General features: G+C 43.8%; 1 protein-coding gene across 1 annotated transcript; it reads right to left on the reverse strand.

Annotated features, from left to right (window-relative positions):
• Window positions 1–505: 505 nt before the first annotated feature.
• On the reverse strand, window positions 506–87,400 carry LOC126210114 (uncharacterized). Its single transcript, XM_049939258.1, has 7 exons — window positions 87,225–87,400; window positions 80,205–80,442; window positions 51,956–52,128; window positions 44,098–44,225; window positions 37,104–37,279; window positions 28,182–28,432; window positions 506–2,125 (listed from the first exon to the last, which is right to left on the reverse strand). Exons 1-7 carry the CDS (start codon window positions 87,373–87,375, stop codon window positions 639–641), a joined length of 2,604 nt encoding a protein of 867 aa, XP_049795215.1. The 5' UTR covers window positions 87,376–87,400; the 3' UTR covers window positions 506–638.
• Window positions 87,401–144,179: the final 56,779 nt, after the last annotated feature.

Genomic DNA, 144,179 nt, shown 5'->3' on the forward strand with positions numbered 1-144,179 from the left:
TTGGATTTTCATGTCACACAACATTTATAAGAAACTGACAGAAAAGGGTAATTTCTAGACAGTCGAGGACAGAATCTCAGGCTTCTCCATATACAGTGAGAGAAATCAGATGAGCCATGACTGGGCAATCAGTTATTTACAAAGCCTCAATGTAATTTTAAACATAAGATAAAAATAGGCATGCGTTAAAAGCTTCGCAAGAATCTGCAGAAAGGACGAAGTTCTTGTAAGTGTATACTAAGAGTAGATTCTGTTGCCTTCACTTTACAGAACGGCACTTAAAGTAATTCGCGGTTAACATTAAGTTCTTGTACTATCTTCGTCTTTGACATAGTCTAATATCACAAAATTTTTCTTGTTTAATTTGTGAAGTGCACGTTAATAAGGTATATATGTGTAAATCTTTCACCTGTTGGGTAGAAGAAATAGAGACTTACATCTTATTTTCATATAGATTTAATTTTATTTATTAATTATTTAATGTCATTGCAGAAATGAAGATCATATTAGAAAATAGGGAAGCAGTTTTACATGAATCACAGTAATTTTGTCAAACCAGCTAGCTTCTACATTGATAACTTATGACAGGGTTTAGCACAACGAAGACAATCCTTGAAAAAAAAAACCACTTGTGGAGATTACAATGTGGATTCCGCAGCCGCGGCCTGTACATTGACTCTCTTTGCCAGATTTCTCTCGGCAGATGAACACAATTCTTGTCCTGGACCGATGACATCGGGGTTCCACCGTGCTAGTAGTCTCTCCCTGAGCAGAGGGAGAGTTGCATTGTTGCAAACGAATAAAACGAAAAGCAGTGGACCCTGTAACATCGTAGCTATATGGACATAGTACACGTACTGCGCTATGCCTTGTGCCTGGTGGAAGCCAATTCTAACAATCGTACCTATGCCACTTAAAGTGACAGTCTTAGCTGACATGTAAAGAATTAGTGTCTTTGAGCCAAACGCCTCTTTACTATAAATTTTGAGCTGCCGCATGGAATTACGAGTACGTCGGTACATGTATCCCACCAGTCCAAGGCAAACCATATTGTAAGTTACTGACAGAGAAATTCCCGCGATGAATATTATACGACTGTGCAACAGGTAATATTCGCTCGTTCTTTCCAAAGCAATGGTTGCCGCCAGTACTACGCTCCAGGGTATTAGCGAACACAACAGCTGACGGCGGAATACCTTCCTTACTTCAGCACGTTCTAGGTCGCTAGGAAGCCTGAGGTGACGAACGCATGCGTACATTTGGTAGCAGAACGAGTTGAGCCAGATACAGTTCAGAAGAGTTAGTGCGCTATCGATCTGCACCGTCGTAGATAAGTCGGGGACACCGGCCATACGATACAAGACCTCAGAAAACAAGATCTGGACCATACCTGTTATCTGAAAGGACAAGAATATCTTTCCGGGCAAGTTACGTAAATTGGGAAGATACACGTACACCGCGGCAGTCAAAAATCGGAAGAGAATATTCATTGCTACAAACGTTATTTCTAAAGGTTCTAAGCCCTCGATTTTAAAATCCTTGTACTTCAAGGTGCTACTGTTTAGACTGTCTTTGTAGCTCAGTATTCTGTTTGTCGGCTTGTCTTTGCCCTGTACATAATATCCACAGTATGGTGAGTAAAATCCACGGTGGTCCATGGGGGCGCGACATGCCTCGAGATAACTTGTGGAAGCAAAATCGCGACACTTCAGGAGGAGAATAGCCCTGCAAACAGAGCAGACGGCGTCGGTTGCGTTGAGTTGCGGGCAGGGTTGGTCGTCAGGACCACCGAAAACGCAGCGGGCATCGCGCACAGACTGAATCATACTGAAGGGGACGTCCTGGCAAATGCTGACAGAGTTGACAGTCATCCAGGCGAAGAGGCAGAGGTTGACGTTGGCCCTCTGCGTGTAGGCCAGGTAGCTGGTGACGGGTATGTGGGGCGACCCCTGCGACAGGTCGTGCCACAGCTGCACACGGCACTGCTCGCGCCGCTTAATGGTTTCCGGAGGCAGGTCTTCCAGTGGGCACGTGGGGTGGTCCAGGGCGTTGGCCAACAGCTGCATGCAGCCAGTGTCCACGGACAGCGTAGCGTTGCTTTTGTCCTCCAGCTGCCACTCCTCGCCTGCAAGATCAATGACAGCAGTTGGGTGGTGGTTCTCGTCGTACGCTGAATGTGCCACAAATGCGGACAACTTTCCACCATAAACGGTTATCGTATTATGCATGTTGCTACCAAACAATCCCATATATGAGTATCTCAGCAAAGCACGTCATTCTTACACTGCCAGCTGGTGTGAATTGAATAAGTGTTCTTCAGTATTCTCAGACACTTACGATGATTATATGAAGCTGGTATCTGTTGCCGAAAGAACAGTTACCACTGATGACCGTGCAGCGTCTCTAGAATAAAATGATAATTAAATCGAAACCCTTAGCTGTCGATAGGTGTTGTTGATATACATCAATGGGGACACCTGAAGATATGTGCTCCGACCAGAAGTAAACCCGGGATGTCCTGCTTACATTGCAGATGCTCTATCCGTTTGAGCCACCGAGGGCACAGAAGATAGTGCGAATGCAGGGACGTATCCCTTGCACGCTTCCCGTGAGACCCATATTCCCAACTGTCCACAACCTACATTCGTAGTGTTCCTAATATGAGGGTCACTCCAAAAGAAATGCACACAACTTTTTTTTAAATCCATCTTTTATGCTACATGTCTGAAAGTTTCACAGTGTGTAGATACATTCTTTAGGAACAATATTTTCATTTCTCTACATAATTTACATCCCTCTCAACTGCCTTACGTCATCTTGGAACCAGCGCCTAAATACCCGCACGGTAAAATTCTGGACCAACCTGTTGCTGCCACTGTTTGACACCGTGCACAAGGGAGTCATCATCTTCAAACCTTGTTCTACGAAGAGAGTCTTTCAGTTTCCCAAAGAGATGATAGTCACATGGAGCCAGGTCAGGACTGTAGGGCAGGTGTTTCAGTGTTGTCCATCCGAGGTTTGTGATCGCTTCCATGGTTTTTTGACATATGTGGCCGTGCATTGTCGTGTAACAGCAAAACATACTGCTTTTGCAGATGTGGTCGAACACGACTCAGTCGAGCTTGAAGTTTCTGCTGTGTCGTCACATGCATCAGAATTTATGGTGGTTCCTCTTTGCATGATGTCCACAAGTAAGAGTCCTTCGGAATCGAAAAACATCGTAGCCAAAATTTTCTAGAAGAAGGTGTGGTTTTAAATTTATTTTTCTTGGGTGAATTTACATCATGCCACTCCAATGATTGCCTCTTGGTCTCTGGTGAAAAATGAGGGAGCCATTTTTCATCGCCTGTCACAATTCTTCCAAGAAATTCATCTCCACCACTCTCGTACCAAAAGTTCGCTGCATAGCGTTTTTCTTGTTTCTTTGTGAGCCACTGTCAACATCCTGGGAACCCACGTGGCACAAATCTTTTTTAACGGCAACACTTTCAGTATTGTGCAAACACTTCCTTCCCCTATCCCAACGTAGCGTGACAATTCGTTCACTGTGATGTGTGTCAGCAGTCACCAATTCGTTAACTCTCTGCACATTGTCGGGTGTGTGCAGTACGAGGCCTGCCGCTGCGAGGACAATCCTCAATGTTGCCGTGCCGGCTTTCATCACCTAACCTGCTTGCCCACCGACTAACTGTACTGCGATCGACAGCAGCATCTCCGTACACCTTTCTCAACCTCTTGTGGATGTTTCCCACTGTCTCGTTTTCACAGCACAGGAGTTCTATGGCAGTACGTCGCTTCTGACGAACGTCAAGTGTAGCAGCCATCTCGAAGACATGCTGTGACGGCGCCACTCACGGGAACAGGTTGAACTAAGTTTGAAAACAAGAGGGAAGGATGTATCTACACACTGTAAAACTTTCACACATGCAGAATGATAACTGTATTTTTACAAAAATAGTGTGCATTTCTTTTGGAGTGACCCTCGTACATATTTGCCTATTCAGTGGTATCTGTTCTTTCGGGAACAGATACCATCTTCATACAGTTAAAGGCTACCCGGTCACTGAACTCCTTCTGTGCGAATGCGCACACTTTGCCCGAACTCTTTCGGGTACGGTCAGCTTAGGCTGGCGCGAGTAATGAGTGAATGGGCAAATACGTATTAGGAACACTACGAATGTAGGTTGTGAACAATTGGGACTGTGGGTCTCACAGGAAGAGTGCAAGGGATAAGTCCCTGCAGTCGCACTCTCCCCCGTGCCCTCGGTGGCTCAGATGGACAGAGCGTCTGCCATGTAAGCAGGAGATCACGGGTTCGAATGCTGGTCGGGCCACACATTTTCAGCTGTCCCCGTTGATGTATATCAACAACACCTGTCGGCAGCTAAGGGTTTCGATTTAATTTTCATTTCACTTGGGTTGAAGTTGTTGTTTGTTGTATTTTGTTACTATCCTGAAACTTGCTACGCTGACAGCGAAAAGGTGACCAGTTTTAAATTAATTTTAATTACAGTGTGGGTATATAAATGTAGACTAAAGAATCAACTTGCTTAAAATAATGAAGGGTAATTATTCAATCACTAGAAAGAAGGAAACTCATCGTCCACATACTATGAGCTATGATTTTGTACCGCCATTTTTGCTCCATTCTCCACAGCTGCAACTGCTAGTTTCAACAGTCAATTCTAACTACGCTGCAGTCCTCTTCTAAACTTTACAGCACTTATTAATTCGTACTCTTTCAATATTAATATTTTTTAACATGTCATTTAATGTTTGGAATAAATCATAATTGATTATTCATGTTTTGTAGTAATAAGCAACATCCTTTGTTTCGTACATGGCCTCAAAAACTGTAGCTGGTAAGAAAACTACAAGCACAATTGGTGCACGTTCATATTCAAATACTATCACAGAAAAGCTTGCAGAAACTCTTGAACTGATAAGGGCTGTCGAAATCACGTGTTGTTGTTGTTGTTGTGGTCTTCAGTCCAGAGACTGGTTTGATGCAGCTCTCCATGCTACTCTATCCTGTGCAAGCTTCTTCATCTCCCAGTACCTACTGCAACTTACATCCTTCTGAATCTGTTTAGTGTATTCATCTCTTGGTCTCCCTCTACGATTTTTACCCTCCACGCTTCCCTCCAATACTAAATTTGTCATCCCTTGATGTCTCAGAATATGTCCTACCAACCGGTCCCTTCTTCTAGTCATGTTGTGCCACAATCTCCTCTTCTCTCCAATTCTATTCAGTACCTCCTCATTAGTTATGTGATCTACCCATCGAACCTTCAGCATTCTTCTGTAGCACCACATTTCGAAAGCTTCTATTCTCTTATTGTCTAAACTATTTATCGTCCACGTTTCACTTCCATACATGGCTACACTAAATACAAATATTTTCAGAAAAGACTTCCTGACAAATCTATACTCGATGTTAACAAATTTCTCTTCTTCAGAAACGCTTTCCTTGCCATTGCCAGTCTACATTTTATATTCTCTCTATTTCGACCCTTTGCTCCCCAAATAGCAAAACTCATTCTATAAGTGTCTCATTTCCTAATATAATTCCCTCAGCATCACCCGATTTAATTTGACTACATTCCATTATCCTCGTTTTCCTTTTGTTGATGTTCATCTTATATGCTCCTTTCAAGACACTGTTCAGTTCAACTGCTCTTCCAGGTCCTTTGCTGTATCTCATAGAATTACAATGTCATCGGCCAACCTCAATGTTTTTATTTCTTCTCCATGGATTTTAATTCCTACTCCGAATTTTTCTTTTGTTACCCTTACTGCTTGCTCAATATACAGATTGAATAAAGTCGGGGATAGGCTACAACCCTGTCTCACTCCCTTCCCAACCACTGATTCCCTTTCATGCTCCTCGACCCTTTTAACTGCCATCTGATTTCTGTACAAATTGTAAATAGCCTTTCGCTCAATGTATTTGACCCCTGACATATTCAGATTTTGAAAGAGAGTATTCCAGTCAACATTGTCAAAAGCTTTCTCTAAGTCTACAAATGCTAGAAACGTAGGTTTGCATTTTCTTAATCTATTTTCTAAGATAAGTCGTATGGTGAGTATTGCCTCACGTGTTCCAACATTTCTACGGAATCCAAACTGATCTTCCCCGAGGTCGACTTCTACCAGTTTTTCCATTCATCTGTAAAGAATTCGTGTTAGTATTTTGCAGCTGTGGCTTATTAAACTGATCGTTCGGTAATTTTCACATCTGTCAACACCTGCTTTCTTTGGGATTGGAATTATTATGTTCTTCGTGAAGTCTGAGGGAATTTCGCCTGTCTCATACATCTTCTTCACTAGATGGTAGAGTTCTGTTACTCCAGAATCCCATAGGGAGTTGTAAATGCACAGAGTGGTCTAATAGGGCACAGGTTAAATTATAAATTATTCGTAAAAGCGCTGCACACGAAAAAGTATGGTCGCCCTACAGTGTCCTCAGTACAAGATGAGCTGGCGTTCTTACACCACACTGAAGCTGTCAGCCATTTCGCATTTCCTATCGATATATGATTTGAGGTCCATTCTTAAGAACTACGAGGGTTGGAACTTTAATAGAGGCAAATATTTATTTACAACTTACACAAAGCAGACACTTGTTTCGAAGTTTTCTTGTCCTTGTGTATAACCCCTTGCCAGCAATGTGGAAGTCGTAGGGCGCATGCGGCAGCGCCAGATGTGTTGATACACCGAGTGGAGAGGTCTGCTTCCTGACGAATCTCTGTGACAGTTCTGAAACGAATGCCATAAAGAGGTTCCTTCATCTCAGGAATCAAGCCCCATCGATCGACCAAATCAGTCGCAAGCTGTGCCACACGAGACCGGACATTCTCCTGCAAAATGATGGGCGGATCTGTGCAGAAACTGTAGCCGCTTCTTTGTCTAAGCTGTTCATTTTTGAAACACAGCCTGCAATCCACCGCAGTCACAGGACTTAAGCCCCTGTGATTTCAACTTGATTCACAACGTGAAGGAAGCACTACTTGGCAATCGTTTCAGACCTGTTACAGAGATTCGGGAAATAGACCGCTCCTCTCGATCTATCAACGCAACTGGCGCTGCTAAAACTATCCTACAAGTTCCACATCACTGACAACTGGTTACACACAATTCTGGTGACTACTCTGAAGGACCGTAAAGCTTTGAAACATTTAACAAGTTGGTTTGTGTGTACATCCTGCGTAGCAAGCATATAAATACTTGTTTTGTAAATAAAACTGCCTTTTCCTGCTGCTAGTTACTTTATTTATCCCAGACGCGTTTCGCCTTCTCCTGTTCTAAGGCGTCTTCAGTGGTATATATGACGACACAGTTTTGTTAGTTTTAGATTATTAAAGAGATCACTTCGTGATTTATTGTAAAAAAAAGTAATTACGTGCGATTTGCTGATCTGCATTTCCTCACATCTAGTATGGAGGTCGCAGTACCACTTTTATCACTGCCGTATAATCACATCTTTGTGTTCTCGCCTTCCACGCACTGTTCACCATGTTTCTCACTCTTTTTCGTGGTGGAATATTGTTCTTTTGCCACTCGATACAACTACACTCCTGGAAATTGAAATAAGAACACCGTGAATTCATTGTCCCAGGAAGGGGAAACTTTATTGACACATTCCTGGGGTCAGATACATCACATGATCACACTGACAGAACCACAGGCACATAGACACAGGCAACAGAGCATGCACAATGTCGGCACTAGTACAGTGTATATCCACCTTTCGCAGCAATGCAGGCTGCTATTCTCCCATGGAGACGATCGTAGAGATGCTGCATGTAGTCCTGTGGAACGGCTTGCCATGCCATTTCCACCTGGCGCCTCAGTTGGACCAGCGTTCGTGCTGGACGTGCAGACCGCGTGAGACGACGCTTCATCCAGTCCTAAACATGCTCAATGGGGGACAGATCCGGAGATCTTGATGGCCAGGGTAGTTGACTTACACCTTCTAGAGCACGTTGGGTGGCACGGGATACATGCGGACGTGCATTGTCCTGTTGGAACAGCAAGTTCCCTTGCCGGTCTAGGAATGGTAGAACGATGGGTTCGATGACGGTTTGGATGTACCGTGCACTATTCAGTGTCCCCTCGACGATCACCAGTGGTGTACGGCCAGTGCAGGAGATCGCTCCCCACACCATAATGCCGGGTGTTGGCCCTGTGTGCCTCGGTCGTATGCAGTCCTGATTGTGGCGCTCACCTGCACGGCGCCAAACACGCATACGACCATCATTGGCACCAAGGCAGAAGCGACTCTCATCGCTGAAGACGACACGTCTCCATCCGTCCCTCCATTCACGCCTGTCGCGACACCACTGAGGCGGGCTGCACGATGTTGGGGCGTGAGCGGAAGACGGCCTAACGGTGTGCGGGACCGTAGCCCAGCTTCATGGAGACGGTTGCGAATGGTCCCTGCCGATACCCCAGGAGCAACAGTGTCCCTAATTTGCTGGGAAGTGGCGGTGCGGTCCCCTACGGCACTGCGTAGGATCCTACGGTCTTGGCGTGCATCCGTGCGTCGCTGCGGTCCGGTCCCAGGTCGACGGGCACGTGCACCTTCCGCCGACCACTGGCGACAACATCGATGTACTGTGGAGACCTCACGCCCCACGTGTTGAGCAATTCGGCGGTACGTCCACCCGGCCTCCCGCATGCCCACTATACGCCCTCGCTCAAAGTCCGTCAACTGCACATACAGTTCACGTTCACGCTGTCGCGGCATGCTACCAGTGTTAAAGACTGCGATGGAGCTCCGTATGCCACGGCAAACTGGCTGACACTGACGGCGGCGGTGCACAAATGCTGCGCAGCTAGCGCCATTCGACGGCCAACACCGCGGTTCCTGGTGTGTCCGCTGTGCCGTGCGTGTGATCATTGCTTGTACAGCCCTCTCGCAGTGTCCGGAGCAAGTATGGTGGGTCTGACACACCGGTTTCAATGTGTTCTTTTTTCCATTTCCAGGAGTGTATTTCGTCGTACACTGTTTTTCACAACGTAAATATTGCGACTCCATTACGTGTTTCATCTTCTTTGGTATGATTACCTATTTGTTGCCAACCTAACGAAGTATGTGTTCGAGACTAACTTCTGTTTACGATGTTTATACCGTGTGTGTGTGTATGAGTGAGAGAGACTTTATAACTCACATACAGTCGCTGAGTGCATCCACTTTCCGAATGGAAGGTAACCTGAGAATTGAGGTAATTACTTCTACTGCAAGGGATCGTGGCAGAAAGACAAAACTCTCAATTAAAGCCGGAAAATTTCGACTGAGAAAATAAATGACCATCAAGAGAGACGGCAGAAACAGAAGTAACAAATGAAACTGGCAAAAGAGATCAGAGCGGTTCTAGGCGCTTGGGTCTGGAACCGCGCTACCGCTACGGTCGCAGGTTCGAATCTTGCCTCGGGCATGGATGTGTGTGGTGTCCTTAGGTTAGTTAGGTTTAAGTAGTTCTAAATTCTAGGGGACTGATGACCTCAGATGTTTAAGTCCCATAGAGCTCGGAGCCATTTGAACCATTTGAAAAGAGGTCAGAGCAATTAACAACCCAGAAGTGACATCACATAGCGATGTCGATTTTAAAATAGTACTAGGTGACGAAACCAAAGTCAGTATTGTGTCATCAGGGACTGGAAGTCGATCAGGCTGGCACAGAAACAAAAGTGCATGATCTAAACAAATGTTAATAGTGGTGATTATTTGTCAACTACGATGAATTATACCTTAGCGATGCCGGTTTAAAAATGGTACTCGATGACGAAACCAGAGTCACTATTGTGTCGTCAGCAACTCGCTATCGACCAGGTTGGCTAAAGAAACAAAGGTGTGTGATCTAAAAATTGTTAATAGGCATGATTATTTATCAACTACGGTGAACTATACCTCAGTGTGGTTGCAAGTATCGAGAAAAACAGATCGTAAGTTAATGTATTGGGTAAGTCCTATATGAGCTGGAAGTGACCTGCTGCAGAAGATGAACTTTGATATGACGTTGGAAATGCAGTAGAAGGGATTTCTGAGTCCAAGGAACTATCAACACATGGACTTTGACTGATTCTGTATTGCCAAAATAATTTTTAAAAGCCATATAAGGCAACTGCATCAATACATTAAACGATTACACGTATGAGAAGAAAAAAAAAAAAAAAACACGCACCACGAAGGAATTATCCGAATGGGACAGAAATCGGTAGATGTGATATACATGTAAAGATCAGGAAAATTGGGCTATTTATTCAAGAGCAATAGCTTCACAAATTGAGCAAATCAATAACAATCTTTGCTCCTTATGTAAGCATTTATTCGTCTTGGCACTGCACTGACTGTTGGAGTTGTTGGACTGCTCCTGAGGGATATCGTGGCAAATTTTGTCTGATTGGCGCGTTAGATCGTCAGAATTCCGAGATGGTTGGAGGGGCCTGTTGTTGTGGCTGTTTTGTTGATGGAGAATTCGTGTTTTGGGTCTTGAACGTAGTAACCCGAGAGTGTTACTTTATTGTGATAGATCCTAGTGTATATCCACGGAAGATTCGCTTGTTCCTACAGCGATAATACGCCCTAGCGTTTTTTAGATATAGACCACGAACACTGAATGTACCACATAGCTCTTACGTATTGTTGTTCGTCGTGTCGAGTGACCACTCAACCTAGGGACTGTAATGGGACGGCTAATGTCAAAACCTGCAGAACGTGTGAACTTTGAACAAATGTAAAATTGTGTGGTTAAAAGTGATGGTGGCACCTAGCTCCTTTTTTCCTTCTTTTTTGTTTTGTGTTGTTTTTTAGTGCTGTCCGTCAGTGGTATTGTAAATTTTTTGCTTGTAATCGTACGCTACTACGATTTCGCTTCTACGGCTTATATTTGAAACAAAGAGGAAAGGCGTTAAGTATACAGCAGTTGGAAAAAGTCGTCCTAAGGAAGGCAAAGATAATCAACATTTTCCATATAATTGTAACTGCGATGAAATTGTCATAAAGAGATTAATGAAGTTACGAGTGTCTAGTTGTCAAGAGGAAAACTGTTATTCTTAATTGAAACTAAATGAGAAGCATACTTCGGATGTTCTATCCGAATAATTCGTTTATTACAAAAAGTTCTCTTAAACGGGAAGATACACAAAAGTGTAAAAAGTTACTTTTTTTGATCGCAACAGAAAAATAGAAGAAAGCCAGTAAAGGTGGTAAATTACATCGGTGGTCTTAGTTGTAACGTAATCGTGATACACTATCAAACAGATACAACAGAAGATAGTAGTTTTCGCTGGATCTAACTTTCTTTACGTAACAAGTTTACTTAAGTAAATTTACTATTGGAGCTGACACACGACCGTAGAGCGAAAAGTTTTATTTTCAGTATAGAATCCATTATTAAATTTAAAGGAAATTAGCCTATGTAGACAGCACGATTTATTTATGAAAGTATACGATAGATAATTCACAGTGCAATCAGCTTTAAATGGTTATAAGTTTTGTATATCGGTGCAATTAATTCCAATCAGCTAGAGTTCATGTTACCCACACGTTTCTCTAACGCGAGCGATTCCGTATACATTTTCCCATACTTTGAATTTCACGCATACATATGAGAATTACTTAAGAATTAGGGAATCCCTTATGATAGCAAGACAGTCAGATGCGTCAACTTTAACAGTGCTTATACGTATATTATTTCAGTTAGAAGCTACACTGAAGAGCCAAATAAACTGGTGCACCTGCCTAATATTGGGTAGCACAGCCACGTGAATGCAGAAGTGCAGCAGCACGACGCGGAATGGACTCGACTAATGTCTGCAGTAGTGCTCGAAGGAACTGACACCATGAATCCTGCAGGGCTGTCCCTAAATCCGTAAGAGTACGACGGGGTGGAGATCTCTTCTTATCAGCTTCCCAGAAATGCTGAATAATGTTCACGTGTGGGGAATTTGGTGGCCAACGGAAGTGTTTAAACTCATAAGTGTTCTTGGAGTCACTGTGTAGCAATTCGGGTTATGTGGGGTGTCGCAGTGCCCTGCTGGAATTGCCCAAGTCTGTCGGAATGCACAATGGACATGAATGGATGCAGGTGATCAGACAGGATGCTTATGTACGTGTCACCTGTCAGAGTCGAATCTAAACGTATCAGGGGTCCCATATCACTCCAACTGCACACGCCCCACACCATTACAAAGCCTACACCAGCTTGAATTCATGAGGTTGTCTCCATGCCTGTACATGTGCATCCGCTCGATACGATTTGAAACGACACTCGCCCGACCAGGCAACATGTTTACACTCATCAACAGTCCAATATCGTTGTTGACGGTCCCAGGCTAGGAGTAAAGCTTTGTGTCGTGTATTCATCAAGGGTACACGAGTGGGCCTTCGGCTCCTAAAGTCCATATCGATGATGATTCGCTGAATGGTTCACACACTGGCACTTGTTGATGGTGCAGCATCAAAATTTGCAGCAATTTGCGAAAGGGTTGCACTTCTGTCACGTTGAACGATTCTCTTCAGTCGTCGTTGGTCCCGTCCTTCGAGGATCTTTTTCCGGCCGCAGCGAAGTCAGAGATTTGATGTTTTACCGGATTCCTGATATTCAAGCTGTTGTGCTGGCAGAAGAGCCAACACCATGTTAGTAGTGGAGTCCGAAATGCACGCGTTTTAGCTCACGCAGGCTGGCGTGAGGAGGGAAGAACTATACTGACGTGAGGTCTGGAACATGACGAGGAATTAGAATTCAGAAAGCGGACGTAATTCGTTTGATACTTAACCTTAATCCATTAATGATGAACGTCGCTCTTGACGGTACATGAGTCACAATATTATCTGTTCAGAAGACATGGTAACTGAATATGGCGCCTTGCTAGGTCGTAACAAATGACGTAGCTGAAGGCTATGCTAAACTGTCGTCTCTGCAAATGAGAGCGTCTGTCTACAGTGAAACATCGCTAGCAAAATCGGCTGTACAACTGGGGCGAGTGCTAGGGAGTCTCTCTAGACTAGACCTGCAGTGTGGCGGCACTCGGTCTGCAATCACTGATAGTGGCGACACGCGGGTCCGACGTATACTAACGGACCGCGGCCGCAGCCTAGCAAGTGTGATGTCTGGCGGTGACACCACACAAGTCACACTCGTGAAATGGTCATACTAGAAAATCCACAGTTCGTCGCTACCTCAGAGATGACGTGTGCTGTCGCTCGTGCGCCGACTATAACACTACGTTCAGACTCACTTAAATTTTGATAACCTACCACCGCTCTAACAACTGCGCCAGACACTTGTTGTCTTTTATAGGCGTTGCCGACCGCAGCACCGTACTCTGCCTGTTTACATATCTCTGTAATTGAATACACATGCCTAGACCAGTTTCTTTAGCTCTTCTATGTATTTTCAAGTACCTGGTTGCACAGGGCTAAATGTAGTATATCATAATTCGTGACTGATTACTGAGGCAGCCTAGTACACTGTGTTTCGGTGGACAGAGCCCTCTTTCTCAAGTCCATGCAGTCACATGAGAGTCGTTGAGAACGATCCGCACTTGTTATCACACATCCACACAGATATTTCTCAGATTTACTGTAGTTCAGAGTAATGACATTTATATCAAAAATATTGGCAAGTTGTCTTGTGCAATTAGCTGTCTACATCTATATGCTTACTCCGCAAGCCACTGTAAGGTGCGATGCGTAAGGACGCTATACCGCAGCTAGTCGTTCTACTCGCAAATAGAACGAGGAAAAAACGACTATGTATGTGCCTCCGTATCAGGCCTAATTTCTCATATCTTATCTCCGTGGTCCCTACGCGAAATGTATGCTGACGGCAGGGGCTCGTTTCGCAGTCAGTTGCAAGCGTCGGTTCTACAAACTATTCAATTAGGGGCCGAAATGTCAAAACATTATTAATTAACTGTTAAATTAGAGATCGAAATTTTATTCATTAAATAAAAATGGAATCTATGGGATATATTATATACAGTTCATGTATGAGAAATTTACAAAACAACACTAATTAGAAGAAGCCGTTTGTATATAGGGCACAAAAAAAACTATCTACACAAAATTTTAGTGCGCTTAGAAGAGATAGAAACACTTCCTTGTATGACATAAATGTCACAGGTGGACCATTTGCTTGATAGCTGTCCGTGAAGATTTATTCCATGGGTAGTCAACATTTTCACCTACTGGCCACTTTCGTATCTCTATTACCAGTAACATTTTCTAGCCACGCACCTGTTCCAAGGTAACGATTACATATGAATTAGGAAAATAACTCTAATTCGTAAAATTTATAAAGCAGAGTTACAGGAACTTAAAGCATATAAAATAACTAATTACCAAATACACAATGCGATCAAAAGTATCCGGACACCAGGCTGAAAATGACTTACAAGTTCGTGGTGCCCTCCATCGGTAATGCTGGAATTCAATATGGTGTTGGCCCACCCTTAGTCTTAATGATAGCTTCCGCTCTCGCAGGCATACGTTCAATCAGGTGCTGCAAGGTTTCTTGGGGAATGACAACCATTCTTCACGGAATGCTACACTGAGGAGAGGTATCGATGTCCGTCGGTGAGGCCTGGCACCAAGTCGGCGCCGGCCGGTGCGGCCGAGCTGTTCCAGGCGCTTCAGTCTGGAACCGCGCGACCGCTACGGTCGCAGGTTCGAATCCTGCCTCGGGCATAGATATGTGTGATGTCCTTAGGTTAGTTAGGTTTCAGTAGTTCTAAGTTCTAGGGGACTGATGACCTCAGATGTTCAGTCCCATAGTGCTCAGAGCCATTTGAACCATTTTGAACGAAGTCGGCGTTCCAAAACATTCCAAAGGTGTTCTATAGCAATCAGGTCAGGACTCTGTGCAGGCCAGTCCATTACAGGGATGTTATTGCCTTGTAACCACTCCGCCACATTTCAAGCATTATGAACAGGTATTCGATCGTGTTGAAAGATGTAATCGCCATCCTCGAATTGCTCTTCAACAATGGGAACGAAGAAGATGCTCGAAACATAAGTGTAGGCCTTTGCTGTAATGGTGCCACGCAAAACAAAAAGGGGTGCAAGCCCTTTCATCAAAAACTCGACCACACCATAACACCACCGCTTCCGACTTTTTACTGTCGGCACTACACATGCTGCCAGATGACGTTCACCGGGCGTTCGCCATACCCATACCCTGCCATCGGATCGCCGCATTGTGTACCGTGATTCGTCACTCCACACGCTTTTCCACTGTTCATTCGTCAATGTTTACGCTCCTTACACCAAGCGAGGCGTCGTTTGGCATTTACCAACGTGATGTGTGGCTTATGAGCAGCCGCCCGACCGTGAAATCCAAGTTTTCTCACCTCCCACTCGCTTCCCACGCCCGGGTTGCCGGGTTCGATTCCCGGCGGGGTCAGGGATTTTCTCTGCCTCGTGATGACTGGGTGTTGTGTGCTGTCCTTAGGTTAGTTAGGTTTAAGTAGTTATAAGTCCCATAGTGCTCAGAGCCATTTGAACCATTTCACCTCCCACCTAACGGTCATAGTACTTTCAGTGGTCCCTGATGCAGTTTGGAATTTGTATGTGATGGTCTGGATACATGTCTGCCTATTACACGTTACGACCCTCTTCAACTGTCGGCAGTCTGTCAGTCAACAGACGAGGTCGGCCTATACGCTTTCCACTTCACTATCATATCGGAAACAGCGGACCTAGGAATGTTTAGGAGTGTGGAAATCTCGCGTACAGACGTGTGACACAAGTGACACCCAATCACCTGACCACGTTCAAAGTCCGTGAGTTCTGCGGAGCGCCCCGTTCTGCTCTCTCTCGATGTCTAATGACTACTGAGGTCGCTAATATGGAGTACCTGACAGTAGGTGGTAGCACAATGCACCTAATATGATAAACTTATGTTTTTGGGGATGTCCGGATTCTTTTGATCACACAGTGTACTTCATGTCAAAGTTTTATGAAAAGTTAATTTTATTATTTTTTTTTTCCTTTTTTTTAAAAGTTGTGTTAAGGTCTTATGGGACCAAACTGCTAAGATCATCGGTCCCTAAGGTTACACACTATTTATTTATTTATTTTTATTTATTTATTTGTTGTTCCGTGGGACCACATTTAGGAGAAGTCTCCATGGTCATGGAACGAGTCAATACATGAAATTATAACACGATTGTAGAAACAGATAAAATGAAATATAAGAAACATATTCAGGTGACAAGTCGTTAGTTTAAATAAAGAAAATCGAGAATTTAACACCGGAATTTGCTTAATTTTTTAGCTCTTCCAGGAGCTCCTCGACAGAATAGAAGGAGTGAGCCATGAGGAAACTCTTCAGTTTAGACTTAAAAGTGTTTGGGCTACTGCTAAGATTTTTTAGTTCTTGTGGTAGCTTATTGAAAATGGATGCAGCAGAATACTGCACTCCTTTCTGCAAAAGAGTCAAGGAAGTGCATTCCACATGCAGATTTGATTTCTGCCTAGTATTAACTGAGTCAAAGCTGCTAACTCTTGGGAATAAGCTAATATTGCTAACAACAAACGACATTAAAGAAAATACATACTGTGAGGGCAATGTCAAAATTCCCAGACTATTGAATAGGGGTCGACAAAAGGTTTTCGAACTTACACCATACATAGCTCGAACAGCCCGTTTTTGAGCAAAAAATACCCTTTTTGAATCAGAAGAATTACCCCAAAAAATAATACCATATGACATAAGCGTATGAAAATATGCGAAGTATACTACTTTTCGTGTTGAAATGTCACTTATTTCAGATACTGTTCTAATGGTAAATAAAGCGGCATTTAGTTTCTGAACAAGATCCTGAACATGAGTGGTTAGCACACTGGACTCGCATTCGGGAGGACGACGGTTCCATCCCGTCTCTGGCCATCCTGATTTAGGTTTTCCGTGATTTCCCTAAATCGTTTCAGGCAAATGCCGGGATGGATCCTTTGAAAGGGCACGGCCGATTTCCTTCCCAATCCTTCCCTAACCCGAGCTTGCGCTCCGTCTCTAATGACCTCGTTGTCGACGGGACGTTAAACACTAACCACCACCACCACCTGAACATGGGCTTTCCACAACAGCTTACTATCTATCCGTACGCCTAGGAACTTGAACTGTTCTGTCTCGCTTATAACATGCCCATTCTGTCTGATTAAAATGTCAGTTCTTGTTGAATTGTGAGTTGGAAACTGTAAAAACTGAGTCTTACTGTGATTTAGCATCAAATTATTTTCCACAAGCCACGAACTTATATCATGAACTACATTATTTGATAATGTTTCAATATTACACACAAGATCCTTCACTACCAAGGTGGTGTCATCAGCAAACAGAAATATTTTTGAATCACCTGTAATACTAGAAGGCATATCATTTATATAAATAAGAAACAGCAGTGGCCCCAGCACCGACCCTTGGGGAACGCCCCATTTAACAGTGCCCCATTGGGACTGAACATCATTACCACTCTCAATATTGCGGAGGATTACCTTCTGCTTTCTGTTCTTAAAGTAGGAGGCGAACCAATTGTAAGCTACTCCCCTTACTCCATAATGTTCCAACTTCTGCAGTAATATTTTGTGGTCAACACAGTCAAAAGCCTTCGTTAAATCAAAGAACACACCTAACGTTCGCAACCTTTTATTTAATCCGTCCAAAACCTCACAGAGAAAAGGGACTATAGCATTTTCAGTTGTTAAGCCATTTCTAAAACCAAACTGTACATTTGACAGCAAATTATGTGAATTTAAATGCTGCAGTAACCTTGTATATACAACCCTCTCGATAACTTTAGCAAACACCGATGGCATAGAAATAGGTCTATAATTGTCAACATTATCCCTGTCTCCCTTTTTATAAAGTGGCTTCACTACCGAGTACTTTAATCGGTCAGGAAACCGACCACTCCTAAAGGAAAAGTTACAGATATGGCTAAGTACTGAGCTAACATACGTGGAACAATACTTCAGTATTCTGCTAGATACCCCGTCATATCCATGAGAGTTCTTGGTCTTTAGTGATTTAATTATTAACTCAATCTCCCTCTTGTCAGTATCATGGAGGAGCATTTCAGGTAACAGTCTCGGAACACTTAATCGAACTTATGCTGAGGACGACACACACACCCATGCCCGAGGGAGGACTCGTATCTCCGACGGGGGGAGCCTTGCGGATCATGACAAGACGCCCTAGACCACGCGGCTACCAGTCGCACCAAAAGTGAATTAAAATATTTTTAAAATCCTTCCTGCCTACCGTCCATAATGAAACCTGGAACACTTGGTCGTGGGCAGTGGAGATCGGGTTGACAACCACTGAAACACTAATGATGTTCACAGTGGTGTTCATACTGCTGTGTGATGAAAATAGTTTTATAGATGCTGCCGAACTCCTATGGATTTGTCTTGGTAGGGGTAGATAAAGCACTTGGAATACAAGACTGGAATAAGCATTTCAGAAGAGCTGGTTACTAGTTTGGCTGAGGCTACAACCATTACGCATGGGGCATGTGGTTGTTCTGAGTATGTTAGACAGTCGTTAGTAAAACCTTCATGGGCCCCTAGCCGTCAAACGGTGCAACAGCGACATTTTTGTCACATATAAAAACTGTTTCTTTGCTACTATAAAAACACTAAAATTTTGTGAGTTGTGAATATGCTCATATTAATACCTCTGCTTGCAGAACGCCTTTGGGTTTCCTTATACAGTAGGTACTGGGAGATGAAGAAACTTACGCAGGTTAGAGTAGCATGGAGAGCTGCATCAAACCAGTCTCTGGACTGAATACCACAGCAACAACAACAACAACAACGACGATGAAGAAACTTACGCAGGATAGAGTAGCATGGAGAGCTGCATCAAACCAGTCTCTGGACTGAAGACCACAACAACAACAACAACAACAACGACGACGACATAAAGCTACAATTTTTTTTTCCTGGTCTGTCGGTAGGTGGCACGCTCAGTTTGCCACGACCGGGGATTTATCTGCGTGTGCAGCTGACGCATGTGTTTTTCTGGGGGTTGTCTGTCCGGGACGCAGAGTCTCTGGATCTGAGCCTGAGCTCGCTATGGTGGAGTCGGCATTAATCGATCCCTGATAGCATCAGTGGGCTGTGTGCGACAACTTTGCTGGCTGGCCTCAGCCAATAACGTAATGCAATTTTGTAAACGTCTCTATGGGAACGCCTCACTGTAGACACAGCTGTGTAGACGTCTTCTGTTTTCTCAAGCAGCCAATGGCGCTTCGCAGCTGAAAGCTGGCAACGGGCGCTAGAGCTGCCAGCTATTCCCTTACACTGTCTCAGCTACAGCTGTGGAGGTCTGCTCGCCACATATGGATGGCGGATGTTTACTTTGGAAAGCATGTCTGCAGTTACTGGAGAGTCGCCACTTCCCAAACACTATGGAGTTTGGCTAGGCCTGTTTCCTGCTACCTCGGTTGGTGGTCGTGGCAAAAATAAACGGGGCGTTATTTCTTGAGAGCGTTACCAAAGTGTCCAGCACGGTTCGTGAAAACCCCTGTGTTTTGCTATTGAGCTGGCCGTTGTGGCCGAGCGGCTCTAGGCGCTTCAGTCTGGACCCGCGCTGCTGCTACGGTCGCAGGTTCGAATCCCGCCCCGGGCATGATGTGTAAGATGTCCTTAGGTTTACGTAGTTCTAAGTCTAGGGGACTGACGACCTCAGATGTTAAGTCCCATAGTGCTTAGAGCCGTTTGAACCATTTCAGTTTTGCTATTGAGTTCCCTTATCGCGCTTTCCATAAGATAGCCTAGTTTATACTGCTGCTTGCTATTTGTCGAAACCCTTTAAGTTGATCAGCATCGCAGTAATACGAAGTTAGCCAGGCAGTATAGTGGTTGGCACATTGTACTATATACACTCCTGGAAATTGAAATAAGAACACCGTGAATTCATTGTCCCAGGAAGGGGAAACTTTATTGACACATTCCTGGGGTCAGATACATCACATGATCACACTGACAGAACCACAGGCACATAGACACAGGCAACAGAGCATGCACAATGTCGGCACTAGTACAGTGTATATCCACCTTTCGCAGCAATGCAGGCTGCTATTCTCCCATGGAGAAGATCGTAGAGATGCTGGATGTAGTCCTGTGGAACGGCTTGCCATGCCATTTCCACCTGGCGCCTCAGTTGGACCAGCGTTCGTGCTGGACGTGCAGACCGCGTGAGACGACGCTTCATCCAGTCCCAAACATGCTCAATGGGGGACAGATCCGGAGATCTTGCTGGCCAGGGTAGTTGACTTACACCTTCTAGAGCACGTTGGGTGGCACGGGATACACGCGGACGTGCATTGTCCTGTTGGAACAGCACGTTCCCTTGCCGGTCTAGGAATGGTAGAACGATGGGTTCGATGACGGTTTGGATGTACCGTGCACTATTCAGTGTCCCCTCGACGATCAGCAGTGGTGTACGGCCAGTGTAGGAGATCGCTCCCCACACCATGATGCCGGGTGTTGGCCCTGTGTGCCTCGGTCGTATGCAGTCCTGATTGTGGCGCTCACCTGCACGGCGCCAAACACGCATACGACCATCATTGGCACCAAGGCAGAAGCTACTCTCATCGCTGAAGACGACACGTCTCCATTCGTCCCTCCATTCACGCCTGTAGCGACACCACTGGAGGCGGGCTGCACGATGTTGGGGCGTGAGCGGAAGACGGCCTAACGGTGTGCGGGACCGTAGCCCAGCTTCATGGAGACGGTTGCGAATGGTCCTCGCCGATACCCCAGGAGCAACAGTGTCCCTAATTTGCTGGGAAGTGGCGGTGCGGTCCCCTACGGCACTGCGTAGGATCCTACGGTCTTGGCGTGCATCCGTGCGTCGCTGCGGTCCGGTCCCAGGTCGACGGGCACGTGCACCTTCCGCCGACCACTGGCGACAACATCGATGTACTGTGGAGACCTCACGCCCCACGTGTTGAGCAATTCGGCGGTACGTCCACCCGGCCTCCCGCATGCCCACTATACGCCCTCGCTCAAAGTCCGTCAACTGCACATACGGTTCACGTCCACGTTGTCGCGGCATGCTACCAGTGTTAAAGACTGCGATGGAGCTCCGTATGCCACGGCAAACTGGCTGACACTGACGGCGGCGGTGCACAAATGCTGCGCAGCTAGCGCCATTCGACGGCCAACACCGCGGTTCCTGGTGTGTCCGCTGTGCTGTGCGTGTGATCATTGCTTGTACAGCCCTCTCGCAGTGTCCGGAGCAAGTATGGTGGGTCTGACACAACGGTGTCAATGTGTTCTTTTTTCCATTTCCAGGAGTGTATATGGATCTGAGCACTATGGGACTTAACATCTGAGGTCATCAGTCCCCTAGAACTTGGAACTACTTAAACCTAACTAACCTAAGGACATCACACACATCCATGTCCGAGGCAGGATTCGATCCTGCGAACGTAGCGGTCGCGCGTTTCCAGACTGAAGCGCCTAGAACCACTCCGCCTCACCGGTCGGCGCAAATTGTACTCTCATTCAAATCCACATACGAACATCCCGGCTTAGGTTCTCCAAATCACTCCAGGCAACTGCCGGGTTGGTTCCCTTGAAAGAGCACGGCCGATTTGTCTCCACATCTTGACACAGCTCAACCTCGTACTCTGGTTCTAATGATCTCGATGTCGACGAGGCATTAAAACCTAATCTTCTTTTTTCCAGTAATAAGAACATTGCTGAGTTAGAAATAAACTCAGTAATAATTGGGACAGAATTTTGTGTATTTCCGTTTGTGAGAGATTTGCGTAAATGGTGTGTGTATTTTCTAGGTTTGCGCATCTTTAATATTTGTCATTATCAGTTAACACTGAGTGCTAAGGATATGCTTTACACTTAGTTAACAAACAGTCCCGAAATAGTGATATGCAGACATACAGATTTAGTGAATTCAGTGTTCCTGGATACACAGTACCAAAAGTGTGCCAAGAATACCGAATTTAAGACATTGCCCTTCACCATAGACAACGCAGTGGTCGACTACCTTCACTTAACGACCGAGAGCAGCGGCGTTTGCGTAGAGTTGTCAGTGCTAACAGACCGCAACACACAGAAATCATTGTGGGACTTACGACGAACGGTCCGTTAGAGCAGTGCGGGGAAATATGGCGGTAATGGGCTATGGCAGCAGACGACCGTCGCGAGTACTTTTTCTAAGGGCACGACATCGCTTTCAGCTCCTCTCCTTGTCTTTTGACCATATAGGTTCGATCCTAGTCGACTGTAAAACCGTGACCTGGTCAGATGAGTGCCGATTTCAGTAGATCTGGCGCTGACCCAACAATGCCGTGGACACATGTTGCCAACAAACTAAAAGAACTAAAGTAAACTCCGTCAGAACAGGCCTTGGAAGACCCAACGGTACCGACCGGCTGCCGTGTCGTCCTCAGCTCACAGGCGTCACTGGATGCGGATATGGAGGGGCCTCTGGTCAGCACACCGCTCTCCCGGCCGTATGTCAGTTTACGAGACCGGAGCCGCTACTTCTCAATCAAGTAGCTCCTCAGTTTGCCTCACAAGGGCTGAGTGCACCCCACTCGCAGACCGGTTGGTCACCCGTCCACGTGCTAGCCCAGCCCGACAGCGCTTAACTTTGGTGATCTGACGGGAACCGGTGTTACCGCTGCGACAATCCGATATGTTACTTACAAAGCTACCGGTGTGGGATCCGTACCAGATAGCGTTTATAGAAGAGATAGAGAAGATCCAACGGAGAGCAGCGCGCTTTGTTACAGGATCATTTAGAAATCGCGAAAGTGTTACGGAGATGATAGATAAACTCCAGTGGAAGACTCTGCACGAGAGACGCTCAGTAGCAAGCTACTGGCTTTTGTTGAAGTTTCGAGAACATACCTTCACCGAGGAGTCAAGCAGTATATTGCTCCCTCCTACGTATATCTCGCGAAGAGCCCATGAGGATAAAATCAGAGAGATTACAGCCCACACATAGGCATACCGGCAATCCTTCTTTCCACGAACAATACGAGACTGGAATAGAAGGGAGAACCGATAGAGGTACTCAGGGTACCCTCCGCCACACACCGTCAGGTGGCTTGCAGAGTATGGATGTAGATGTAGATGAAATAGATGAAAGCACTGTGAAATCTGGTGGTGGCTACATAATTGTATGGGCTGTGTTTACATGGAATGCACTGGGTCCTGGTTATGCTCAGCTAGTTGGAGACCATTTGCAGCTACTTATGGACATCATGTTCCCAAACAAAGATGCAGTTTTTATGGATGACAATGTGCCATGTCGCCAGACTGCAACTGTTGGCCCTTGGTTTAAAGAACTTTCAAGACAATTGGAGTGCATATATGGGCACCCAGATTACCCAGCATGAATCACATCGAACATTTGTGGGGCGTAACGTTGAGATCAGTTCTTTCACAAAATTCTGCAAATTCTGCACATAATTTAGCTATTATGGACGGCTACAGAGGCAGAATGGCTCAATATTTCTGCAGGGGACTCCCAAAGAATAGTTGTGTTCATGGCGCATCGAGTTGCTGCACTAAGATATTAGGAGGCACCCCATGACTTTCATCGCCTCAGTGTATATAGAGAGACTTTTGACGCTTGAAGTGCTATTCTTATTGTGATACCGATTTCTGGGTAGACAAAACTACTGTCGAATCCAGTAAGTGCCTCTGGGGTGATTTATAATGCTTATAGAGTTCAAAGAATTCGTTTGGTTTTAGTGAAAAGACAAATGGAATTTTGTGTCCTGTTACAGAATCTGTAATTTAAATTTTTGCTAATTTATTTGATGCACAGGGTGTCCTACTCAAACCTCCCTGACTTCAAGGCCCCAGGAGAGATAAACCACAGTAGATACGACAGTGAAAAATGCACCACATTGTAGAGGATCTCAAAGAATTTGTATTCCCGCGTCAGAAGTGCAAAGTATCGTCGCCAGAGCGCAGCATGGTCGCATGAAGTGAAAATGGCGACTCCACAGTGTGGTTTGCAGAAACAAAATCGCCGATTACTGTGTAAAGAAATTATCGTCGTGCGTATGAATGTGATCCACCTGATGTGAAAACAGTTAAGGAATGGTATAGGAAGTTTCTGGAAACAGAAGGTATTCGTAAACATCCTGGCGGTGCACTTTACGGAGTTTCAGAAGAGACGGTGGATGACATCAGACAAACGTTTCTCAGAAGCCCACATAAGTCAATTCGTCAAGCATCTAGGCAACTTGATGTACCTCGATCAACATTGCATCGTGTAGTTCACCAGCGTCTTCGTATGTCTGCTTACTGAGTGCAAATTCTGCAACATCTGACGCCAAACGACCAATCATGCCGATAACAATTTGCTGTGGATATACTGCAGCTTATTGATATGGATGCCAGCTTCCTGGAAAAATGTTTATTCTCAGATGAGGCAACCTTTCATCTATCAAGAAGGGTTAATAGGCATAATGTTCGGATTTGGGGTTTGCAAATTCGCACATTGTCATTGAACATGTTCGTGATAGCCCTAAACTAAACGTCTGGTGCTGGCCAATGCACCACAGCATTGTTGGACCGTTGTTCTTTGCGGAACAAACAGTGAATGAGTCACTGTATATGGACATGCTAGAGCAGTTTGTGTACCCTCTGATACAAGACTTGCAACTCAACATCATTTTTCAACAAGATGGAGCTCTGCCGCATTGGTCAACGGATGTTCGCAAGTTCCTGGATAATAAATTTCCCAATCGTTGGATCGGACATGGAGGACCCATTGCCTGGCTACCACGTCCACCCGACATTACGCCACTTGGTTTGTTCATGTGAGGGTTCGTGAAGGACCGAGTGTATGCGCCCAAAGCGGACGACATTCCTGCGTTGCGACATCGTATCACTAATGCGATTGCAACAGTAACAGAGGAAATGTTACAAAGAACTCGGCCAGAAATTGAATGTAGATATTCTTCGTGCTACAAGTGGTTCACATGTAGAGGTGTATTCATGATAAACAAATAAATTATTTGAGATGCTCTACAATGTGGTGCATTTTTCATTGTATCTAATGTGTCTTCTCTTCCTGGGTCTTTGAAATCAGTGAGATTTGAGTGGGACACCATGTATTTCTACATCTACGAGATTACTCTGCTATTCTCAATAAGGTGCCTGGCAGAGGGTTCAATGAAACACCTTCAAGCTGTCTCTCTACCGTTCCACTCTCCAACGGCACGCGGGAAAAACGAGCACTAAATTTTTTCTGTGCGAGCCCTCATTTCTCTTATTTTACCGTGATGACCATTTCTCCCTATATAGGTGGGTGCAAACACAATGTTTTCGCTATCGGAGGAGAAAACTGGTGATTGAAATTTCATGAGAAGATCCCGTCGCAACGAAAAACGCCTTTGTTTTAATGATTGCCACTCCCATTCACGTATCATGTCTGTTGCACTATCTCCCCTATTCGACGATAATACAAAACGAGCTGCCCTTCTTTGTACTTTTTCGGTGTCATCCGTCAGTCCCACCTGATGCAGATGCCACACCGCACAGCAGTACTCCAGAATAGGGCGGACAAGCGTAGTGTAAGCAGGCTCTTTGGTAGACCTGTTGCCCCTTCTAAGTGTTCTGCCAATGAATCGCAGTCTTTGGTTTGTTCTACCACAATATTATCTATGTGATCGTTCCAATTTAGGTTATTTGTAATTATAATCCCTAAGTATTTAGTTGAATTTACAGCCCTCACATTTGTGTGACTTATCGCGTTATCGAAATTTAGCTGATTTCTTTTAGTACTCATGTGAATAACTTCGCACTTTTCTTTAGTCAGGGTCAATTGCCACATTTCGCACCATACAGATATCTTATCTAAATCATTTTGCAAGTCGTTTTGATCATATGATGACTTTACAAGACGGCAAATGACAGCATCATCTGCAAACAATCTAAGACGGCTACTCAGATTGTCTCCTACGTCGTTAATAGAGATCAGGAACAATAGAGGGCCTATAACACTTCCTTGGGGAACGCCGGATATTACTTCTGTTTTACTCGATGACTTTCCGTCCATTACTACGAACTGTGACCTTTCTGACAGGAAATCACGAATCCAGTCGCACAACTGAGGCGATACTCCATAGGCACGCAGTTTGATTAGAAGACGCTTGTGAGAAACGGTGTCGAAAGCCTTCTGGAAATCTAAAAATATGGAATCAATTTGACATCCCCTGTCGATAGCACTTATTACTTCATGAGTACAAAGAGCTAGTTGTGTTTCACAAGAACGATATTTTCTGAATTCGTGTTGACTATATGTCAATAAATCGTTTTCTTCGAGTTACTTCATAATGTTCGTATACAGTATATGTTCCAAAACCCCGCAGAAAATCGACGTTAGTGATATAGGCCTGTAATTGAGCGGATTACTCCCCCTTCCCTTTTTGGGTATTGGTGTGACTTGAGCAATTTTCCCGTCTTTAGGTACGGATCTTTCTGTGAGCGAGTGGTTGTACATAATTGCTAAATATGGAGCTATTTTATCAGCATACTCTGAGAGGAACCTGACTGGTATACAATCTGGACCGCAGGCCTTGCCCTTATTGAGTGATTTAAGCTGCTTTGTTACACCGAGGATATCTACTTCTATGTTTCTCATCTTGGCAGTTGTTCTTGATTGGAATTCAGGAATATTTACTTCGCCTTCTTTGGTGAAAGAGTTTCGGAAAACCGTGTTTAATAACTCTGCTTTGGTGGCACTGTCATCAATGACTTCACCGTTGTTATCGAGCAGTGAAGGTATTGATTGCGTCTTGCCACTGGTGTGCTTTACATATGACCAGAATCTCTTTGGGTTTTCTGCAAGATTTCGAGACAGAATTTCGTTGTGGAAATTATTAAAAGCATCTCGCATTGAAATACGCGATGTATTTCGAACTTCTGTAGAACTTGGCCAGTCTTGGGGATTTTGCGTTCTTTTAAATTTGGCATGCTTTATTCGTTGCTACTGCGACAACGATCTGACACGATTTGTGTACCGTGGGGTGTCTGTACCATCACTTATTAATTTATGTGGTATATATCTCTCAAATGCTGTCGATACTCTCTCTCTTTGAAAACATTCCACAACTTTTTTACAGTTACATGATATTTTCCGAAAGAATAATGGATTTCTACTGTTAATGTTAAACCTCTGGTTTAGTCAGTTAATCCAGGTCCCATCTCCTTAAATTCCCACCTTTTTGCAGTTTCTTCGGTTTTAATCTACAGTTCATAACCAATAGATTGTGATCAGAGTCCACATCTGCCCTTGGAAATGTCTTACAGTTGAAAACCTGGTTCCTAAATCTCTGTCTTACCATTATATAATCTATCTGATACCTTCTAGTATCTCCAGGATTTTTCCATGTTTACAACACTCTTTTATGATTCTTGAACCAAGTGTTAACTATGATTAAGTTATGCTCTGTGCAAAATTCTACCAGACGGCTTCCTCTTTCATTTCTCAGCCCCAATCCATATTCACCTACAATGTTTCCTTCTCTCCCTTTTCCTACTCTCGAATTACAGTCATCCATGACTATTAAATTTTCGTCTCCCTTCACTACCTGAATAATTTCTTTTATCTCATCATACATTTCATCAATTTCTTCATCATCTGCAGAGCTAGTTGGCATATAAACTTGTACTACTGCAGTAGGCGTGAGCTTCGTGTGTATCTTGGCCACAGTAATGCGTTCACTGTGCTGTTTGTAGTAGCTTACCCGCACTCCTATTTTTTTATTCATTATTAAACCTACTCCTGCATTACCCCTATTTGATTCTGTATTTATAACCCTGTATTCACCTGACCAAAAGTCTTGTTCCTCCTGCCACCGAACTTCACTAATTCCCACTATATCCAACTTTAACCTATCCATTTCCCTTTTTTAAATCTTCTAACCTATGTCACGTCGAAATGAAGTGTAAGCTAGAGACAAATACAGATGGAGAGCTGCCAGCCAGTCGAAAGATCGAAGATGGAAAGTACACGAGCAACTATCGCAATTATCTTACGTGGTGTAGAAAATCACGGAAGATCTAAAAGTGAATATCTACAGGTGTTTTTTGTACCTGATTCCTCGAATGACAGTAGAGTCAACAGCCTTCGGTGCATAAACGTGAAGCGCGTGTATCCCAGAATCAAACTTACCTTTGATGTCGATAGGAGGTTCATTTGGTACTCCACTATAGCTGTTCGTAAAGTAATGAATTTCGTAAAGCGGCAAGAAAATAGCAGCTTCGTTGAACCAGACGTGGTAGTAGAAGCTGTAGAGCACGTCGGCGAGAGCGAACATTGACGACGCCTCTGGCTGTTGCTTCTCACACTGCGCGCTGAAGTCGTCGCGGAAGGCGAGGTACTGCCCGTGGTACGACAGCAGGCGATCATTCAACAGCGGCAGCCTGTTGACGCACGAGCGGCGAGGTTGAACGTTAAAAGCAAATAAAACAAACACGCTAAATCATGTACAGTGCAAGCAAGAACGTAAAAATGTGCATGATGGAATTTTCGCTCTGCAGCGGAATGTGTGCGCTTATTTGAAACTCCCTGGCAGATTAAAACTGCTTACTGGACTGCGACTAGAACCGTCGTGTATTTTTTTTTTTTTGTTAAGTAAAGGTATTTCCTTGTGATGAGCTACAGTGATAAACATGGTGGTCCATTCATCGTGACCGGACCAAATATCTCACGAAATAAGCGTCAAACGAAACAAACTACAAAGAACGAAATTTGTCTAGATTGAAGGGGGAAACCAGATGGCGCTATGGTTGGCCCGCTAGATCGCGCTGCCATAGGTCAAACAGATATCAACTGCGTTTTTTAAAGTAGCAACCCCCACTTTTTATTACATATTCGCGTAGTACGTAAAGAAATATGAATGTTTTAGAAAGGACAACTCTTTTCGGTTTGTAATAGATGGCGCTGTAATAGTCACAAGCATATGGCTCACAATTTTAGACGAACAGTTGGTAACAGGTAGGTATTTTTAAATTAAAATACAGAACGTAGGTACGTTTGAACATTTTATTTCGGTTGTTCCAATGTGATACATGTACCTTTGCGAACTTATCATTTCTGAGAACGCATGCTGTTACAGCGTGATTACCTGTAAATACCACATTAATGCAGTCAATGCTCAAAATTATGTCCGTCAACCTCAATGCATTTGGCACTACGTGTAACGACATTCCTCTCAACAACGAGTAGTTCGCCTTCCGTAATGTTCGCACATGCATTGTCAATGCGCTGAGGCATGTTGTCAGGCGTTGTCGGTGGATCACGATAGCAAATATCCTTCAACTTTCCCCACAGAAAGAAATCCGGGGACGTCAGATCTGGTGAACGTGCGGGCCATGGTATGGTGCTTCGACGACCAATCCACCTGTTGTGAAATATACTATTCAATACCGCTTCAACCGCACGCGAGCTATGTGCCGGACATTCACCATGTTGGAAGTACATCGCCATTCTGTCATGCAGTGCAACATCTTGTAGTGACATCGGTAGAACATTACGTAGGAAATCAGCATACATTGCACCACTTACATTGCCGCCGGCCGGTGTGGCCGTGCGGTTCTAAGCGCGTCAGTTTGGAACCGCGTGACCGCTACGGTCGCAAGTTCGAATCCTGCCTCGGGCATGGATGTGTGTGATGTCCTTAGGTTAGTTAGGTTTAAGTAGTTCTAAGTTCTAGGGGACTGATGACCTCAGTAGTTAAGTCCCATATTGCTCAGAGCCATTTGAACCATTTGAACTTACATTGCCATCGATAAAATGGGGGCCAATTATCCTTCCTCCCATAATGCCGCACCGTACATTAACTCGTCAAGGTCGCTGATGTTCCACTTGTCGCAGTCATCGTGTATTTTCCGTTGCCCAATAGTGCAAATTATGCCGGTTGATGTTACCGCTGTTGGTGACTGATGCTTCGTCGCTAAATAGAACGCGTGCAAAGAATCTGTCTTCGTCCCGTAATTTCTCTTGTTCCAGTGGCAGAACTGTACACGACGTTCAAAGTCGTCGCCATGCAAATCCTGGTGCATAGAAATATGGTACGGGTGCAATCGATGTTGATCTAGCATTCTCAACACCGTCGTTTTTGATATTCCCTATCTCGCGCAATTTGTCTGTTACTGGTGTGCGGATTAGCCGCGACTGCAGCTTTAACACCTACTTGGGCATCATCATTTGTTACAGGTCGTGGTTGGCGTTTCACATGTGACTGAACGTTTCCTGTTTCCTTAAATAACGTAAATATCCGGACACTTAGATGATGTCGCCCAGGGTACCGAGCAGCAGACATAGCACGCGCCCGTTGGGCATTTTGATTACAATAGCCATACATCAACACGGTATCGACCTTTTCCGCAGTTGGTAAACGGTCCATTTTAACACGGGTAATGTATCACGAAGCAAATGCCTTCCGCACTGGCGGAATGTTACGTGATACCACGTACTTATACGTTTGTGACTATTACAGCGCCATCTATCACAAATCGAAAAAAGTGGTCCAACTAAAACGTTCATATTTCTTTACGTACTACACGAATATGTAATAATAAATGGGGGTTCCAGTTTTAAGAAATGCAGTTGATATCCCATGGACTATGGCAGCGCCATCTAGCGGGCCAACCATAGCGCCATCTGGTTTCCCCCTTCAACAAAATGGTTCAAATGGCTCTGAGCACTATGGGACTTAACTTCTCAGATCATCAATGCCCTAGAACTTAGAACTAGTTAAACCTAACCAACCTAAAGACATCACACACATCCACGTCCGAGGCAGGATTCGAACCTGCGACCGTAGAGGTCGCGCGGTTCCCGACTATAGCGCCTAGAACCGCTCAGCCACTCCGGCCGGCTTTCCCCCTTCAAGCGACAAATTTCGTTCTTTGTAGTTTTTTCGTTTGACGCTTATTTCGTGAGATATTTGGCCCAGTCATTATCAATGGAGCACCCTGTATAACGTTAAATAAATGTTGATGTAATTTTTTATCTTTGCCAACAGGTTCTGCTATTTATCTACATAAAACATGGAACTTTAACGAACGACAATAGCAGCATACATTTTTCATCCGCAGAAGACGTACACGAATGTCTATGTTCTGGGTTATTCCCCCCATCTCCAGACAATCCAAGCCAAGGCACGCTCCCGACTCCGTCTCCTCAAGCTCCTCTCCGGCAGTACGTGGGGTCTGGACCCCTCCACCATCCTCCACACCTATAAATCCCTCATCCGCCCTATCCTCTGTTACGCCCATCCGGCCTGGATCTCCGCCCCCCCTACCTTCAGATCCTTGAACGCCATGCCCTCCGCCTCGCCTATCGCATGCGTCTCCCCTCCCCCACGCGGATCCTGTACGACCTAATTCCCCCCACCTCCTACTTTTCCTCGAACAGATACGGATCCTCTACACCTCCCATAAACTCGATCCTCCTCACCCGCTTGTCTCACCTATCCTCTCCCACCCCTGTCCGCTGCCGCGCCTGTATTCCCACGTCCCACCTGCTTTCCATCTCTCCACCCTCCTTACCCTCTCCCAAGGTGGCTTCCGCCAGCTCCCATTCCTACCACATTTGATCCTCCCTTCCTGTGTTTGTTCGTTTGGGCACCCTGCTTCCCTTCTCTCCTCCTTCCCTCCCTCCTCCCTTTCTCCCCACTCCTCCCCCGGGCTTCCCCTACCCCGTCCCTCTACTCCTCGTCCCATCTCCTCTGCCATTGGCATCTTCGCTCTCCCATCTCCCTCCCCCTCACCCGTCTCACCCTCTCGGCAGGTCCCCGGACTCGCACACGTTACGTGAACATTCGCGCGCCGGAGATCATCGCCATCCGTTTCTCGTGTGTGCCGTCGTGTTTAGTGTTTAGTGTTCACCGTCATACTCCATCGTTCACATGTGCCATCGATATCACCAGTGTTAGTGCGTCGTGTCAACAGTTTGTAGTGTGGATTATCGTCGAGTGTGAACGGCTCCGTGGTTTTGTATTTATGTGGCTACTGTTTTATTACCCGCCATTATGTAAATTATGTCTATTCCTTCTGTGTTATTACACAGGGTGGTCAGAAATAGTCTGAAAAGTTTGTGGAACGGCTCCGTGGTTATGTATTTATGTGGCTACTGTTTTATTACCCGCCATTATGTAAATTATGTCTATTCCTTCTGTGTTATTACACAGGGTGGTCAGAAATAGTCTGAAAAGTTTGTGATGGTGTTGCAAGGTATATTGTCGTGAGAAATAATTCTTAAAAAAAAATTCGACACCTAGAGCCGTTTCCGAGATAATAGCACTGAATTTAAACAGTCAGGCAGTTACGTGATGAAATTTCAAGCTCGCCGCCAGATATAATTATCGTCAGTTGGTGTCAGCGTCGATGGCAGCACACTAAACTGCTCAGCCTTTGAGTCGGTTCGATGCTGACCACCATCACATGTCCCATCTTTATATCATTTTTTTGGTTTTCAGGAAAGCAAACCAAGAACACGATCGGCAACCCCGTTTCTTGAAGCTGCACACTCAGTAACTTGGATAACTTCAGTGCTAATTAACTCAGAAACAGCACAATGTGTCTAATTTTCTTTGTGACATTTATTTCTGAGTGCCTGTAACACCCTTAGACGCTTTTCAGACTTTTCCTGACCACCCTGTGTACAGGGTGAGTCACTAAGTGCTACCAGCTAGAATAAAACCGAAAGTATGATAGTAGCTGAAAAGTTTGTGGGACATATGTTGCATGGGAAAACAGGGGTCACAATATGACGTTGGTTTTTTGTTCCTCGGTGGGGTCGCTTTAGAGATATGAAGCTCACCTTCGTTTTTTAAATGGGATGCTATAGTTTGGCACTTGTTTTTGACGGCGGCTATCGAGACGAATCCAATGATGTGTAACAGTAAGGTCTTTGAAGGTCAACGAAGAACAAAAATGTGGTTGTTGTTGTTGTGGTCTTCAGTCTTGAGACTGGTTTGATGCAGCTCTCCATGCTAGTCTATCCTGCGCAAGCTTCTTCATCTCCCAGTACGTACTGCAGCCTACATCCTTCTGAATCTGCTTAGTGTATTCATCTCTTGGTCTCCCTCTAAGATTTTTACCCTCCCCACTGCCCTCCAGTACTAAATTGGTGATCCCTTGATGCCTCAAAACATGTCCTACCAACCGGTGCCTTCTTCTTGTCAAGTTGTGCCACAAACTCCTCTTCTCCCCAGTTCTATTCAATACCTCCTCATTAGTTATGTGATCTATCCATCTAATCTTCATCATTCTTCTGTAGTACCACATTTCGAAAGCTTCTATTCTCTGCATGTCTAAACTATTTATCGTCCATGTTTCACTTACATACATGGCTACACTCCATACAAATACTTTCAGAAACGACTTCCTGACACTTAAATCAATACTCGATGTTAACAAATTTCTCTTCTTCAGAAACGCTTTCCTTGCCATTGCCAGTCTACATTTTATATCCTCTTTGCTTCGACCATCATCCATTATTTTGCTCCCCAAATAGCAAAACTCCTTTACTACTTTAAGTGTCTCATTTCTTAATCTAATTCCCTCAGCATCACCCGACTTAATTCGACTACATTCCATTATTCTCGTTTTGCTTTTGTTGATGTTCATCTTATACCCTCCTTTCAAGACAATGTCCATTCCGTTCAACTCCTCTTCCAAGTCCTTTGCTGTCTCTGACAGAATTACAATGTCATCGGCGAACCTCAAAGTTTTTATTTCTTCTCCATGGATTTTAATACCTACTCCGAACTTTTCTTTTGTTTCCTTTACTGCTTGCTCAATATACAGATTGAATAACATCGGGGAGAGGCTACAACCCTGTCTCACTCCCTTCCCAACCACTGCTTCCCTTTCATGCCCCTCGACTGTTATAACTGCCATCTGGTTTCTGTACAAATTGTAAATAGCCTTTCGCTCCCTGTATTTTACACCTGCCGCCCTTAGAATTTGAAAGAGGGTATTCCAGTCAACATTGTCAAAAGCTTTCTCTAAGTCTACAAATGCTAGAAATGTAGGTTTGCCTTTCCTTAATCTTTCTTCTAAGATCAGTCGTAGGGTCAGTATTGCCCCACGTGTATGTGGTATGAGCGACCATTTACAGAAGATGTTCGATGTGATGACCATTGGTAACTATGCAGTGCTGCAATCTTCTTATCATGTATTGAGTGATAAACCTTATCACTTCGGCACTTATCGAAGCACATGCTCTGACAATTCTCTCTCGTATATCATGCAAATAGTAAATATTCGCCGAATACGGCCTATCCATCTAACGTGCCATCGATATGTAAACACCATTCGATGGTTTCACAATACATCACTAATGGGAACGACATGACTAGTATCGTCGAATCAAGCTAATGTGAAAGACGTATTCCTTCGAATAATACGTCGATATGCTTCTCATTTACAGAGACTGCCAACTAAAGTCAGTGAAATTTAGAGAGTTATTCGCTGAAAGATATCCGCAACGTACTCACCCTACACGTGTGTATGATAAATTGAGAACAACTGGATCAAAAATGGATCTGAGCACTATGGGAATTAACATCTGAGGACGTCAGTCCCCTAGAACTTACAACTACTTAAACCTAACTAACGTAAGGTCATCACACACATCCATGCCCGAGTCAGGATTCGAACCTCCGACCGTAGCGGTGGCGCGGTTCCAGACTGAAGCGCCTAGAACCGCTCGGCCACATGCAACTGGTTCTTCAACGCATCAGGAACACATCCGGCAAAGGATAGTTACTAACGAGGGAACGGAAATTGGTACTCTTGCAACTGTGGTTCGAGAACCTTGTGTGCGTTCGCGTCAAATTGCAAGGGGATATGTTCTGCATCGCCATAAATATCAACCTTACCATATCAGTCTCCACCAAGAATTAACTGGAACAGATTGTATGCATCACATTGAATTCTGCCGATGGAGTTAACTTCAGATTTAGAGGGATGACACATTTATTAATGTGATTTTATTTACTGAGGAGGCTACATTCACGTACCATGGAAGCGCTAATTTGCATAACATGCATTACCCGGCAACTGAAAATCCGTGTTGGCTGCGACAAGTTGCACACCAAAAACCGAGGTCGGTGAATGTACGGTGTGGGATTCTGGAGGAGAGAATTATAGTCCCCTATTTCAGCGAAGGAAATCTTAATGGTAGGAAGTACACCACATTCTTGTAAGAAACATTAGGTCTGTTTTTGGAAGAAATACCTTTAGGAATAAGGAACAGAATGTGGTATCTACGCGATGGGAGTCCGGAACAGTTTTCGCTGACGGCTAGACATGATTTGCTGAGACAATTCCCATATCGTTGGATTGGACGCGGAGATGTGTCGTGGCCGGCTCGTTCGCCATACTTGATGCCTCTGTATTTATTCTTGAGGGGATTCGTAAAAGACATTGTTTATAAATACGTTCCAGCTACACCTGAAGATATGCGAGAGAGAATTGTCAGAGCATGTGCTTCGATAAGTGCCGATGTGATAAGGAATACCACTCGATCCATCATAAGAAGATTGTGGCTCTGCAGTATTACCAATAGTCATTATTACGAACATCTTCTGTAAATGGACATTCATGCCACCTTTGTGACCCTCGTTGACTTTCAAGAACCTTACTGTTACACATCACTGGATTCGTTTCGATAGCCGCTGTCAGAAAATAAGTACCGGACTATGGCATCCCATTAAAAAAAAAAAACAAAAAAAAAAAAACACAGTGGATCTTCATAGCTCCATAGCAGCCGCACCTAGCAACAAAAAACTAATGTCATAGCATGGCCCCCGCTGTCCCATGCAGCATTTGTCCCACAAAGTTTCCAGCTCGTATCATACTTACGGAGTTATTCTTGGTGGCAACAGTTAGTGACTCACTGTATAGTCTGAACTGATTTTAAATGTATACAGAGTGGTCCAGAAAAATGTAGACACTCGTCGATAGTCAGTATTAACAAAACAAAATGACATTCCGTTACAATTCTTGCACGAGTGGAGGGTTATTTTACGTGTTTAAAATGACCAACATTAGCAGCCAAGCAACGTCGACTCCTCTCTACTTGTGATCTAACTACGACTGCTAGTGTAGCCAGAGGTTTGCCTAAGTTATCATTGTTTAGATGAATTATAAAAACATAGGTAGTACACGAAAGCTACAGTACTCCCTCTAGTAAAAGTAGTAACACCGTTCATTATAATAGTTTGCTCTGCTCATCTGTTGCGTATCATGTGACCCATTTGAAGACAAAATACAATATCAAAAATTGAAGACCAAACGGAATCCCGTAATGACCAGTTGCTGTAACCATTTCCTTCAATATCGTCCATTACTAACGTTTGTTTGCTCTATCCTGAATTAAATAATCTCAGCAGTTTGTGTAACAGTTAAGCAAAAATTGATTCAAGAGTCATAATGAGTATGATAAAATAGTTTAGATAGTTTGATAAAATAGTTTAGATAAGTAGTTTAGACATGAAGAGAATAGAAGCATTCGAAATATGGAGCTAAGGCAGAATGCTGAAGATCAGATGGGTAGATCACGTAATTAATGAGGAGGTACTGAATGGAATTGTGGCACAACTTGACTGGAAGGGATCGGTTGGTAGGACACGTTCTGCGTCATCAAGGGATCTCCAATTTAGTACTGCAGGGAAGCGTGGAGGGTGAAATTCATAGAGGGAGACCAAGAGAAGAATACACTAAGCAGATTCAAAGGGATATAGGTTGCATTAGTTATTCGGAGATGAAGAAGCTTGCACAGGATTGAGTAGCTTGGAGAGGTGCATCAAACCAGTCTCTGGACTGAAGACCACAAAAAAAAAAATGGCTCTGAGCACTATGAGACTTAACTTCTGAGGTAATCACCCTAGAACTTAGAACTACTTAAACCTAACTAACCTAAGGACATCACACACAACCATGCCCGAGGCAGGATGCGAACCTGCGACCGTAATGGTCGCGCGGTTCCAGACTGTAGCGCCTAGAACCGCTCGGTCACCCCGGCCGGCACAACACAACATTGAGTCTAACATATGTTTCAATGTACATTGGTTTATACCTTATTATATACTTCCCAGGCGACTTCTTGTCTTCTTCCACCTTGTAATTCGCTGTCTGATCGCTGACATATTGCATATCCTGTACCCAACCCCTTAATTTCGTGTGTAGCATGTCCCTCATATGCTCCACGTGGTTAATCCAGGTACTGAGCAGCTCATCATTCGGGTGCGTATCCTGAGAAACACAGAGAATAATTCAAATTACTGGCATAATATTCGCAACCAGCAGCCAGTCTTAACTTACACTTATAGGTAGCGCTATTACGTAAGATTGAAATTGTGGCCGGCATATGGACTAACACTCAGTTTTCTACAGCCATTGCAACATGAATCCAAAATAAGTGTCTAGTGATGTCTTATTAAATACAGACAATTTTCAACCTATAACAACAGATAAGAGAGTTCCAATTATTTCTAGGTAGCAACAGTATGTGTAGATAACACGATCTAGATTTTTTTTTCGTTTTTTGCTGTGCTTTGTTTTTCCTTGTTTTCCACTTTACTTTCTTTATAAATCGAAAAAGTTATTTCAGGATGAGTACTGTAAATTTATTTTTTCCTACAGCTATGTTCCTGTTTGCCTCGTGTCATCACCATCACAAATCGTTGTGCTGATTGCTGAGCATCGTGACCCGACTACCCATATGTCTCCACCCTGGACAGTAACCAGCTTCTCTCAGAACCTTCTGGGGAGGCAGACCAGAGATGTCCTTGATTTGATCTCTCCTCCTGGTCGTTGCTCCTCCCTCCGGTCTTGTGCCCTAGACCTTTCACGATTATTTTCTCGAAACTTTCTCCATCTCTTCTCACAATTTGGCCATAGAACTAAAGAATTTTTTGGTTGACACGAGAAAAAGGCGCCTGGAGATACTGAGCTGGTCTATAATATACTCATTTGTTCTTCTTTCGGTCTGTTTTATGTGCAGCATCATGCGCCAACACCAAAGCTCAGACGCTTCGATGCGCTGTTAGTCTCTCGCTTTAAGAGTGCGTGTCTCGCAACTAGGAGCGTTGAGTTGATATTTTCAAAAATATCGGAAAGCCGATATATTGATATTAAAAACATATCGTTACAGGCCACCGACTTATCGAAAAATGTGTCGATATATCGACGGAAAACGTGGATACGTACGGGCCTATAAATATATCGGGTGCATATTGTAAAAATACTGCCGGTTTTAGATCTATCTATTTAAGTATTGATTTGTAATTTGATACTCTGTACATCAAGAAGCTAGCTACCAGCTTATCACCCTTATAGCGAGAATTAAAAAGAAAACGATGCACGTTCACGCTTGGTGATAACCACTTTGCTAACTGTACGTAAGAGGCACAATAAAAGGTGACCGGTGGGTCCGTCGCTGGGTTTCGTCGCATATCGGATTTGCCCAGAACACTCCTTGTCGACTTCCCTGTTTTTTCCCATTTCTGCAAACGCCAGCGCCCTAGCAGCTGCAGTTTCAAATTTGCGTGATGAAGTTAAACGTTGCAGTTTCTGTTGGTAGCGCCGATTACGTCAGCATACACCCCCCCCACCCCCTCCCACACACACACACACACACACACACGTCTCCGCCCAATCGCGTCATTTACATTGTGGTCATCTATTTCAAACTGTATTTAATAATGCCGATGTGAAGAAATAGCACACAGCTGGTGTGCTATCTCTCAACATCGGAAATCTTGTTGTTTAATTGTCCCAACCATCACCTCGTGCATTCGGACTTCCTCTTTGTGCCACCTATACTTCGGTGAAGGGAGTCAAAGAGAAATACTGCAGGTGATGGGAGCTCGAAAAGTAGTAAGACTCCTTCACACAGTGAAAGTAAAATTATGTTTTACTACAATTTGGAAACAACAGCTTCATACACTACTGGCCATTAAAATTGCTACACCACGAAGATGACGTGCTACGCACCCGAAATTTAACCGACACGAATAAGATGCTGTGATATGCAAATTATTAGCTTTTCAGACCATTCGCACAAGGTTGGCAGCGGTGGCGACACCTACAACGTGCTGACATGAGGAAAGTTTCCAACCGATTTCTCATACACAAACAGCAGATGACCGGCGTTGTCTGGTGAAACGTTGTTGTGATGCCTCGTGTAAGGAGGAGAAATGAGTACCATCACGTTTCCGACTTTGATGAAGGTCGGATTGTAGACTATCGCGATTGCGGTTTATCGTATCGCGACATTGCTGCTCGCGTTGGTCGAGATCCAATATGGAATTGGTAGGGGTCAGGAGGGTAATACGGAACGCCGTGCTGCATCCCAACGGCCTAGTATCACTAACAGGCGAGATGACAGGCATCTTATCCGCATGGCTGTAACGGATCGTGCAGCCACGTCTCGACCCCTCAGTCAACAGATGGGGACGTTTGCAAGACAACAACCATCTGCACGAACAGTTCGACGACGTTTTCAGCAGCATGGACTATCAGCTCGGAGACCATGGCTGCGGTTACCCTTGACGCTGCATAGAGACAGGAGCGCCTGCGATGGTGTACTCAGCGACTAACCTGGGTGCACGAATGGTAAAACGTCATTTTTTCGGATGAATCCAGGTTCTGTTTACAGCATCACGATGGTCGCATCCGTGTTTGGCGACATCGCGGTGAACGCACATTGGAAGCGTGTATTCGTCATCGCCATACTGGCGTATCACCCGGCGTGATGGTATGGAGTTCCATTGGTTACACGTCTCGGTGACCTCTTGTTCGTATTGACGGCACTTTGAACAGTGGGCGTTACATTTCAGATAATGTTACGACCCGTGGCTCTACCCTTCATTCGATCCCTGCGAAACCCTACATTTCAGCAGGATAATGCACGACCGCAAGTTGCAGGTCCTGTACGAGTCTTTCTGGATACAGAAAATGTTCGACTGCTGCCCTGGCCAGCACATTCTCCTGATGTCTCACCAATTGAAAACGTCTGGTCAACGTTGGCCGAGCAACTATATCGTCAGAATACGCCAGTCACTACTCTTGATAAAATGTGGTATCGTGTTGAAGCTGCATGGGCAGCTGTACCTGTACACGCCATCCAAGCTCTGTTTGACTCAATGCGCAGGTGTATCAAGTCCGTTATTACGGCCAGAGGTGGTTGTTCTGGGTACTGATTTCTCAGGATCTATGCACCCAAACTGATTGAAAATGTAATCACATGACGTTTTTAGTATCATATATTTGTCCAATGAATACCCGTTTATCATCTGCATTTCTTCTTGATGTAGCCATTTTAATGGCCAGTAGTGTATAGATAAAAATATCACCACTCCATATTGTCATAGCGATATCGATACAGCTGGGAAAGATATGTCACAGATATATATCGAAACATTTTGGGAGGTATATCGATATTTGGGCTTATCAATATTCTACCAACAACCCTACGCGCAACCATAAAACTGAAGGGAAAACGCAAGTGTTCCAACAAGTCGCAAGTTTGAGGTATTCGTTATTGTTCTGTTCTGCGAAATCACGGTGATTTCCTTCGTAGTCACTCGTTCTAGCGTGATCCGTCTCCTTATCTCATCTTCACACTTTGCCGTGTCACAGACGTTTGACCAAAGATAGATAAAAGACTTCCAGTTCCTTTAATCGACCTGTGAGCTGGACCTATACTCCTCGGTCACTTACTATGTGTTTCGACTTGTTGAGATTGAGGTCCATCCCATATGATAGACAAATGTCCTTTACTGTTGTTAACAGCTCAGCAACTTCATTTTCGCTGCTGTGTACAGGTATGGTGTCCACAGAAAATCGGAGCTTGTTAAAAATTCTACCAGCCATCACCACCATTCCTTATAAAATTTTCTGTATAAATATTGTACAGTTGGGGGCATAGAACTCAACCCTCTCTGACTTTTTGATACGCTGAAGAAATCAGATGTACCAGCACTTGTCTTCGAAGCTGCGAGGTGATTATTGTGTGAACTTCTGATCAGTACTGTCAAGTGCGGTGAGACACCAAACTCTGAAGTACCTGTCACAACTTTTCCCAGACAATGCAGTCAAAGACTTTCCTATAGTCACGGAAGCAGACAAGACAAGAACACAAAGGTCTCGCAATTCCTTGTCGTACGTTGAGAAACTGTTCACGAGTTCCTTTTCCTTGAATATAACCTGTTTGTTCTGCGGATAAGCGAGGCTGGATACATGGTTTCAAACATTAGGTCGAGATGTAGTCGTCGTGAATGTAATTCCTATTTTCATTTTTTCTGGTGCTGTGTACTCGCACGTTTATTAACACGTTATTTAAAATTTTTCCCTTGAACAGAATAATGTGAGGTTGCAATTTTGTGTTACAATGTAAATCGATGTATTCGTCAAGTTTTGAAAGTGTAATTTTAAGCGAGATATGTTGAGCTGTAGAAACATACCGATAGATCGACAGGGAAAAAAACATCAACGAAGAGTCTGGACTGAGAACGAGAGTGTGTTTGTTGTGCCACGGGAATGAGGGTGTACTGCGTGCCGTGGTCGGTGTGAAACAATTGTTTACCTCAGTATTACGTGCACCGCGGAAGAGCAACTAATTATCAAATGGTTCGCGTTGCTTCTTACATGGGAAACTCCCCATCGCATCCCCCTCAGATTCAGTGGTAAGGGGGCAGAGTGTACAGACTGTCAAAAGCTGAACATAGATCAAGCACGAGAACAGGAAGAAGGTGTACTGTACAGTGAAATAAAAAGCAAAATAGAAACTGTGAACGGTCCAAGCTCGAGAAGTAGTGAGGTAACGGGCGGGTTGTGGCGCCCTCGAGTGCCAAAGAGAAACCTTAATGGCAGACATTTCACAGTTCGTACAGAAATTAATAGTAGCCAGATGAACTATGATTTCTCAAAAAGAAACATGTAGATTACCATTATTTGCGCTAAGATTCTGATGTTGTAATCAGTTTTTCAATATCTTTGTTAGTTTAAAGTTTAGTATCTGACGCTCAATTATACAAGTAACACCCAGCAACGAATTTCCAAAGTATAAAAGCTTCATCCGATTTTCTCGATCGCCATGTCTTTAGAAAGCTATTAGTGTAAACCTAAATTGGTACGAATTACAGGCATGTAACGTAAATAGTACAGGAGTTATTGGAGGTCAAAGTGGCTGATTACTATCGATGGCGTCAGACCATAAGTACTCCACAGTTACACGAAAAAACGGTTGCAGGGCGCTTATAAATATATTTATTCATCTATGTCTTTGTTAATGTCCGACATATGCTATTCATAAAAAAAACGGGTGAATTATTTACTGTGTTTTAGAAATAACAGAGACATTAGGCTTCGGGCCTACCTTTTGCTTCTTTTCTTTTATATATATGTGTGTGTGTGGTCTTCATTCCAGAGCCTGGTTTGTTGCAGCTCTCCATGCTACTCTATCCTGTCCAAGTTTCTTCATCTCCCAGTTCCTACTGCACCCTACATCCTTCTGAATCTGTTTAGTGTATTCATCTCTTGGTCTCCCTCTACGATTTTTACCCTCCCCACACTGCCCTCCAATACTAAATTGGTGATCCCTTGATGCCTCAGAATATGCCCTACCAACCGATCCCTTCTTCTAGTCAAGTTGTGCCACAAATTTCTCTTCTCTCCAATCCTATTCAATACCTCGTCGTCAGTTATAGGATCTACCCATCTAATCTTCAGCATCCTTCTGTAGCACCACATTTCGAAAGCTTCTCTTCTCTTCTTGTCCGAACTGTTTATCGCCCACGTTTCACTTCCATACATGGCTACACTCCATACAAATACTTTCAGAAAAGACTTCCTTACACTTAAATCTATACTCGATGTTAACAAATTTCTCTTCTTCAGAAACGCTTTCCTTGCCATTGCTATCTACATTTTATATCCTCTCTACTTCGACCATCATCAGTTATTTTGCTCCACAAATAGCAAAACTCCTGTACTACCTTAAGTGTCTCATTTCCTAATCAAATTCCCTCAGCATCACCCGACTTAATTCGACTACATTCCATTATCCTCGTTTTGCTTTTGTTGATGTTCATCTTATATCCTCCTTTCAAGACACTGTCCAATCCGTTCAGCTGCTCCTCCGGGTCCTTTCTGTGCCTGACAGAATTACAATGTCATCGGCGAACCTCCAAGTTTTTATTTCTTTTCCATGGATTTTAATTCCTACTCCGAATTTTTCTTTTGTTTTCTTTTCTGCTTGCTCAATAAACAGATTGAATAACATCGGGGATAGGCTGCAACCCTGTTTCACTCCCTTCCCAACCCCTGCTTCCCTTTCATGCCCCTCGACTCATATAACCGTCATCTGCTTTCTGTACAAATTGTAAATAGCCTTTCGCTCCCTGTATTTTACCCCTGCCACGTTCACAATTTGAAAGAGAGTATTCCAGTCAACATTGTCAAAAGCTTTCTCTAAGTCTACAAATGCTAGAAACGTAGGTTTGCCTTTGCTTAATCTATTTTCTAAGATAAGTCGTAGGGTCAGTATAGCCTCACGTGTTCCAACAGTTCTATGGAATCCAAACTGATCTTCCCCGAGGTCGGCTTCTACCAGTTTTTCCGTTCGCCTGTAATAAATTCGTGTTATGATTTTGCAGCCGTGGCTTATTAAACTGATAGTTCGGTAATTTCCACATCTGTCAACACCTGCTTTCTTTGGGATTGGAATTATTATATTCTTCGTGAAGTCTGCACTAGTAATTCAATTTCTGACTCAGCAGACTGCTAACACATTACGAGGAAGACGAAAGGGTCGAATTTTTTCACCGTCCTTATCCGTTTTCAGCTTGCATTCTCTCTCTCTAACAACGCTACAAGTATCGTAGACGTACGGGAGAGTCAGAACTCTTACAGATGATTAACGTCACAATCGGACACGCAAAGATAACGACAGTGTGAATCAGACATAGGAAGCAGACTCTCAGAACTGACTACTTACGCGGCTATGTGTGTGTCATTTTCTCACCCATCTTACGTATAACAAACTGAGTTAGGGAAACGTCACTTACCAGGTTGTCGAATGCGAACGGAACCAAAGCTGCTGATAGATGCCTCACACCATGTGAGAGCAACTGGGCAACATTCCGTGTGTAGCTGGAGACGTGTTCCAGGTAGACGGGCACCTCGGCCTCCAGTACTGGACAAGACAGACGACATTCTAATGAACTACACAACTGACCAGATTTCTGTCAGAAACACAGCTTTCACTTCCTGGCTTCACCTGTTAATATGCTACATGTAGGCAAAACTGCAGTGGTACTTGTCAGCAAAGCAAAGTCCAGGAAATATACACCAAATTTATTAAAAAAAACTTAGAATACAATAGCTCCATATTTAGCAATTATATACAACCACTCGCTCACAGAAAGTTCCGTACCTAAAGACTGAAAAATTTCTCAAGTCACACCAATACCCAAAAAGGGATTTAGGAGTAATCGGCTGAATTACAGGCCCATATCACTAATGTCGATTTGCAGTATGGTTTTGGAACGTACACTGTATTCGAACATTATCAAGTACCTCGAAGAAAACGATTTATTGACACATAGAACGGATTCAGAAAATATCGTTCTTGTGAAACACAACTAGCTCTTTATACCCATGAAGTAATGAGCGCTATCGACAGGGGATGTCAGACTGATTCCATATTTTTATATTTCCAGAAGGCTTTCGACACCGTTCCTCGCAAGCGTCTTCTAACCAAACTGCGTGCCTGCGGAGTATCGCCTTAGTTGTGCGACTGGATTCGTGATTTCCTGTCAGAGGGGTCACAGTTCGTCGTTCTAGAAGGAAAGTCATCGAGAAAAACAGAAGTAATATCCAGCGTTCCACAAGGAAGTGTTATAGGCCCTCTATTGTCCCTGATCTAGATCAACGATATAGGAGACAATCTGAGAAGCGGTCTTAGATTGTTTGCAGGTGATGCTGTCATTTACCGTCTTGTAAAGTCATCAGAAGACCAAAACGAATTGCAAAATTATTTAGATAAGATATCTACATGGTGCGAAAAGTGGCAATTGAACCTGAAGTTATTCACTTGAGTACTAAAAGAAATCAGCTAAATTTCGATTATGCGTTGTCACACAAATCTGAGGGCTGTAAATTCGACTTAATACTTAGGGGTTACAATTACAAATAAAATAAATTGGAACGATCACACAGATAATGTTGTGGATAGAAAAAACCAAAGACTGCGATTCTTTGGCAGAACACTTAGAAGGTGCAACAGGTCTACCAAAGAGACTGCTTACACCACGCTTGTCCGCCCTATTCTGGAGTATTGCTGTGCGGTGTGGGATTCGCATCAGGTGGGACTGACGGATGACATCGAAAAAGTACAAAGAAGGGCAGTATTATCGCGAAATAGGGTAGATAGTGCAACAGACATGATTGGAGTGGCAATAATTAAAACAAAGATGTTTTTCGTTGCGATCGGGATCTTCTCATAAAATTTCAATCACCAGTTTTCTCCTCCGGTTGCGAAAACATTCTGTTGCCACCCACCTACATAGAGAGAAATGGTCATCACGGTAAAATAAGAGAAATGAGGGCTCGCACAGAAAAAATTTAGTGCTCATTTTTCCCGCGTGCCGTTGGAGAGTGGAACGGTAGAGAGACAGCTTGAAGGTGGTTCACTCAACCCTCTTCCAGGCACTTTATTGTGAGTAGCAGAGTAATCACGCAGGTGTGGATGTAGATGTCCACATTGTAAAGTTCCTTAAAAAGTGATATAATAGACTTGACGATTAAGTTGCATGAATGTCTGATCTGTGGAATGACTGCTGAACTCGAATTGTCGTGTGGCGTGTTGTAAGTGCAAGTAGTGTTCTTAGTCTGTGTAATTGTTAGCAAAACTTAACACGAATCGATTGGGTAATGCAACTCTCAATACCAATAAAGAAACAGTCACTGCAAAATACATTCACCCCCTTTACCACTGAATGCTAAAGCCCTGTTAAAAAACCAATAAGTTTGTTCCCTGTACACGTAACAATTAAATTAAATGGTCTTACGTCTAAAGCAGCAACGGTGGAACGCGTATATTCTGGTCTCTCATACAAAAATATAAATATACTAACTACAGGCTCAGCAGTGTGCAATGCTGGCCATAATACTTGAAACGCACATGAAATTCATTTGGCTGATGAACTAGAACATTTAAGAAATTCCAAATTCTTTGAAAACTGTATGACCTGGATCGGGAGGCGTTGCTTATTATGATGGATCACTAGCACTCACTGCATACAGCAAAATTATATTGCAAATTAAGTTTGTCTTTTCAAAAACATCTGACAATTGAAGTTACATCACTCACAACTGATTCACAAACAATGAGATTTAAACAGCAAGTATTATCTAACTTCATTAATCCAACGTAAATGCAAATCATCAATTTACACATAGCTCTGTTAACAAATCTTAAAAGCATTACAAAAATGAAATACCTAAGTAGACTTTCTGTGAAAACCGTTTACGTACATCGTGGGGTTACTCAACAATAACTAATTGTCAGCCAACTCGCCTATACTAACGCTCTGGCAAAAACATAAATCGTAATAATTGAGAATCTTTACCTCGCATACATGAAGACTTCTGCTTCCATGTTCAACAATATCGACATACCTGCATTGATCTAACTCTTGGTGACTTCACACAGCACACCACAGAAGCTGCCCACCCCGTCGTCTTTCCCTCACACACAGCTACCTACAAGTGTGCACCCGGCTCTCTCCAACACTACATTCTCAAACCAGAAACAGTATCTCTGGCTCTACGGTCGCGCACAGTCAACAATCCACATTATCGAGCCTATCAGAGACATTCGTCGTTTATAGTATACTAGTTTCATTTTAATTTATTAATATTCTTATCTTATTCTGGTGCCACATACAAGTGCGACCCAGTGTACTCCTTTCAGCATTGTGTTCAACGTTAAAGACGAGATATTCATCATTTTGATTTACAGCTCCTTGTATTGACCGTGTTTGCAGTTAAAATTCTTGGAAGTGAGGTCCTTCAGTTATGCAAAACACCATTTTCTCTCAGTACCCGCCGGCCGGAGTGTCCGAGCGGTTCTAGGCGCTACAGTCTGGAACCGCGTGACCGCTGCGGTCGCAGGTTCCAATCCTGCCTCGGGCATGGATGTGTGTGATGTCCTTAGGTTAGTTAGGTTTAAGTAGTTCTAAACTCTAGGGGACTGATGACCTCAGATGTTAAGTCCCATAGTGCTTGGAGCCCTTTTTTTTCAAACGTTCACACACCAAAAATATTTAACGTAATGATACGAACAGCGATAAATACTAGTCCAAGAGCCAATAGAAGATATCCATACCATGTAGCATATGTGCAGCCACTAGAGGAGAGACTGATATATGTGACAGCAAAATACGGAGAATCTAGATTAACAACAGAATCATAAACAACGCACTCGTTAAAACAACCACCGATGCAGCTTAATTTTCCAAAACAAATATTCGTTCCCACCAAGTGCTACTGCACAACTATGACAGAACCCAGCAAGTACAAGTTATGCCGCAGGAGTTACAGGATCAAAATTTGCAAGAAGATTAATATAGATTAGTTTAACATACAAATAACCCTACTGAAGTTTTTAGGGAGGTTTTTTCCACAGTATGGATCCAAATTCCACCTCACAGCCAAACGAACGGGAACAAAAATTAATATAAGGTAAAAAGCTCAAACCTTAACAAAAATAAAGAACGCAACCACAGTATAAGAAAGGAATTACCCTTGGCTCAACGAACTCATCGCCTGTTCGAGAATGGTTCCGCCATTCCCTTCGAGAATATACACTACTGACCATTAAAATTGCTACACCACGAAGATGACTTGCCACAGACGCGAAATTTAACCGACAGGAAGAAGATGCTGTGATATGCAAATGATTAACTTTTCACAGCATTCACACAGGCTTGGCGCCGGTGGCGACACTTACAACGTACTGACATGAGGAAAGTTTCCAACCGATTTCTCATACACAAACAGCAGTTGACCGGCGTTGTCTGGTGAAACATTGTTGTGATGCCTCGTGCAAGGAGGAGAAATGCATACCATTAAGTTACCGACTTTGACAAAAGTCGGATTGTAGCCTACCGCGATTGCGGTTTATCGTGTCGCGACATTGCTGCTCGCGTTGGTCGAGATCCAATGACTGTTAGCAGAATATGGGTTCAGGAGGGTAATACGGATCGCCGTGCTGGATTCCAACGACCGCGTATCACTAGCAGTCAAGATGACAGGCATCATATCTGCACGGCTGTAACGGATCGTGCAGCCACGTCTCGAGCCCTCAGTCAACAGATGGGTACGTTTGCAAGACAACAACCATCTGCACGAACAGTTCGACGACGTTTGCAGCAGCATGGACTATCAGCTCGGAGTCCACGGCTGCGGTTACCCTTGACGCTGCATCACAGACAGGAGCGCCTGCGATGGTGTACTCAACGACGAACCTAGGTGCACGAATGGCAAAACGTCATTTTTTCGGATGAATCCAGGTTCTGTTTACAGCATCATCATGGTCGCATCAGCGTTTTGCGACATCGTGGTGAACGCACAATGGAAGCGTGTATCCCTCATCGCCATACTGGCATATCACCCGGCGTGATGGTATGGGGTGCCATTGGTTACACGTCTCGGTCACCTCTTGTTCGCATTGACGGCACTTTGAACAGTGGACGTTACATTTCAGATGTGTTACGACCCGTGGCTCTACCCTTCATTCGATCCCTGCGAAACCCTCAATTTCAGCAGGATAATGCACGACCGCATGTTGCAGATCCTGTAAGGGCCTTTCTGGATACAGAAAATGTTCGACTGTTGCCCTGACCAGCACATACTCCAGATCTCTCACCAATTGGAAACGTTTGGTGGATGGTGGCCGAGCAACTGGCTCGTTACAATACGCCAGTCACTACTCTTGATGAACTGTGGTATCGTGTTGAAGCTGCATGGGCATCCAAGCTCTGTTTGACTCAATGCCCAGGCGTATCAAGGCCGTTACTACGGCCAGAGGTGGTTGTTCTGGGTACTGACGTCTCAGGATATATGCACCCAAATTGCGTGAAAATGTAGTCACATGTCAGTTCTTGTATAATATATTTGTCCAATGAATACCCGTTTATCATCTGCGCTTTTTCTTGGTATAGCAATTTTAATGGCCAGTAGTGTATCAGTGACACCTGACGAGGAATGACTGCTAGTTAGACACACGCTTGGCGCATGTACTATCAGTGAGCCTGCTGTCTGTGTGTTGAATGGGGAAGGTGCCCGACCTATTTCAGTTTGACCGAGGCCACATGGTGATGTGCAGGAGTCTCTGTCGGAGCATTTCGTAAATTGCACGACTTGTATGCTTTTCGAGCAGTTCTGTGGGGAGTGTCTTCAATACGTCCAGACGTCGTCGGGTTTGGCTGCCACCCCTCATTACAGATGTCGGCTGTCGTAGGCTGGGCGGAGTGGTAAAACAGAACAGTCGGCGAACTGTGATGGAACTAAATATTAGACTTTCATGCTGGGCAGAGTACAGTGCAGCGACCACTTCCATCGATGGCCGTCCGCAGACGGCGACCCATGCATGTGCCAATGTTAACAACACAACGTAGACAACTATGACTGAAATGGGCTCGTGACCAGCGGCACTGTTCGTTAGCACAGTGGCAGGGCTTTGCATGGGCTGATGAACCCCGATACCTCCTTCAAATGGTTCAAGGAGCACTATGCGACTTAACTTCTGAGGTCATCAGTCACCTAGAACTTAGAACTAATTAAACCTAACTAACCTAAGGACATCACACACATCCACGCCCGAGGCAGAATTCGAACCTGCGACCGTAGCGGTCGCCCGGTTTCAGACTGTAGCGTCTAGAACCGCACGGCCACACCGGCCGGCATACTTCCTTCATCATGTCGACAGGAGGGCGCGAATCCTTCGTCTACATAGGAACAGCTTCCTGACACCTGTACTGCTGGGCAGAGACAAGTTGGTGGCCATTCCATTATGCACTCGGGAACATTGACATGGGCACCCAATGGTGCTCGTGCAAGGCACCATGGTGGCCAAGAAGTATCGTATGCTGTTTCAATACTGTACCGTCTGCCATCGGGTTCCCCTAAATGGCAGGCAGCACCGCATAGCAGCCACGCTATGAGGGAAACAAACCAACAGCCAAACAGGCGAAGACATCAGGAAACACGCCGAAGATTCGAGTCGATTAATAGGAACCTTTCCTTGCAGAGGTCGCCGCGACATATCCAGCCACGGATTTCTAAACCGGGTTTCTATTGGCTCCAGCTCACTATATAGGCCCGGCCGGTCGAAGCCAGACCAGTCTTCGTCCGCTGCTAATGGCAACCGCTAAAGCGGAGTCTCCGAGAAGATATCACCGAAGCCGCTGTACTGCACCGCCGATCGAAGTACCAGCCGACCGAGAGGAACCGCATCTCCGGCTAGATCGACGGACGCCTACATCTATTGTACAGCTAGCTATTGTATTGTAGAAGAAGTTACGTTCAATAAACTGTTGGAGAATACAACAAATACCACGTACACCCCTTCATGACGCCAGTGACATTTTTCAACAAGATAATGCGCCATGCCACAAGACGAGGAGTGTGATGGAGTGGTTTGAGGAATACAGTGGCGAGTTATAATTGATGTTCTGTCCCCCAGCTCGCCAGATCTCAACCCAATGGAACATATCTGGGATATGACTGAATGTGGCGTCAGATTTCATCGCCCCCCCCCCCCCATTTTCCCGAAAATTACGGGAATTAGGTGACTTGTGTGTGTAGATGTGTGTCAACTCCCTCCAGAGACCTAGCAAGGCCTCATTGCTTCCATGTCACGACGCGTTGCGGCTTTTATCCATGCTAATGTGGACACACTGGCTATTAAGCATACGGTGATAATGTTCTGCCTGATCAGTGTACATGCGTACAGTTACACATAGTTTTTTTTATAATATGTATGGATACCATTGTATGTATTGTATTGTATGTTAACCGGGGACCTAGAAACGACAGAGAGGCTCCGTCCCCGCCGCAGCCGCAGTGGTCCACAACCCCACGACGACTACCGCAGTCCACTTCACCCCTCCGCCGCCCCACACCGAACCCAGAGTTATTGTGCGGTTCGGCCACCGGTGGATCCCCCAGGGAACGTCTCACACCAGACGAGTGTAACCCCTATGTTTCCGTGGTGTAAGCGTACGCGGAGAACTTGTTTGCGCACCAACCGCCGACGCTGAGGCGGAATAAGGGGAACCAGCCCGCATTCTCCGAGGCAGATGGAAAACCGCCTAAAAACCATCCACAGACTGGCCGGTTCACCAAACCTCGACACAAATCCTCCGGGCGGATTCGTGCCGGGAACAGGCGCTCCTTCCCGCCCGGAAAGTCGCGCGTTATACCGCACGGCCAACCGGGCGGGCCATGGATACCATATTAGATGAAATTTTCCCACATTTCGAATTTCTAACTCGTCATCTTCCAGCGAAGGCGCCGCGATTCGGTTGATACCTCGAAAATTTTAGCCACTGAAGTTCACCGAGAAAGCCTGCATTCCCAAATAACTTACTTACAAATAAAGACTCACCTGTTTTGCTGATGAATTCTCCTCGGGTTATCAGCCGAGTGGTGGCGTCGTCTTGTGGCAACGTTTCAATGAGTTTCGTACCCATCATCTTCTGGCGAAGTGTGTCAATTCCCTCCCATCTTCGCCAGAAGATGATCGGTACGAAACTCATTGAAACGTTGCGACAAGACGACGCCACCACTCGGCTGATAACCAGAGAATAATTGATCAGTGGAATACGCCGAGAAAGACTGCAATCGTATGTATCTCACCTGTTTCGTTCAAGTGCCGCTGGAGAAAATTCCATTTTTGGCGCCCGGCGCATATTCTGCCTAGGCGTATGGCTTTCGTGATGTGCCGAAGGGTGCGCAGTAATTTGAAGAGGACAGGATACCTCTGATCGTCCGAGGTCAGCGTTTCCACGTTCCACTCCGTGATGTTAGACCTTTAAAAACAAAACGCAATCAGCTGGTGTAACAAATGAAATCCTGAAATTTGATTGTAAGAGGGGATGTGATACGTGGGGAGGCGCCGGCGCCAGTTGCCTTCTCCGTTCGATTCACCCGGATCGATTGTTTCCCTCTGGCGTTGCTTGTCTTTGCCTCGTTGGCCGGTGGTGGTGCTGGTGGGGTGGCGGGCAGACTGGGTTTTGCCTTCGGAACGGCCGGTACGTGTCGCTGCTCAGAGAGTGAAACTTGTGTTTGCGTGGAGTTAGCTGGATTTGACCGGTGTATGTGGCTCGGAGTGCGGAAGTGCACCTGTTATTGCAAGTTCCTGAGGCGTGACTGGGTCATGGTCTTCTACACAGGACGCTGAGCAATGTGTTATTCATTTCGGCTATTGGGGTTGAATTATGTACCACGCAGCTGTCTATTGAAGAAGTAGACATTCAAGCTTTCTAGTTTTACAATCGGACTTACCCGTGTTTTCACTAGCTTCTTTCTTATGAGTGTCAATATTGTATTGGAACTGCAATGTACTGGTGTAATAATATTATGCTTTGTCTAATCGTTGCCCTTTTAAAACTAGCCTGTTTGTGTTGGGGCAGTTTTACATACGCTCCTGGAAATTGATATAAGAACACCGTGAATTCATTGTCCCAGGAAGGGGAAACTTTATTGACACATTCCTGGGGTCAGATACATCACATGATCACACTGACAGAACCACAGGCACATAGACACAGGCAACAGAGCATGCACAATGTCGGCACTAGTACAGTGTATATCCACCTTTCGCAGCAATGCAGGCTGCTATTCTCCCATGGAGACGATCGTAGAAATGCTGCATGTAGTCCTGTGGAACGGCTTGCCATGCAATTTCCACCTGGCGCCTCAGTTGGACCAGCGTTCGTGCTGGACGTGCAGACCGCGTGAGACGACGCTTCATCCAGTCCCAAACATGCTCAATGGGGGACAGATCCGGAGATCTTGCTGGCCAGGGTAGTTGACTTACACCTTCTAGAGCACGTTGGGTGGCACGGGATACATGCGGACGTGCATTGTCCTGTTGGAACAGCAAGTTCCCTTGCCGGTCTAGGAATGGTAGAACGATGGGTTCGATGACGGTTTGGATGTACCGTGCACTATTCAGTGTCCCCTCGACGATCACCAGTGGTGTACGGCCAGTGTAGGAGATCGCTCCCCACACCATGATGCCGGGTGTTGGCCCTGTGTGCCTCGGTCGTATGCAGTCCTGATTGTGGCGCCCACCTGCACGGCGCCAAACACGCATACGACCATCATTGGCACCAAGGCAGAAGCGACTCTCATCGCTGAAGACGACACGTCTCCATTCGTCCCTCCATTCACGCCTGTCGCGACACCACTGGAGGCGGGCTGCACGATGTTGGGGCGTGAGCGGAAGACGGCCTAACGGTGTGCGGGACCGTAGCCCAGCTTCATGGAGACGGTTGCGAATGGTCCTCGCCGATACCCCAGGAGCAACAGTGTCCCTAATTTGCTGGGAAGTGGCGGTGCGGTCCCCTACGGCACTGCATAGGATCCTACGGTCTTGGCGTGCATCCGTGCGTCGCTGCGGTCCGGTCCCAGGTCGACGGGCACGTGCACCTTCCGCCGACCACTGGCGACAACATCGATGTACTGTGGAGACCTCACGCCCCACGTGTTGAGCAATTCGGCGGTACGTCCACCCGGCCTCCCGCATGCCCACTATACGCCCTCGCTCAAAGTCCGTCAACTGCACATACGGTTCACGTCCACGCTGTCGCGGCATGCTACCAGTGTTAAAGACTGCGATGGAGCTCCGTATGCCACGGCAAACTGGCTGACACTGACGGCGGCGGTGCACAAATGCTGCGCAGCTAGCGCCATTCGACGGCCAACACCGCGGTTCCTGGTGTGTCCGCTGTGCCGTGCGTGTGATCATTGCTTGTACAGCCCTCTCGCAATGTCCGGAGCAAGTATGGTGGGTCTGACACACCGGTGTCAATGTGTTCTTTTTTCCATTTCCAGGAGTGTATTTTGAAATTTGAAGTCTACAGATAATGCTCTTTACCATTTTTAATTTGCCTTTGTCTTGATGTGATCTCTGTTTGCAGAATTTTATCTTAATATATTCTGGGGGCTGTTAACATTGTTTCTTACCACTGTTTCAGCACTGCAGCGGCCACCTAGTCCATGTCTAAATCGATGTCTTGAGTACGACGCCTTGGCCGAACAATACCAGAGGGAACGGGAGGTTCTTTTGGCCGCGGGGAAAATGGCAACCGATACGGCGGCCACTGAGTTCTTGGGATTGCAGTGAGTGGGATCTTGCATTCAGTTAAGTTTCCTCTGCATTGGGACACCAAGGCGCCTGTTCCGTTTGCTATACTCCTTATATACACTACTGGCCATTAAAATTGCTACACCACGAAGATGACGTGCTACAGACGCGAAATTTAACAGACAGGAGAAGATGCTGTGATATGCAAATGATTAGCTTTTCAGAGTATTCACACAAGGTTGGTGCCGGTGGCAACACCTATAACGTGCTGTCATGAGAAAAGTTTCCAACCGACTTCTCATACACAAACAGCAACGAAATTGCGTGAAAATGTAATCACATGTCAGTTCTAGTATAATATATTTGCCCAATGAATGCCCGTTTATCACCTGCATTTCTTCTTGGTGTAGCAATTTTAAGGGCCAGTAGTGCATTTACCTTCAAAACCATAAAGGAAGGAGACTAGTGTTCTGAATTATACCGTATGTGCAGCGGGAGTTGAACTTATGTACATGCTAAAGAGAAATACTTGATGGGAAGCGGGAATTGTAAATTACGTGAATTGTCCTATGGCGATTGCTCAGGTGACCTATTTAAAAGAAACTTATTTCACTTTTATTATTAAAGTGCCCTTTGTCAAATGAAACTGATTTCACCTTTTTTTTTTAAGTTGTTACAGTTAGTATAGAAGTTATAAGAAGTTCTTCTTTGCAAGTAATTCAATCAGAAAGGTTTTGTGTAATGTATTTTTTTGACTTGTGTATCCTGTTGAAAAGAAACTTATTTTACCTTTATTATTCAAGTGCCCTTGTTAAATGAAATTGATTTTACCTTTTATTATTGAAGCGCTTACAGTTAGTAGAGAAGTTACAAGGATTTCTTGTTTGCATCTAATCAATTAGAGAGGAATTGTGTAATGTATTTTCTGACTTGTGAATAAGATACACTTGTACAACATTTTTGTGTAAGTACTGTGCCCTTTGGGTTAAACTGTTGATCAGTAATATCTTGCAAGCCCTCTGTACTTATTATTTCACTTGTCACCGGTTTGCACGTAAACACTACGTTGCAGCATGCTTAAAAGTGATGCCCCCGGATTGTTAGTGTGAAACTCTCAACGCTTTGAAAATAAGACATTCTTCATCTTTGCGCTTCACGTCCACATATTTGCAGCCCTCTGGCGCTAGAGGGCTCACAACTGTAGGGTGTAAGACGGCGGTGTGTGACGTAACTTTATCAGTGCGTGAGAAACAGAGTGCTGTAATCGCGTTTCTAATCCTAAGAGATCTTCCAGACACAGGGCACCCTCTCCTGACAGACCACACATGAACGCTGAAGCGATCCAGCGCCTCCAGTTCGCTCTCGTCGATCATCCTCCAAACAGTCCGGACTTTGCGCCATCCTACGAGGCGTGGTTTTTAAGTAAGTACCGTTTTGAAATTTAAAAAAGACGTGCTAAGATATCTCAATAATTATATTTCTACATGAAAGCCTGTACCATAATCTACTTTTCTACACAATTTTCGTCAATATTGAGGGACTTCTCATAACGTTGTACCAGTTTTTGAATACCCTCCTCATAGAAGTCTGCCGCCTGACTTGTTAACCACTGCATCACCACTGTTTTGATTTCGTCATCGTCTTGAAGACGCTGACCGCCCAGGTGTTTCTTCAAGTGCAGGAACAGATGGTAGTCACTGGGCGCAAGATCGGGGCTGTACGGAGGATGATCTAGAGTTTCCCATCGAAAAGATGTGATGAGATCTTTGGTCTGATTCGCCACATGCGGACGGGCATTGTCTTGCAGCAAAACGATGCCCTTGCTCAACTTCCGTGGACTGTTGCTTTGATTCTGGTGTGACGTAGGCCACCCACGTTCCATCGCCCGTAACAATTTAGCTTAAGAAATCATCACCGTCGTTGTGGTACCGCTCAAGGAAAGTCAATGCACTGTCTAAATCTTTGGTTTTGTGCACATCCTTCAACATTTTTGGTGCGCAACGTGCGTACAATTTTCGGCAATTCAAGTGCTCTAAAGCGCCTGTTTTCTCTCACCTTATAGCCCACTTCCTGTACTAAACTTTCATTAACGACCGCAGGACGCCCACTCCGTTCTTCATCATGCACATTTGTGCCGCCATCTTTAAATGCTATCACCCACTTTCTTACCATTCCGTCACTCATAATGTTTTCTCCGTAAACTGCACAGATCTCACGATGAATATAGATCGCTTTTAGGCCTTTAGCACTAAGAAATCTTATAACAGCCCGTACTTCACAGTCGGCGGGACTCACGATTATCGGAGGCATCTTAAACACTCAGCACACAACGTAAACAAGGAAGAATCAGACTGTAATGGCGTCAGTGCGTAGATCAAGGTACAGGCTTTGACGTAAAAATAAAATTATTGAGATATCTTAGCACTTCTTTTTCTTTTAATTTCAAAACGGTACTTACTTAAAAAACACGCCTCGTATATTCATCTATTTCAAAAAGTTGAAGAACACTTTCGCGACGGTAACACCAAACTGTTCTCTCGTGGAGAGAAATGTGGTCGTTCCCAAGGCGAGTACGTAAAAAAAAAAAAGCACTCCGTCTTCAGGCCACGAGTGGCCTACCGGGACCATCCGACCGCCATGCCATCCTCAGTGAAAGGTGCGGATAGGAGGGACGTGGGGTCAGCACACTGCTCTCCCGGTCGTTATGATAGTATTCTTGACCGAAGCCGCTACTATTCGGTCGAGTAGCTCCTCAGTTGGCATCACGAGGCTGAGTGAACCCCGAAAAATGGCAACAGCGCATGGCAGCCTGGATGGTCACCCATCTAAGTGCCGACCACGCCCGACAGCGCTTAACTTCCGGGATCTCACGGGAACCGGTGTATCCACGGCGGCAAGGCCATTCCCAAGGCGAGTACGTAGAGAAATAAATATACGGACACGAAGAATAAAGATGTAGAATGTTACTAAATTTTCTTTTATTCAAAAATCTATAAGAATTTTCACATAAAAAATTCGGAGACACTATTTTTCAGCACATCCCAGCATTTTGTGGAACAGAATTGTTAAAGCTAAACCCAACTTGTCCTTTCACAAATTTTAATGTTTTCCTTTTACGGGTGCCCAGGTCATAAGAGATGACTGAGAGTGAGCTACTCCAGCTTAGCCGGCCAGAGTGGCCGAGCGGTTCTAGGCGCTACAGTCTGGAACCGCGCGACCGCTACGGTCGCAGGTTCGAATCCTGCCTCGGGCGTGGATGTGTGTGATGTCCTTAGGTTAGTTAGGTTTAAGTAGTCCTAAGTTCTAGGGGACTGATGACCAGAGCAATTAAGTCCCATAGTGCTCAGATCCATCTGAACCGTCATCCTCCAGCGTAAATTAAGGGTGGTATGCGGTTCTGCTGACACATTTTCGAAAACTGACTGGTCTCTGTTGAAATACAGGGTGTCCGAAAAGTCTTTCCCTGATTACATAAATTCAGGCTAGAAGTAAGAAACAAATACGAAAATTGTGACGAATTGTTTACAACTATCAAAGTTTTTTTTTCTGTTTTAGGATCGCAGCACGTAGGTAGTGGATGAGGGGAAGTGCCCAAGAAGCCATGTTAACCAATCAGGAGAAGGCACAGTGTGTCCTGTGGTACCATGAGACACGATCACCAATCACAGTGCAGAGACACTTCCAGAAAACTTGTGGAAGGAATCCACCTGATGTCAAGAACATTAAAGCCTGGTATGAGAGGTTCAAGAACACAGGTTCGGTTGCTGACCTGGTCGACCAAGAACCTCAGCAGACAGGGTCGAAGCTGTAAGGCAGTCTTTTCTACGAAGTCCGAAGAAATCGGTGCGCAGGGCCTCACGTGAATTACAGATGCCAGAAAGATCTCTCCGTGACATTTTACACAAACGTTTATTGTTTCGTGCATACAAAGTGCAAATCGTTCAGGCCTTGTTGCCCAACGACAGTACACGTCGATATGACTTTGCGGTCGAAATGCTATCACGTATTGAGGACGATGATGGTTATCTCAGACGAATTGCCTTTTCCGACGAAGCGACCTTTTTTGTCAGTGGAGTAGTGAATCGACATAATGTGCGCATTTGAGGTTCACAATCCCCTGGCGAGGGCATGGAGTGCACCAGAGCCAGTCCAAAGGTGTATGTTTGGTGCGCGCTATTGCACGATCGAATTATCGGGCCATTCTTCTTCGCTGAGGCTACCATCACATCTGCAGTGTGTCTGGACATGTTGCAACTGTATGCTGTTCCTCAGCTGCTTCAGTATCACCCCGATGTCTTGTTTGAGCAAGACGGTGCATCGCCTCATTGGGGTTTGGACGTCCGTGCCTATCTCGATATGACCTTTCCTGGGCGATGGATTGGTCGTGATGGGCCAAGGGTTTGGCCTCCACGCTCTCCTAACATAACCCCATTAGACTTCATTTTATAGGGTTATGTCAAGGACGAGGTCTATCGAACACGTGTACCAGATCTTGAAACCCTGCGGCAGTGCATAACTACAGTCGTTGAATCGATCCCTCCAGTGATGTTGGCTAATGTGTGGACGGAAATTGAATATCGCCTAGATGTGCTACGTGCTACCAAGGGCGCTCATGTGGAAATTTACTGATGTGTAAAAAAAACTTTGATAGTTTATAAACAATTAGACACCAGTTTCGTATTTGTATCTTACTTCTAGCCTGAGTTATCAATTTATGTAATCAGGGAAAGACTTTTCGGACACCCTGTACGACAATGCCTGTGCTCCAAAGAATGTGACAGGACAAGAACATGCCCTAGTACATGAGGATCATTATCGCCATATTGTGGATTTTGGAAAGCGCTGTTTAGAAATGACTTATTATGAGATTGTGTCTTCTCAGTAATTTGCTTGTTGGCAGCCGTGATTCTGAGATTAATAAGAGCAATATTAGGTAGAATTGTGAGGGCCTTCAGGGGCTCCACATTCGTTTGCTGGGTATGGGTTGGCGATCCCGGGTTTTCTGAGCTGGGGACTGGTAAGCGCCGGCAGTCCCCTGTCACCGTAGGCTCCGGGGAATGCTTCAGCGACCACCACGGCAGTGGAGTGGTTGAACGTTGTGCGTCACAGGGAATGGGGATCTTGGCTTGTTTTCCCGGATCGCGAGGATGGTACAAGCCTCCATAAAAAAGCCTATATCTCGAGGTGTGCTGCATGCTGGTGAGATGCATGGCTGTTGAGGTGTGACAGTCTGTGGGGGCTTACAGGACATCACCAGGGGGAGCTTTATTGGTCAGAATGGGGCTCTGCCCCTTGGACATCAAAATTAGAGAGCAGGCTGCGTGGTTCTGGGTCAAGAAAGGAAATGTTACGAAGGTAGAGGAGATTTTAGGCACTGGGGCTAGGGACAAGGGTGAGATTCGGCAAAGTGGTGAACAACTGTGGCAAGAACTATGGGAGACGGTTGAAACAGGACGTAGGACATATGAACTTATTCCCAACATCAGGAAACGATTAAAAATGAAACACTTTGAACCCACCAGAGGGCTGATCCATTTTCTCACTGCAGATGGGCCATACCCGACATACTCATGTCGGTTCGGGAAAAGGGCCACAGCCGTGTGTGAATGTGCTGAACTGGAGGGCACTCCCGATCATGGGATTTACGAGTGCCCCCTTCTGCTTCCACACTACGTGACCAACTACCTGACCATGACGCATACTACCTCATAAGACAACAAGACAAACTCTTAACAAACTAGTAGACGAGGTATCACGAAAAGTGTTAAAGAAATACCTGAGAGAAATAAATTAACAAAAATTAAAGTAAAACTGAAGATATTCTAACACCAAACACGCGCCCTACTCCTATACCGCCTGCGAGTGGATAGGCCGACCTTAGTAGTCTGGAATCCGCCACGTGCGGGACTAGGGGGAGTGGGGAACAATATCACGGAGTAGACGAAGCACCGGAATTGACTTAGGTTAGAACTAGTTAGTAGGAATTAGATTAGGAAATTAGTATTAGGAACCTGCAGCGAATAACATCCTGGCCTGCCCAGTGTCAGGGGCATGCCCATCGGGATAAGCTCGATGGGGCAGGCAATAAAATAGGTGTATATATATATATATATATATATATATATATATATATATATATATATAAAGGGTGAGTCACCTAACGTTACCGCTGGATATATTTCGTAAACCACATCAAATACTGACGAACCGATTCCACAGACAGAACGTGAGGAGAGGGGCTAGTGTAATTGTTTAATTCAAACCATACAAAAACGCACGGAAGTGTGTTTTTTAACAAAAACGTACGTTTTTTTACATGGAACCACGTTAGTTTTGTTAGTACATCTCAACATATAAACAAATACGTATTCAGTGCCGTTTGTTGCATTGTAAAATGTTAATTACATCCGGAGGTATTGTAACCTAAAGTTGACGCTTGAAACCTCCGACGTTCAGTCGCGTGTTGTAACAAACACGGGCCACGGTCGGCGAGCAGCATCTGCAGGGACATGTTTACCATGACGACCGTGTTTACGAGTGTGGCTGTAGTGCATTGTTGTGGTTTGGTCTAGTTGTCGCAGTGTCCGCATGTAGCGCTTGTTGCTATTGTTATTCTGCATTCGTCTCCGCACGCAGACCAACTGTAGTACACCGTGTTACCAGACGTCTGTGATAGTGTAGTGTTGTAGGAACTGTGACCATGGTGTATTCGAACTGTGAAAAGGCGGAGATGATACTCATCTATGGCGAGTGTCGATGAAATGCAGCTGAAGCCTGCAGGGTGTATGCAGAACGGTACCCGGACAGAGAGCATCCAACGTGCCGCACATTGCAAAACATCTACCGCCAACTGTATGCAACAGGTATGTCGTAGCACGCAAACGGGTCCGTAACAGGCCCGTCACAGGAGAAGCGGGTGCAGTTGGTGTGTTAGCTGCTGTTGCCATGAACCCACACATGAGTACACGGGACATTGCGAGAGCCGGTGGACTGAGTCAAAGTAGTGTCATGCGCATACTGCATCGTCACCGCTTTCACCCGTTTCATGTGTCGCTACATCAGCAATTACATGGTGATGACTTTAATCATCGAGTGCAATTCTGTCAATGGGCATTAACAGAGAATGCGGTGCAGTTCTACCTGTTTACCGATGAAGCGGGTTTCACAAACCACGGGGCAGCGAATCTACGGAACATGCATTACTGGTCCGTGGACAATACTCGCTGGCTCAGACAGGTAGAGCGACAGCGACCGTGGACTGTAAATGTATGGTGCGGAATCATTGGCGACCACCTCATTGGTCCTCACTTCATTGCAGGGGCCCAAACAGCTGCAACATACATCGCGTTTCTACAGAATGATCTGCCAACATTGCTCGAAAATGTCCCACTGCAAACGCGTCGACGTATGTGGTATCAGCATGATGGTGCACCTGCACATTCCGCAATTAACACTAGGCTGACCCTTGACAGGATGTTCGACGGGCGTTTCATAGGACGTGGAGGACGCATAAATTGGCCAGCCCGTTCTCCTGATCTTACACCTCTGGACTTCTTTCTGTGGGGTACGTTAAAGGAGAATGTGTACCGTGATGTGCATACAACCCCAGAGGATATGAAACAACATATTGTGGCAGCCTGCGGCGACATTACACCAGATGTACTGCGGCGTGTACGACATTCATTACGCCAGAGATTGCAATTTTGTGGAGCAAATGATGGCCACCACATTGAACATCTATTGGCCCGACATGTCGGAACACACTCTATTCCACTCCGTAATTGAAAACGGAAACCACGTGTGTACATGTACCTCACCCCTCATGGCAATGTACATGTGCGTCAGTGAAAAAGACCAGTAAAAAGGCGTTAGCATGTGGACGTAATGTGCTGTTCCAGTCTCTTCTGTACCTAAGGTCCATCACCGTTCCCTTTGGATCCCTACGTAATCCGGTGCTCTCCGATACACACGATCGAACAGCGGAGGAGTGGTACTCAAGCGCCAACTTTAGGTTACAATATCTCCGGATGTAATTAACATTTTACAATGCAACAAACGGCACTGATTCCGTATTTGTTTATATTTTCAGATGTGCTAACAAAACTAACGGGTTTCCATTTAAAAAACGTAGGTTTGTGTTAAAAAACATACTTCCGTGCATTTTTTTATGGTTTGTATTAACCATTTACACTAGCCCCTCTCCTCACGTTCGGTCTGTGGAACCGGTTCGTCAGTATTTGATGTGGTTTACGAAATATATCCAGCGGTAATGTTAGGTGACTCACCCTGTATATATATATACACCTCGTTCAAACTCAGTGAGGTGTTGATAACGGTACCTTTGTCACCCTAAAGGCAGGCTTCACTAACGTCAACTCACCATGACGTGTCTCAGATGTAACTAACGCTTCTAGTGTGATTAAAAAAAAATAAGTTAAATATATTTCAATTTTTTTCAATTTTAGTCTGATAATTATATATATATTGTCTTTCATACTAGAATGTCGTGTTCCCAGTTTGGCACAGCTTTGACACAGGAAACACGAAAGCTGTCGAAGACGTCCGTCATCTGGTCGGCTCCTGATCGTTGTCAGAATGAGGCTAGTTTTCTATTACGCAAAGGCTTCTATTATTCGGAAAAGGACAACCCGGATTTACTTACGTAATCAGCGTGGTGTCACCGCCAGACACCACACTTGCTAGGTGGTAGCCTTTAAATCGGCCGCGGTCCGTTAGTATACGTCGGACCCGCGTGTCGCCACTATCAGTGATTGCAGACCGAGCGCCGCCACACGGCAGGTCTAGTCTAGAGAGACTCCGCAGCACTCGCCCCAGTTGTACAGCCGACGTTTTGCTAGCGATGGTTCACTGTTTACATCCGCTCTCATTTACAGAGACGACAGTTTAGCATAGCCTTCAGCTACGTCATTTGCTACGACCTAGCAAGGCGCCATATTCAGTTACTATAATCTGAACAGATAATATTGTGAATCATGTACCGTCAAGAGCGACGTTCATCATTAATGGATTAAGGTTAAGTATCAAACTAATTACGTCCGCTTTCTGAATTCTCATTCCTTGCCATGTTCCAGACATCACGTCAGTATAGTTCTTCCCTCCTCACGCCCGCCTGCGTGAGTTAAATCGGCGTGCATTTCGGCCTCCTCTAGTAACACGGTGTTGGCTCTCCTGCCAACCCAACAATCAGTATGAATTTTATAATTACCTAAGGGACCTTTAACAATGAACAATAAAAAAAATTGCATTTGCAAATGATATCATTAATAAATGGGGCAGCTATGAGTTGTATAGAAGACAAGGAGCGGCCTTCTGTCTACGACCAGGATGCCGCAGTATTCTCTGCTGTAGTAAAAGCTGTTTGACATTTATAAAAATAACATGATGTGGAGGTAGAAAAAAAATAAAGGAAAAGAATACAATAAGAAATGTGGTAAACACTAAATATATTCAAATAATCCTCACAAGCAATTAGGGCTTATTTATAAACAGTGTAACTTACATAAGTAATTTTCTAACTGTACGGTGCGATCAGACTTCAGCCTGTCCTGCGTTAGCTTCTTGGTTCTCGTTTTTTTGTCACAAACTAGTCATTACTTTTCTCCTTCCTTCGAGACAATTCTTGCACCAATCAACACCTTCATAACAATAACTTGCCGGTTTACAGTATCGAACATAAATTACTTGAATTTTATTAATTAATAACTGTTGTCTGCACGCTGGCAAGACCGCTCACTTTTATGGCTTAAAGACGACCTTCTTTACGCTTTCACATTACAAGCAGAAGTACGATAAAATCTGAAGATTTACAAAGGTTTTTACTGTCATCTTTTATTTAGATCAAAGCGGAACGTTCAGTTCAGCTTCTGTTAAAATGTTTCTTTGACTGCGCAAACGATGTATTAGCGTCCGCGCTAGATGCGCATCTTTACAGTTACGTAAATTATATAAAACGTCTTTCAAAGAATAGGTCTCACCTCATAAGTTGATAATTTAATATACAGATAGGTGAATGCCTTTCCAAGGGTACTCACAGCTTCCACACGACGGAAATCCCAATAATATTACACGCTGACGACAGTGTGTACCTAAAGTAAACTGATGTGCATCCTCAAAATGGCGCTAGTGGGACCACTCTTATGCGACTGGCGCGGAATTTGGATAGACGTGGTCTTTCAGATGTACAAACACGTCTACTATCTTTCGTTTACAACGCACCGCTCTTCTGGCTTTTGCGTTTATTCCGTCACTGTACTTGCATGACATCTACATAATACAGATGGATATAAAAATGTGGTATGACCATACCGCGGAAGTACATTCAGCAGGCTAGATTACACTCTGCTGACCGCGCGGAGTGGCCGCGCGGTTTGAGGCGCCATGTCACGGACTGCGCGACCCCTCCCGCCGGAGGTTCGAGTCCTCCCTCGGGCATGGGTGTGTGTGTTGTTCTTAGCATAAGTTAGTTTAAGTAGTGTGTTAGTCTAGTGACCGATGACGTCAGCAGTTTGGTCCCTTAGGAATTCACATAGATTTGAACACACTGCTTAATGTACAAGTTCTGTATTATGATTGTACGCCTTTTTCATATGCATCCTTATTGCGTTGATGTCAAGTAAGTATATCATTGGAATTATGCTGTAAAGAACACCTGAAATGTAGTGGTTTGAGAATGAACGTTTAAATTGGAAATTACTCACTACCAAGAAATAGCACGCAACGCTAACAAAAACCTGAATAAATAATAATCTATCATAAAGAAGTATTTTGTTTGTTTTGTATTTTTAAAGAAACTAATGTCCACTAAGATACTAAAACTAATTTTGAAAAATGCATAACGCCCTGCTGTCTGTAATAATGTTAATTTATTTTTCTACCGGTTTCGGTTTTGAGCCATCATCAAAGGCAAGGCAGCTGTACGACGTACTAAAGTGGACACTGTGAAAACGCCAAACGAAAGACGAAAAACAGAAAAAACCTAAAATTGATCAAAATACTCACGAAAATTGTCGCAGACGTACCATATTCCATACATGCTTTAACAGAAGTTTCCACAGGAAACCATAATTGGCAAGATAATATAAAATCAAAAATTGTAACATGATAAAAATATGATGGCACATTGACACAAGTACAGCAAAATAAATCAAAGAAATTCTAGGTCAAAGATGACAGTCTTGATAAAACCTAACAAGTTGCCATTAAATAATTATGTGCCAATAGTCTAATAAAACTTGATTGAGATTACATAAAAACGCCAATAAAATAAAATGTAAATTAACAGACGAATGTAAAATTATAAAATGTTTTACAATCCATTCAGAAAACGTAAGCATGTAAAATGCATACTACAAATTAATACAAGAAGCAAGATTAACAAAAACTAGCGACAAACAGGCAGGACACAACGCATCACAATAACATGCAATAAAATCAGAAATATTATCAAAGATTGCAGTACGTTTAAGATCCATTAGTAACAGGGTATAACATTTTTTTAATATCGTAAGAAATATTATTAGAGAAGTTTAGAGTATAAACTATGGGAGTACAACATATAAATCTCAGAGCAACATCAAAACACCTTGGAATATAATGAGGACAGTCTCAGGGAAGCAGGCAGTTCACTCCTATGGTAGGATGAAGACGTTGTTAATATTAACGAGACATGAAAAAGTTTGAATAATAAATTACTGTTCGTGGTAGACAAATTTAATCTCTTGCACAACGTCAACTATTCAGATTTCTCATAATACTAGGTGTGTCTGAAAAGTTCGGTTAGGGGTCTCAAAAAACAAAGGAAACAAGAGTTACAAATAAAATACGTTTACGGGTCTTCATAGGAAGCAGCACTGGCTACAATACACTTCTGACAACGGCTGTAGAGCTCTTCAAAACTGTCAGAAAAACACTTCTTGTGGAATCGATCGAAGCGCCATGGTCACGTATTGTTGGATATCCGCAGGCTCAACTTTCTCGCTCAACGCAAGCAGTTCTTGAACACCTTCTTATTATCCAGATTTGGAGCCGTATGACTTCTTCCTAGCAGTAGTGGACACTGGAAGATCCCAAGGAAGATCGCAGCAGAAGGGTCGAAACATTGATCCTTTTAGAAGAAGTATGACGCGGCCTAATACCGCAGAACACTTTAACTTTAGTGACAACGTCCACGAAAGCCTGCAGACTTACATTAAGCCTGCTGACTTATATATAACTTCTTTTTGTTTCCTCGCTTTAACTTAATGCTGAATGGCTTACGCTTCACAGGCATTTCGGGTATACAACAAGGCGTGACCACGCTACTTCGGGAGATTCCATAAGAAGCGTTTACTGACAATTTTCAACAGCTTCACAAACTATGTCAGAGGTGTGTTGCACCTAATGATGACTACTCTGAAGGTATTCTGTTCGTAACTAACGTTTCCTTAATTTTCGGAGACCATGCACCGACCTTTCCAGACGCATCTTTTACTATTACTTGAAGGGAGTAACAGAACATAAAGCTGATGGGTGTAAATACTAGAGAAACTGAAGTAATAATTTCGTTGCGCGAGAATAACGGTGCATATCTTTGAGGCCACTTATCAAACTTTTAATAACATATAAATCTACTTGTTCGTCCATACTCTGCAAACCACTGATAAGTACATGGCAGAGGGTACTTGTTCCACTACCACGTACTGGGCTGTTCTCATGTTTCATTCTCGTCTATGCGAGCTGTCACTAGTCTTTGCCTCTGCTATTGTTACGAGAGCCTTATCTAGGGGTCCTATTATACTTCTAGCATCTTTATCGGCAATAGTTTAAGTTCCATGAGTGATACGACACTTTTCAGTAGTTATTCCCATCTAAGCATAGTCCTGAAAATGTTCAAACCTCATATCGCGCACATGCATTCCTTCACCAGTGACGCACCGATTGTCGTCCATTGCACACACGAGAATCTACCTTAGTTCTGTCACGCTAAAATAAGAACGAGCAGTTCGTAGTTTACTCAGTATTAAGCACAGTCTTTCTGCAGTTCACACGATACGAAGAACATAGTGACCGAACTGTTTTATTTGTTTGTTTACCCACAAAAACACCATCCACGCCATCACAACAATCAGCGTTCTTCTCCCTTCGTCACTCCCTACTACTCGACTGTTGAATGTGGTGTGGTCGAAACACTGTTACGGTATAACAAAGGTATGTACATTGAAACATTTTTGTTCTTGATGCTTATATAGTCGTGCAGTCCGAAGCGACCAATGGAAACTTGTACTGAGCCTGGAATTCAAACCGGGGTCTCCTGCCGACTAGGCAGACCACTGCGCCACCCTGGCATAGTGACTTTGGATAATCGCTCAGACTACCTTAGCGCACCTCCCTCCTCAGTCCTAATTCCCATTCATGTCTCAGTCCACTTGGCATTCACTCAAAACTCGGACAGCGTTGCAGATGATCCGCAACTGTGTTGGAAGTGCATCTCCGCATCTAGCGGAACGGGGGATCCTGCCCGAATCTTTAGCGTAAATGCTTTAATGAAATGAAACCATATGGTTCCGAACATTTTTTCAGTTCCCAAGAACCTATGATGTACAGTACTGGCCATTAAAATTGCTACACCAAGAAGATGATAACGGGTATTCATTGGACAAATATATTATACCAGAACTGACACGTGATTACATTTTTACGCAATTTGGGTGCATAGAACCTGAGAAATCGGTACCCAGAACTACCTATTCTGGCCATAATAACGGCCTTCATACACCTGGGCATTGGGTCAAACAGAGCTTAGATGGCGTCTACAGGTACAGATGTCCACGCAGCTTCAACACGGCACCACAGTTCATCAAGAGTAGTGACTGGCGTATTGTGACGAACCAGTTGCTCGGCCACCACTGACCAGACGTTTTCAATTGGTGAGAGATCTGGAGAATGTGCTGGCCAGGGCAGCAGTCGAAAGTTTTCTGTTTCCAGAAAGGCCCGTACAGGACCTACAACATGCGGTCGTGCATTGTCCTGCTGAAATGTAGGGTTTCGCAGGGATCGAATGAAGGGTAGAGCCACGGGTCGTAACATCTGAAATGTAACGTCCACTGTTCAAAGTGCCGTCAATGCGAACAAGAGGTGACCGAGACGTGTAACCAATGACACCCCATACCATTACGCCGGGTGATACGCCAGTATGGCGATGACGAATACACGCTTCCATTGTGCGTTCACCACGATGTCGCAAAACACGGATGCGACCATCATGATGCTGTAAACAGAACCTGGGTTCATCCGAAAAAATGACTTTTTGCCATACGTGCATCCAGGTTCGTCGTCGAGTACACCATCGCAGGCGCTCCTGTCTCTATGCAGAGTCAAGGGTAACCGCAGCCATGGTCTCCGAGCTGACAGTCCATGCTGCTGCAAACGTCGTCGAACTGTTCGTGCAGATGGTTGCTGTCTTGAAAACGTCCCCATCAGTTGACTCAGTGATCGAGACGTGGCTACACCATCCGTCACAGCCATGAGGATAAGATGCTTGCCATTTCGACTGCTAGTGATACGAGGCCGTTGAGATCTAGCACGGCGTTCCGCATTACCCTCCTGAACCAACCGATTCCATATTCTGCTAACAGAAATTGGATCTCGACCAACGCGAGCAGCAATGTCGCGATACGATAAACCATAATCGCGATAGGCTACAATCCGACCTTTATCAAAGTCGGAATCGTGATGGTACGCATTTCTCCTCCTTACACGAGGCATCAGAACAACGTTTCACGAGGCAATGCCGGTCAACTGCTGTTTGAGTATGAGAAATCTGTTGGAAACTTTCCTCATGTCAGCACTTTGTAGGTGTCTCCACCGGCGCCAACCTTGTGTGAATGCTCTGAAAAGCTAATCATTTGCATATCACAGCATCTTCTTTCTGTCGGTTAAATCTTGTGTCTGTAGCACGTCATCTTTGTGGTATAGCAATTTTAATGGCCAGTAGTGTATATTTGAAGCGAGAATGAAAATTTATTCCCAGGCCGGAATTCGAACCCCAGATCTCCTGCAACCACTGCGGCACTATGACACTATGGATTTGGAAAACTGCTCAGACTATCCTAGTACGCTTCCTTCATTATTCAAAATTCCCAGTTGCGCCTCAGCCCACTTGGTATTCCCCTCCAAACTCAAACAGCATTACAGAGGCTCTGGAACTTTATTAGAATAACACCTCCACATCAAACGGACCGGGAATTCGGAGGAAAGCTTGTGAAAGGGTCCTGTGGTCCCCTTTCATTATCATTTTATTTGCTTTCCACTGATACAGACCTCTATGGCATGCGCGCGAGTGAATGAACGTGGGAGTGTTTCATCTTGCTATACGGTAGTTTAGTCTGCTGCAGAGAATCAGCGGTAGTCGTACAAAGTGGCCAACCCCTGTAGTTTTCAGGCAGGCAAAGAGGTTTGCCGCCCTCCTCCCCCCCCCCCCCTTGTGTGGTAAAATTACCGGTGTTAGGTTGGTGGCGGAAGCCTCATCTTTGGGTTTTCCTGGCCACGGGGTCGCGTGTGAGACGTTGGAGTGTGTGAGACGATCAGTCTGTTTCCAGCTCGCCGAGGGTTTGCAGCCGAAGTCTGTTCGAAGAAGGGTGAGTTGACTTAACCGCGTGGTGCGTTGTCTCATAGCAAGAGGAGAGCTTTTAGAATTTGGTCTCGCACTTCATCTTATAAAGATTTATTTGCTGGGTCGCAGCAAGGAATGCAAGGCTTTTGCAGACTTTCAGTTTGATTCCTAACGCAGACTTGACGTTGATTGTACGAAGAACGTAGTACAAAGATGTTGCATACGTTGAAGAGCTCTTGGTTGTGTGTCTGGAACTGCATGTGTACGCATTCTAATCTTTTCCGAATCTCGGCAATTTTTGCTTCTTTGTGAATTTTCTTTGTCTCATTACTTTATGCGCAGTGGAAACCATCCACATGGGTTACTATTAGAGTTTGTTGGCCCTCTGCCATTTTCCTTTGTCTGTTCAAATGTGTCCTGTGTAAGATGTTGATCGTTCGCGACTGCGTGGTTTGATGTTACTAAAATATGGCGACTGTACGTAGAAATTGTGTCTCCACGAACCACGTGGGCACACGAGTCTGTTGTGAAACGTATGGCGTTTCACAAGCAGTTGTACTTAGTTACCAGGCAACAGCAGTCTATAGATGCATTACATCAATGTTTTAAGGAATAAATAATTTTGCCTCCAATCTTATCCAGTGTACCGATGCTACGTCTCAGTTAACTACGCCATTTACCGTGTTGTTTTCCTTGTTAGTCCATTCATAGTGTTGCCATGTGCACAGGTCCAATAATTAGTGACCTATTCTTATTTAAAACAAATGCTCTGGAATAGATCTTGTTTTCAGCAATGTTGCTGCAAGCTGCCTTATGCACAGTATTCACGCACTCTTTACTTTATTCAATATTTGATTGACTAGTACAATGCGTGGATCATATTAATAATTACATTACATTTTTATCACTTACTTTACAATGAAGGTACTTTTGTGAGTTTTCTTATGAATAAATTAAATAATTATTCAACTCAGCGCAACCTCTTATTTGTTGTGTGGCTAGCGTTGGTGGCGACCAAATCTTTTACGCCGATTTCAATGTCTGATAGCATTTTCTTATTAAAAGTGCGCGTGGCTCTTTCAGCCATCGGGATACATTCAAAGTGCGCTTCACGCTACTTACACATTCTACGGAAGGCGTTCTACCTCCTACATGTTAATGACGAATATGCTGCCATGTACCCTACGTTCGCCTAAAGAGACCGACAACCCCTTAGACACTGAAGCATTACGGGGTTGCATACGTGCAAGGCGTAGCCTCCCCGGCCAGCGTCGAACAAGGACGACAGGCGGCAAGAAAATCGTCGCCAGAGGTCCTCCGAGCCAGGGACCTATTTCCTCGGCCATGTCACGTGTGCGGAACTGGATCTTCCGTGTCCCGGGTATACAGCCCGGCGCAAGCCAACAAGTCGGCAGTCAGCTGCACCGGAGCTCTGGGCCAGTTACTGCGCCGGTTCTTAGCAGCCCATCAGTCAGAGCCCGGTCGGAAGCCGTCACAGTGGGACCAACGACTTTCCATCGACACCGCGAGACGTACCTGTCGGCCAACAACGCCGAACGCTCAGCTCTGTCTTTAGCGACTATCAGTGGCACAGTCTTCATGTCTCTCTACGTTTATGCAATGTTCCAGGCCTGTATCAGAAGTTTTAATAGTTTTTTGTTGAAGAGAATTTTTCCTTTGTTATTAAATTTCTCTACTGTGGTCCGAATAAACACCTGTTCTTGATTACCTCCGTTTTATTATTGAGCCCTATCTTTGGGACGACGTCGTTGTTTTCCCGGGTCGTGTGAGTGGGCGAGTTTGGTACTCAGGAGGAGCCAGGTCCGTGCAGTACCAGAACACGCTGGGGCCGCTGGCGGCACGCGTGGACATTTCACACTAGTAGATGTGTTGGAAGTTCCATACGGCTTTTCGCGGATGATGCTGTAGTATACAGAGAAGTTGCAGTATTAGAAAACTGTAGCGAAATGCTGGAAGATCTGCAGCGGATAGGCACTTGGTGCAGGGAGTGGCAACTGACCCTTACCATAGACAAATGTAATGTATTGCGAATACATAGAAAGAAGGATCCTTTATTTTATGATTATGTGATAGCGGAACAAACACTGGTAGCAGTTACTTCTGTAAAATATCTGGGAGTATGCGTGCGGAACGATTTGAAGTGGAATGATCATATAAAATTAATACTTGGTAAGGCGGGTGCCAGGTTTAGATTCATTGGGAGAGTCCTTAGAAAATGTAGTCCATAAACAAATGAAGTGGCTTACAAAACACTCGTTCGACCTGTACTTGAGTATTGCTCATCAGTGTGGGATCCGTACCAGGTCGGGTTGACAGAGGAGATAGACAAGATCCAAAGAAGAGCGGCGCGTTTCGTCACAGGGTTATTTGGTGAGCGTGATAGCGTTACGGAGATGTTTAGCAAACTCAAGTGGCAGACTCTGCAAGAGAGGCGCTCTGCATCGCGGTCCAGGTTTCGAGAGGGTGCGTTTCTGGATGAGGTATCGAATATATTGCTTCCCCCTACTTATACCTGCCGAGGAGATCACGTAAAATTACAGAGATTCGAGCGCGCACGGAGGCTTTCCGGCAGTCGTTCTTCCCGCGAACCATACGCGACTGGAACAGCAAAGGGAGGTAATGACAGTGGCACGTGGAGTGCCCTCCGCCACACACCGTTGGGTGGCTTGCGGAGTATAAATGTAGATGTAGATGTAGATGTAGGACTGCCGGATGGAAGGGTTGTGGTCACCAGAGTGCACGACTTCGTCGTAAACCGGATCCAGCAAGCTTTAAGATGAGTGCATTTCATTCCAAGTAGAGAAACCTCCACCATTGTGACATCTCGCGATCCTCCAGTGACTTGGATTCGTGTTGCTGCTCTTAGCGTCGGCGAGACGAAGAGCAGCGAGTGGGGTGCTTTGGGAAGGCGGATCTGATTAGCTTTCCTCGACTTCTTATTACTATTTACTGCGTTCAACCTCTTACAATTTGTTAAGGTCAACCAACGGCAATTTTTCTTGTGTGGTGGCCTCTAACGCCCCAGTTACCTGCCCAGCGGGGGTTAGTGTATGTAACGGCAGTGTACGTTTCCTCGCCTTGCTGCTGCTGTCCGGTAAGGCGTGTAGCTATGACAGCTTTCTTGATTGTAGGCCGGTTGGTGATTCTTCTACACTGGTGGTAGTGATTCCTTTCTCGTTCTGGGCGCTCCAAACCCACTATTCTCGTCGTAGTGCACACCGCCGGTTCCGGCTTTTGCGTATTGTTCCATCGTTGCATTTGATTTATCGGACGTCAGGTAGCTTCAGCAAGATTGTCATTAGTCATTCGTTAGACTGCCACTAGTGTGAGTTACCATCTTGTGAAGTGAGCACAACTCTTGTCTGGCTATCTTATCGCTCGCGAAAGTGTTTGTTGCCGGACCTCCTCAGAGGTTGATTCCTGGAGCACCGTCTGGATCAGTTGCTTGTTTTTTTTTAATTAACTTTTGCTATTTGCTGTTTTACAGCAGGTTTCAGTTTTTTGTATTATTGCCGTTCCTAGCGTGTAAGGCATTGAGCCGTGATTGTGGTGATTTGCTTTAAAATTCTAATTTGGTATTTGTATTTTAGCAGTAAGTCTTAAAACCTTAATTACTGCCATTCCTGGCGTCTGATGCCTTTTGCTGTGTTCGTGGCGACTTACCTTAATATTTAAATACCTGTAAGTTGTAAATTGCAGCGAGTTCTTAAACAATTCCTAATTTATTGCCATTCTTGGCGTGTAAGACCTTCAGCCGTGATTGAGGTCGGTCGCCTTAAAATTCTAATTTGGTATTTGTATTTACGCAGTAAGCCTTTAAAACCTTATTTACTGCCATTCTTGGCGTCTGATGCCGTCTGCTGTTTTTGTGGCGACTTGTCTTTAATATTTCAATACCTGTAATTTGCAAGTTGCAGCGAGTTTTAAACAATTCTTAATTTATTGCCATTCCTCGTGAGTAAGGCCTTCTGTCCAGATCACAGTGGCTTGCTTTTAAAACATTATCGGTTGTATCTGTATTTAATGGTGATTTGCTACATTGTAACTCACTGAAAACACTATTATTTACACTGTTGCTTATTTCTTCATTAATAGCGTGTGGTATTTTTTTTTAATTTATTGTTGACCCGGGAATTGCTGATTTAAAACAGATTGTGTGAAACTGTAAAGGGCAACCAGTAATTACTGATTATGTCCCCGTCCACAATCGTAACCGAATCCTGCCCTCCCTCGACTACCAGGTCACAATCATTGCTTTTCAAGCACTTTCCCGTGGGAGATATGGCGTCCCGTCTTGCAAGATGAGAAAAGCGGACTACGTTGCTGGTCTGACAAACACTCAGGTACACTATGTCACCTCGACTGGCATACAGTATCACCTGATCTAATGCCATCGACGATCTCTGGGAGTAATTGGAAAAGCGACTGAAACATACCACTGAACGCCCCTGCAGTTCGGTCCCTCTAAGGGTTCAAAACATCAGGGAACGGCCTCAGCTGGCTGTAGCGTATCTGAAACCTGTTGGGTGCTCTTCCTCGCGCGAATTGATGACACCATCAAGGCTAGAGTCAGTTCTGATTATGTAGGCCTTCCCGGCGTAATAAGTCTTGAAAGTCTCTTCGGGTTTGCTGCCGGATCCTAAAACCAACTTGACTCGATATTTCGGCCATCCAACTGTTCGCCATCTTCAGGAGAATGCTGCTTCTGCTGATGAGTCCCGCTGAGAACTGACGCCAGGCTGCAAATCGACGTCCTGTATAGGCCACCGTCCAGTAGACGGCGCATGCGCCGCCCATCACGGTTGTTACCCTCCAATACAGGGAGGTGGCCCCTCCCTTAGTCCAACACTGCTGGCAGCGATATATCGCACTCAGGGCTGCACCGAAGAAGGTTCAATTTCGATGCGAGACAATACAGGATTCCACGTCTTGCTAAGAGGGAACCCATTGTCACTGTGGATTAAATTATCCGCCAACCTTATTTTTAATCGCCTCTTTATAGACACTGTTCCAAAAACTGTAAATGTTGACAACTACGACAGTTTCATCAAATTTCATACTGTGTCCCTCATTTAAGCACACACATTAGAGTGTGTTCCGTCCAGCTTCTAAGATTAGGGCACTACTCGGCTCTGTGTGTAAGCAGGCTGTTTAGGTGTCAGTAGGCTGTTTAGGTTTTTATATTGGTAACGCCACGTAGCGCTCTGTATGAAAATCACTGGCTGTGCTGTGTGCAGTCTGTGGCTGGTATTTTGAGAGCAGACGATCTGGGCGTGTGTCCATCAGAGACAGTAAATTTGTAAGACTGGATGTCATGAACTGATATATATACAGTATATATTATGACACTATTAAGGTGAATACAAGGTAAATACATGTAGGTGAATATGGATTGGGGCTAAGAAATGAAAGAGGAAGCCGCTTGGTAGAATTTTGCACAGAGCACAACATAATCGTAGCTAACACTTGGTTTAAAAATCACGAAAGAAGGTTGTATACATGGAAGAACCCTGGAGATACTAGAAGGTATCAGATAGATTATATAATGGTGAGACAGAGATTTAGGAACCAGGTTTTAAATTGTAAGACATTTCCAGGGGCAGATGTGGACTCTGACCACAATCAATTGGTTATGACCTGTAGATTAAAACTGAAGAAACTGCAAAAAGGTGGCAATTTAAGGAGATGGGACCTGGATAAATTAAAAGAACCAGAGGTTGTACAGAGTTTCAGGGAGAGCATTAGGGAACAACTGACAGGAACGGGGGAAAGAAATACAGTAGAAAAAGAATGGGTAGCTTTGAGAGACGCAGTAGTGAAGGCAGCAGAGGATCAAGTAGGTAAAAAGACGAGGGCTGGTAGAAATCCTTGGGTAACAGAAGAAATATTGAATTTAATTGATGAAAGGAGAAAATATAAAAATGCAGTAAGTGAAGCAGGCAAAAAGGAATACAAACGTCTCAAAAATGAGATCGACAGGAAGTGCAAAATGGCTAAGCAGGGATGGCTAGAGGACAAATGTAAGGATGTAGAGGCTTATCTCACTAGGGGTAAGATAGATACTGCCTACAGGAAAATTAAAGAGACCTTTGGAGATAAGAGAACCACTTGTATGAACATCAAGAGCTCAGATGGAAACCCAGTTCTAAGCAAAGAAGGGAAAGCAGAAAGGTGGAAGGAGTATATAGAGGGTCTATACAAGGACGATGTACTTGAGGACAATATTATGGAAATGGAAAAGGATGTAGATGAAGATAAAATGGGAGATGCGATACTGCGTGAAGAGTTTGACAGAGCACTGAAAGACCTGAGTCGAAACAAGGCCCTCGGAGTAGACAACATTCCATTGGAACTACTGACGGCCATGGGAGAGCCAGTCCTGACAAAACTCTACCATCTGGTGAGCAAGATGTATGAAACAGGCGAAATACCCTCAGACTTCAAGAAGAATATAATAATTCCAATCCCAAAGAAAGCAGGTGTTAACAGATGTGAAAATTACCGAACAATCAGTTTAATAAGCCACAGCTGCAAAATACTAACACGAATTCTTTACAGACGAATGGAAAAACTAGTAGAAGCCGACCTCAGGGAAGATCAGTTTGGATTCCGTAGAAGCACTGGAACACGTGAGGCAATACTGACCTTACGACTTATCTTAGAAGAAAGATTAAGGAAAGGCAAACCTAAGTTTCTATCATTTGTAGACTTAGAGAAAGCTTTTGACAATGTTGACTGGAATACTCTCTTTCAAATTCTAAAGGTGGCAACAACAACATTGTTTGTTCTCTATCAAAATCTTTCATTTGCCAACTATGCCTATCAGTAGTTAGTGACTTCAGTAGTTAGAATCTTTTATTTAGCTGGCAGTATTGGCACCCGCTGTATTGCAGTAGTTCGAGTAACGAAGATTTTTGTGAGGTAAGTGATTCATGAAAGGTACAGGTTATTGTTAGTAAGGGCAATTCTTGTGTAGAGATTATTGAAAGTCAGATTGCGTTGCGCTAAAAATATTGTGTGTCATTTTAGTGTTGATCAGAATAAGTAAAGAGTGAAATGTCTGAGTACGTTTACTTCTGCTCAGCTGTTTGAAAATCAAATAACGTAAGGGGTTTATCAGCACAATCAGTCATAAATTTTTCTAAGGGGAGGTTTCATGTGAAAGATGATTTGGGGCTTAGGAAACCCGGTGTGTTCAAAATTCCGTGTCAATGTGGGAAGGCTTACATTGGCCGTTCGACTGACACAGTGCATGACAGGTGTGTGGAACATCGCCGTCATACGAGGCAGTAAAATCGGTAGTAGCAGAACACTGCCTAAATGAGGGACACAGTGTGAAATTTGATGAAACTGTCGTAGTTGCCAACATTTCCGGTTTTTGGAACAGTGTCTATAAAGAGGCGATTGAAATTAGGTTGTCGGATAATTTAAGGGGGGTAGGACGTCAAACGGGCCGACTTGGAGCAGGAGAGGCACCACAGGACATTTTAATATACACTGTCTATACTTTTACAAATAAATTCATAAAACTTTGTTAGCATGACCAGGAAGGATTCAGGTTTCACACTCACAGCAGAGGAAGTTCCAAAACATAACAAAACAAATTTTTTTTTTTACATGTGAAATTTCATCATTTTTTCACTTGGTATTGGCTGCATTTGTTGCTGTAGGTACACTTTCCTTCGTAAATAAGAGAGATTCTTCCATGAATTTTGCACATAATACAAACCATACTTACAGGTGTATGAAACTCTAGAATTTCCCAAATCTGTTAAAAACTGTGGTAAAAATTGAGATAATTAAGTATAAAATTCGAGTTTTCTCTTAACACAAAGTTTAAAATGTAACAGCCCATTCATTTTTCCATAAATTCATACATCTGTCAGTACGGTTTGCAAGCTGTGCAAAATTCATCGAAGAATCTCCCTTACTTATGAAGAAAAGTGTACCTATAGCAACAAATGCAGCCAACAGTAAGTGAAAAAAAGTATGAAATTTCACATTTAAAAAACATTATTTTTTCTTGTTTTTGAACTTTCACTGCTATGAGTGTGAATTCTGAATCCTTACTGGTCATGCTGACATAGTTTTATGAATTTATTTGTAAAAGTATAGACAGTGCAAATTAAAATGTCCTTTGTTGCCTCTCCTTCTCGAAGTCGGTCCGTTTGACGTCCTCCCCCCTTAATCAAAAGAGACAATGGGTTCCCTCTTAGCAAGACGTGGAATCCTATTGTCTCGCATCGAAATTGAACGTTCTTCGGTGCGGCCCTGAGTGCGATATATCGCTGCCAGCAGTGTTCCACCAAGGGCGGCGCCACCTCCCTGTCTTGGAGGGCAGCAACCGTGATGGGCGGCGCATGCGCCGTCTACTGAACGGTGGTCTATAATGGACGTCTATTTGCCGCCTAGCGTCAGTTCTCAGCGGGACTCATCAGCAGAAGCAGCATTCTCCTGAAGATGGCGACCAGTTGGATCGCCGAAATATCGAGTCAAGTTGATTTTGGGATCCGGCAGCAAACACGAAGAGACTTTCTAGAGACAGTTCTACAAGATTTTGGCATGCTCTCAACTAGGGTGTCTGTTTGATGTCAGATATTAGTCTCGAGGTATGTTGTTGTTGTTGTTGTGGTCTTCAGTCCTGAGACTGGTTTGATGCAGCTCTCCATGCTACTCTATCCTGTGCAAGCTGCTTCATCTCCCAGTACCTACTGCAACCTACATCCTTCTGAATCTGCTTAATGTATTCATCTCTTGGTCTCCCTATACGATTTTTAACCTCCACACTGCCCTCCAATGCTAAATTTGTGATCTCTTGATGCCTCAGAAGATGCCCTACCAACCGGTCCCTTCTTCTTGTCAAGTTGTGCCACAAACTCCACTTCTCCCCTATTGTATTCAATACCTCCTCATTAGTAACGTGATCTACCCATTTAACCTTCAGCATTCTTCTGTAGCACCACATTTCGAAAGCTTCTATTCGCTTCCTGTCCAAACTATTTATCGTCCATGTTTCACTTCCATACATGGCTACACTCCATACAAATACTTTCAGAAACAACTTCCTGACACTTAAATCTATACTCGATGTTAACAAATTTCTCTTCTTCAGAAACGCTTACCTTGCCATTGCCAGTCTACGTTTTATATCCTCTCTACTTCGACCAGTATCAGTTATGTTGCTCCCCAAATAGCAAAACTCCTTTACTACTTTAAGTGTCTCATTTCCTAATCTAATTCCCTCAGCATCACCCGACTTAATTCGACTACATTCCATTATCCTCGTTTTGCTTTTGTTGATGTTCATCTTATATCCTCCTTTCAAGACACTGTCCATTCCGTTCAACTGCTCTTCCAAGTCCTTTGCTGTCTCTGATAGAATTTCAATGTCATCGGCGAACCTCATAGTTTTTATTTCTTCGCCATGGATTTTAATGCCTACTCCGAACTTTTCTTTTGTTTCCTTTACTGCTTGCTCAATATACAGATTGAATAACATCGGGGAGAGGCTAAAACCCTGTCTCACTCCCTTCCCAACCACTGTTTCCCTTTCGTGTCCCTCGACTCTTATAATTGCCATCTGGTTTCTGTACAAATTGTAAATAGCCTTTCGCTCCTTGTATTTTACCCCTGCCACCTTTAGAATTCGAATGAGAGTATTCCAGTCAACATTGTCAAAAGGTTTCTCTAAGTCTACAAATGCTAGAAACGTAGGTTTACCTGTCCTTAATCTTTCTTCTAAGATAAGTCGTGAGGTCAGTATTGCCTCACGTATTCCAACATTTCTACGGAATCCAAACTGATCTTCCCAGAGGTCGACTTCTACCAGTTTTTCCATTCGTCTGTAAAGGATTCGCGTTAGCATTTTGCAGCTGTGACTTATTAAACTGATAGTTCGGTAATTTTCACATCTGTCAACATCTTTGGGATTGATATTATTATATTATTCTGGAAGTCTGAGGGTACTTCGGCTGTCTCATACATCTTGCTGACCAGATGGTAGAATTTTGTCCTGACTGGCTGTCCCAAGGCCGTCAGTAGTTCTAATGGAATGTTGTCTCGAGGTGTAGGAAAAGTGAATGGCAGTGTAAGAACAAATGTAAGAAGAGTAGAAGGGTAGTAGATGTAAGATTGGTGGTTGGGGCTCTCAGTGGCGTACGTACCCCGACGCAGAGCAGGAGTCGATGCAGTCGGCAGCGACGAAGCACGCGAGGTCCGTAGCGACCTGGTCGTTGGCCGTGGCGTCTGTGAGTCCGGCGAGAGCAGCCACGCCGTCGTCGCACTCCTCGTAGCCGAGGCTATAGCGTCCCAGCGTCCAGCTCGTTATCAGCCGAAGCATGGCACGCACCGCGATGGGCCGATACTGGAGGGTCTTGTAGGCTATCAACACGTCAGTGCGTTCTGCAAAACGTTGTAACGCATTACTATCTTTACGACGTTTCTCGTCGAGCCATATGCGTTACTTGCATTTCTAGCTGCTTTTCTCACACAAATAATGATAAAAATTCAGAAATTCAGGGTCGCCACCAGCCCAAGCCCTTGCTAACCATATACAAAATAAAACGGAGCTCGAAAATATTAGTTTAATTACTTTAATAATTTAATTACAAGTACGCAAATTTCTTCAAGCAGTCAGATAAATAGCACTCCGTGTCGTGCATGAAGCAACTTCCAGAATGAGATTTTCACTCTGCAGCGGAGTGTGCGCTGATATGAAACTTCCTGGCAGCTTAAAACTGTGTGCCCGACCGAGACTCGAACTCACAGTTTTAACCTGCCAGGAAATTTTATATCGGCACACACTCCGCTGCAGAGTGAAAATCTCATTCTGGAAACATGATTCTATCGTCTGTGGCTACGGTTTTAAACTTTTTGTACGGAGGAGATGTGATATGACGCCACACCATGGCTTGTAGTTCCGTTTCCGGTGCGAAGTGACGAACCTACATTTTATCGCCCGTGACGATGTTCGATAAGAAATGGTACTATCATCCTTGTAGCAAGCAAACAGTTCCGCACAGATGGTCCTTCATTGATCTTTATGGTCTTCTCTTAAGTGGGGATGATCCCAGTGGGCACACACATCTGTGTACCCCTACGGGTAGATGAGTGTGCCAGCACTAACGAAAGAAACGGACAGTTGAGCAGCGAGGTGCGTGTGACGCGTCGATCACTTCCAATGAGGGTGTTCGCACGTTTCAGCACTGCGGGCGGGCCGCACACGGGGGATCGGACAGATTTGCACGACATCTTTGCGATGGTGACAGACACCTAGGAATTTTTAACATGTTTCAGCCCAGTCAGCAACTGTGATAAATTAATATTTCAAAAATCCGCCTCAGTTGCGAAATGTTACTGGTCTTTACCCAGGTTTCAGTTAATCTAGCCTTCTTCAGAAGCATAAAATAAACTAATACATGCCAGAATAAGACACGGTCAAACATAAAAAGCTTAAGTACCGTGATACCAGGTCAACCTACGTTACTTAGCTGAGGAACAGCCCCTTCGTGGAAAGCAGTCGATTAGCCGTGGACGCTACGTTGGAACTGACCGGGGCACGCGGATATGTGCCGAGCAAGATGGCGGATCACGGAAAGTCAAAGGTGCCTGCCATTGGCTGTCTATGTTATGTACTGGGAAATTACCTATAACCTTAAACCATAAACCACACCGGTGGCAAGACGCAATCAATACCTTCACTGCGCGATAACAACGGCCAAGTCACTGATAACAGTGCTACTAAAGCAGAGTTATTAAAAACGGTTTCCCGAAACTCCTTCACCGAAGAAGACGAACTAAATATTCCTGAATTCCAATCAAGAACAACTGCCAAGATGAGAAGCATAGAAGTAGATATCCTCGGTGTAACAAAGCAGCTTAAATCACTTAATAAAGAAAAGGCCTTCGGTCCAGATTGTATACCAGTCAGGTTCCTCTCAGAGTATGCTCATATAATAGCTCCGTATTTAGCAATTATACGTATACAGCCGCTCGCTCACAGAAAGGTCCGTACCTAAAGACTGAAAAGTTGCTCAAGTCACACCAATACCCAAAAAGGGAAGGGGGAGTAATAAACTGAATTACAGGCCCGTATCAGTAATGTCGATTTGCAGTAGCGTTTTGGAATGTATACTGTATTTGAACATCATAAAGTACATCGAAGAAAACGATTTATGGACACATAGTCGGCACTGATTTAGAAAATACCATTCCTGCGAAACACAACTAGCTCTTTATAATCACGAACTAATGGGTGCTATCGACACGGGCTATCAAATTGATTCCACATTGTTAGATTTCCAGAAGGTTTTCGACACTGTTCCTCACAAGCGTCTTGTAACGCAACTATCTATGGAATATCGCCCCAGTTGTGCGACTGGATTCGTGATTTCCTGTCAGAAAGGTCACAGTTCGTAGTCATAGGTGGAAAGTCATCGAGTAAAACAGAAGTGATATCCGGCGTTCCCCAAGGGAAGTGTTACAGGCGATCTACTGTTCCTGATCTCTATTAACGACATAGGAGACAATCTGAGTAGACGTCTTAGATTGTTTCCCGATGATGCTGTCATTTACCGTCTTGTAAAGTCATCAGATGATCAAAATAACTTGCAAAATGACTTAGATAAAATATCTGTATGGTGCGAAAAGTGGCAATTGACCCTGAACAAGGAAAAGTGTGAAGTTATTCACATGATTACTAGAACAAATCAGCTAAATTTCGATTACGGGATAAGTCACACAAATCTGAACGCTGTAAATTCAGCTAAATACTTTGGGATTACAATTACAAATACCTAAATTGGAACGATCACATAGATAATATTATGGGTAGAGCAAACCAAAGACTGCGATTCATTGACAGAACACTTAGAAGGTGGAACAGGTCTACTAAAGAGACTGCTTACACCACGCTTGTCCGTCCTATTCTGGAGTACTGCTGTGCGGTGTGGGATCGGCATCAGGTGGGACTGACTGATGACATCGAAAAAGTACAAAGAAGGGCAGCTCGTTTTGTATTATCGTGAAATAGGGTTGATAGTGCCATAGACATGATACGTGATTTGGAGTGGCAATCATTAAAACTAAGGTGTTTTTCGCTGCGACGGGATCTTCTCATGAAATTTGATGAAATTTGAATCACCAGTTTTCTCCTCCGATTGCGTAAACATTCTGTAGCCACCCACCTACATAGGGAGAAATGATCAACACGATAAAATACGAGAAATAAGGGCTCGCACAGAAAAATTTAAGTGCTCGTTTTTCCCGCGTGCCGTTCGAAAGTGGAACAGTAGAGAGACAGCTTGAAGGTGGTTCACTGAACCCTCTGCCAGGCACTTTATTGTCAATAGCACAGTCATCACGTAGAAGTAGATGTATATGTAGAAATTTGTGAGGGAACAAGGCACTAAGTAGATAGAATCCTACCTTATTAACTGATACGAAATTTACTTAGACGTTACGTTCAGCTTGTTAGATTAAAAACCACATATGATCACCGCTATGTTGGTATGGTTCCGCACGATCTCATGCGGGGGATGAACAAGGTTATATGTCAGTAACGCGAGAACTTCTCAGGGTTAGGAGAAGGTGCAAATAAAATAATTTCCATTATACATGGAGTAATACGTCACTTTGTTAACACGAAATTTGACTAAGGTTTTTATATTATGGCACTACATTACTACGCATTTATGGCTGACTGGGTGTGTAAAGCTTAGGGCATCATTTATGGTTTTATACATAGGTGGTCAACGTTGTGTTTAGGAAATCTGTAATAACTTAACCAAACATACACTAACTATAAATATAATATGTACGACCGTCCACAAGGGTGACGTGGAACAAAACTCTTAAGGGAAAAGATTGATTATTAGTTAGCAGTGGGTTCAAGATCCTATATATTCAAATAGGTTATGCCACGCTAATTGTCGAAATACACACTCTAGTGTATCAGATATTACCTATTTAGGATGTTGCCTACAAGGCTATTAACTATTTAGGATGAGGATTATTGTGAGCGTCCTGGAATTCTCACATAGACTACCAAGAAATAAGGACCTAATATTTAAAGTAGGGTGTGTCAGAATGAGCTTTTCACTCTGCAGCGCAGTGTGCGCTGATATGAAACTTCCTGGCAGATTAAAACTGTGTGCCGGGCCGAGACTCGAACTCGGGACCTCTGCCTTTCGCGGACAAGTGTTCTACCAACTGAGCTACCCAAGCTCGCCTCACGCACCCTCTTCACAGCTTCACTTCTGCCAGTACCTCGTCACCTACCTTCCAAACTTTACAGAAGCTCTCCTGCCCAGGAGAGCACTTGTCCGTGAAAGGCAAAGGTCCCGAGTTCGAGTCTCGGTCCGGCACACAGTTTTAATCTGCCAGGAAGTTTCATAGGGTGTGTCAGGACGTACAACGCAACTGCTAACACACTTATGTACTATTGACCGATAAAAGTCAAGCTAATACTATGAACATAAGCTGTATTCTTCCCTATTGAACGGGAACATAAATTACGGATATGGTCTAATAGCGAGCAAAGTGTAAATGTCTCACGTATGTTAATACCATAAATCAGAACCTAGTATTTAAAGTAGGGTGTGACTGGGCCTACAACGCCCCCATCATCACGCTTACGTGCTGCTGACCGACATAGGTCAAGCATTTACAGAATAATGTCTGCAAACTAACCTTTGATGGGAATAATATCTCAAAGGTTACACTGTATACAGCGTGACTAAGCGGGCAACGCTATAGTTCTCATAAAAAAGATTCTTTAGAGCAACAAGGTCAACGTTAACTGCCTAGGGAAGAATACTTTAAACTGTATTCCATAAATATTAAAGTTAGCTTAAATTGGCGTCAAGATCTCATGAAATAGCATCGGCCAGCTTGAATTAAAAGCGGGCATAAGTCTTAATGCCTATGGGTAGAAAGAAAAGGCAATGTGTGCCAGCACCGCTGGTTTGTTTGTCTACCATATTGTCAGTTATGTTGGAACGAGAACTATATATACCGTAAGGAATATTAATTAAACCATAGTATTGAACGTCACTAAATGTCGTGGTGAATTTCTAAGTCTTAAGCGTCGAAGTATCAGGAATGGATATGCAGTGACAAGGCACGAAAGTTAGTGTGATACTTTAGCTACGTGCCTTTCTTAACTGTTACACGTAAACTAATCATTCTCTGAATGGTATAACGTTGACCATCTGTATTGCAAAAGTCATCTATATCCAAGTTGCATATAGTGATTTGGAAACTTAACTTGTATGTAACAGGATTAAGTATGACAGTACAGTACTGGCCATTAAAATTGCTACACCAGGAAGAAATGCAGTTGATAAACGGGTATTCATTGGACAAATATATTATACCAGAACTGACATGTGATTACATTTTCACGCAATTTGGGTGCATAGATTCTGAGATATCAGTGCCCTGAACAACCACCTCTGGCCGTAATAACGGCCTTGATACGCCTAGGCATTGAGTCAAACAGAAATTGGATGCCGTGTACAGGTACAGCTGCCCATGCAGCTTCAACACGATACCACAGTTCATCAAGAGTAGTGACTGGCGTATTATGACGAGCCAGTTGCACGGCCACCATTGACCAGACGTTTTCAATTGGTGAGAGATCTGGAGAATGTGCTGGCCAGGGCAGCAGTTGAACATTTTCTGTATCCAGAAAGGCCCGTACAGGACCTGCAACATGCGGTCGTGCATTATCCTGCTGAAATGTAGGGTTTCGCAAGGATCGAATGAAGGGTAGAGCCACGGGTCGTAACACATCTGAAATGTAACGTCCACTGTCCAAAGTGTCGTCAATGCGCACAAGAGGTGACCGAGACGTGTAACCAATGGCACCCCATACCATCACGCCGGATGATACGCCAGTATGGCGATGGCGAACACACGCTCCCAATGTGCATTCACCGCGATGTCGCCAAACACGGGTGCGACCATCATGATGCTGTAAACAGAACCTGGATTCATGCGAAAAAATGACGTTTTGCCATTCGTGCACCCAGGTTCGTCGTTGAGTACACCATCGCAGGCGCTCCTGCCTGTGATGCAGCGCCAAGTGTAACCGCAGCCATGGTCTCCGAGCTGATAGTCCATGCTGCTTCAAACTTCGTCGAACTGTTCTTGCAGATGGTTGTTGTCTTGCAAACGTCCCCGTCTGTTGACTCAGGGATGGAGACTTGACTGCACGATCCGTTACAGCCATGCGGCGTTCCGTATTACCCTCCTGAACCCATCGATTCCATATTCTGTTAACAGTCATTAGATCTCGACCAAAGCGAGCAGCAATGTCGCGATATAATAAAACCGCAATCACGATAGGCTACAATCCGACCTTTATCAAGGTCGGTAACGCGATGGTACACATTTCTCTTCCTTACACGAGGCATCACTACAACGTTTCACCAGGCAACGCCGATCACTTGCTGTTTGTGTATGAGAAATCGGTTGGAAACTTTCCTGATGTCAGCACGTTGTAGGTGTAGCCACCGGCGCCAACCTTGTGTGAATGCTCTGTAAAGCTAATCATTTGCATATCACAGCATCTTCTTCCTGTCGGTTAAATTTCGCGTCTCTAACACGTCAGCTTCGTGGTGTAGCAATTTTAATGTCCAGTAGTGTAGCATCACAAGCTAGTATATTATGTGTAGGACTGTGAGTTCAGAGTTATGGTATCAAAAGGTCTTTAACAAAATCAAACTAATAGCTTATACATACTGGGCAAATAAGAGTGGATTCGTAGGATGTAAGTACGCGGTGACCAAAAGAGAATAAGGTGGTCGATGTTAACATAAAATGAATTACGTTGGACGAAACAATGGTTGGAAACCATCGAAAAAGTATTATGCATCCTACCCATCACATTCCACAACCTCTGTCTAACACGCACTCTCACACATTTCGAAAACGTCTTGGGTTCAATGAAGAGATGTAGACTGATTATTTTCAGCCTTCTAAACCGCACTTCGTACCATCTGGTCACACGCGAAAGGCTGGACAAAGTCGATTGATGTGTAGTGAAGTTTCATAGTCATTTACCGTCACAATGTCTCATCTTGTTTGATAGCAATATATGCGAGCAAAGCCTAGTCTGAGTACTTCAAAACTGGACGGTGATTAAAGTAGTGTGAATCAGTGCTATACGAGAAAGTACTCACTGAATTCTCCACAGTAGGCGTTATATATCCAGTCTGCACCGTAGCCCTCGAAGTTGTATGTGGAGATCTTATTGCAGACACAGTCGAGCACCGTAGTGCCGTTCGCCACCAGCAAAACCAGCAACGGAGCAGCTACCCCCACTGGATGCATTGTCAGCTGTTGTTGAGACCGAGAGGGAATCACACGCAGTGAGCATCGCAGGCACCGCGGGCCCACTATAAGGATTCTCGTAGAGGAAGTCTTTCCGCAGGATGGGAAAACCACAGGAAGGACGACGACTTCCGTGCTCATTCTTTTTTCCTGTCACAGTAGCAATCTGCAAGCACACAGTCGTTACAGAAAGATATTCCTTCGTTTTACGCGTACATCTGCCTCACGTTTTTAGGACGACAGAGAGAGCCAGTAAGGGGTACACGGGTGATACCCAGAAGTGAAGGTTTAGTTTCCGACATAAGAATTGCGAGGCTTGACCTTCTTGAACAGCGATTCCCCAACTGAGAGAGGTTGTAGGTAACTCCGCTCATTGTAACAATAAATTTGTTCATCCCTGTGATTGACGCTATGCCTGTTATCTTATACAGGGAGACAATATTATTGAAATACGTGCAATAAAATCGTCATTACGGTTTGTGTTAGGATGTTCAAACTGCTGGCCACGCGGCACTCTGGGAAATAGTATGCGCTGGCATAGTTTGGTTTAGCGACGAAGCCCACCTTCATTTTTGAGGGTTCGTCAACAAGCAAAATTGGCGCATTTGGGGGACTGAGAATCCGCATTTCGCGACCGAGAAGTCTCTTCACGCTCAACGGGTGACTGTCTGGTGTGCAGTATCCAATCACGGAATAATCGGTGCGATATTTACCTTGATGGGACGGTAACGACCGAACGGTACATGAAGGTTGTGGAAAATGGTTTCATCCCCATTTTCCAAAGTCATCCTGATTTTGACAATATGTGCTTATGAAAGGCGGAACTCGACCGCCATAGAAGCAGGAGAGTGTTTGATGCCCCGGAGGAGCAGTTTGAGGACCGCATTCGTGTTCTGGGGCACCCAGAGGCCACTGGCATGGGTCTGGATCTGAAGACATGCGACTAATCTTTGTGAGGCTGTATTAAAGACAATGCGTACAGCAATAACCCCAAACCAATGCTGAGCTGAAAACAGGCACTCAGGAGGTCATCGACACCGTCGATGTTCCGACACTTCACCGGCTAGTGTAGAATTTCGCTATTCGTCTGCGTCACATAGTCGCCAATGATGGCACGCATATCGAACATGTCACAACCTACATCCGAAAAGGGGTAGTGACGTTTACATGTTGAATAAAGTGTATGTACGCCGTAGTTAGTAACTGATTTAGGTTTTTTTTCACATAGTTCAATAATTGTCACTCTATATCTTACATATATTATAAAACTGAAAGTTTTTGTGCGTTGTAGTATGTCTGTTACCCCTTCACGCTGAAACGGCTGCAAGTGTATAGATAAAATTTGCAATAAAATTTGCAATGAGGGTTGTTTGTACCGTGAATTAAAACAGGCTATCTTATATATTTCTAAAAACCAAAGGGTTTCGGGTGCGGGAGAAAAGAAGTGTACCTCATGACGCAGAAGTAGCCATACTTCATTCATCCAGCATCTGTGAATGAGAGCACTAGTGACTTTTTGCAGACTTTACACGTGATTTCAAACCTTTACGAAACTTTTCCTCGCTGACATCCCCCACAAAAAGATGAAAGATGTTCGTCGCTTACTTAGTTTCCGTTGTTCATTCAGGAAAACTGGCGCCTAAACCATAACACTTTATTTTATTACTTCTTCACTACTATCTGTGTTCGCGGCACATTTTGAATGCAATATTCACATATATCACGGATTTTTTTTTTTTTGCTCATCAGTCTTCTCACTCATTTGATGCGACCCAACACGAACTCCTCTCCTGTGCCAACCTCTTCATCTCACAAGGGGAGGCCACGACGTTTGGAACGCGGATTTACTTCAAACTTCTCACACTCGCAGTACTCCATTAGGACAACAAAGTGTGTAAGCGGTAGCGCGTACTTCTCAACCGTTATTGAGAAAATCGCAAGATAATTTCGGTCGTCATGTATATACCTGTGCTGGCCGTTTTTACCAGGAAGCGGCGGCAGCCGAGTGGGTAGCGTTCAAGCCCCTGATCGCTGGATCGAGTCCCGTTCGTCAGTTTTTTTTTATTTGTAACACAGTCGTTTTCTTTACTATCTACGTTACAATTGATATAATGGGAAAAATACGTGTAATCGGATGAACTTTTATTAAATTTACAACGTTATTTGGCAGTCTACAAATGTTTATTATCACAAATAATATAATATTCATAACTATCGACTAGTAAACGACCAAACGCATAAAGTGATACTGAAAATGTCTGCTTGTCCGTGATTTGAGCAATCCCTTATACCTGGAAGGAGCCCGAAACTACTTGTTACCTCCAAGATTTGACCAGCACAGACGGCTTTCGAAAGATGTACAATTACTCGTCGCTTTCGACATTACGAGTACAATGGCAGAATGGTATTTTTCGTAAAAACATGGAAAACAAAGTTAAACGGCACCAGCTGCATTGAATAAATGCTGTTTCCGCATACGCAAGGTCTTTTGAGATTTTACGTGGAAAAACAAACCTCGTTAAAATTTTCAAAAACCTCTCTTTCAGCCAAGAATTTGGAAGAAAACCATGCATAACGTAGCATTTCCTCAAATATCGGCGCTGATAACGGATCATGCAGTATCGAGTGTATTTTAATAGCGTCTTCAAGAGGCAATTTTCGATTAAATACGAACAGTTTTGAAGACACGGACAAGCACATATTTTCAGCATCACTTTATGCGTTTGGTCGTTTACTAGTCGATACTTATGAATATTATATTATTTGTGATAATAAAAATTTGTATACTGCCAAATACCATTGTAAATTTAATAAAAGTTCATCCGATTACATGTATTTTTCCCATTATATCAATTGTAACTAGTAAAGAAAATTGTGTTAGAAATAAAAAGAGTGACGAACGGGACTCGATCCAGCGATCCAGTGATTACGGGGCTTGAACGCTACCCACTCGGCTGCCGCCGCTTCATGGTAAAAACGGCCACACACAGGTATATACTTGACGACCGAAATTATCTTGAGATTTTCTCAGTAACGCTTGAGAAGTACGCGCTACTGGTTACACATTTTGTTGTCCTAATGGAGCACTCCGAGTGTGCGAAGTTTGAAGTAAATCCGCGTTCCAAACGTCGTGGACTGCCCTTGTCAGAGCAGCACTTGGAACCTACGTCCGCAATTATTTTCAGGATTTACTGCAATCTCTGTCTACAGTTTTTGTCCTCTACAGCTCCCTCTACTACAGTGGAAGTCATTCCTGATGTCTTGACAGATGTCCTATTGTCCTGTCCCTTCTCCTTATCAGTGTTTCCATAAATTCCTTCTTGTCAGTGTTTCCATAAATTCCTTTCCCATTTTGCGCAGAACCTCCTCATTCCTTACGTTATCAGTCCACCTAATTTTCAACATTCGTCTGTAGCACCACATCTCAAATGCTTAGAATCTCTTCTGTTCCGGTTTTCCCACAGTCCATGTTTCACTACTGCACAACGCTGGGCTCCAAACACACAGTCTCAGAAATTTCTTTCTCAAATTAAGGCCTATGTTGGATACTAGTGAACTTCTTTTGGCCAGGAATGCCATATTTGTCAGTGCTAGTCTGCTTTCGATGTTCTTGCTCCGTCCGTCATTGGTTATTTTGCTGACTAGCTAGCGTAATTCCTTAACTCCATCTACTTCGTGGCCATCAATCCTGATGTCATGTTACCCACTTTTCTCATTTCTTCCACTTCTGCTTCGATTTACTCTCAATCCATATTCTGTACTCATTAGACTGTTCATTCCATTCAGCAGATCCTGTAATTCTTCTTGAGTTTCACTCAGGGTACCAACGTCGTCAGCGAGTCGTATCGTTGGTATCCTTTAAATTTGAATTTTTATTTGACTCCTGAACCTTTCTTTTATTTCCATCATTGCTTCCTCGACGTAGAGATTGAAGAGCAGGGGGGAAAGACTACGTCCCTGCCTTACAGCCTTCTTAATCCGATCACTTCATCCTTGGTCGTCCACTGTTATTAGTCCCTCTTGGCTCTCGTACAAGTTGTGTATTACCCGTCTCTCCCATTAGCTTACCCCTATTTTTCCCAGCATTTCGAACACCTTGCACCATTTTACACAGTCGAAAGTTTTCTCCACGTCGACATATCCTTTAAACGTGCCTTGATCTTTCTTCAGTCTCGCTACCACTGTCAAGCGCAACGTCGGAATTGCCTCTCAAGTGTGTTTATGTTTCCTAAAGCCAAACTGATCGCCATGCAACACATCCTCAATTTTCTTTCCCTATCTTCTGTATATTATTATCATCAGCAGCTTGGACGCACGAGCTGTTAAGCTGATTGTACGATAATGTTCGCACTTGTGCGGTCTTGTAGTCTTCGGAATTGTGTGGATGAAATTTTTCCGAAAGTCAGATGGTATGTCGCAGACTCATACATTCTACACACCAATTTGAATACTCGTTTTGTTGACACTTTCCCCAATGATTTTAGAAATTCTAATGCAATGTTATCGATAGCTCCTGCCTTATTTGATCTTAAAGAGTTCCAAAGCTGTTTTAAAACTTGATTCTTGTACTGGATCTCCTATCTGTTCTAAGTCGACTCCTGTTTCTTCTTTTATCACATCAGACAAATCTTCCCCTCATGGAGGCCTTCAATGTGCTCTTTCTATCCATCCGCTCACTCCTCTGCATTTAACAGTCGAATTCTCGTTGCACTATCTTACCACCATTGCTTTTACTTTCACCTAAGGTAATTTGACTTTTCTATGCGCTGAGTCAGTCCTTCCGACAGTCATTTCTTTTTCAATTTCCTCACATTTTTCATTCAGCCATTTCCTCTCAGCTTCCCTGTACATACTATTAATTTCATTCTTCAGCGACTTTTATTTCTGTATTCCTGAATTTCCCTGAACATTTTTGTACTTCTTTCTTTCATCGATCAACTGAAGTATTTTTTCTGTTACCCATGTTTTCTTCGCAGCTACCTTCTTTGTACCTATGTTTTCCTTCCCAACTTCTGTGATGGCCCTTTTTAGAGATGTCCATTCCTATTCAACTGTACTGCCTACTGCGTTATTCCTTATTGCTGTATCTATAGCTTTAGAGAACTTCAAACGTATCTCGTCATTCCTTAGTACTTCCGTATCCCACTTCTTTGCGTATTGATTCTTCCTGACTAATGTCTTGAACTTCAGCCTACTCTTCATCACTACCATATTGTGATCTGAGTCTATATCTGCTCCTGGGTACGCCTTACAATCCAGCATCTGATTTCGGAATCTCTGTCTGACCATGATGTAATCTAATTGAAATCTTCCCGTATCTCCCGGCCTTTTCCAAGTATACCTCCTCCTCTTGTGATTCTTGAACAGGGTATTCGCTATTACTAGCTGAAACTTGTTGCAGAACCCAATTAGTCTTTCTCCTCTTTCATTCCTTGTCCCAAGCCCATATTCTCCTGTAACCTTTTCTTCTACTCCTTCCGCTACAACTGCATTCCAGTCGCCCATGACTAGAAGATTTTCGTCCCCCTTTACATACTGCATTCAATATCCTCATACACTTTCTCTATCTGTTCATCTTCAGCTTGCGACGTCGGCATGTATACCTGAACTATCGTTGTCGGTGTTGGTCTGCTGTCGATTCTGATTAGAACAACCCGGTCACTGAATTGTTCACAGTAACACACCCTCTGCCCTACCTTCCTATTCATATCGAATCCTACATGTGTTATACCATTTTCTGCTGCTGTTGATATTACCCGATACTCATCTGACCAGAAATCCTTGTCTTCCTTCCACTTCACTTCACTGACCCCTACTATATCTAGATTGAGCCTTTGCATTTCCATTTTCAGATTTTCTAGTTTCCCTACCACGTTCAAGCTTCTGACATTCAACGCCCCGACTCGTAGAACGTTATCCTTTCGTAGATTATTCAAACTTTTTCTCATGGTAATCTGCCCCTTGGCAGTCCCCTCCCAGAGATCCGAATGGGGTACTATTCCGGAATCTTTTGCCAATGGAGAGATCAACATGACACTTCTTCAATTACAGGCCACATGTCCTGTGGATACACGTTACGGGTCTTTAATGCAGTCGTTTCCATTGCCTTCTGCATCCTCATGTCGTTGATCATTGCTGATTCTTCCGCCTTTAGGGGCAATTTGCCACCCCTAGGACAAGAGAGTGCCCTGAACCTCTATCCGCTCCTCCGCCCTCTTTGACAAGACCGTTGGCAGAATGAGGCTGACTTCTTATGCCGGAAGTCTTCGGCCGCCAATGCTGATTATTTATCAAAATTTAGGCAGTGGCGGGGATCGAACCCGGGACCGAAGACGTTTTGATTATGAATCAAAGACGCCACCCCTAGACCACGTGTACGACCACGTACCGGTCATTTTTGGCCTCGACGTGGCCGGAGCTTCTCTTCCAGACAGCCGTCCGAGCTATCGCAGGCTCGACGCAGAGCGCTTTCAAAAGAAAGCCCTCGAACTGCTCGAGGACGCGCCAAACCCCGCCGTGGTAGGGGCAGACGCCGCCCTAGCGTTCTTCACCCGAAGAATACTCCGAGCAGCGGAGGAAGCCACGCCGAGACGTCGCTAAGGACCGCGAGACATCTCGCGACGGCTATCGCGCCCCATCCTGGACGCGATCAAGGAGAAGAACCGACTGTTTCGTGAATGGCAGCTCACTCGCAGAACAAGACACGAAGCGCCGCTTAATCCGCATGAGACGGGAAATTAAGGCAGCAGTCGAGCATCGCCGGAACCAGGAGTGGGAAGACCTTGTGTCTACCCTCAATCCTGAGGATGGCAGTGCCTTGAGGGTGGTAAAGTCCTTCCTACGCCGGTGACAGCGAATAACGCCTTTACAGGTCGGGAGCGACTTCGCCAGCGACCCCGACGCGAAAGCCGGCGTCCTGGCTGACGCATTTGCAGCAAACTTCACACCGGTGGCCGACGCCATCGACGACGACCACATACGGCGGGTCCACGAGCAGCTACCAACCTTCTGCGCCGCAAGGGAGGAAGGCGACGTTATCGAGCCGATAGCGGAGGAGGAAGTCGCTGTGCAGCTTCGCTCGCTGAACCCCGAGAAGGCTGGAGGCAGCGATGGCGTCACAACCCTCCTGCTGAAGAACCTTCCGCCGGGCTTGCACCGGCAACTTGCCGATGTTTTCAACGAGATTCTCCGGTCAGGTGTCTACCCCTCTGCGTGGAAACACGCGGGGGTCGTGGCCATTCTGAAATCCGGCAAGGACCCACGCAAGTGCTCTACCATCTGAGCTACCGAACTTTGGAAGGTAGGAGACGAGATACAGGCAGAAGTAAAGCTGTGAAGACCGGGCGTGAGTCGTGCTTCGGTAGCTCAGAGGGTAGAGCACTTGCCCGCGAAAGGCAAAGGTCCCGAGTTCGATTCTCGGTCGGGCACACAGTTTTAATCTGCCAGGAAGTTTCATATCAGCGCACACTCCGCTGCAGAGTGAAAATCTCATTCTGGAAACCTCCCCCAGGCTGTGGCTAAGCCATGTCTCCGCAGTATCCTTTCTTTCAGGAGTGCTAGTTCTGCAAGGTTCGCAGGAGAGCTTCTGGAAAGTTTGGAAGGTAGGAGACGAGATACTGGCAGAAGTAAAGCTGTGACGACCGGGCGTGAGTCGTGCTTCGGTAGCTCAGATGGTACAACACTTGCCCGCGAAATGCAAAGGTCCCGAGTTCGAGTCTCGGTCGGGCACACAGTTTTAATCTGCCAGGAAGTTTCATATCAGCGCACACTCCGCTGCAGAGTGAAAATCTCATTCTGGAAACATCCCCCAGGCTGTGGCTAAGCCATGTCTCCGCAGTATCCTTTCTTTCAGGAGTGCTAGTTCTGCAAGGTTCGCAGGAGAGCTTCTGCATAGTTTGGAAGGTAGAAAGCTTTACTTCGGAAATTAAACGTCACCAAATTGTATTTCCAAAATTCAGCATTCTCGGTATCTTTCTCTCCAAGCTCTGAAAACTATTCCCAAACCTCTCAGCACGACCAACATCTGGAATGCTACACCAACGACAATGCTACTAGCAATCAGAGATCACATTGTTTGTAGTCAGAGCCTCTGTGATATAAAATATCAACTGTTTAAAACCTCTGTCTGAAAAATATCCAGTACACAGATTTGAAGTATGACACATCGAATGAAAATAGAGCTTACATCATTTCTCTTGAATAACAAAAATAACCTAGAAACCTTACAATTGGAGACGCTATCAGGCGCTAGCTACGCTCCCACGCACCACCGACAGGCAATTTACGGGGAACTGTGAGACCTATGCGAACGTACCTCGTGACACACAGCTCCGAAGCAGCGTCAAGGATTTTTCGAAACCATTCCATGCAGACTCAAGTGATTACAGTGTGTGTCGTTCGTTTCCATGCTGTTAAAACAGTTGATCATGATCAGGATTTCGAGTGAACGGGACTGCGCAACACCAACACTTAATGCCACTCATAATTTCACTTCTTTATAATTTTTTCCTATATTTTGTATATACTCTGTCAGTATTTAAGTAAACTTATAACTTTGTACTGAATACGGACATTTTCTGTATCTGTATTATAAGCTGTAAAATACTGTATAGTATAATTTTACCCATTGGTGTCAATGTTACTTGCGTTACCATATTACTTTCGTAAAATAAGTAACCGCCTTCATTCAGAACCGCGATTTCATTTCAATGCACGCTGTATTTTGAGCCCTAGGGGTTTATCATCACGTGCTTTGACAATCCCCATCGATTTTTAGCAGATTTAGGTTAACTGTTGACATGGTAACTTAATAAGGTATATTACAAAGTAGCATATTGTCAATGTAAGTTTACAAAACTAAGACAAATTGAAGAATAGCTTACTGTTTCCATCAGTGGATACATCGTTTCGAAGCACAGTATGACTAAACATCTTTACACACACATATATACACTTTCGATTCTACAGCACATGTGCACACAATAATCAAACCGAGTCAAAGTGTTTTAGAAGCAAAGATGCTGCAGTTCTACAAATACAAAGCTTCTGTTATTTCAAAGAAGATACAAAGCTACTAGTTCATTAGCTGTACAACATATCACTTACAAAGCGTTTGTGAATATTTCAAATTCGGATGAATGTTGTCAAATGGTTGCACTATTAAATATTTGTTTATTTAGGAAAAAATAAACTTTGATATTTTAATATTGGTGTTTTTAAATAGAAATTGATACGATCAAAGTAACTGCAATAAGTAAACGGTATTCAGAAAAATCTGTTGACAAACTGTAGAACAAAATGTAGAGCAACACCTGTAATTGAAGCACTACAGGAATAACAACTTACACAAAATATATTTTCACAATCATTCCCTTTTTAGGCACAGCATCACAAAATATTGCTAACTTATTTAGAAAAATTAATGTTAAAATATACTTCTCCACAAACAACAAACACCAAACATGGAGCCGGCCGCGGTAGTCTCGCGGTTCTAGGCGCGCAGTCCGGAACCGTGCGACTGCTACGGTCGCAGGTTCGAATCCTGCCTCGGGCATGGATGTGTGTGATGTCCTTAGGTTAGTTAGGTTTAAGTAGTTCTAAGTTCTAGGGGACTTATGACCACAGCAGTTGAGTCCCATAGTGCTCAGAGCCATTTGAACCATTTTTGAACCAAACATGGACACAGTAAACACAAACACCTCTGTAATATATAAATTGCAATGTAACTGCTGCCCTGCATTTTACATAGTCAAAACAGAAAGAACTCTCTACACATGTTATGAAGGACACACTAATGCGTTTATGTTTAACCACTCTGACAAACCCACAATAGCCAACTACATGTACCTTAATAGAAAAAAGAGTAAGTGACATCCACAACAGCCTAACAGCACTACAGACAGAAAACCATGCTAAGAAACTTGGTCTACAAGAGCAAACATAAATAATGTTACATAAAGAAAAATCTTCTGAAAATATGTTGAATGAATAAACAGAGTTTAGCAGCCACAGTTTTCTCAGTAAATTTAAAAGCTCATTTTTCCCTAATTAAACAAATATTTAACACTGCAAACCATTTGATAACATTCACCACATTTGACAAGTTCACAAATATTTGTTTTGTAAATGATGTCTCGTAACAACTAATACTGTAATAACGTTGTATCTTCTTTCAAATAATAACTCATGTGAATATTTCGTCCATCATGAGGTCTTTGACTGTTTATCAATACAAATAAAACAGATTCGGCAACAGTCACTTGTTTATTTTGCTCCTACACGTTTCGATGGTTCACGCCATCATCTTCAGGTGGAGAATTGTTTACGGTAAATAAGTTACATAAAACCGCAACCAGTCACTTTTTTTAATAATTATGTTTTATTCCCTGAACCAGTTTTCGAACCTTTTCAGGTTCATCTTCAGATGGTTTCTGGAAGTTCATTATTTCTGGCATAATGCTGGGTGCTGGCTCTGTGATAATAAGATGGAACACGCTTTAATGTATCGCCATGACTATTGTTTATCTGTCGATATGGATTTAAATTTAGTTTTTTACTTATTGCGACAGTATGGGCGGCTTTTTTCGTTAGTGTCCGTCTCTCTGCTTCCGTTTTGATGGCCAGTTGGTATATCACTTCACACACTATTACACAGTCTATATTAATGTACACTCAGACAACGAAAATTTGCCAGCATCTAGCAAGTGCTATACAACTGTTGTTTGTAACATAAATCTTGACAAAAAGATATGGCATATGCATACTTTGCACACAGATGTAATTTGTTATTTTTTACATTTATTAAAGTCGATATAAAGGCAAATATTTTAACCAGACTGGTGATAACATGAGAGCACGAGATAAAATAAATAAATAAATTACTACAAGAACAAAATTAAAGTGACCTGATATCTTATTTCTATTCGTATATTAACGTAGAATACAGTCAGTTAATAGCAAATATTTTAATCAAGATTGGCCTTAACATGAATGCCCAGGAGTTAATAATACAGAGTTATTGTATTTGCAATGAGAAACAGCTGTTTGTATGACCACCACCTTTATATGTAAATTTAAATTTTAAATAATGTTCTTACGTTAACATGATTTGGAATATTAGTAAGAGTAGCTTGTGTTTATTTTAGCTGAAGGTAATAGGTATAAATGTTATAGTGTTTGTAATGGACTATAGCTGTTTGTATGACCATGCACTTTATATTTAAAAACCAAGAACAAAAGTTCAAGCTAACTGTTGACTTATTTTTGTTCTGACATTAACGTGGTCTGAAATATTGATAAAGGCAGATTCTGTTTGTTCCAGCTAGAAGTAATATGTATATAAGTACTGATTTATGTTGATAGTAGAGGGCTTTACCACTTAGAAATATACACACATCAAAAGTTTTCGTATAAATCGGGTACCCAGAACTCCTGAAAACAGACATTCACTGTGGATATCGTATCACAGACGCAGTCCCTTTGGCTGTTCGGAGATGTCACTAAAGCCGCCCAATGATGCAAACAACCATGCATGAGCAGCGGCTATTAGACGGAGGGGGTCCGACAGCCGATCAGTTCCAGTCATTCCACCAGGAAGGAGGTACACGGCTCGTGTCGTCTGTAGTTCAACCACGCCTAGACGGTCAATATCGGGGTTCGACCGCATCCTCATTGTTATTTTGTGCCAGGAAGGGCTCTCCACAAGGGAAGTGTCCAGCGTCTCGTAGTGAACCAAAGTGATGTTCTTCGGACATGGAGGAGATGCAGAGAGACAGGAACTGTCGATGACATGCCTCGCTCAGGCCGCCAAAGGGCTGTTGCTGCAGTGGATGATCGCTACCTACGGATTATGGCTCGGAGGAACCCTGACTGCAACGCCACCATGTTGAATAATGCTTTCCGTGCAGCCACAGGACGTCGTGTTACGACTCAAACTGCGCGCAATAGGGCGCATGATGCGCAACTTCACTCCCGACCTCCATGGCGAAGTCCATCTTTGCAATCACGGCACCATGCAGTGCGGTACAGATGGGCCCAACAACATGCCGAATGGACTGCTCAGGATTGGCTTCATGATGAGTATCGCATATGCCTTCAACCAGACAACCATCGGGTTTGGAGGCAATCCGGTCAACCTGAACGCCTTATGCACACTGTCGAACTAGTGCAGCAAGGTGGAGGTTCCCTGCTGTTTTGGGGTGGCATTATGTGGGGCCGACGTACGCCGCTGGTGGTCATGCAGGGCGCCGTAATGGCTGTAAGACACGTGAATGCCATCCTCAGACCGATAGTGCAACCCTATCGGCAGCGTATTGGCGAGGTATTCGTCTTCGTGGACGACAATTCTCGCCCCCATCCAGCACACCTTGTGAATGACTTCCTGCAGGATAACGACATAGCTCGACTAGAAAGGCCAGCATGTTCTCTAGACATGAAGCCCATCGAACATGCCTGGAATTGATTGAAAAGGGCTGTTTGTGAACGACTTTACCTACCAACCACTCTGAGGGATCTACGCCGAATCGCTGTTGAGGAATGTTCAGTCTGGACCAGTAGTGCCTTGATAGACTTGTGGACAGTATGCCACGACAATTACAGGCATGCATGAATGCAAGGGGACGTGTTACTGGCTATCAGAGGTACCGGTGTGTACAGCAATCTGGACCACCACCACAGAGGGTCTACCCTCTATCGTGGTACAACATGCAATGTTTGTTTTTCATGAGCAATAAAAAGGGCGGAAATGATGTTTATGTTGATCTCTATTCCAATTTTCTGTACAGATTTCGGAACTCTCTGAACCGAGTTGATGCAAAACCTTTTTTTGAATTGAGTACTACAGGTTTTATTCCGTGGTAGGATATTTACATTGACACCATTGAAGTTAGATGTAAGGAGAGAGGTAGAGGGGTGATGGGAGGGGGGGTTGGGGAGGCAGTGTAGGGTTGGTTTAGTGATTACTGGTTTTGAACTAGTAAATCTTTAAAGTTCTGAAGGATATATTTTTCTTTTTCAGTTCAGTTTGGTCAGAATGGTTCAAATGGCTCTGAGCACTATGGGACTTAACATCTGAGGTCATCAGTCCCATATAACGTAGAACTACTTAAACATAACTAACCTAATGACGTCACACACATCCATGCCCGAGGCAGGATTCGAACCTGCGACCGTAGCGGTCGCGCGGTTCCAGACTGAAGCACCTAGAACCGCTCGGCCACAGCGGTCGGCTCAGTTGCGTCAATGAGTAGGTAGTCAGATGCTGTATTTGTGTAGATAAATATTTCAATTTCCTCAAGAAGGTCAAGTATAGTGCCTTTGTTGGCAAAATGGAGTATTTGGAGATTTTGTTCTATGTTTTTTGCAAAATGATTGTGTTGGGCAAGATGTGAGGCAAAGCTGGATTTGTTCAGGTTGTTAAGACGAAGTGCATCTATGTGTTCTTTAAATCTTGTTGTGAAGCTTCTACCAGTTTTTCCAATGTAGCAGCTTGGACATTAGTTGCAAACGAGCGTCTGTACACTTGACTTTTGATACTGTTGTTTAGTAGTTTTGGTGCAGTGTGTAAATTTATTTTGTGTTTTGTTGGTGGTGAACAAGGTTATTTTTATGTTGTATGTCTTGAAGAGGTTTTGCAATTTGGTGAGAATTGCTGAACAACCATCCACAAACAAAAAGACCACATTCATAAGCCTGCCTTTCCTAGGGAAGATTTCTCAGCAGATTGCCAATCTCTTCAAGATTGCTAATGACAGAAATTATTGATTTAGAAAGGCGCTTTGGATGTTGGAAAACATGAATTTCTGACACTGAAATGTACTTACAACCATATTCAAAGAACACATCAATGGCTTCCTGTAAAACACACCACACAAATCTGCAGAAGCCCCCAATACAAAAGTTACAGGATATTCATTTATCAATGTAGAAAGCAACCTTGAAACACTTCATACAGTGAGCAAAGGACACAAAGGTATGAAGAACTAGAAATCCACACACACTGAAAAAAACCTTGGGGAACATCTATCCAGTCTCAATACTGAAAAACAGGATTAATCAACTTTTTCAAAAGCGTTCACAATACTTAATGCATTTCCATAATTTAGTTTCACTGCACAGCAATTAATGTAATACTCCTAGTCGTCCCTCAATAATTTCAACTTACAGTACATATGTATGATCTCTTGTAATTGTTATATAGGTAAGAAGTTAATATAATAACTGAAGTGTACATATATCTTGTAACACCCCACCCGTCACTTATCTGGTTTTGGTGTGTGTTCACCCCAGGTAATTGACTAACAGATCAATAGAGAGTGCAAAACTGCCGCAATGTCAGATAAGGCAAAGAAAGTAATAAGGCCCTGTGACTCCTGATTGAACTCTGGGGCAGTGTTGACATTAATTGATTCAGAGTTGATCCCTTTTCATTAAAAAGGGGTGCACATTGATGTTATGTTCAGCTATTGAAGACCAGATGCAAATGTTGAACATAAAATTAATTAAGAAAGTGACTTGGGATTTCAACTACTTGATTGAAAACAGATGCAGTCGATTAGCACAAATTTATTTTAACTCCCAAACTTCAATCATCACATTACATGACTCTCCTAACAGGCAGTGGTAATAAATTGCATTCACGTGGAGTAAAGCGCGATAATCAAACTTAATTCCTATTGACTGACCCTGGCGTAACGCGAAGTGCGAGAAGAATTCCACAATACACGCCCCATGAAAGCCTCATGGAAACTTTGCCGACATGATTCAACAAATTAATCAGTGGCCTAATTCAAGCTGGAGTGGGCGCAATATCACCAAATTCAGCATGGCGGGGCGTCATGGTTGTGAGGACGTTGGCCGGCCTCGTGGGGCTGAAAGGCTGCACTCGTCTATTCACTCCTAGCTATCTTGCTCAGTACATAGCTGAACGAAAACTTTCTATCTCCAAGCTCAATCGTTCCGTTTGCTAAGTCCTAAACTGCAGAGATGCTCATTCTCTCTCAGGCAAGCTGAGTAAAGAACGCCACGTCCGAACTCAAGGCAAGCTGGGAATGGAAGACCACTACGGAGGCTTCTCCCAGTCCGCTCTTCACCTCAATTTCCCCTCCAGCAAAATCACTTACGCCAATTGCAGTGCAAGTCATGTTAATTACGCATCGCTTCCCAGCACAAAGCAGTGCTTGCTCTGGGAAGTGAACAAATTCCCACAAAATTTCCCTTCCTCTCAACTTCTGCTATTTAGCTCCTCCCAGGCCATCCATCAAGGTTAGCGTCTGCATAAAACCAATTTTTCCGGAATTCTGACTCCCAGGAGAGTACTTCAAATTCCTTGGTCCTACGTTCCCATTGGAGGCCGGCTTATTTCATTCTGTTTCTCTTCAACTGGTTTACTTCAGACTCTGCGGACCATGAATTCAGTGTGAAGTTGCTGTAGTCATGAACACGCTGTCGCGTCCCAAGCGTGGGTATTGCGAGGGATTGAGCGACACGGTTCGTGGATGGGATTTTAGCCGGTTGACCGTAATGAGAGGGAGACTTTGATCTGGCTAAGATGTAGAAATCCCTGGTTTTCACAAGGCTATGAAGGTGATAGAAATTAAAGTCGTGATAACTTTAACAAATTACAGTTTATTCTATGTGAATACAATTCGCCCTATCTGACGGTGGTTGCACTCACAGGAAGGCCAAGTCTAATACAGAGACGGTGACTGACTCCACCGTTCCGACTGCCTACTAGAAGGTCTGCAATGTTCCTTAACTCCCTACGTTAGAGTCCCGCGGCTACGCCTTAACGCTCTCCAGCGACTATCTCCGGCTAACTGCCTACAGCCCGTTCCCCAGCCCAAGTCGGCTGCTGCTAGCACTCTCACTCTGCTACCGCTCCAGACAAGAACCGCCACGACAAGACCTCAGAGCGGCGTGCTCTCGGGTTTTGTTAGCGTTTCCCCTTCGACCCCGCCAGCGCTTAGCATGACGTAGCGTCGAAGGCAACGTGTCCTTATTTGGTATCGTTAAAGCATTGTTGTTGCTATTGTTCTTCAGAGGCTGAGTGGAGGGGCAGAGACGCCTCTCCCTATATGGTCACACACTGCGTCCTGAGCCCTTCATTGGCTCCTCATGACGTAGCGTGGTCCCCACCAAGGGCTCTCTTTCTTTCTCTCTCCACTCCCAGACCTCTCTCTCTAGCCAGGAATGCTTTCTGTTGATACTCCTAATTGAATGCTTATCATGAGTCCCTGCACAGACCTTCGTTTGTATCTGCTGGGCTGTTTACTTTCTTATCAAAGCACCCAGCTGCCCAGCCGTTTGAGTGCCGCCTCGGCTGACCCTTCGGCCACGCCTGGCGTCCAGCACTACAGTTTTAAGCTACAGTTTTAACTTCTTCCCATGTACTATTCTTAAGGTACTGCAATTTGACTTGGCTTGTTCCTGCGGTTACAACAACGCATATTTTGGCCTCTGTTGACCGCTCCACCATAGCTTTGCGCGGCTTTCTCGCATGTTTCACTGAAAATGGGACGACGGACATTTATCAACAGGCGTACAAGTTCTCCATCTGCTTCCCGGTACACCAGCATGGGGTCAACCACCCACTCACTGTCACTCATCTTAAGGCAGCTGGAGGCTGCGCCCCATTGCCGCTTTCTCAGAGCTTGAGCCCCTCTAAGCTACCTATTGTCGCTTCCCTTCGCCGCTCCCCAGCTGGCCACAGTCAATTCTGAATACTTCCCTGGGATAAACTAGCCTCCAGTAAATCCACGCATTTCCACAAAGTTTTCATGTCGTGTGAATTACTTTGAAACCATCACCAGACATTAATTATTCCAATACGTCCATACTACACCCTCTACAAGATGCATTGTGCCTTGTCAGTCATTTTTGTTCAGCCCTACTGTTCGCTCAACGTGAGTTGGGTGATCTTTAATGACTTCATGAAAGGGGCATAGTTCTTGACATCTTACAATCGGTATTCAACAGCAGCCCATTAAAATTTTTTTTAAACAAAATGAGAAGCTATTTCTGTACTTAACTATTTAATCATTATTTTTCGTATCCAATGCTGCAGCACATTCACATAAAATGGAATGTATATATAGCTACGTAATATAATAAGTAACTTCTGCAGGTGTTAGTATTTTGGTGCAGCCCATACGTGTATTTAGAAAAAAACATTTTTGCAGAAACCATTTGATCTCATATCTCTATAGCCAATGTAAACAAACATATCGTTAAGATGCATAACTTCTCTGAAACGACAGCGTGAATATAATGTGCAGTGGAGAGGACACACATTAGGCAACAGTACCGTCACTGTAAGTACAATTCACTGTCGGAAATTCATGTTATTAACCTCTGCAGTGCCTTTTCTGAATCAACCATTTTTATCATTAGTAACAGGCGCAAAATAACCTACACCACCCGTGGTCTGCGTCTGTGAAAAGACATCTGTGATCTTCACCAACACCAGCCATGTAATTAAACAAATATATACCTGAAGATGGAGATGTGAACCATGGAAACACGTAGTACCAAAATAAACAAGTGACTGACGCAGCAACTGCTTTTATTTCTGATAACACATATGTGTTTGCAGAAATGCAGCAACTTTGCATTTAAAATTGTTTGCCTTGTTTTGGTTTTTAATTACAAGAGACAGGTGTAGGCATGTGTATTCAAATATAGAGATACAGTATGTTAAGAGGCAGAATACGGCCCTTCGGTCGGCAACGCCTATATAAGACAAAAAGTGTCTGGCGCAGTTGTTAGATCCGTTACTGCTGCTACATGGCAGGTTATCGAAATTTAGGTGAGTTTGAACGTGGGGATATCGTCGCCGTACGAACGATGGACACAGCATCTTCGAGGTAGCGATCAAGTGGGTATTTTCCCGTATAACCATTTCACGAGTGTACCGTGAATATTAGGAATCCAGTAAAACATCAAATCTCCTACATCAATGCAGCAGGAAAATGATCCTGCAAGAACGGGACCGACGACGACTGAAGAGAACCTTTCAACGTGACAGAAGTGCAACACTTCCGCAACTTTCTGGAGATTTCATTGTTGGGCCATCAACAAGTGTCAGCGTGCGAACAATTCAACGAAACATCATCGATACGGGCTTTCTTAGCCAAAGGCCCACTCTTGTACCTTTGATGATTGCACGACACAAAGCCTTACTCCTGGCCTGGGCCCGTCAACACCAACAGTGGACTGTTGATGACTGGAAACGTGTTGCCCAATCGGAAGAGCTTCGTTTCAAATTTTATCGAGCGGATGAACGTGTACTGGTATGGGGACAACCACATTAATCCATGGATCCTGCATGTGAGCCATCGACTGTCCAAGCCCCTCCCGCCGGAGGATCGAGTCCTCCCTCGAGCATGGGTCGTGTGTGTGTTGTTCTTAGCATAAGTTAGTTTAAGTAGTGTGTACGTACAGGGACCGATGACCTTAGCAATTTGAACACTTTTGACTGTTCGAGCTGGTGGAGGCTCTGTAATGATGTGGGGCGTGTGCAGCTGGAGTGACATGGGACTCCTGGTACGTCTAGATACGATTTTGACAGGTGACACGTACATCCGGTCTGATCACCTGCATCCATTCATGTCCATTGTGCATTCCAAAGAACTTGAGCAATTCCAGCAGGACAATGCGACACCCCTCACGTCCAGAGTCGCTCCATGAACACTCTTCTGCTGTAAAACACTTCCACTGGTCACCAAACTCCCCAGACATGAATATTATTAAGCATATCTGTAAAACCTTGCAACGTGCTGTTCGGAAGAGGTCTCCACCCCCTCGTACTTTTACGGACATATGGACAGCCCTGCAGGATTCATGGTGTCAGTTCCCTCCAGCACTGCTTCAGACATAAGTCGAGTCCATGCCCAGTGGTGCTGCGGCACTTGTGCGTGCTCGCAGGAGCCCTACACAATATTAGGTAGGCGCACCACTTTATTTGACTCGTCAATGTATTAGTGTAACATGTGTACACATTACTGTGCTGCAAAACCGTGTATTCACTATTGGAAACAGAAAGCTATTTTTCGATTTGTCTTAGATTTGTGAACATATATTCACAATACGTCACTTTATAATACGCGACTCTAATCTTACTAGGTCCAAAATTAAACCAAACCTGAAAAAAGATTGATCTAGATTGCCAAAGCACTTGAAAATAAGCCCCTAGGACTCGAAATGCATTGTGCATTAAAATAAAATCACGATTGACTGAAGGGGTTTTTTCTTTTTTTAATGAGTGTATAATTTACTGATCCATTCACAGAGCCAGTAGAATTGTAACGGTAGAATAGGGAGAGTCGGAAGGAAGTGCCTCTACGCTAGAGAGGCAAAAGCGCGCCAAAGGCGACGTAGAAGGTACAAAGAGATGGCGCCAGCTGAGGCAGAACGTACACATCCATGTGTGGACGGCGTATTCCATTTAAAACCGCACGAAAGATGAGAAAATGGACTTCGTATTTTTTTAAAATCCTAAATAATTTTTACAAATGCCAGTTACTGTAAAAGAATACAACTTTCAAAAAGTTTTGTTTTAAAATTTTTCTAGTTTTCGAATTAAAATTCGCTAAAAATTGCGTAATTTTCCGAACGCGACGATTTGTCTACCTTGTAAGTCGAGAACGTTATATCGGCTTTCAGCGAACTACGATTCATTTTGAACCTAATTTTGTCTTGTTGATGGGGATATACAACAATAACATAACAATTACTAATTCAATTTAAAAAAAACCTTTATTCATCCATTAAGCATGAACAAAAATTTCATAAACATTAATAACCTTACATGGGCTTGAACCTCTTTTTATTACACATTGATTCCAGATTTAAGTTTTATGGAGATCCTTGTCTGTAATATGGAAAAAAATTATAAATATTCAAGCTCGTGCTATACTTAGGTTGTGATGGGCTGCTTTGAAACATTGACAGCATACGACCGACATCTTCCTCGTCAGGATCTACGGATGTTACAGCCATTTCAATTTACTTTTTTATTTTCTAGCGCTCTCCGTTAAAACTATCATAAAAATGTTACCTAATATTGTTTATAAAGCAATTTATGGACAATATAGTGTAATTTTTGTTGTGTCGAGTCCCTAAAGTCTCGACACAATGAGTGGCTAGAAGCACGCGAAACTAACGCAGACGGGCGTAAATTCTGAAACAGGAGACTGGATGAAAAACTATGAAGAAAAGAACGTATATGATATTGTACTTAGCTTTAATGAGTTCTTCTTGTACATCTCTCTGGCATAGTAGTAAGCTATTAGCACTGATACAAATGGCGCCTTGCTAGGTAGTAGCGATGGACTAGCTGAAGGCTATTTAATCTGTCTCTCGGCAAATGAGAGGAAGACTTGATACGTCTGGTCGCAAGCTATGTCGTCCGTACAACTGGGGCGAGGTCAAGTCCGTGTCTTGTGACCTGCCATGTGGTGGCGCTAGGTTTGCGATTACACAGTGGCGACACGCGGGTCCGACATGTACTACAGGACCGCGGCCGATTTAAGTTACCACCTAGCAAGTGTGGTGTCTAGCGGTGACATCACAATTTTTATTCTATTTAAAATATTGTTTTGCAGGAAAAATATGAAACATGATGAAAAGTACATTAAATTTAAGTTCTAAGATATCGAGTGAATATTACTTGAAACTATAGAATAATACCTTCACTTTGAATTTTTATTTGATACTTTTACTTTGTAAAGTTTCTGAGCTACGAGTCTCATAATCAAAAAAATTGTTCAAATGGCTCTGAGCACTATGGGACTTAACTTCTGAGGTCATCAGTCCCCTAGAACTTAGAACTACTTAAACCTAACTAACCAAAGGACATCACACACATTCATGCCCGAGGCAGGATTCGAACCTGCGACCGTAGCGGTCGCGCGGTTCCAGACTGTTGCGCCTAGAACCGCTCGCCTCTTCGGCAGGCAGTCTCATAATCGCGTAGCACTTAAAAAACTCGAACTCACTTGTTGGTCACAGCTACGAGAATGCAAAAGATATTAACTTAACATCTACTTTAGAGGACTGAAAATTCAACCCCTAAAGAAAATGCAAGGTTTCCTGCTGTCTGAAGTGAAGTGGAACAGCTGGAATTCTAGGCTTGCAAAGAATTAGAACTTCTATTGAATGTTGATTCTGTATTTAAACACATACAGTGCAAGTATTATGCTCTATGACAATTGTTAAGTGGAAGGATGGGCGCTGATGGCCCCGCTGTTTAGCGCCCGTAAACCTCAAACACTCACACACACACCTTAAGTGGAAGGAGGGCCATTTGTGAGCGGTGCAAGGGTGGACGCTATGTTCACGCAGTACGTGCCTACACCGACACAGCACTTCCCGTCGTAACCTCCAGTAAACTGTTTTCACTAGAACTGTAAAAGGGCGTGGCCAACTGTCGATTTTATGCAAGCTTTTTTGTGAAATATTGACACAACTTATGTGTGATCCACACTATCGCTGATACAAGCCACGTTACGTCTGATAGCATCCTAACCCGAATCCTAAAATCTACGTTAGTCTTATAACTGTTATTAAAGAAAGCGTAATTTATTCTAGTATACATTTTCACAGATTAGTGAACTCTGTTCATTTGCTTCAGAAGTAATTTACGGATTGAACGTAGCAAAAATGTTCAAATTTTATTTTATCATTCCACTGTGTCATGTGTGTTTCAGAACCATCCAGATAATTTTGACAATCTTTAGTGTGAGTAGAAACAAAAACTTTAAGGATCGCCGATGACATTGTAATTCTGTCAGAGACAGCAAAGGACTTGGAAGAGCAGTTGAACGGAATGGACAGTGTCTTGAAAGGAGGGTATAAGATGAACATCAACAAAAGCAAAACGAGGGTAATGGAATGTAGTCGAATTAAATCGGGTGATGCAGAGGGAATTAGATTAGGAAATAAGACACTTAAAGTAGTAAAGAAGTTTTGCTATTTGGGGAGCAAAATAATGGATGATGGTCGAAGCAGAGAGGATATAAAATGTAGACTGGCAATGGCAAGGAAAGCGTTTCTGAAGAAGAGAAATTTGTTAACATCAAGTATAGATTTAAGTGTCAGGAAGTCGTTTCTGAAAGTATTTGTATGGAGTGTAGCCATGTATGGAAGTGAAACATGGACGATAAATAGTTTGGACAAGAAGAGAATAGAAGCTTTCGAAATGTGGTGCTACAGAAGAATGCTGAAGATTAGATGGGTAGATCACATAACTAATGATTGAAATGGTTCTGAGCACTATGGGACTTAACTGCTGAGGTCATCAGTCCCCTAGAACTTAGAACTACTTAAACCTAACTAACCTAAGGACATCAGACACATCCATGCCCGAGGCAGGATTCGAACCTGCGACCGTAGTGGTCCCGCGGTTCCGGGCTGTAGCGCCTGGAACCGCTCGGCCACCCCGGCCGGCACATAACTAATGAGGAGGTATTGAACAGGGTTGGGGGGAAGAGGAGTTTGTGGCACAACTTGACCAGAAAAAGGGATCGGTTGGTAGGACATCATCTGAGGCATCAAAGGATCACAAAATTAGCATTGGAGGGCAGCGTGGAGGGTAAAAATCGTAGTGGGAGACCAAGACATGAATACACTAAGCAGATTCAGAAGGATGTAGGTTGCAGTATGTACGGGGAGATGAAGAAGCTTGCACAGGATAGAGTAGCATGGAGAGCTGCATCAAACCAGTCTCAGGACTGAAGACCACAACAACAACAACAGTGTGGGGATGTGATTTTCCTGTCAGTTAGTATTCCTTAGCCGTTGTGGTCGAGCGGTTCTAGGCGCTTCAGTCCGGAACCGCGTGACCGCTACGGTCGCAGGTTCGAATCCTGCCTCGGGCATGGATGTGTGTGATGTCCTTAGGTTGGTTAAGTTTAAGTAGTTCTAAGTTACAGGGGACTGATGACCACAGCAGTGAAGTCGCATAGAGCTCAGAGCCATTTTAACCATTTTTTGATTTACCGAAATATTATTTTCGTGCTGCAGAGGTGACTTCCTGCTCGTTGTTTGTGTTCCTCGCGCACCGTAGCTGCGTGTTTACTTCCCTGATGGCGGGAAGCCGGAAGCCTGTATCCGTCTTCTCTATTGAAGTTACATTCCTTTTTGGAAATCCGAATCTCTTCTCGGACTTTCCTTCTGTAAATGTTGCATACTTTGTCAGCACAACCACGTCTCGAAATCACTGTGCTGACCGCAGGTCTACTGGTCCGCTAATGCAGATTTCACACTTTGTCTTCACCGCGTGTGACGTTCGTGCTGTTTAATTCGTTCTTCTACAGTCCTTCCCTTCTATAAATGTTTTGCCGCAGCCATACGTCACCTCATAAACTCCCGCACGGTGGGAGTAATCACGTGCGTCCATTTTGGGACAGGAAAAGGCTTTTATTTTTTTCTGACTGAAAAATGTGGTTGTATATAGTTCAGTAGAAATCTCCTGACGCGGTCCGTAACTCTAGACTCAAACAGTAATCTATCAGAGTGAGAAGACGGTTCTTCGTCCTTCTCATGAACGTAACAATATTGGGTTCTAAATTCTTGTTTATGGACAAACCACTGTAGGCATTCACCTCCATTGTTTTCTTCAGTAACTCAGCTACGACTAGCGAGCTGTTACTGTCGCTCATACGGAAGTCAGCTGATGAGAAAGTGTTAAACACTTCCTGCTTCCGGAGGATTTGATCGCGCAGTTCCAGGAAATTGTGGGGATGTTGATGCCGTTTTAACCACTGTTGCAACATGTTCTGCTGATTTTCTATGGGGTTCGAGTCATGTCATTTTGCTGATCAGTCGAGATGTAATGTCGCGGGACTTTGAATTTCGCCGCGCTACACTCGTTCCCTCAGATATAAATTATACCGTCGCAGCTGTATGAGCGCCCGACGGCAGAGAAAATATATAAGAAAATGAAGGTACAAAAATTGTGAAACTTTTTGTTTTCTACCCGCTCTTGTCTCTTGAGAGCGGAAGCTTAACTTACTTATTAGCTAGTCTTGGTCGGATTAAGACGAAAAAAAACTTAATGATGTGCTGACGTATTGTGGAAGTTTGTATGAAATTTGGAGGATGGAAGCAGCAACGTAAAATACATTGCATTCAATACCAAGATGGTTTTAATTTGTAGACATTAGTAATTCCTGGACAATGAAATTCACTGCAAGATTTTGGAGCAGCTACGACTTTTCATGCAGAAATGAAGCAGGAGATTGTTGGAGAACAAGACTTGGACGCCGCACGAGAGAAGACATGTTAACATGGTAAAGAACGAACTCTTATCTACGCCATTTCCCCCTGTAAATCACATTTTGTTATTCTCTGTTCTCTTTCAAATAATTTTTGTAGTGGAAATTGGTTTGACCTTTGCTAAGAAACGCCACAAGGACCACCAAAACAATATCTTTTCCGAATCACTAAGTCCGATAGCTTTTCTGTAATACGAAGTCCGATTTACATTTCATTCTTTCCCTTCTTCACGGTCATTAACGATTTTAAAACCCCCCTTCTTATTCACCATTTCTTCCCACATTTTCAACCTTTCCTTTTCTTGTTTTTTTTTTTTTTTTTCTTTTTTATTGCCCACTATACTCTGCCAGGCCGAAGAACTCTGCTGTTGTCGTCTTGAAATGTAGGGGTATCAATAGCACACAATCAAATGGTTCAAATGGCTCTAGGCACTACGGGGCTTAAACGAAGTCATCAGTCCCCTAGAACCTAACTAACCTAAGGACATCATACACATCCATGCCCCAGGCAGGATTCGAACCTGCCACCATAGCAGCAACGCGGTTCCGGACTGTAGCGCCTAGAACCGCACGGCCACAGCGGACGGCTGCACACTCATCATAGAGATGTTTACTGAAAGGCAACACCTGATCATTCAGGCATTGCCTTGATCATTCAGAATGTTTGGATAAACGTGCTGGTTCACGTTAGCGATAGCCTCAGTGAGCGGTCCGTATTCATGGCAAGAAAAAAACCACCAAAAATACCACAGACTCACCTCAGGCTTGAACCACACCTCGCACACATTCAGGACGAAATACCGGCTGATCAAAAAATCAATATAAATTTGAAAACTTAATAAACCACGGACTAATGTAGATAGAGAGGTAAAAATTAACACACATGCTTGGAATGACATGGGGTTTTATTAGAAATACCCCATACTGCTAGACGCGTGAAAGATCTCTTGCGCGCGTCATTTGGTGATGATCGTGTGCTCAGCCGCCACTTTCGTCATGCTTGGCCTCCCAGGTCCCCAGACCTCAGTACGTGCGATTATTGGCTTTGGGGTTACCTGAAGTCGCAAGTGTATCGTGATCGACCGACATCTCTAGGGATGCTGAAAGACAACATCCGACGCCAATGCCTCACCATAACTCCGGACATGCTTTACAGTGCTGTTCACAACAATATTCCTCGACCACAGCTATTGTTGAGGAATGATGGTGGACATATTGTGCATTTCCTGCAAAGAACATCATGTTTGCTTTGTCTTACTTTGTTATGCTAATTATTGCTATTCTGATCAGATGAAGCGCCATCTGTCGGACATTTTTGAACTCGTGTATTTTTTTGGTTCTAATAAAAACCCCATGTCATTCCAAGCATGTGTGTCAATTTGTACCTCTCTATCTACAATATTCCGTGATTTATTCAGTTTTCAAATTTATACTGACTTTTTGATCATCCGGCACTTCGTTTAGACTCTGGTTCAATCAAGGCGGGCGTCATTTGACTACAGGCGAAAACGTGAATCTTCAGACAACGTTGCGTTCCACTAGTCACCTACTGTCCACATTCGATGATTTCTAGTCCACTAAAGATGCACAGCTTTATGTGCTTGTGTGAGCAATGGCCCCTTCCAAGGTGACCAACTCCAAATGTCCATTGCGTACAGTTCCCGTCGCAATGTTCTCTCGGCGACAGGTTGCGATGGACCTGCATTCACTGCATGCAGCAGTTCCTGTGGGGTGTGGAAGCGATTTTGATTCACAAGCCATGAAACGCGTCCCCGGACCGTCTCAGCCAGTATCTTTCTCCTACCACAATTCTGCCTTTGTGTTTCGTGGCCAGGTCCGTTACATTACTGCCTCTAGAGTGGCTGAAGGGCGCGCCCGAAAGACCAAAAAATCTAGAGACTTCACCACCGTATTCCCTTAGCCAAGGCAAAACAAAATTGCTCATTTTTGTCACTCTGTCATGTCCTTACATTTCCCATTTTTACGTACAACGTCCCATTGAAACACAAATGTCTCATCGACCGTTACTGCCCACCGCTAACATACAGACAGCTCGTGTGCAGTTGATCACATGTCAGCCGTGTGCGGCTCGTGTTAACGCAGTTTACTGCTTCGTATCTTGTAATTACGGTCATGGCATCTCGTTTCTTATTCGATTTACTGGCGTCACTAAGTTACTGGCTTGCCTGCCCATGAGTGGTAGCAGCAGCGCTTATCGATACGAGTACTATGGTACTACACTACTGGCCATTAAGATTGCTACACCAAGAAGAAATGCAGGTGATAAAAGGGCATTCATTGGACAAATATATTATACTAGAACTGACATGTGATTACATTTTCAAGCAATTTGGTTGCATAGATCCTGAGAAATCAGTACCCAGAACAACCACCTCTGGCCGTAATAACGGCCTTGATACGCCTGGGCATTGGTTCAAACAGAGCTTGGATGGCGTGTACAGGTACAGCTGCCCATGCAGCTTCAACACGATACCACAGGTCATCAAGAGTAGTGACTGGCGTATTGCGACGACACAGTTGCATGGCCAACATTGGCCAGACGTTTTCAGTTGGTGAGAGATCTGGAGAATGTGCTTTCCAGGGCAGCATTCGAACATTTTCTGTATCCAGAAAGGCCCGTACAGGACCTGCAACATGCGGTCGTGCATTATCCTGCTGAAATGTAGGGTTTCGCAGGGACCGAATGAAGGGTAGAGCTACGGGTCGTAACACATCTGGAATGTAACGTCCACTGTTCAAAGTGCCGTCAATGCGAACAAGAGGTGACCGAGACTGTAACCAATGGCACCCCATACCATCACGTCAGGTGATACGCCAGTATGGCGTTGAGGAATACACGCTTCCAATGTGCGGTCACCGCGATGTCGCCAAACACGGATGCGACCATCACGATGCTGTAAACAGAACCTGGATTCATCCGAAAAAACGACGTTTTGCCATTCGTGCACCCAGGTTCGTCGTCGAGTACACCATCGGAGGCCCTCGTGTCTGTGATGCAGCGTCAAGGGTAACGGAAGCCACGGTCTCCGAGCTGATAGTCCATTCTTCTCCAGACGTCGTCGAACTGTTCGTGCAGATGGTTGTTGTCTTGCAAACGTCCCCATCTGTTGACTCAGGGATCGAGACGTGGCTGCACCATCCGTTACAGCCATGCGGATAAGATGCCTGTCATTTCGAGTGCTAGTGATACGAGGCCGCTGAGATCCAGCACGGCGTTCCGTATTACCCTCCTGAACCCACCGATTCCATATTCTCCTAACAGTCATTGGATCTCGACCAACGCGACCAGCAATGTCGAGATACGATAAACTGTAATCGCGATAGGCTACAATCCGACCTTTATCAAAGTCGGAAACATGATGGTACGCATTTCTCCTCCTCACAAGAGGCATCACAACAACGTTTCGCGAGGCAACGCCGGTCAACTGCTGTTTTTGTATGAGAAATCGGTTGGAAACGTTCCTCATGTGAGCACGTTGTAGGTGTCGCCACCGGCGCCAACCTTGTGTGAATGCTCTGAAAAGCTAATCTTTTGCATATCACAGCATCTTCTTCCTGTCGGTTAAATTTCGCGTCTGTAGCGCGTCATCTTGGTGGTGTAGCAATTTTAATGGCCTGTAGCGTATCTTTGGAGCGGCCGCTAGTATTTCTGGGTGAGTTGTGTGGAGCGGGGAGTTGCGAACGGACATCAGTTGGGTTGGAGCGCAGCAGCGAGCAGGTCCGTGCAGCCACGGCCGCCTGTATTAGAGGCCGGAGTCGTCAAGCTGACAACGACGTAGGCTGTGACGTCAGTAGGCCGGCTAGCGTGACCAGCTAGGCCGAGACTAAAGTTTAGATTTCGTCGAATGGAGAAGACGTGTCAGATATAAATACGCAATCACTTTTTTTTTTTTTTTTTTGATTTGGTCCCTATAAATAAGACAGTAACCTAGAAAAGCTAATTTCTCGCAGTATTACGCCGACTTTATGTCGGAATTACGCATTTTATTCTCGTTTCCTTGCAACGATGAACTTTTCAATAACTCACATGTTCTTCATATTATGACGTTTCTTACCCGAGATTTGGATATACAAGTTCAGCAAACAATTTTGTGAGTTGCCTACCAACATTATTTGCAGACTTGCAATTATTTCAGTCTGTTATTTGGAATGTATTATGATATTCCTTCCTATATAAATGACAAACATGACAAACACCTTCTTGGAGGCTGCACCTTACTTAAATACGATGGTAACCCAGGGAATATTTTTGGCACAGCTTCTGGTAAAAGCTGGCCTTTGACGAGGAAACTCGTGACAGTTCCCATCAGAATCCTTGTAAATCTCCACTCTTGATACGTCACTTTCTTCAAAATGTTTAATGCAAACAACACTTCCATTTGATGGAGTCGAGTCCTTTTGGGGATATTTCTTGTCCGTCGTTTTCTGTTTTCCTCTTCAGTAGGGAATCTGAACACTGAGATGTAACCCTCTTCATTGCTGGATTTGTAGTTGCTGTTGCAACCAAGAACACAACATTTTTCTGGCATCTGCAAATAGAATGATGCATTAATTGCTAACATCTTAAATCAAAATACTATTATGTAAAAATAGCAAATGAGAATTTGAGTGGACTGGTTTTTTCTACTGCTTGGACATCACGAAACACAAGTCTACAATAGAATCAAATGTGTAGAAATATTCATAATATTAACACAAATCACTTAGGAGAAGATTCTGATACTAACCTTATGAATTCAAAACTTTATTTTCGAATTGTATCTAGAATATAGTAGAACTTTTGTTGCAATTGTGTAGACGAAAGTCGTTCACGTAGCACTCTTGCACATATACATGTAAAAACACTACAAACTTCACAGAATTGTATACTTACATTGTGTTATATCTTCTACTGTAGTCACGAGTACCTGCTATAATTTTTGCAGAGTCCAGTATAGCATAATTACACTGTAATGTCGGATAAAACAGACACCGCGAAAGTACGTAAACAACTGCTTCCGTTCGCTACCTTATAGCCACAGCCATGCGGTAGGCCTTAACGTAACGTTGCCACATTTCAGTCCTCCGGCCTCTAATACAGGCGGCCGTGGTGCAGCGCGATGGCAAGCCGGGGCTGCTGGCTGCGAGCTGCCACTGCCGGATCGAGGAGGGGTAGCTGCGAGAGCGACGACTTCGTTGCACTCCGAAACCTGGACGTTTGAGTGAAGAGTTAACTGCTAATGCAACCCAGAGTGAGTTCTCGCCTTTGGTCGGTAGGTTGTTGCTCCCAGGGTTACTGAGCCTGGCGGCAACGAGTGAAGTGTTTCGAGGCGGTGAAATATTGCAGCCGTCTTTCTCTATTTGTTATTCAACACTGAAAAGAATAATACTCAATTCAGTGCCTAAACAACTGGAATAAAATTTTGAAAAGGCTATCGTTCCGAAGAATCAATATAAAGTCGATAAATGAGGGGGAGGTTAACAACTAGATGCCTTCTAGGACAACTTACTCCGCCTACTTAATTACTGTAAAATTTAGTATGGTTGTTCAAAAGGTTTGTGCTATCATTCACGTACTGTGCCAACGGGAAGCGGTACCACGTGGATCGGAACAGAATAACAAGAGTTACTGAAATAATTGTAACTAAAAGAAATACGGTCGCCAGCCCAATTGGGCAAAATTTCTGTTCGGTAGGTGAATGAATGAGCCAAACAGTGAATGTCAAGAATTACTCGAACACGTGCGCCAACACAGGGCTGCACGCACGTTAGCAAAAACAACTGAAACATTTACATAATAAAGCGAGAAAGAAAATAGTTTGCACTCGAAATATCATTAACTAATAGAGCTGAAGTTTTGAAAACATACAAGATAACACTTAGATTAGTGGTTACTTACTGTTGTAAGTGACAATGGCGCTACCTCACAATAACGTCTACTATTTTCATACGAATTTTGGAAAATGACAAAAAATAATTAAAAGAAACTCCATTGACTTCTGAACAGGGAAGTAGAAATTGATATGTATCAAAAGGTAATTATTATACTTTAGCACGACTGCAAGTCAAAATGTGAACCAGAACTTTACTAACAAAAAATTACAATACTCACTGATATTTGCACTCACTCATTAATGCTAGTTAGTGCTTTTGTTCATAGTGCCAAGAATTATTTTAATTTGATTAGTTGATTTACTATTTACAAAAATTAGATCGCCTCAGATTAAAGTTCAAATTTAAAGTTAGTGAGACTTAAATTACTGAATGCTTTAAGTTCAAATCTTTAATCTAACTGAATAATTTAGTTCATAAGCAAAATTAACTGGCACTGAAATTTTCATTTTTCGTAAGCGGCCTCGGATTATTATAACAATAGGACAGGACAGAAATCTACTTGGTGAATGATTTTAGGAGAATCACGGGTAAACAGTTTTGATTAAACTATGGTAATTTTTCACTCGCAAAACACCACAAAGCTGAGTAACGCCGTTACAAAAGTAGTTGGCAATAAGCTGTGATGCGGCAGTCTTACTTCAGTCCATTCTCGCCGTGACGAAGTTGCTGACGGCGATACTGCTGCTGGCTCCTTTCCACGATAATTAGCGAGCACGGGAGTTATTGGCAATGATATTCGCGTGGCGCGTTCTTGATGTTGCTGCAGCCAATATTTCCACCGCCCACGCTCATCACTTGCCACGTGCCGCTAAACAGTCACTCCTCCAGTACAGTGCACGCTATCCATGCGTCCGCTCTTCACCAAGTCTCACACCAGAGTTCTCTCTGTGTGTAGCGCGTGTTCTGACGTAACATCCTCCCGCGTCCAGAGACGCCGCTACTCCAACGATACTTACTCGTTGACAAAAACCTAACGCTTCCGTAACACTCACTCAGCGATTACTCAGCGATATTTACATAATATACATAATTGATTGTACAGCAAAATAAACAAATTAATTCATACATCGTGTATATATGAATTTACATAAAGATAAAAGCAAGTATATATACAATAATACGTGGTCAAATAGCACATCGGCATGAAAGTGTTACCCTATCTGCAGTCCCCATCTATGTCCTCCACGCTCGCTACTTCGAGTTTCCTGCAGGAGGTCGAATTTGACTGTGCATCCGCACTAAATGTTGTGGGTTCATAGCCCACCGAGGCACTCAGTTATATGAATGTAGGGTGTCTGTTCTCTCAGACATGTCAGCAGCGCTGTATGAAAACGTGTGCCGGACCGGGATTCAAACCTGGTATCTCTCCCTTAGCAGGCAGTTACATAAACCAGTGCGCCAGCCAGACTCAGTTTTTATTGCAATTGCGCGGACTACCTCGGTACACCTCTAGCCGATCCACATTCCCACTGAGCGTTACGTAGTGCAAGAATGGCTGGACCACTGTGTGGCATGCTATCGTTACCATGTACATTCAGTTTGTCGATTTCTTTGTAAGAGCAGGAAATAGATAGAACCATGTGGTTCCTTTTAAAATAAGGACGCATTTGTTGTGATGACTGACAGAGTTGGCATCACTGTATGGCATACAGAACTCTAGCGGCAGCGGCTAGAATTAGGATACTTAAAATGGCAATGTATTCATTATAACAGCAGCATATAATCTCTTGCTCCAGTCGAGTGGTGTAACACCGAATGAAATTCACCCCCAGTTGAGTGAGGCATGTGGTGATGGTGTCATGAATGTTTACTATTAAAAACAGTCTTGATCTCGATTTATTTATCAAGGTGACCAGTTTAGACCACTGCTGTGATCATCTTCAGACCATTGAGTAGGAACCTCTTTCTGTTGGAGGATCACTAGTGAGTAGCGATTCTCCAATTGAAAGGGGTTCCTACTCAATGGTCTGAAGATGACCACACCAGTCGTCGAAACCGGTCACCTTGATAAATAAATCGTGACCAAGACTGTTTTTAATAGTAAATATTTGTAAGACATTGATCACTGCCACTCCCATAATGTATTCAAAAGTAATTTCATGAATGTGTCTGGTGTACGTTCGTGGGTGTGGCAGTTCAAAGGAGGCAGAGTTTCGTGTGAGAACAGACCAAGACTATCTCGGCTTCGCACCAACCGGTCAGACTATAAGATCGAGTCAGCCGCTGTGGAGAAAGTTGTTTTTGAGGACTTCCGAATGTTGAACACACTGCCTCCAAAGTCGGAATTTCTATGGGATCTGTGTCACAATCCTACATAAAGACTCGAAAATGTGAAAAGTGTCCTTCAGCCCCCACGCGGTCCCCAAGGCTGCCTGCGCCGCATACTGCCAGGCAATGTTGACGTGTTACGACAGCATGAATGGGACTTTCTTTTCATCAGCTGTGCCATTGGACGAAATATGAACACCATTTTTCAATCGGGAAACGAAGCAACAGTCAGCCGAATAGAAGCACTCACACTAACCTCCATCAAGGAAATTTCAGGTCAGGACCAGTACTGAAAAAATGATGACGGGTGGCCATGTTCTGGGCTACAGATGACGTAATCCTTACACTCTGCATTCCAAAGAGCACTGCGGTGACAGGTGCAGCCTACTAGTACACTCTGAAGAACAAGTTCCTACCAGCATTACGTCAAAACGCTCGGAAAATACTGTGTGTGTGCTCTTCCACCATGACAACGCACCAGAGCATCGGGAGAACGCTCTTCGTGACAATGACTGTGAAGTGATTTCTCGTGCTCTGTACTCACATGACGTGGCTCTAGCTACTTTTGGCAGTTTCCCTCCGTGGACGTACATTCGCTAGCCGTGCCACTGTTAATTCAGAGATTTTCCAGTGATCAAACCACACTCGTAAAGAATCGTTCACAGCGAGCGGGGCATCATGTCATCGACGTTGTGAAAATTTATTAAAGATGTAAGGAGATTACGTCGAGAGGTGACACGAGATTCACAGTTTTCGTGTGAATTATTTGTTAGGAGTGCCATAGCCTGAATGGACCTCATAAAATATTTTCCACTCTATGGCGTGGTTGTAGAACAACCGGTGTGAATGAAACGACATCTCGAAATAAATCGATACCTCGAAAAATAAATCGATGTCTCGAAACATATCGATATCTCGAAATATACCGATATCTCGAAATATACCGATATCTCGAAATAAATCGATATCTCGAAATAAATCGATATCTCGTAATAAATCGATACCTCTAAATATATCGATATCTCGAAATAAATCGATATCTCGAAATAAATCGATATCTCGAAATAAATCGATATCTCGAAATATACCGATATCTCGAAATAAATCGATATCTCGTAATAAATCGATATCTCGTAATAAATCGATACCTCTAAATATATCGATATCTCGAAATAAATCGATATCTCGAAATAAATCGATGCCTCGAAATAAATCGATACCTCGAAATAAATCGATATCTCGAAATATGTCAATATCTCGAAATATGTCGATATCTCGAAATAAATCGATATCTCGAAATAAATTGATATCTCGAAATAAATCGATATCTCGAAATAAATCGATATCTCGTAATAAATCGATATCTCGTAATAAATCGATACCTCTAAATATATCGATATCTCGAAATAAATCGATATCTCGAAATAAATCGATGTCTCGAAATAAATCGATATCTCGAAATATATCGATATCTCGAAATATATCGATATCTCGAAATATATCTCGAATTTAATGGAACTGTGGTATACATCAATGTACACTGAAAAACGCCGACCTCGGGGGGAAAAACGCCGACCTCGGGGGGAAAAAACGCCGACCTCGGGGGGGGAAAAAAACGCCGACCTCGGGGGGGGAAAAAAACGCCGACCTCGGGGGGAAAAACGCCGACCTCGGGGGGAAAAAACGCCGACCTCGGGGGGAAAAAACGCCGACCTCGGGGGGGGAAAAACGCCGACCTCGGGGGGGGAAAAACGCCGACCTCGGGGGAAAAACGCCGACCTCGGGGGAAAAACGCCGACCTCGGGGGAAAAACGCCGACCTCGGGGGAAAAACGCCGACCTCGGGGGAGAAACGCCGACCTCGGGGGAAAAACGCCGACCTCGGGGGAAAAACGCCGACCTCGGGGGAAAAACGCCGACCTCGGGGGAAAAACGCCGACCTCGGGGGAAAAACGCCGACCTCGGGGGAAAAACGCCGACCTCGGGAAAAACGCCGACCTCGGAATTTGCTGGTTGACATTACTTTTCTGAATGTATATGGTGTGTAAAGTCTGCCAGGAATTGAACAGGAATTCTAATACTGCGAAAGGTCCACAGAACATCAGTATGTAGTTATTACCCAGTACAATTAATTTAACACAATCACCATCAGTTTTTCAAAATGCACCAAAGTTGTATTTATCTTTACACAAAAAATGGTCATGAGAGGAAAGTCACTCTTTGGAAAGTTTATGAGATGTTCTAAATATTACTGGTAGGTCATTTACAATAATCTACAAGAACTACACAATGAGAAGAGACTGCCGACCTCAGCACTTAGAAGTAGCGCACAGCCAGGAAGACAGGTTGCATTGCTGTTTCTAATCCTCCGCTGCTTGAGATGCAGAATCCAGGATAGCCTCGAATGAGAACGGCAGGAATGAATATCCTGCACCAGCATAGAACTTACTCTGGAACTCCACCCTGCACAGAAAATCACAAGGCACAGTTATTTCATATCATTCTCAGAAAACTACAGAAGCCTCTAAGGGACGTAACGATGTCACCTTCACCAGTGAAATTTCTTAACAGCTATTGAGGCAAGAGAAGGTGGCAAGTTATTAATTTGTTTTTCGAAGCTCATTTCATTGTGTATCGGAATACTCAGTGGACATATTTAACCATCACATTTTACTGTCTAAAAGATGTCAACTTTCCAGACCATAAGTATAAGCAGAGCTTGGTCTTCTCCATTCCGAGTTTCTTTAGAATGGGTATCACAGGAAGCAGATCCACTGGGCATTTAGAGCAACCTGCTTTAAACAACATGAGCAGGCAGTAGACACAGAATTTGACTGGCTGTTCACCTTATGTTGGCAGTATGTTAAGCTTGTGTGTTTCTCACAAAAGAAATCATCTAGCGAAAATGCTTGAATGGGAGATCAAAACCACGACAACCAGTACAAGCCTCAGACAGTGTAGCACGGGATCTGTGGTTCATTTCTCTGGAAGGTGGCTGGACGTCAACTTTCCCTCCAATGACTTCACAGCACCCCTTATACTGGCACCTCACTGGCATATAAATAGGCTTGTTGGAAGTCCTCTGCACCCTTGCACCTGATGGTGACTGGCACACTGCCTCATTGCCAACACCGTTTAATGTAACACACATCGGTTCTCCAATCTTCTAATGTCACAGCAACAAAAGCATCAGGCTTTTTAAAATGTTTTATGACAGTTGCTTATCATGCATCCTCCCTCCCACACACACACACAAATTGCATGTCTTGAGATAAACATTTTTTGGCATTGCTGCACAGTCAATATAAATAGATTTTGTCTCTTTTTTCAACCTATAGATCAGCAGTGTCAAATATTTAAATATTGTAATTTATAAATATAATAAAATTCACATACACAGAAAATCTGAGTGGAAAAAGAATGATACAAAGGGAAAAATTGAGTACAAATGAAAAAATTCACTCAGTGATTAAAATGATGTGATGAAGGAAAAAAATTAGACTTAAAACCATTAATGGGATAAAAGTAATAATGAAAGTCATTTCGATAAAAATTTAAAGCCGTTATGAGTTTCAAACCTACACCCTTACCCTATTTGTTAGGCCATGTAACCAGCCAATATTATACTATTGTATTTTAATTCTATTGAGTCTCACATAAAATTCCGATTTCTTTTTCCATTGATTACTCCCAGACTAGGTCCCACTGAGGTGAATGACTGCAAGTGCAATACCTGGTATCATAACCTACATCATCATACATATGGTTTCACAAAAAGTCAATCTCACCACTGAGGATATCTCCTTGCAAGTGCTCATCTACTACTGAATGTCCATATTACGCAGTGATGGAACACCATTCTTTCTGCTGTTCACTGTACATTTCAACTAATTTAATAATGGGCAGTTGTTTCAAAAATTCAGTACTCATGCTGACACTTTTCAACTGCTTATGACAAATTTACACTTGTGCTGTATAGCCGTGGCTACTAACTGAACGTTTGTGGAACATTTACTCTAAGGACAGGGCACTCATCAGTGAAGCCGCAATGTGTGGAGGAATGCAGATAGTCCCGCCATAAGCACCAAGATAACCACGGTAAGCACTGCCCAGAAGGCAAATACCAGCCATAGGGCAAAGCCTCCAGTCCAGCCCTCCGCTACCAGTCCATTCTTCATCACCATACACCACAGCACCTCAGACAGCTCTGGAAAACCATTTCAACATATGGAGTAAGCAATCTACTGGACATAAAATACCTGAAGACAAAGGGCAAGAACTTATTGAGAACAATTCACAGCATCTCTATAACAAATTTAAAAAAGGTACAATGAACTGTTTATACTATTCATCCCATGTTGTACATATTTTATGAAATTATTAAATATGATAGATAATACTGTACAAAGCACAACACTTCCAATTACAATTATGCCTAAGTTTTCATACTACAGTTTTTGCTTTCACAGTACAGTACTACCATTTGTGGTTCAGTAAGAATGTGTCTTATGTGATTCATATGGGGTGACTTGCGCCTCTGTATCAAAATTACCTAAAATATAAAAAAACTGTCAGAAATGAATATTTAATTCTTAACTGTGAAAACACCTAACTGCAGAAAGCTGAGCTCTCAGTAGTTCAAAATGACATCTTCCATGCTTGATACACATATCACAGTACTGTATTAGACAATATTCTGACAGGACAGGACTCAGAGTTCAAAATCACCTAACTGCATTACTTGCTCAAGTTTCTTGACAGTATGTAACTGTTGCATCAACACATTCCACAATGTGTTATTCAAAGCTGATGGGTTCTTATTAATAAATCTGTTCCATAGCAATCTGACACCATCTCCTCAAATGCTGCTGTGCAAGTAATTCTTTGCTGAGAACCTCAGCCGTGTCGGTGGCGTTATTTATCAGCACTATTACTTAATTTTCATGTCACTCTATGAAAGAAATCAAAGAAAATTCTGGGAGATGAGTAACACTGCAAGATGACCTAATAACAATGCTATAGCTTATACAATCATGATCTTCCTGGCTGGAACGCCTCTAATGGTATCATGGCAAGTATCAAATGGATGTTCTCTTCCCTCTGCCTTTTCCCTGACCTGGTAACTGCATCCATTTTTCATGTCACCCAACAATCCAGATTGTCAATGTTCTTCCCCCTCCCTTTCTTACTGTATTTCTTTTCATGACTTTGTTGCAGATAATTTTCTACAATATATACATTCTAGCTGAGATATTTTCCTTATTCAGATCATTCCATACCTTTTCTTTCCTCTTCTATTCCTAGAAGCACTTCTTCCTTCATCATTGTCACTCCATTTCACTTTATGTACTTTTTCCACTACCATATTTCAAAACCACCATAGGATTATTCCTCTCCCTTTCTTTCTGACTGTCTGCAATTCATTGCCTTATAATACTACACTCCCAACATGAACTTCTGAAAATTTACATCTAAGGCTGTGAGCTGGCACGAGTCGTGCTCGGATAGCTCAATAACAAAGGACTTGCCCACAACAAGCAAAGTTCCGAGGTTTTAATCAGTCAGGTTGTTCCAACAATATCCTTGTCTACCACCTTTCATATGTTTCCTCACTGGCAATTTTCTGTGCCTGTTCTTGCTTTTTATACAGCCCCTTTATCGCTCTTTTGTCCTTCCAGTCTGCAACTACATCTTTCAAGGTGTTCAGGGGAATACTTTAGTCAACCAAATCAAACACCTTTCCTCAATAATTAAAACATTAAAATTTAGCATTCAGGTAACTGATTTTTCAGATAACTCATTTACAGTAACATACTGTACTATGGGCTACAACAAATATTGCAAACCTACTGTTATAGCTTGGTATTTACGTAACCTCTAGAATCATCATATGATCACCATACTTTTAACAAGTGAAAAGGCCACATCAGCTCCAATGCAAGACAATTTTTGGAACACAATGGATGTTCCATGAAGGATTAATGTGGTAAACCACAATACCTGGCAAAATGAGACCTTCAAAGAAGAAATTCCAGTCACAGCATTTCTAATGTATATCCCCAGGGTGACGGACGGAATCGGCCACATTCTTTGAAAGCACAGCATCGAGATAGTGTAGATACTCACTGACAAAATTAGTGAGTGCTTCACATCAACCAAAGACAAATGGCACCCCAGTCATTGCATCAGCAGATTACACTTGCTGTATACACAGACGACATAAGTCATGGGGCAGTGATGTGCACATATACAGACGGCAGCAGTACCACATACAGGAGGTGCAAAAGGCCAGTACATTGGTGGGACCTTCATTTGTACTCGGGTGATTCTTGTTAAAAACATGTCCAATGTGATTACAGCTGCATGACAGGAATTAAACTCTGAACACGGGACTGTAGTTGGAGCTAGACACATTTCTCCCAACAGAGGCACAGGACCCTAAAATGAAGTATTTCATTTTTATTTGATATTTGACATTTTTGTACCAAATTTTAATTTATTGAAAATACTCATTTTCATGCAAGCCTTAACAAAGGGAAAAATAATTTATTAAAATAATGCTTCAATATTTGCCAATTAACATTTGCATTAAATATGAAATTAAATTGAAAGTAACGGTACTGACCAAATTCCACAATCTGTATTAAATACTTTAACAAAATTAGATACCTGGTTTGATTTAAATTTGTTAAAATTTAACATGGAAAAGAATGAGTTAATGGAGTTTAAATCAAAACAAGCAAAATTGTATTATATCTAGGACAGTCACAGGAACTAGGATTTGCAGGAAGCTAACTATGTGAAATTCCTAGGAATGCAACTAGATAAAAATCTATCATGGGGATCACATATACAGTATCTTGCAAATAAATTAAATAGCCTAGCATTTGCAGTGAATATATTGTAAAATGATACCAGTATGGGCCCAAAAAAAGTAGTATATCACAGCTACTTTGGGTCGGTAGTAAGGTATGGAATTGTATTTTGTGTTAACTCAATGTCTAATACTAAAACTTCAGAAAACCATCGTTAGAAATACGAACAACGTAAGGCAAAGAAAATCGTGCCAACCAATGCTAAAAATTCTTAGCATATTAAGTGTTCCCTCACTGTACATATGAGCTGATTATCTTTGTGCACAGTACCCCTGATTTATTTGTAGCAAATCATTTTCAAGGTGATTGCAACACCAGAAATCAAAATAATTTTATGCCCACCCATCATTTAAAACTGCATGCTCAAACTCCATGAAAATTTATAACAAAGTTAAAGGATGAGAATTGCTCAGCATAAATTTAAAACACTGAAAAACCTTATATGAGAAAAAATGTTGCTATTCAGTAGAAGAATTCATAAATGATAATCTGAAAATTTGAGAAGTACTTAGGACTTAATAATTTTTCTTCAAAAGTAACAAACTTTTAAAAATTAATTGCTTAATTATTCAGTACCATATATTACTGATATTATAAGGAAAAGTATAAACCAGTTTTTGTGTTTTGACAAATCTCCTGTACATTAAGTCAATAGCTTGAAACTGTATGTTAAGAGAGAAACTTCTATTCTATAATAAATATGGAATTTTTAGAAAGTAAGGAAAAATTGTTTCCCATCCAGTGACTCTGTGCTTATCAGCTTGGTGGCTTTGTGGAAAAGCTCAACATGTAGAACTCCAAAACACAGAACTCTGAAGTGATGTATTGTTCTGCTTAAGGAATGTACGTCCCAACACTGACTTTCAGTCCCCTCGTAAGTTTTCAAAAATGCCAAATTAATGATATCATCCGGTGAAATAAACAAGGTGCTCCCTCACCAATATGCACTGCACTGGGGAAGGCATTATGCATCTCATCTGTAGACAGTTTTCAAATTTAATTTCATAGGTGACAATGTGAAGTGAAGGACCACTTATTAGACTAAGTGCCACCAAAGTTTATTACTTTCAGTGGCACCTCTATGAAATATAATTTCTCCTACTCTATATTTAAAATATATTGCCATAGTGAAATAAATTATTTGAAAAACAAGTAAAAGATAGCCACTTATACTTACGTGTGTGCGCCAGTGACAATGGCCTAAGTCGCAGATACAAGGCAGTGTGAGAGAGAGCCTAGCACATACTCTATCGTGTGGATGCCCTGATGGATGAAGATTTCTCCCACGTCATGGTCTTCACTGCTCTGTGGCACGGGAGCCCCATCTGCACTGTCCTTGTGTGCTGTCCCTGACATCGATCCCACCTCCGCATCCAGGCCGTTCTCTGCAGGTACGGAATGGCTTGAAAGCTGGGGAAGGTCAAAAGATTGTCTGTTAAATGAAAGAGCAAACTGACTCAACACAGTATCATCTCCTGTGAGATATTTACCCTCAAATGTGTCAAATTCCTCAAAACATTGCAGGGGGTACAGATTATTACTCACCGGTTGGTGGGCTTTGCGGGGCCTCATTATCAAAACAATGGGTTTTGCAAGAAGCATCCAAGCTACACATAGTAGAGCAAGAACAACAAAGAACCCCTACAAGCCTTTCTGCAATACAGAAGAAAGAAAAAATTGCGTATACTAAAAGTAACAGAAAAATGCGAAACTGGTGAAATTACTTTCCAGAATAAGTTGTTTGAAAACACAGATTAATTCTATTTGAGGTAAGACTGATGATAATGTAGAGTGAAACCAAACAAATTCAATGAAACGTTTTTCCACTCTTGCTCACCTGTCCACTATACATGAACTCATCACAACCTTTGGGAGGAACACTACCTTTGAACAATATCATATTGATGAAAGTGATTAACATTGATGGAGCACATGCAGGGACTGCTGTGAAACCTGAAAAAAGAAAGAAGTTGGGATTAGTCATCTATCAAATCACAAGCTATAAATTTATTCTAATGCTCCGAAAGTGAAAACCAAGACGACTTTAACAAAACCTCCACTGTAATCACAAATGCTGTCTACTATAGTAGAATTTCAAAATGCCAAAAATTTAATTCTCACTTACCAAATGTCAGTACATAGTTCACACACTTGACAAACCTCAAGATACACACGCAGAGGAACAAGAAGAGCAAACAAATTATCTATGGGACGAACTCACATATGATAATGGAATTTTTGAAATACCTGGAGAACAGAAATGGAGCCACGTAAATAAATTTGCCTTATCATCACCTGTTTAATAAACACGGAGTCAATACTCTATTGTAAAACAAATATGAGAGTGATATGTGAATTACTCAAATGGACGCTGACGAAAACTAACATGAAAATTAACACATGTACACTATGTACCAAAAGGAAAATTCAATTCAGAAATTGTCACCAAAACATAGCTTCAGCTGGCAAAATATAAAGTACTGCTGATGGATAAACTCAAAAGAATAGAAAACTATTACAAGTGTGGGGAACCTATGAGTTCCTTCATTAGAGATGAAAGTGGCATTAGTTTGGGAAGGCTGGAAAGGAGTGGCAGCTTGCTCAGACCCACCTATTGTAAGCATGATAGGAGGCAGAGATGAAAGATGTTGGAGAAAGTAGGAAGTCAAAAGTAGGCACTACAGCAGCATCATATTGAAGGGAAAGTGTGACAATCCAACACTACTACTCACTCTACTCACTCTTACCTGCTTTCTCGCTAACCTTTGTTTCATCTTTTTCTCAACAGCTAGGTCATTCACAACCTGGCCTCAGACACTGCCCTCACTTCAACTTTGTCCACCCTATCTAACAGCCCTCCTAAAGAAAGAATACAGAAGTTCTGGAAGTGTGTGATTTCTTCTTCTTCTTCTTCTTCTTCTTCTTCTTCTTCTTCTTCTTCAAGTGCTTCTATCAGTGATACTCAGAATTTCACCATCATAAAGTAAGTGCAAGGGTGGATCAAATATATACCAGAATTTTTGTTTTGTGTGCCTTTTTGTAACCAGAGAGTGGTGCAATCTCTCCACGTCGTTGCTTTGGTTTCCAATGGCTGTTCTCCACAGCTAGATTGACTGAAGAAACAGTAATGTCGGAGCAAAAGGTAGTGTCCTCTGTTGCACAACACATTATTATAAAGTTTGTCACAAAGGTCGTAAAACTGTTCAACGTTTTGGAAAGACTTGCAGCACAGTTCAGTGACAACACCCTGAGAAAGACTCAAGAGTATGCATGGCAAAAAACATTTGTATCAGGACAAGAAGCAATTGAGAAGGCAGCTCACCAACTTCGCAGAAGGACTAGCCTGACATAACATCGACACTGCTAGCCAGCTTACTGAAGACAACCACTGAATAACAGTTGCTCAAATTGCTACTGGACCAAACAAAACATCATGACAATGCTTGACCGAACACAGCTGCCCAAACTCAACAAAAAAATTCAGAAACTGTTGTGGACCACAGTAGAACATGCTCTCTACAGTCTGGACTTAACACCCACATGTTTCATTTGATTGGACCACTAAAAAAAAAAGCAATCTGAGTGCACACATTTGACAATAATGGTGCTGTCAAAGCTTTCATGGACAACTGGCTGCTGCCACAGCCACATTCATTTTACAGAAACAGATCAAGACACTGTCTAACCACAGGGAAAAAAGTGTTTGCAAGTCAGTTGACCTCACAGAAAAGTAATTTTGTGTGTGTGAATTTTTCTGAAGCTTAAATAAACTTAAGAATATTCTGGTTTATATTTAATTAACTCTCTTACTGACCACCCTGTCAAATACATATTTTCTATTTTTTTTTTTCGTGGTTTTAGGGTGCACAACTTCAACGGTCATTAGCGCCCAGACGACGTGAGGAATGCACCGCGAGTCACAAGTTTAAAACAGCAACGAAACGGAAAACACGATAAAAGACAGACTGACAGACATAGGATTAAAAAAGGAAAACAGCAGAATCAAATGTCCTTTGAGAGGGTTGTCAAATTGATAAAATGAAGAACGCGAGCAGCTGCTCGTGGGTCATCCGCTAAAATGGCTTCTACAGTACATGGCAGGCCAAGATCAAGACGCAGGGTGTTAAAATCCGGACAGACCGTTAAAATGTGGTGGACCGTCAGCAATTGCCCACATGGGCAGAACGGCGCCGGCGCAGCTGTCAGCAGATGGCGATGGCTGAACCGGCAGTGGCCAATTCGTAACCGGGCCAAAACGACCTCCTCCCGCCGAGAAGGGCGTGAGGAGGACGTCCAAGCCACAGGAAGAGGTTTCAGGGCCCTAAGTTTGTTGTCTGTAAGTGCAGCCCAATCGGCATGCCACTGCGATAAAATGCGCCGACAAATTACCCTGCTACAGTCTGACGAAGGGACACAACAAGAAGTTGTCCGAGGCTGGAGGACCACAGCCTTGGCCGCGGCATCTGCAGCTTCGTTCCCAGGGATACCGACATGGCCAGGAACCCACATAAAGCTAACTGGAGAACCGACGTCCACCAGCTGCTGAAGAGAGCGTTGGATCCGGTGCACGAAGGGGTGAACCGGGTACGGATCACTGAGGCTCTGGATAGCGCTCAGGGAATCTGAGCAGATGACATATGCAGAATGTCGGTGGCGGCAGATGTAAAGGACAGCCTGGTAGAGGGCAAAGAGCTCAGCTGTGAAGACCGAACAAAGGCCATGGAGCCGGTAGTTGAAACTTTGTGCCCCGACAATAAAAGAACACCCGACCCCGTCATTGGACTTAGAGCTATCTGTATAAATGAAGGTCATATTAATGAACTTCGAACGAAGTTCGATAAAACGGGAGTGGTAGACTGAACTGGGGGTAACCTCCTTCGGGAGCGAGCAGAGGTCAAGGTGGACGCGAACCTGAGCCTGGAGCCAAGGTGGCGTGTGGCTCTCGCCCACTCGAAAGGTTGCTGGGAGTGAAAAATTAAGGTGTTTAAGGAGGCGACGAAACCGAACTCCAGGGGGTAGCAGGGCAGAGACATACAACCCGTATTGACTGTCTAGAGAGTCATCAAAAAAGGAACGATAAGACGGGTGGTCGGGCATTGCCAGTAGCCGACAAGCATACCGACAAAGCAGTATATCGCGCCGGTAGGTGAGCGGCAACTCACCCGCGTCAGCATGAAGACTCTCGACGGGACTAGTATAAAACGCTCCGATCGCAAGTCGTAAACCCCAATGTTGTATGGAGTTGAGGCGGCGTAAGATGGATGGCCGTGCAGAGGAGTATACGAAGCTCCCATAATCCAGCTTGGAGCGGACGATCGACCGATAGAGGCGAAGTAGGACGGTTCGATCCGCTCCCCACGACATACCACTGAGAACACGGAGGACATTGAGAGAACGGGTACAACGGGCAGCCAAATAGGACACATGTGGAGACCAACTAAGTTTCCTGTCAAATGTAAGACCTAAAAATTTTGTTGTCTCCACGAATGGGAGAGCAACGGGACCGAGTCGTAAGGACGGTGGGAGAAACTCTTTGTAGCGCCAGAAGTTAATGCAGACCGTCTTCTCGGCAGAAAAACGGAAGCCATTGGCGACACTCCACGAGTAAAGACGGTCAAGAGAACGCTGAAGACAGCGCTCCAGGAAACACGTACGCTGCGCGCTGCAGTAGATGGTAAAATCGTCCACGAAAAGGGAGCCTGATACATCAGTTGGGAGACAATCCATTATTGGATTGATCGCTATGGCGAAGAGAGCGACGCTCAAAACTGAGCCCTGTGGCACCCCATTCTCCTGGCGAAAGGTGTCTGACAGGACAGAACCCACACGTACCCTGAACTGTCGATCCATTAAAAAGGAACGAATAAAAAGAGGGAGGCGACCGCGAAGGCCCCATGTATGCATGGTGCGGAGAATGCCCGCCCTCCAACAGGTGTCGTAAGCCTTCTCCAAATCAAAGAACACAGCAACGGTCGGGCGCTTCCGCAAGAAGTTATTCATAATGAAGGTCGACAAGGTAACCAGATGGTCAACAGCAGAGCGGCGCCTACGAAATCCACATTGTACATTGGTAAGTAGGCGTCGAGACTCGAGCAGCCATACCAATCGAGAGTTAACCATTCGCTCCATCACTTTACAGACACAGCTGGTAAGCGAGATGGGTCGATAACTGGAAGGCAAGTGCTTGTCCTTCCCCGGCTTAGGAATCGGGACAACAATAGACTCGCGCCAGCATGCGGGAACATGTCCCTCAATCCAGATGCGATTGTAAGTACGAAGAAGAAAACTTTTACCCGCAGGAGAAAGGTTCTTCAGCATCTGAATATGAATAGAATCAGGCCCTGGAGCGGAGGACCGTGATCGGCCAAGTGCGTTTTCAAGTTCCCGCATGGTGAATGGGGTATTATAATCTTCACGATTAGAGGAGCGGAAGTTAGGTGGCCTAGCCTCCTCTGCCTGTTTGCGGGGGAGGAAGGCAGGGTGGTAATGAGCGGAGCTCGAAACCTCTGCGAAAAAGCGGCCGAAGGCATTGGAGACAGCCTCAGGGGCCACAAGGACGTCATTCCCGACCATCAAGCCAGAAACTGGTGAGTGGACCTTAGTGCCAGATAGCCGGCGCAGGCTACCCCAGACAACAGAAGGAGTAAAACTGTTGAAGGTGCTTGTGAAAGCAGCCCAGCTGGCTTTCTTGCTTTCTTTAATAATACGACGACACTGTGCACGTAATCGTCTATAATTGATACAATTCGCCACTGTAGGATGGCATTTAAAGGTGCGTAAAGCACGTCGACGAGCACGTAAAGCGTCTCTACATGCCGCGGTCCACCAGGGGACCGGTACGCGACGTGGAGAAGAAGTAGGGTGAGGGATGGAATATTCAGCAGCAGCGAGAATGACTTCCGTGAGGTGTGCGACCTGACTATCACAGCTTGTGAATGTTTGATCCCGAAAGGTCGCCCTGGAAGAGAAGAGCCCCCAGTCTGCTTTGGAGATGTTCCAACTAGACGAGCACGGAGAGGGGGTATGCTGCAGGAGATGGATAACACACGGGAAGTGGTCGCTCGAATATGTATCAGAAAGTGCATACCACTCGAACCGGCGTGCAAGTTGGGGAGTACATATAGAGAGATCTAAATGGGAATAGGTGTGAGATGTGTCCGAAAGAAAAGTAGGGGCGCCAGTATTGAGGCAGACAAGATTGAGCTAGTTGAAAAGGTCTGCTAACAGGGAGCCCCTCGGGCAGGATGCCGGAGAGCCCCAAAGGGGATGGTGGGCATTGAAGTCTCCAGTTAACAAAAATGGTGCAGGTAGCTGAGCAATAAGTTGCATCATGTCTGCCCTGGTAACGGCAGACGACGATGGAGTGCAAACGGTACAAATGGAAAATGTAAAAGTGGGGAGAGTAATGCGGATGGCAACTGCCTGCAGGCCGGTGTGCAACATGATGGGATCGTAGTAAATATCATCCCGGACCAGCAACATAACCCCTCCATGAGCTGGGATACCTACCACAGGGGGTAGGTCAAAACGCACAGAGGTGTAGTATGCCAAGGCAATTTGATCGCATGGGTGTAGCTTCGTTTCCTGGAGGGCTACGACGAGCGGACGGTGCAAGTGGAGCAGCAACTTCAAGTCCTCTCGGTTGGAGCGAATGCTGCGAATATTCCAGTGAATGAGTGCCATCGTAAGAAAAAAAAAAAAAAAAAGAGGATGAAAGAAGGGGTCACCTCGAAGGCCGCTGAGAGCCTGGCTTCGAGCGAGCGCTGCCGCCGCTATCAGTAGGCGGACAGTCATCGTCCATTGGGTCTATAGGTTCATCGGCCATCTTGGGAAGATGGCCGGGAGGGGGAGCTTCCTCCGCCGGTGAACGGCCAGATGTTCGGCTACCAGCGGTGCGGCCAGGCGAAATGGAGGACGGCCTGGGGCGGCAACCGCTGGGTGGCGCAGGAGAAGAAATGCGCCGTGGCGGAGAAGGAGAACTGTGCTTCCTATGTGCCTTCTTGGAAGGTCGTTTGGTGGAAGGACCGGTCGAAGGCTGGGAGGTCGAGGTACGGAGGAAGTCTGCACGGGACGGTTCCTTCTTGAAGGCCCGTGCATCTGACTTCTGGGTCTTCGTCTTAGCAGAAGCTGATGAAGGGGCTGGTGTCTGTGGGGTGATGGGAGGAAGAGGAGACGTCGACCGCGCGATCTTAGCACTGGCCGAACGGACGACCGTGGTGCTGAAGGTCAGATTGCATGTCTGGGTTGCCACCTCCCTGGTAGTCTGAGGAGAGGCGAGGACAGTACTGTATTTCCCCGCTGGGAGCAGCGTGGGTTTCCTACTAGCCAATAGCTTGCGAGCAGCCGAGGTGGACACTTTCTCTTTGACCCGAATTTCTTGGATACAGCGTTCTTCCTTATAGACAGGACAGTCGCGGGAGGATGCGGCATGGTCACCCTGACAGTTCACACAACGAGGAGACGGAGGTGGACAGTCACCCTCATGGGCATCCCTGCCACAAGTGACACATTTAGCCGCATTGGAACAAGACTGGCGAGTGTGATTGAAACGCTGACACTGGTAGCAGCGCGTAGGTGTCGGGACATAGGGGCGAACAGAAATGACCTCGTAGCCCGCCTTGATGCGCGATGGCAGCTGAACACTATCGAAGGTCAAGAAAAGTGTCCGGGTCGGTACAAGGGCATTGTTGACCTTTCTCATGACCCTATGGACAGCCGTCACGCCCTGCTCAGCGAGGAAAGATTGAATCTCCTCGTCAGTCAAGCCGTCGAGGGATCTAGTATAGACCACACCACGAGACGAATTCAAAGTTCGGTGAGCCTCCACCCGGACAGGGAATGTGTACAGTAGTGTGGCCCGAAGCAGTTTTTGTGCCTGAAAGGCGCTCTCAGTTTCGAGTAATAAGGTACCGTTACGCAACCTGGTACAAGATTTGACAGATCCGGCTATGGCATCGACGCCCTTCTGGATAACGAAAGGGTTGACAGAGGAAAAATCTTTTCCGTCCTCAGATCGAGAAACGACGAGGAACTGTGGGGCAGGCGGTAGTACTTTTGTCACTGGTAGCTGGTCACGTTTCCGTTTTTGGGCAGAAGTCGAGAGAGATGGAGTGAAATCCATTGCGGAGGAATCCCCCATGATTGCCAGCGTCTCTGATGGCGCGCTCCTTCCTTGTGGGGACCCTCTCAGAGGGCACTCCTGCCTTAGGTGAATGTTTACACCTCAGGTCACACCTCCCGAGAAACAGACGGAGGGACCAATCGGCATGGTCAGAAGGTATCAGCTCTGGCAATCACCCCTCCCCGGGCCTGGCCTTTACCAGGGGGTACACGCGTGCCTTACATGTCTACCCAGGGCGGGGAATTACGCGTTACCCCGTCACCGGCTACGCGTGCGAACGCGTGGGTCGGCCTTCAGGCGCGCACAGGGAGGAAGGAAGAAGAGGAAAAAGAGGAGAGAGAGGGAGAGAGAGGACAGACTGTCTCAAACGCCGAGGCGGAGACCAGAGAAGGCAAGGAGAAGAAGGCAATGAGAAGGCAAGGAGAAGAAGGCAAGGAGAAGAAGGCAATGAGAAGGCAAGGAGGAGAAGGCAATGAGAAGGCAAGGAGGAGAAGGCAATGAGAAGGCAAGGAGGAGAAGGCAATGAGAAGGCAAGGAGGAGAAGGCAAAGGAAAGAGTAAGGAAGACAGTGAGGAGGAGAAGAGCAAAGAAAGGAACCAACCAAAGGAAGGAAGAAACGAGAAGTGAAAAAGCAAAATGACCGCAAATAGAGGTCGTGGAACCGTCCGTCTCCGGACACAGGCGCTAACTACCCCCTTGAGGGGGAGGGACTCCTTTTAGTCGCCTCGTACGACAGGCAGGAATACCTCGGGCCTATTCTAATCCCCGGACCCACAGGGGTGAAGTAACTCCTGTGACTGGGCAGAGGATGTTTTGATCAAGACTGACCTAGATCTCATTTTGGACAAGGTCTCCATCTCCCTGAACGTGTCCTCTAAATGCTCAATAAAATACTGAGGCTTCGTCATGAAAGATTCCCCATTAGCTCTCTAACATACAAGGTACCGGGGCAAATAAGGTCCGCTGCCATCCTTAGCCTGACTTTCCTCGCATGGTGTGGCCAGGGAGGGGAACGATTTGGAGTCTTATTTCTGTGCGTTGAATTGAGCTCGTAATCACTTAGAGACTGCTGGTGTTTCACCACCAGCAAGAGATGGACTATGCTTCATTGTGTGTCATCTGCCCCAGTGCCACCCACTCGGGCCAGGGGCTCTCCCCGCAGGCACCACCAAGCCGCAGCAAAAGCCACCTGACAGAATGGCCATTGCCGGGGGCCCCGATGCCCCAGGGGGATGGGCATCTACCCCTTAGCATACATGGGGAGTTAACAGCACAGGCATCAGCAGAGCGATCCCTGTGTGGTCAGGGGGCTACAACCAACAGGGTACATGGCAGTCCCACCACAATGGACTGGCTATCGTGCTGGATATTGGGTGCAAAGAAGTCCATGGTCATCGTCGACGCAGAAATCGACACTGCGTAGTGCATGGTGGAAAACACACCCAGGAAGTTGTCCTAGCCCAAGAGATGGAGAATGGGCAGGACTGCAATGCGATGACGAGAAAGTGGGCTGAAGATCTCAATGCATAATGCACACGATGAATCTCGTAAGGTGCCCTTCCCCAATTGGCTCACTCTTCGGGATAATTTTGAAGAATGGAGGTCAAACCCTACAGGGGACCATCACATAAAGGCCGAAACATGTGGCACTCCTTATAGTCACCTTGTACGACAGACAGGAATACCTCAGGTCTATTCTAACCAGCAAACCGTGACAAGACGCCTCAGACTGCACGGCGACCCCGCGTTGCACCATAGGCTGAAAGTGCTTGTTATGTTGTTGGGTATCTATGGTCCCAGTAACGGTGTTATCTAGTGGCAACCACCTCACGCAGATCACAACCACCAAGCTACAAATATAGCAATTGACGCTCTCTAGTGGCCAGACACTTAACTTTTAGCACTGAAAAGATATAAGATAGATCTGTTTTTAAGTTGCTGCAGTATACTCGGACTTTTAAGTTTCTGTGAAAATAATAAGAACAAGATAACTTCTGAATTTTATGTTAAAGGGTTAATAAATAATATTGAGCATTATTATGGTATATTTGCAGAAGAAGTGCAGTAAAGATAGATATAGAATCACTGTTTTGTTATCTTTCTACCTGCTCAACCACTGCTTGGAAACTATGCAAACATGACTGGCTTTTGCTTAGTCCAATGACAATGTACCACAAAAATACTGTATTTCTGAATGCTTGACCACCTGGAGCTTACACTTTTATTGCTTCCTATTCAGGCCATGCTCTGCATGTAACAAATTTGGACAAATCAGTGATGACAAGTGCAGTCCTCACATTAATATTTTTCTTCATATTTCTGTGCATGCCCAGTAAAGGGTTAAGTATATATTATGTAACTCAAAAATTAAAAAAATCAAGTGACTGTCATTTTTAATGAGTCATTATCAGAAAACAGATTTACAGTAGTACAAGTACAGATAATGTTACAAGCCTCTTTACATACTATATGAAATTAGTGTTTTAAATACATGAAAATTAAATTTATATTACATACTGACCATTTTAGCAACTCTGAATTGTCGACCTTTGTTTGAGTAACTTTTACAATTGATAACCTAAGCTGAAAAGTAACTATCGTAAGTTAATTTGATACAGAAGTAAAGCAATGGTTACAACGCTTTACAAAACAGTTATTGAAGATGAATTTTTACAGGTAATGTTTTTGTATTTCCAAGTACTCCATAGTGTTCAGCCCATAAAACAATATTGACATTTGCATCCCTATTAGAGATGTAGTCATTAAAAATGACAACAAAATTCTAACATGAAATTATTTCCACATGCACAATACACAACATTAGCAAAACTAAATTACTTCTATAAAACTGAAGTAACACTATTTACAACATTAATAATATTCCCATCTAAAGCAAGTAACAAAAACAAAGTACACACACACATTCAGATTACAGTTAAGTTATCTCCATACATTCTGAGAACTCACTGAATTTGTTCTCTTAACACAAACAGCACAAAATTTTTCTGAATATATTATTCTCATTAGCTGACAATTTCCCCAAGCCCACTTTCAGTCCACCATTGGGTCATTCTGTGTGAAATCAACCAATAATGTGAAGTTGAACCGCTATTTAGAGTTTGATTTTTGTAATTTTATTCTATCCCTGTAAACAAAAAGATTATCAGTATCTGGGCTGTCAGGAATCAGGCCATCGGTTCATTTCACATGGTCTGATCCATTACAATAGCATTTAAGCATTTTCATTTTCATACTTGTTAAATTATGGTTTTCATGCATCTGATGCAGACATAACACATGATAAAAATAAAAATTTAAATATTTCATTGTTGTTGTGGTCTTCAGTCCTGAGACTGGTTTGATGCAGCTCTCCATACTACTCTATCCTGTGCAAGCTTCTTCATCTCCCAGTACCTACTGCAACCTACATCCTTCTGAATCTGCTTAGTGTATTGATCTCTTGGTCTCCCTCTACGATTTTTACCCTCTACGCTGCCCTCCAATGCTAAATTTGTGATCCCTTGATGCCTCAAAACATGTCCTACCAACCGATCCCTTCTTCTAGTCAAGTTGTGCCACAACCTTCTCTTCTCCCCAATCCTATTCAATACCTCCTCATTAGTTACGTGATCTACCCACCTTATCTTCAGCATTCTTCTGTAGCACCACATTTCGAAAGCTTCTATTCTCTTCTTGTCCAAACTAGTTATCGTCCATGTCTCACTTCCATACATGGCTACACTCCATACAAATACTTTCAGAAACGACTTCCTGACACCTGAATCTATATTCGATGTTAAAAAATTTCTCTTCTTGAGAAACGCTTTCCTTGCCATTGCCAGTCTACATTTTATATCCTCTCTACTTCGACCATAATTGGTTATTTTACTCCCTAAATAGCAAAACTCCTTTACTACTTTAAGTGTCTCATTTCCTAATCTAATTCCCTCAGCATCACCCGACTTTATTTGACTACATTCCATTATCCTCGTTTTGCTTTTGTTGATGGTCATCTTATATCCTCCTTTCAAGACACTGTCCATTCCGTTCAACTGCTCTTCCAAGTCCTTTGCTGTCTCTGACAGAATTACAATGTCATCGGCGAACCTCAAAGTTTTTACTTCTTCTCCATGAATTTTAATACCTACTCCGAATTTTTCTTTTGTTTCCTTTACTGCTTGCTCAATATACAGATTGAATAACAACGGGGAGAGGCTACAACCCTGTCACACTCCTTTCCCAACCACTGCTTCCCTTTCATGCCCCTCGACTCTTATAACTGCCATCTGGTTTCTGTACAAATTGTAAATAGCCTTTCACTCCCTGTATTTTACTCCTGCCACCTTCAGAATTCGAAAGAGAGTATTCCAGTCAACATTGTCAAAAGCTTTCTCTAAGTCTACAAATGCTAGAAATGTAGGTTTGCCTTTTCTTAATCTTTCTTCCAAGATAAGTCGTAAGGTCAGTATTGCCTCACGTGTTCCAACATTTCTACGGAATCCAAACTGATCTTCCCCGAGGTCGGCTTCTACCAGTTTTTCCATTCGTCTGTAAAGAATTCGCGTTAGTATTTTGCAGCTGTGGCTTATTAAACTGATAGTTCGGTGATTTTCACATCTGTCAACACCTCCTTTCTTTGGGATTGGAATTATTATATTCTTCTTGAAGTCTGAGGGTATTTCGCCTGTCTCATACATCTTGCTCACCAGATGGTAGAGTTTTGTCATGACTGGCTCTCCCAAGGCCATCAGTAGTTCTAATGGAATGTTGTCTATTCCCGGGGCCTTGTTTCGACTCAGGTCCTTCAGTGCTCTGTCAAACTCTTCACGGAGTATCTTATCTCCCATTTCGTCTTCATCTACATCCTCTTCCATTTCCATAATATTGTCCTCAATTACATCGCCCTAGTATTAACCCTCTATATACTCCTTCCACCTTTCTGCTTTCCGTTCTTTGCTTAGAACTGGGTTGCCATCTGAGCTCTTGATATTCATACAAGTGGTTCTCTTCTCTCCAAAGGTCTCTTTAATTTTCCTGTAGGCAGTATCTATCTTACCCCTAGTGAGACAAGCCTCTACATCCTTACATTTGTCCTCTAGCTATCCCTGCTTAGCTATTTTGCACTTCCTGTCGATTTCATTTTTGAGACGTTTGTATTCCTTTTTGCCTGCTTCATTTACTGCATTTTTGTATTTTCTCCTTTCATCTATTAAATTCAATATTTCTTCTGTTATCCAAGGATTTCTATTAGCCCTCGTCTTTTTACCTACTTGATCGTCTGCTGCCTTCACCACTTCATCCCTCAGAGCTACCCATTCTTCTTCTACTGTATTTCTTTCCCCCATTCCTGTCAATTGTTCCCTTATGCTCTCCCTGAAACACTCTACAACCTCTGGTTCTTTCAGTTTATCCAGGTCCCATCTCCTTAAATTCCCACCTTTTTGCAGTTTCTTCAGTTTCAATCTGCAGTTCATAACCAATAGATTGTGGTCAGAATCCACATCTGCCCCAGGAAATGTCTTACAATTTAAAACCTGGTTCCTATGTCTCTGTCTTACCATTATATAATCTATCTGAAACCTGTCAGTATCTCCAGGCTTCTTCCACGTATACAGCCTCCTTTCATGATTCTTGAACCAAGTGTTAGCTATGATTAAGTTATGCTCTGTGCAAAATTCTACAAGGCAGCTTCCTCTTTCATTCCTTCCCCCCAATCCATATTCACCTACTATGTTTCCTTCTCTCCCTTTTCCTACCGACGAATTCCAGTCACCCATGACTATTAAATTTTCGTCTACCTTCACTACCTGAATAATTTCTTTTATCTCGTCGTACATTTCATCTATTTCTTCATCATCTGCAGAGCTAGTTGGCATATAAACTTGTACTACTGTAGTAGGCATGGGCTTTGTGTCTATCTTGGCCACAATAATGCGTTCACTATGCTATTTGTAGTAGCTAACCCGCACTCCTATTTTTTTATTCATTATTAAACCTACTCCTGCATTACCCCTATTTGATTTTGTATTTATAACCCTGTAATCACCTGACCAAAAGTCTTGTTCCACCTGCCACCAAACTTCACTAATTCCCACTATATCTAACTTTAACCTATCCATCTACCTTTTTCAATTTTCTAACCTACCTGCCCGATTAAGTGATCTGACATTCCACGCTCCGATCCGTAGAACGCCAGTTTTCTTTCTCCTGATAACGACGTCCTCTTGAGTAGTCCCCGCCCGGAGATCCGACTGGGGGACTATTTTACCTCCGGAATATTTTACCCAAGAGGATGCCATCATCATTTAATCATACAGTAGAGCTGCATGTCCTCGGGAAAAATTACAGCTGTAGTTTCCCCTTGCTTTCAGCCATTCGCAGTACCAGCACAGCAAGGCCGTTTTGGTTAATGTTACAAGGCCAGATCAGTCAATCATCCAGACTGTTGCCCCTGCAACTACTGAAAAGGCTGCTGCCCCTCTTCAGGAACCACGTTTGTCTGGCCTCTCAACAGATACCCCTCCCTTGTGGTTGCACCTACGGTACGGCCATCTGTATCGCTGAGGCACGCAAGCCTCCCCACCAACGGCAAGGTCCATGGTTCATGGTTCATGGTTCATATTTCATATTTCATATTTCATTAAAAACATAAAAAAGCATATTGGGAGTTGGTCAAATTGTAAATCAGTATAAAAACTTAGACTTTAGGTGTTAATGCAGTATTTGATAAAAAAACAACTGAATCACGAACGTCAGGCTGCAATGTGTTCAAAGATCCAACACAAACTACCGATGAGGATTTATACGGGGTATTTGATTTTCTGGTGCTTCGTCGTACTGGAGTTGCCACATAATGCAAAGATTTTGGCTCCACACCAAGGTCAGCACTCAGCCTGCAATATAAATAACTTTGTAAACAAACAAGACATTAACATGCTTAACAAGATGACAAATGTGTCCCTACAAGATAGACAGTAAAATTGAAAATGTTACTCTATAAAAATTGATGCAACATAAAAATTTAATACCCACAAACTTAAATCAGATTTCTTCACTTGCTGAGAGAAACAAATGTAATGAAGAGAACATGCTACCAGCGATGACACTGAAGTAATTTTCAACACTAGTACTTGACCAAGTCAGCATATGGTTAATGAACACTATGTTGTGCATTAACACACTAAGGTAAATCCTGAACATCTACACTGGATGTGATGGAGAGATGTAACAAACTTTGAGAGTTTGAAACCAGGACATGAAGCTCTACATCCAAATGATGCCTCTCAGCAGCAGCAATGTATATTTCAATATGAAAATTCCACTACTACTTCACATACAAAATATTTATTTAATTTGTACTATTAGCCCTCTAACTACTAATCAAATTATAAATTCATCAACAGAAGGCAACTATATCACCTTGTGTACTCTCTTCAAATGAAGAATGCGACACAAGTAGTTATTCCACAACAGAGGTGCAAATCATGTAAATATCTCCATTCTTTTGACAGTTCATAGAATTTAAATCTCTATTGTTACAGGACACCATTTGTTAACATCAGAGGACCAAAATTGCAATAATAGTGAAACAAATCTTAACGGTAAGCAAAAGGTGACCATGTTGTCATTTCTAAAACTCTGTTAAGTTCAACACTGATTGTATGAATTATTCTGTAATGGTTTAAGAGGGTGGTATTATAGATCACAACAGTATGGTTATCAGTGATCTGGATATAAGCATATGGGTTTAGTTAAAAAAAATTTTTATATATATGCCTTTCCTCACATGCAGTACTACTGTCAATGCATAACAACCAGCCACAAGTGCTGGCTTATTCACCAACAATCATTAACACTCAAGGAGATCAAAAGATCCAGCATGGGTAAAATATTACTCTAACTAAGGGCTCACGTTCAGAGGATGTCATGTTTCCAAATAGAGAAGGAATTAGCATATTTCATTAAAATATAAGAGGTATTAGAGATAAGCTTATAGATGTTGACTCTGAAATTATTGGTATGTCAGAGGACCACTTAAATAATTTGACAATTCAGATGCTTCCTTTACCAGGATACAGATTAGCTGGCTGTTTTTCAAGGAGTTACTTGCGGGTGGAGGAGTGGCTATATACGTTAAAAAAACTAAACTTCTAATTGTTGTTGTTTATAGGTCGCCTAACTCTGGCTTCAGACCATTTCTGCTCAAGCTAGAGTGGGTTCTTGATTCACATTGTAAGAAGTACCAGAAATAAGTTGTATGTGGTGACTTCAATATAAATTTTATATATAACACAAAAAAAAGAATGTTGGTAGATCTCCTAAATTCATATGATCTGATACAGATTGTGTTTTTTGCAACTACAATGCAGGGGAA

This window comes from Schistocerca nitens, chromosome 10 (assembly GCF_023898315.1).
Source record: "Schistocerca nitens isolate TAMUIC-IGC-003100 chromosome 10, iqSchNite1.1, whole genome shotgun sequence".
NCBI lineage: Eukaryota > Metazoa > Arthropoda > Insecta > Orthoptera > Acrididae > Schistocerca > Schistocerca nitens.

Excerpts from the sequence above, each read along its gene's own strand:
- LOC126210114 (XM_049939258.1), bottom strand. The coding sequence starts at position 87,375 with ATGCATCCAGTGGGGGTAGCTGCTCCGTTGCTGGTTTTGCTGGTGGCG. Across the intron at positions 44,226-51,955 it reads GCGGCACTTGAACGAAACAG|TACTGGAGGCCGAGGTGCCC; the intron begins GTGAGATACATA and ends TGTCTTGTCCAG. Across the intron at positions 2,126-28,181 it reads ACCTCCTATCGACATCAAAG|GCGAGGAGTGGCAGCTGGAG; the intron begins GTAAGTTTGATT and ends TTGATCTTGCAG.